The 144,179-nt window shown below is 37.5% G+C and overlaps 2 protein-coding genes across 2 annotated transcripts; one reads left to right on the top strand and one right to left on the bottom strand.

Annotated features, from left to right (window-relative positions):
- Positions 1-65,157: 65,157 nt before the first annotated feature.
- LOC127423942 (tight junction protein ZO-2-like) lies at positions 65,158-136,458 on the top strand. The gene is made up of 23 exons (XM_051668655.1): positions 65,158-65,417; positions 92,281-92,334; positions 94,601-94,725; positions 95,502-95,604; positions 96,264-96,885; positions 99,345-99,448; positions 100,381-100,534; positions 106,696-106,807; positions 107,588-107,718; positions 108,354-108,417; positions 109,967-110,117; positions 111,001-111,109; positions 114,928-115,147; positions 115,806-115,987; positions 117,533-117,628; positions 117,995-118,074; positions 120,249-120,459; positions 120,935-121,035; positions 124,451-124,672; positions 126,938-127,054; positions 132,589-132,936; positions 134,178-134,263; positions 135,287-136,458. Exons 1-23 carry the CDS (start codon positions 65,364-65,366, stop codon positions 135,456-135,458), a joined length of 3,618 nt encoding a protein of 1,205 aa, XP_051524615.1. The 5' UTR covers positions 65,158-65,363; the 3' UTR covers positions 135,459-136,458.
- A 4-nt stretch (positions 136,459-136,462) lies between these two features.
- Positions 136,463-142,582, bottom strand: LOC127423943 (piercer of microtubule wall 2 protein-like). The gene is made up of 5 exons (XM_051668656.1): positions 142,448-142,582; positions 140,876-141,012; positions 138,948-140,148; positions 137,747-137,825; positions 136,463-137,646 (listed from the first exon to the last, which is right to left on the bottom strand). The coding sequence occupies exons 3-5, from the start codon at positions 139,091-139,093 to the stop codon at positions 137,464-137,466; spliced, it is 408 nt and encodes a 135-aa protein (XP_051524616.1). The 5' UTR covers positions 139,094-140,148; positions 140,876-141,012; positions 142,448-142,582; the 3' UTR covers positions 136,463-137,463.
- Between the last annotated feature and the right edge of the window lie 1,597 nt (positions 142,583-144,179).

Genomic DNA, 144,179 nt, shown 5'->3' with positions numbered 1-144,179 from the left:
TCCATTGGTAAAGCTGCAGCGTTTGATATCTCAGTATAAAAGAATCTCTGCATGCTGGCTGATGCAACAGTGGTCTTGGACTTTATGCTGACACCTATTGGCGTGGATGCAGCATAATGACAATTCAAATGTGTTTGATGGCTGATGACATTGTAGATGATTATTTTTTCCACAACAGTGAGTGTTTGATTCAAAATGGTGGCTGCCCTTAGAGTAAAACAGCTTTTTCTTCATCTCATGTCAGTGTACATCATTTTAATCATAAGTATTTGTCAAAAGTAACAATTCGTAGATGTAAAAATATTTTGCACGGAACAGATACCTTGGTACTTCTTTAAGACATCAAGATATTGATAATGGTATCATTTGTACATAAAGTGTTAGTTCCTTTACCTTGTTTTTCATTTTGTACCTTGTATTCATGCTTTGCAGTTCCTCCAGGCACACACAGGTTTGAGAGATTATTGTGTGCTTGTGCGATAGATTAGTTTCCATTTAGTGTTTCTAGTTTTGAGATGAGGGTGCATGCTGAGCAAGTCAGGGTAAGACATTATCAGCACCAGGAAGGCAATCACAGAGATTAGATGAGAAAAAGACCTCATGTCTTACAAGAGAGAAGCACTCTACAACAGATCATTTATCTTAGTCAACGTGAAACACAGTTTGCAATCCAATTTACTTCCGTAGTCTGATGTATGTATCTGAGAGAAATGGGATATTCAAAAGTGTAGGATAGGACTTAATTAAATTGTGATAAAAGGGCGTTACATAGCATAAGCCAGGTGGTTAGAAGCGATAGGTTGAAAAATAAAAAAGGATTCAAACTGTCACAAAAAATGGAAAGTCATTTCAGAGGCAGAGCAAGTTATTTTGGTTAAAGTTTATAAAAACAATTTTAAAAATCTGGAAAAATGTGCACTGATGAATCGTGCATAAAACAAGTCCAGTAATGTGCATTAAAAAAGTAAATAGGGCAATTTTTGTGTTGCCTCAAATTTAGCAAACATTTGGCACCACATGCTTCTCGGCCTTACGTCACACCCCGCCTCCTTATTTGCTCGTTACTATTTCATTAGTGACACCTGCCCTGGATTTACCCCCTTCATTTCTCTCCATATTTTAGTCTCCTCGTGTTTGCTGTCCAGTGCCAGTTCGTCTTGTAATGTTCTCTCTACAGACCTGTGTTTTGTTCCTCTGCGTTCCAGTCTTCCTGTCACCTTCCTGTTCCAGTGCAGTTCAGTTGGTCCTGTTCCCCGTTTTCCCTCAGCGCAGTCCTTGGATTACTTTTGTCCCCTCCGGTATTGTTCACACTTTTCCCCCTCGTGGGAATTTGTTTATTAATAAAGTATTGTGGCGCCGAGGCCAGTTGTTCCTCACTATAATGTGTGTGTGCTTTTCTCCTTTCCCTTTTTTTCTTATGATGTCAGTCATTGTTCGGTTATCTGCTGATTGGAGGGAGGTGTCAGGTATTTAGGGATTATTCAGAGTAATTAGGGATTATTATAGGACAGAGTTAAGAAAGGGGCATGGGGGAGACCGTTGGGTCGGGGGAGAGAAAAAGTGGGGTTCAGTTTTGAGTTGAATGTGGCTGAGAGTTAGAAAACTCACAAAGTTTATTGTTTTCGGGAAGTTAGGACACCTCCTGATACCCGTGTTTTAGGTTGTACACATTATAGGCAATAAATACTGCCCGTTGGGTGCTTTTGAACTGGACCATTGCCTCCTGTCTTCTTCTGGAGAGAGTCGCGATGTTACACTGGTGTCAGAAGTGAGATTTCTGACCATAGCTTCATTGTCGTAACTCCCAGATGACAATGGAAAAAGACCCGGTAAGATCGCTCCAGTTGTATGATGAGGAATCAGGGCAAAATAGAGATGAGCCTCGGTATGGGCGGAACAGCCGTGCTTCCGAGGGAGAGTTAGCACTAGAGGAGGTAAATGTGATGATTAGCACACTAGCACCCACCAACCCATTCCTGCCACTCTTGTTGGATGAAGTTTCCCAAGAACATGTGCCTAATTCTAGACCACAAGCCCCCCCCGCTACTCCTCGTGGTGCGCCGCAGGCTTTCAATGAATACATATGGCTCATGAGCACTTGGATAGCAGAACCCCATGTGGCTGAAAACGTACAGTTTGGTGACCCGGAATGGGAAGTCGGTGCAAACCAAAACATCCAGTCGGAAGCGCTGATGGCGGACGCCAGTGAAAATACTGGCAAGTGGAACTGCAGTACATGGATTAAGGTGAATGAAACCTTCTCTGTTTATCCGAAGGATTTAAGCTACAGTTATAACCCCTCCCAAACGAGCGGCATGTTAAAAAGGACTTGTTGCTGACCCATTTAGCTCCAAGGGAAGTTTAATTACACCACAGGGGCTACAAGCTAAAGCTAGCGAATCTCATTCAATTGACTTCAGAGATAATGTTCCCTTCCCAACCACACTGCCATTTAAATCCTCTCAGCAAGCAGCTGCCCACCCCCTTACTAGCTCCATTGACTGTGTTAACGAGCATTCTAATCCCTCACTGATGAACAATGAGAAACAAGCATTGGAAACACAGACCACTTTATGTATGTGTAACACACTGTTACATACATTTTCCAGCCACCCAGCACAATCTAAGCTACTCAATCCCGATCAAGGGTGTATGCTTCGGCGACCTTTGAGCGTCTGATGGAGCGGGTGCTCCAGGGCATCCCCAAAAAGTCATGCCTGGTTTATCTATATGACATTTTAGTGCATGGAAAAGATTTTGAATCCGCTCTGAGTACTCTTGACCTTGTCATAACCAGGATAGCCCAGGCTGGCCTGAAGTTGGACCCAGATAAGTGCCGGATGATGCAAGAAGCTGTGACCTTCTTAGGACACCATGTGAGTGTAGCAGCAGTGGCTACAGATGACCAGAAGACTACAGCTGTTCGTGAGTGGCCAGTTCCATGCAGTCTGAGACAGTTAAGGGCCTTTCTCGGGCTTGCATCATACTACAGAAGATTTGTTCCTGGGTTCGCTACAGTTGCTGCTCCACTCCATCAACTGATGAAAAAGGCACAATGATTTCAGTGGGGCCAGGAGCAGCAGGCTTTTACTAGTCTGAAGGAAGCCCTGTGCCATGCACCAGTCTTAGCTGCCCCAGACCCAAAATTACCATTCATTCTGGACACCGACGCCAGTAATGTAGGCCTAGGCGCAGTCCTCTCCCAGGAGAGAGCGACAGGGGAGAGGGTCATTGCCTACTATAGTTGAGCCTTCAACAGAGCAGAGTGCAACTACTGTGTAACTCGACGAGAGCTGTTGGCCTTGGTGGATTCAGTCTGCCATTTTAGGCACCACCTTTGCGGCCTCCCCTTTGTGATATGCACGGACCATGCTTCCTTGTACTCGCTTTTGTCCTTCCGGGAGCCGGAGGGACAGGTGGCTCGGTGGATTGAGCGGCTGCAGGAGTTCCAATTCAGCATACAGCATCGAAAAGGGGAAAGTCATCAGAATGTGGACAGGCTGTCTAAGCACATCTGCATGTTGATGTGCTCGCAGTGTGGGCGGCTGTTGAGATATGTGTTACAAGTGTCAAATGACAATACCCCGGAGAAGGGAGCAGAAGCATCCTGTTGTGCAGTGCTACCCAACTCAAGTGCAACATGGGCCGTAGAACTACGTAAGGATCCCGTGCTCCAAGTAGTCATAAATTGGGTGGAAGCAGGAAAGAGGTCCTCGTGGGAAGAGGTGGCAGCTTATGGACCAGTAGTAAGGGGGCTGTGGTCAATGCGAGATGGAATGGCACTAAACTCAGGAGTGCTGCAAAGATGTATATTGAACCCACCACTGGTGTGTCCAAGTGGCAGACCATGGTGCCCAAGTCCTGTCATCACCTGGTCCTGGAGGCCATGCATGGGCAACCGGGGGTGGTACACTTTGGAGTAAACAAAGCGTTGAAGCGAGTTCGGCAGGAATTCTATAGGGGTACCTGTCACAGGGATTTAGAGTCCTACTGTTGCCAGTATGATGCCTGCACTGCCAAGAAGGGGCCAGTGGGCCGGTCTCATGCTCCCCTACAACAATGTTAGGTCAGCTGCCCCATGGACCGGTGGCGGTAAATGTGCTGGGGCCATTTCCACAGACTCCTAGGGGTAACCAGTTTGTAGTAGTTGCCATGGACTACTTTACGAAATGGCTAGAGGCCTATGCTGTCCCCAACCAGGAGGCAGGGAGAGTGGCAGGTGTCCTGTTGGAGGGCATGTTCGCTTGGTTTGGGGTCCCTGCAGAAGTCTATACTGATCAAGGAAAGAACTTCAAGTCTCACCTGTTTTTGGATTTCTGCCAGTAGCTGTGCATCAGAAAGACTAGGACAACCACCCTGCACCCCCAGAGTTACGGGCTAGTCGAACAGTACAATCAAACGCTTGCCACCCAACTGGCCCTCTGTGTGAGTCAGGATCAAAAAGACTGGGACCTTCAGTTGCCACTAGTTCTTCTTGCCAGTCGGAGTGCAGTACAGGAGACTACTGGGTGTACACCAGCACACTTAATGCTGGGCAGGGAGCTGCATACTCCATTGTCCCTGCTAATGGGCCAACCGCCAGATGCACCAGATGCACCAGAGACACCGCCAGGGTAGGAATATGATCATCAGCTCCAGGATCAGCTACAGTCAGCCCATGAGTTTGCTCGCCGCCAGGCTTTACAAGCTGGTACCCGTCAGAAACTGGCATACGACTACCACTGCACGAGGCGTGATGTCACTGCAGGAGAGCTGGTGTGGGTCTATGATCCTAAGCGGCAGAAGGGACACTCACCTAAACTAGAATGTGCCTGGGCAGTATCCTGCTACATTGTGGAGAGGCTGGAAGAAACAACTTATCATGTCAAGAGAAGGCCAGGAGGATGGACTGTGGTCTTGCATCGTGATCGGCTGGCACCATGTCAAGGAAAACAGTAACCCTTCCTCAGCACAAGCCCTCGGTGGGCCACTGCGGTGACCCACCCTGCACGCAAAGGAGCTGAACATGCAGCGTAAATTGGTAAGCACAGTTGATTAAAATCTTATGGTGCGAGTATTGATGAGTCAAAGCCATGTATCACGGCATGCAGTACTGTTCCTTCTTTGATTTATTAATGTAGTTATTTAACACAAACTAGAGAGGAAAATGTCTGGGATGTCAAGGTGTGATAATATTTGCAAAACTGCCTTAAAACACATTTTTATTATTATTTTAATTTTAAAAAGAGTTATGTTAATCTAATGCCTTTTATCTTATATAGGGATGATGGGGCCTAGTTGCTTGCTTAATATTTCTTTAACACACATTTTATTACAACATGCCAAAATAGCGTGACATTGGTGTACACCAAATGGGGCAAATTGTCACAATGGAAACTTGCTGTTTTATACTGATTCAAAAGAAAACCTTTAGTGAAATATCAAATGCTATCTAAAGAAAAATAAAAACATTTTTTCACAACAAATCTATATTCAAAATATATTATCAGCTATTTCAACAAAATTTAAGGTAACACTTTATTTTAATGTGTCCTTGTTACACATATTACATGTATTTACTTAGTAATAACAGTCAATTATGCATAATTACAAGCAACTAACCCTAAACCAAACCTTAACCCTAAACCTATAGTAAGTACATGTTGTTAATAAGTAATAATCAGTAATTACTTGTGTAATTACACTGTAACAAGGACACATTAAAATAAAGTGTAACCAAATTTAACAAGTTAAACAATTATAAAACCCACAACAATTCATGAAACAGCAAAAATGGAAAAGTTAATAAAAATATGAAACCACTGAATGTGTGTGTGTATTTGTACTGTATATATACAGTATATATAATATATATATATATATATATATATATATATATATATATATATATATATATGTATATATATATATACTGTATACAAGTATGTAAACCTTGTTTAAAGTCATGACTGTGCTTACATATGTGTTCTGCTGAAACTGCATGTGAAACAGCTCCTATAACGCTGATCTCAAAAGTGCCCTTCCTAGTGAGATAGTGTCCAATTGCCCACTATGGCTCTTAGAAGAGGTCAAACTCTTCCTCTCAATCCCAGTATTCCACTCTTCATCATCCGAATGATCCCTAACACTTTTTAAACCCTCGAGTGTGCAGCACCATTGTGCAGTAAGCAGAGGTGGAGTTGTGTCATTTGGGAGCTTTAACTGGGCAAAAACTCAAGGTTGCAACTATGGATTTTTTCAGGAGATTTTGTCCTTGACACTTATCCCTCTTGCTGAGGAGCCAGCTGATGTGTTAGTTTTACTTGTTCTATAGAGTAAAAGAACATATTTGAAGGCCATGCCTCACTTTCCACTATTCACCCACTACCATAAACATTGTAATTTATTTTTATACGCAAAAGATGTTGTTAGGCAGTATGTTAGTCTCAGTCACCATTCACTTTCATTGCTTCTTTTTTTCCATACAATGAAAGTGAATGGTGTCTGAGGCTAACATTCTGTCTTGCATCTTCTTTTGTGAACTTCCATGCAAAAAGAAAGTTATTCTGATATGGAACAATATGAGGGTGAGTGAATGAGTACTGAATTGCAATTCACAGGTGAACTTTGTGGAACAAAGCCTAACCCTAAAATCTGTTTGGTTGATAGAAATGTTGTAAAAGGAACATCAGGGATCTTGATTCACGAACACGTCCTACAGTACTTTACTACATGTTGACTACAGTTGCGGTCATATTGCGTATTTTGCATATTTTCGGCCCAATGCAGCCAATCGGTGCTGTATCAATTGATTAAGCAGTGATTAGTTCACAGCCTGACATCAGAGCAGGCGGATAATTGTCACCCATTTGCTTTTCAGCTCTAAGCGGTTGTAATGAAAGGAGTAATCAGCACATCCTCTGGGTTCTTGCACTAATTAAAGAGGCAGATTGTTGTGACAGGGTCACCTCTGACGCTGGCACCAAACCAACACAGATACAGTTCACTCCTGTGACCGCTTTCATGATAGTACCTCTGTAATCATCTACTGTGTTTCTGTATCCCTTGTAGAAAACATGATTTTTTCCTAAAGGAATAGTTAATCCAAAAATGAAAATTCTGTCATCATTTACTCACCCCCATGTTGTACCAAACTTGTACTGTATGTCTTTCTTTCTTTCATGAAACACAAAAGGACATATTCTGATGAATGTTTACGCTGCTCTCTCGTAGACTGAATGTACAGTATATTGTGACCATGGGGATTTCGAGCACCAAAAGCAGCATAAAAGTGGTCTACATGACTTAAGTTCTATAGTCCAAGTCTTCTGAAGCCATACAATAGCTTTGTGTGAGGATCTTGGCATATTGACGTCAGACCATATTTGACGTTAATATGTGTGTGTATATATATATATATATATATATATATATATATATATATATATATATATATATATATATATATATATATATATTAGAGCCCGACCGATATGGGATTTTTGAGACCGATACCAATTTTATGGAAATCACAGATTACCGTTATGGTGGCCGATATAGTTAATTTTTGAGCTGGAATGAAAACAGACCTTTTCTATGTGGATTGTGCACTGATTTCTTAAACAAATATTTTTATCAATGAATATTTTACATTATTATTATTATACATTGTCAACAAATTCTAGAAATGAACACTGTAAAAATACAATAAATAGCTAAATAAACATCAATACTGTATGTTCAGTATCAGTCAGTTGCTGACCATTTAAATAAAGAATAAATTAAAATTATAGCTAAATAAAAATCAGTACTGTATGTTCAATATCAGTCAATGGCTGATCATTTAAATAAAGAATAAATTCAAATAAAATAAATAGCTAAACAAACATCAGTACTGTTTAGTATCAGTCAAATGCTGACCATTTAAATAAAGAATAAATTCAAATAAAATAAATAGCTAAACAAACATCAGTACTGTTTAGTATCAGTCAACTGCTGACCATTTAAATAAAGAATAAAATTAATAGCTAAATAAACATCAGTATTACTGTACAGTATATCAGTCAAATGCTGACTATTTTAATACTGCCAATCAATTAGGGGCAGGTTGTAAAACAAGAAGCATTTACACCTGCCGAATCAAGAGATAAACAGCGGCAGCAGTGTTACATCGTATTCTGCTATACAAGTTCAGGGGAAACTTTCAATAGTGGAAAACCAGACTTTTAAATATTACATTTTGTAAATGCAATGACTGGAATTGTTCGGTTGAAGGGGGTACCAAACTGCAAATCCTTAACAAAACAGTTTTGTAAATACATGTTTACACATTAGCTTCCACTCAGCTGACAAGGTATGAAAGTAGCTACGTGGTTAGCTAGTTAGCTATAAGCTCATTGTCACTGAGAGTAAAAGATGGACGTTGTTTATTTACTTTTCAGCATTGCATCTCACCAACTAGGTAACAATGTAGTGTGAAATCAACACTCAATAGACACATTCCACCACCGCATCATTGTCTGCTGAGCTGCAAAAAGATGCACTGATTTTTACCTTTCAATCTGCTACATTACTGACTGCACTGACAAACTATAGCTGGCTAACATAGCAAACAGATGTGATAAACTTGAGTGACATGGTTGTCAGGGACAGGGTTAGCATTATTAGTAATATTGAAAAGGGAAAATGATGGGGTCGTTGTTTATTAACTTTCCAGTATGTATTTCAAAAACTAGTTAGCAACTTTCCTTGAAGACACCGCTTAACTCCGCACTGTCTGCAGAACCACCATCAGCTCAGCTCTGTAAACAATGGAGTCGGAGCGCTCTGCTGGACAAACTATGTTTTGACACCAATCTTTTCATATCTGCGCATATCGGAAAACATATACACCGATACCGATATATCTGTGGACTAATATCTGTACATTACTCTAAAATTTTGGCTGCCAGTGTGTGTGGGTGTATATATATATATATATATATATACAGGTGCATCTCAAAAAATTAGAATGTCGTGGAAAAGTTCATTTATTTCAGTAATTCAACTCAAATTGTGAAACTCGTGTATTAAATAAATTCAGTGCACACAGACTGAAGTAGTTTAAGTCTTTGGTTCTTTTAATTGTGATGATTTTGGCTCACATTTAACAAAAACCCACCAATTCACTATCTCAAAAAATTAGAATACATCATAAGACCAATAAAAAAAAAACATTTTTAGTGAATTGTTGGCCTTCTGGAAAGTATGTTCATTTACTGTATATGTACTCAATACTTGGTAGGGGCTCCTTTTGCTTTAATTACTGCCTCAATTCGGCGTGGCATGGAGGTGATCAGTTTGTGGCACTGCTGAGGTGGTATGGAAGCCCAGGTTTCTTTGACAGTGGCCTTCAGCTCATCTGCATTTTTTTGGTCTCTTGTTTCTCATTTTCCTCTTGACAATACCCCATAGATTCTCTATGGGGTTCATGTCTGGTGAGTTTGCTGGCCAGTCAAGCACACCAACACCATGGTCATTTAACCAACTTTTGGTGCTTTTGGCAGTGTGGGCAGGTGCCAAATCTTGCTGGAAAATGAAATCAGCATCTTTAAAAAGCTGGTCAGCAGAAGGAAGCATGAAGTGCTCCAAAATTTCTTGGTAAACGGGTACAGTGACTTTGGTTTTCAAAAAACACAATGGACCAACACCAGCAGATGACATTGCACCCCAAATCATCACAGACTGTGGAAACTTAACACTGGACTTCAAGCAACTTGGGCTATGAGCTTCTCCACCCTTCCTCCAGACTCTAGGACCTTGGTTTCCAAATGAAATACAAAACTTGCTCTCATCTGAAAAGAGGACTTTGGACCACTGGGCAACAGTCCAGTTCTTCTTCTCCTTAGCCCAGGTAAGACGCCTCTGACGTTGTCTGTGGTTCAGGAGTGGCTTAACAAGAGGAATACGACAACTGTAGCCAAATTCCTTGACATGTCTGTGTGTGGTGGCTCTTGATGCCTTGACCCCAGCCTCAGTCCATTCCTTGTGAAGTTCACCCAAATTCTTGAATCGATTTTGCTTGACAATCATAAGGCTGCGGTTATCTTGGTTGGTTGTGCATCTTTTTTCTTCCACACTTTTTCCTTCCACTCAACTTTCTGTTAACATACTTGGATACAGCTCTCTGTGAACAGCCAGCTTCTTTGGCAATGAATGTTTGTGGCTAACCCTCCTTGTGAAGGGTGTCAATGATTGTCTTCTGGACAACTGTCAGATCAGCAGTCTTCCCCATGATTGTGTAGCCTAGTGAACCAAACTGAGAGACCATTTTGAAGGCTCAGGAAACCTTTGCAGGTGTTTTGAGTTGATTAGCTGATTGGCATGTCACCGTATTCTAATTTTTTGAGATAGTGAATTGGTGGGTTTTGGTTAAATGTGAGCCAAAATCATCACAATTAAAAGAACCAAAGACTTAAACTACTTCAGTCTGTGTGCATTGAATTTATTTAATACACGAGTTTCACAATTTGAGTTGAATTACTGAAATAAATGAACTTTTCCACGACATTCTAATTTATTGAGATGCACCTGTATATATATATATATATATATATATATATACACTACCGTTCAAAAGTTTAGGGTCACTTATTCATTCTTTATTTATTTATTTTTCCACATTTTAGAATAATAGTAAAGTCATCACAACTATGGAATATTAGAAATGGAAATATAGGAATTATGTTGTGACTAAAAAAATCCAAAATAATCAAAACTATGTTATATTTTAGCATCTTCAAAGTGGCCACACTTTGCCTAGATTTTGCAGAAATGTACTCTTGGCATTTTCTCAACCAACTTCTTGAGGTATCACCCTGGGATGCTTTTTAAACTTTTTTTTTTTAATAAGATTTTAGTTTTGTAATTAAATAAATTAATATGTTGGTATAATTATATTTTTGTCTACAAAACTAATTTCATGAGAAACATTTCAGGCAAGTGACCCCAAACTTCTGAACAGTAGTGTGTGTGTGTGTATATATATATATATATATATATATATATATATATATATATACACAGTAATAGTTTTTGCAATTTTTGTCAGGTGTCAGCATAAAGTGTCTGTTGCATTGGCTGGCGCAACAATAAACTCTTTTATGCACTTTTAACTAAGATAAGATTTTTATGTTACAACATAAAAAAAGTACTACAAAAGTACTTTATGACAAACCCTGCAAAAACAATAAAGAAATCAATAAATAAAAAGCGCTGTAAATATTTTCACACAATTAGTCTTAATATATACAGTATATACTGTATATGGTTATGTATATAAATATGGTATCACTTTACAATTAGGTTCTATTTGTTAGCATTAGTATGCATTAGGTATCATAAACTAAATGTTAATTTATAAATTGTTAATTGTTAGATCATATTAGTCCATAATGCCTTTATATTGTACATACAGTATATATACACAAAGGTGACCACTTTATTAGGTACACCTGCACACCTACTTATTCATGTGATTATCTAATAAGCCAATTGTGTGACAGCAGTGCAGTGCATAAAATCAAGCTGATATGGGTCAGGAGCTTCAGTTAATATTCACATCAACCATCAGAATGGGGGAAAATGTGATCTCAGTGATTACGACCGTGACATTAATTTTGTTGCCAGACAAGCTGGTTTGAGTAGTTCTGTAACTGCTGATCTCCTGGGATTTTCACGTGCAACAGTCTCTAGAGCTTACACAGAATGGTGCCAGAAAAAACATCCAGTGAGTGGCAGTTCTGCGGATGGAAACGCCTTGTTTATGAGAGAGGTCAGCAGAGAATGGCCAGACTGGTTCGAATTGACAGAAAGGCTATGGTAACTCAGATAACCACTCTGTACAGCTGTGGCGAGCAGAATATGCACAACATGTCAAACCTTGAGTCGGATGGGCTACAACAGTAGAAGACCACATTGGGTTCCACTTCTGTCAGCCAATAACAGAAAACTGAGGCTGCAGTGGGCCTACCATCTGTGTATACAGTATATATATATATCATCCATATATATCATTCATAAATTATGTATATATAATTTACTATTAATTTATTACTATAAAATTTACTATTTTATTCATTTCTGTAAATATTCATTACATAAATTTATTCTGACATCTATTTATTTCTGTATTTATTATTTAAATGTGTTCATTTCCATATTTATTTATCCTTTCTTTAATTTTTTTATTTATTTATTTCCATATCTTTATTTCATTATTATTTATTTCTGTATTGCTGTATTTAATTATTTTAACAATAGAAAAAATATTTGTTCATGGATGCATGCATGAATATGTGTTATTATTCCTTTATTTGGGCTTATATTTTCTCAAAATTTGTAAATAATGCAGGTTTGATCTTCGATTGTACTTGGTTTACTGGTTTTATGGAAATGTCAATGTGTCTATTTGGTTGCCGTTTAACGTCACTAACCCATAAGAACAGTGCTCCAAACAATAAACCACCACTTTGTTAATAGCTAGTGTTAAATTTGCTCCTTAATCACAATCATAAGCTTTCTTTAAAGCTCTTAATGGTAAACTGCATGAATAAGTAAAAGATTGTGCAACGAGTGTTTAAATGTCAGCTTTTATTACCATGATAAAATACTTCAAGTGCCTACCGTCACCGCAAATTTTTAATCTTAATGTGCACTCATGTTGTATATTTCATGCATGAAGGTCTCCAGTGTTCCTCCATGGGGCATTTATAACATCACAGCAGAAACTCATTGGTCAATGCTTAAGCCTCATATTTGCATGTAAATGCAAGTGTTTAATATTTTGTGTCTCAGCATTGGTTTGATTTAGCAGAAGTGGAGTTTCACATGTGCGCGCAGACCTGAGCCAAATGCACAGCCATGCTCTTATAATACTGCTGACTCCAGACCAGCTGATTCCCAGCAAGATGAATATGACTTGTAATCAAATGAGGATGATCCCCACCCCAACACTCTCTCTCTCTCTCTCTCTCTCTCTCTCTCTCCCTCTCTCTCTCTTTTTCTCTCCCCTTTCCATTTCTACCCTGATGAAAAAATCTTCACAGACCAGTATAAATTTCCAGGCTGGTTTAGGTGGATTTGTAGACATGTTTTTTACCAGAAAAATAAATAAATAAAAATAAATGGTCAACCAGCATTATCCGAGAAAGTCTTGCTAGTCTATTCAACATCTTTCTCTCATTGATGTTGTTAGTATAGGGTACAGTGGGGCTAAAGGCACCCCTTAAGGTAATTTAGCTTTTTTTCTGGTCACAAAATGTATCAATGTAAAAAAAAAAAAAAAAAAAAAATTAATTTTATGCTAAATGGATGGAGCAACATAATTTGTGTGAAAAGAAATAATAGCAGTAGGTTGTTTTGATTAAAATTTTTAAAGTTTTAAAAAAAGGTAGTGAGGGAGCCTTTTACCCCACACATACTCCCTCACTTGGGGTAAAAGGCCCCTAGGGGGTTTAAAGTGATGTTGTGTAGATACCGGGGCAATAGTTATAGGGCACAATTTGTCAGCTAATGCAAATTATTTTGAGACAGCAAGATGCTTTTTTGAGTAACAAATTAAGATGATGCTTACTCAAAATAACTACTTCAGAAAAGTCAACCATTTCCTGTTAATTTCAAACACATTTGGCATTTTATTACATCTCAAGTATTCTATAAACAAACTAATCTCTTTTATGATTGGACGAGTCAGTGTAAGCCCACTCTGAACATGTTTCATAACAAATCTATTCGCCCCACTTTAAATAAAAACAATGTGTTTTAAAGGGGCCTTTAGCCCTGCAACAGGGGGGCTTTTTACCCCAAATACTATCCTTACACTTATTGGACAGTTATTGAAAATGTTTTGATTTAATGACCTTAAACAAAACTGAAAATGATAAATAAGTATTTTGTCTCAAAAGAGATGTGTTAATTTCAGGGATCTTCATTAATTACATAAATTTGCAACATTTAAAAAAATAATAATAATTTGATCAAATTGCCTCAAAATCAACCTTTAGACACCTCATGCAAAGATCTTATGAATCAGGAAAATTTTCAGTGTATAGCGACAAACAGCTTCGCGTCTGCATCCACAGGTGTTAAAAGAGTATATTCCAAAAGAGTATATTTTCTCTAATAGAACTCACACAAACAACTGGCATCTTTTTAAAGATGTCCTTTCCCCTTTGTGCTACTGGGTGCGGCCATTATCTCTCCCCACCGGATGGCCATAAGATCTGTCTCGAGTGCTTGGGTCGCCAGCACGCCGAGGCAGCTTTCGTGGAGGGGTCATGTTCTCACTGCAAGTACATGCCCATGAGAACTTTACGGTCACAGCTCTCTTGTTTCTTTGTGAAGCAGAGAGCCACCGTGGCTGCTTCCCGACCCGGTCCGTCCTGCATTGAAACTCAGATGGCTGCGTCGGTGATCGCCGCGGGCGATCTGGATGTGGATATGGGAGCGTTTCCACCGGCTCAATCCCCGCGGACCTCACAGCCCCCAGCACGCTCTTCTGCCCGGTAGAGTTCACGAGCGAGGTAGGCGGTCTGACTCAGGGCGGACTTAATATCTCGTTCGGGGCTCATGACAAGGATGAGTTATCGGTTGCAGCATCGGAGGGTGGGCTTCTGCTTTTGGAAGCGGACGAATCTTCTGAGCTCCCGCTCGTGGGCGGTAGAGCTCAGGATGAGGCGGACGCTGAGTTGGCAGCCTTGCTTGCCCAGGCGGCAGTGAACATCGGGTTAGAGTGGAACCTCTGCCCTGCCCTGAGCGTTCGCGGCTAGATGATTGGTTTCTGGGCTCGGAGCGCGACTCACCCTTCTTGTGAGAAGGCCCTTCTTCCCGGAAGTGCACGAGGAGCTCGTGAAGTCGTGGAAGGCACATTTCTCTGCCCGTACACACTTCGCCGGCTCGTCCACCCTAACTACCCTTGACGGCGGAGCGGTTAAGGGATATGTCGAGCTTCCCCAGATAGAGCGCGCCACCGGCGCAGCCACCTGGAGGAACCGACCAAGGCTCCCTTCCAAGGCGTGTACGTTTTCTTCATCACTCGTGGCGAAGGCTTACAATGCCACAGGTCAGGCTGCTTCCACACTGCACACCATGGCCATCCTGCAGGTCCACCAGGCCAAGGCGCTCAAAGATCTGCACGAGAGTAAGACCGACTCAAGGCTTATGCAGGAACTGCGTACCACGACCGACCTCGCTCTACGGTGACGAAAGTCACGGCATGCGCCCTGGGCCAGATGATGTCCACCATAGTGGTCCAAGAGCAGCACCTGTGGCTCAACCTTGCAGAGATGCATGACGCTGAGAAAGTCTGCTTTCTCGATGCGCCCATCTTCCAAGGGGGGCTCTTTGGCGACACTGTCGGTGAAGAAGCAGACGGAGGCCATCAAACACATCCTCCCATGGTGTGGCTCGGCCGCCTATAGGCCTCCGAAGTCCCGCGCCCCATCTGCCTCTCGCCAGGGCCGTCCTCCTGTGGTGCCGGCCCTTACTCCCACACTATTGGAGCCCATACGCCAGTCTTTGAGAAGAAGATCCTCCCGCAGGAAGGCGGCACCGCCTGCCCGCCAGCCAGCCGCCAAAAACCCCGGACGGGCTTCGAGGCAGTCCTGAGACGGGTGACCCAGTGATGAGGCAGCTCTCATTGATGACTCTGACCCAGGTGTGCGTACGGGCCCCACTCCCACCCCTTGGTCAGCATGAGGTGGGTATCCCAACATCGCCGGATGCCTTCTGGGCTCCGGCACCCAAATTGTCAATAAAAGAGCAGTTTCCTCATTCCCTAGGTCATTCTCCAATGCTCAGGTAACACTCCGCAGAGAGTGGAGACTCCACCCCCCCTGCAATCCAGCTGATTTGGGAGAGATTTGGAGAGGCGCAGGTGGTTATAACATCACAACAAACCTGTTCACCTCCCGAGAGTCCTCTCACTGCCCCCTTTGGTACACCCTGTCCGAGGCTCCCCTCGGCACGAATGCCTTGGCGCACAGCTGGCCTCCGGGGCTGCGCAAGTACGCGTTTCCCCCAGTGAGCCTCATTGCACAGATGTTATGCAAAGTAAGGGAGGATGGGCAACAAGTCCTGATGGTTGCGCCATACTGGCCTAACCGGACTTGGTTTTCAGACATGATGCTCCTAGCAGTAGCCCCTTCCTGGTGCATTCCCCTGAGGCAGGACCTTCTCACTCAGGGTCAGGGCACGCTCCGGCACCCGCGGCCAGACCTCTGAAATCTCCACGTCTGGTTCCTGGATGGGACATGGATGACCTAGCAGGCCTTCCGCCAGCAGTGGTAGACACGGTCACTCAGGTCAGAGCTCCCTCCACGAAGTGGCTGTATGCTTTGAAGTGGCATCTCTTCGCGAATTGGTGTTCTTCCCGCGGGGAAGATCCACGGAGATGCACAATCGGGTCTGTGTTGTCCTTTCTACAAGAGGGACTGGAGAGATGGCTGTCTCCCTCTACCCTGAAGGTGTACGTGGCTGCTATTGCAGCATATCATGATACACTGGATGGGAGACCCTCTCGACAGCACGACCTGATCACCAGGTTCCTCAAAGGTGTGAGGACTTTGAGCCACTGGAGCAGGTCGAGCTCAGCACTTTGTCCCTGAAGACGGCCCTCCTGGTGGTGCTCACTTCTATCAAGAGGGTGGGGACCTGCAAGTGCTCTCTGTCACCAGCAAATGCCTGGAGTTCGGGCTGGCACACTCTCATGTGATCTTGAGACCCCGGCCCGGTTACGTGTCCAAAGTTCCCACCACTCCCTTCCGGGATCAGGTGGTGAACCTGCAAGCGCTCCCTTCAGAGGAGGAAGACCCGGCCTTGTCGTTGCTGTGTCCAGTTTGCGCTCTGCGCATCTATCTGGACCGAACGCAGAGCTTTAGATGCTCGGAGCAGCTCTTTGTCTGCTTTAGAGGGCAGCAGAAGGGGAAAGCTGTCTCCAAACAGAGGTTGTCCCATTGGATTGTGGATGCCATTTCTCTGGCTTACCAAACACAAGAACTGTCGTGCCCTTTGGGAGTCCAGGCGCACTCCACCAGAGGTTTTGCGTCCTCCTGGGCACTGGCGAGGGGCACCTCTCTAGCAGACATATGCAGAGCAGCGGGTTGGGCTACACCCAATACCTTTGCGAGGTTCTACAACCTGCGCATAGAACCGTTTTCGACCCGAGTGTTACAGGGTGACAACAGGTAGGCTGGGCGGCCAGTCGGGTGTTTCGCTTGCATTGCGCCTTTCTCCTTTTGAGGTGATAATGTGCGCTATCTTGTCCACAACAGTTCCCTGTAACTGGTGAACACTGGACGCCTCTTTAATTCCTTAAGCACTGTTCAGTGGCAAACTCGGTGGAGGAGTGATGCCACCAGGCCCATTACTCATGGTATGCCCCTTTTCAGGTGAGCCCGTGTACTTCGACTCAGTGCTCCATACGTGGTGATTCCCCCCTCGGTAATCCCATATGATGCGTTTCCACTGTTCGGTTTCCCCTCAGGTGAACCCTGTTTCCCCTCATCAGAACTCTGCTCTGCCTCAGCCACTGTTGCTGTGTACTATCTCCATAGAAAGGGTCCTCCCCAGTGGCATCATTCCATATGTGAACTTCCCCGTCAGTAAGTCCATGTGAGGTATTCTCCACATGTTAACCTCCCACTAGTAGGATGTGGTCTCCGTAGTGCTCTCCCTCCTGGAAAGGGAAGAGCACTTCCCCAGCACTATTCTAGCAGGTGCTTGGTGGGAAATTACTTAATACAAAAATCAGGAAAGGCCACCGCCTGTAGCTTCCTCGGGTAAGTGCCTCCTCCCACCCTTATTGCGACCCGGGAGACGCCTTACCTAACTCGCTGGAAGGTCACGACGTGGTCGAGCGCTCGCTTTGAGGCACGTAGCAGCCTGCCCGTGTCCGCTCCTCCTTACCTCGCAACACGGTTCAGTGCCTCTGGCATTTCGTATAGGAACCCCTAGTGTCACTACATCGACACAACGTCGAGTGAGTGACAGTCAGGGAACATCTTGGTTACTGGTGTAACCTCTGTTCCCTGATGGAGGGAACGAGACTTTGTGTCTCTCCTGCCGCGGCGCTGAACCAACCACTGACATGGCTGGGACTCTCCCTCGGCTCCTCAGCACAACTCTGAATGAGTGGTGCATGCCATCTTCTTTTATACCCGTATGTCCGGGGTTGAGAGTGGCATGCAAATTCCACATGCCAGTTTTCATTGGCCTTTTCTGAATAAAGCAAAGGTGATTGGGGCTCTCAAGAGCGAACCCCTAGTGTCATTACATCGACACAACGTCTTCACAGAGGTTACACCAGTAACCAAGACTTTTTTGTTGCTATTTAATGTTATTTAGTGTGAGAAATAAATTCAATGGAGCCGCAGAGTCTTTAGCCCCGTTGTACTCTATAGCTGAGTGATTTTGTGTATGTCTAATGCATGCCATTTAGTTATCAATCTGAAAAACTGGAAACAATTTTCAGGCTATTGAATGCACCTGATCTCATCTTTCTCTGAAGAATCATTGGTTTTCATTGTAAAAGTAGTTTTGTCACGTGATGTGCTAGGGTGTAATTGGGCGGTAGTTAGGGCCTTGTTAGATGGTTGCTAGAGAGTTCTAGGCGGTTGCTGGGGCATTGTTAAGTGCTTGCAAGGGTGATCTGGGTGGATGCTTACTGGCCAAAGTCAGGTCTCTTTGATCTTGTCCCTAGCAGTGTTGGAGAAGCTACTTTGAAACTGTAGCTTCCCAAGCTAAAAGCTACTTATAACTTAAAGTAGTTAAACTATAGTTAAGCTACTACTTTCAAAAAGTATTTAGCTACACTACAGGCTACTAAGAAAAAGTAGCCAACTACAGTACATTAAAGATATTTAAAGAAGAAAATATTTTTAGATATATAACAGCGGGATGTTAATATTAAATTATGCCTGTTTTATCGTCCACCAGCTGAAAATCTTTAGTCTGATCAGCAATTTATTCAAAAAGTCTCCTTAAACAAGCCACACGATTTGAGGTATCATTCATGTCTGTAGCTCAAATGGTGTGGGATGAGTTTCATGCCAAAGTTTTATACTTAGTGTATAAAACATAGGGTATAATGCTCAAATTGATTCCAGTCTTATGGGGGTTCTCCACCCCTCAAGGTTGTTGGCGTGGGGGCTGGGTTGTTGCTTGCGCATAGTTTGTGTGCGCTTAGCGGTCTTGTGACTCAGGGGCGTTTACATTTTTATTAAATTGTACTTGTCATTATTATCTTTACTGAAATAAAATTTGATCAAGACTATTTTTTTATTTCTTATGGGGGGGGGGTCCCCCCCAGCTACCTCACCCCCCCCCCCCCACAATCAATTTGAGCAGTGCTTTTAAATATTAATGATGCTTGCTTCAAATAATATTGAACAAATACATTGGTAACCATTTCAAAGTTGTCTGGTCAGAGCTAAATGGCATAATCATAGCACATAATGCAGTTCTCCATGCATGAAGACTGTGAGTAAAAAATGTCTTATGGCTTTAATATCACATAGCTATTACAACTATTATATCATCAGCTTTTATGGGGTTTATGTGCGTGAGAAAATGTATCCTAATCCCTTCATTGCCAAAGGCTCTTTGTCATGCATCTGTGCACCCAAAACAGAACTATTCATAGCATTAATTCTTGGAATTTTCCCCTCATCTCACCTCGAGCTCTTTGACAGCAGAATCCCACTTTGAGGTTGTAGCCAATGCAAACATAATCTGTCCGTGCAGACCACCATCTAGTAATTTTGTTTCCAAAGCTCACACTGGCTCAGTGCCTCAACCCTGACAAGTGATTACTCATCCTATGTTTTTTCTTTTTTTTTTTTTTACATTGTATTACACATAAGTGTGTCTGAGACTGTGTTTATGTGTGTTAGGAAGGGAAACACACTCATTTGGATTTAACTAGACCTTTTTTAGCTCATACCTGCACCTGTCTCCATGTCTACACTGAAAAAACAAAAAAACAAAACAAAAAACATTTTATTAATCAGATTTTTCTTTTGATTTCCAAAAAAAATATCTAAACATCCTTACAACAAAAATACATCTATTTGAGAAACAAAACCGCTAAATATTTCAAGATTTGTTTTCAGTGAATGTATCTTTAATTTTTTTTTTTTTTTTTTTTTTTTTTTTTTTTTAAACAAGCAGGAAAATGTTTATTTCTTGTTTTAAGTATAATTCTAACAAAATTCAGTGAGGTTTATGTTTAAAACAATAAAAAAAACTTTTTTGCCAATGAGATAAAATGCAATTAATTCAAGATATGTTCTCTGAAAAAAAACAAAAAATCTTAATATTTTATACTATTTTACTTATCAATATAAAAAAAAATCTAACTATATATATATATATATATATATATATTTGTGGGGTTTAGGTTTAAAACAAAAAAATGTCAATGGGGTAAGAAAAAAGACTAATTCAAGATACATTCTCTGAAAACAAATCTTTAAATATTATACCCTTTTGTTGCAAAAATATATACAGTATACGCATATATTTTCTTACTAACTATTTTTGTCTTGTTTTCCAGTAATAATATCTAAACATCCCTAAAGGTACATTTACTAGACAAACAAAATGACATTAGATATTAAGTCTTGTTTTCAGAGAAATCCAATCAAATTTAGTAAGGTTTATATTTAAAACAAGAAGAAGAAAACAATTTGCCAATGGGGCAAGGACAATAAACTAAATTCAAGATACATTCTCTGAAAACTAAACTAAAGTCTTATACTATTTTGCTTCTCAACATTACAAAATATAAATTTCTTACCATTTTGGTCTTGTTTAAGGTTAGGGTTAGGGTTTAATACACAGTTAAAAACAAATATCTGTAATAAATGTACACTTACAAAATTTAGTGAGGTTTATGCTTAAAACAAAAACTATTTGCCAGTGAGGTAAGAAAAATAAACTTGTTTTCCCTTTGAATTAAGTTTATTTTTCTTACCCGTATTGGCATTTTCTTTTCTTGTTTTAAGCATAGACCTCACTAGATTTGATTGGATTTCTTTGAAAACAAGACTTAATATCTAATGTAATTTTGTTTGTCTAGTAAGTGTACAGTATTTAAGAATGTTTAGATATTTTTACTGGAAAACAAGACAAAAAAGTTATAAAAATAAAATAAAAAATTCTGCAGTGTATTCATTCTCTCCTCTAAAGCAAGAGTTGGTCATTTCAGTTAAAGAGGAGCAAAAAGCAGGAATGGAGGTGTACTCTTTTAAGTGTACTCTTGCAGGGATCGCTGTTAAGCACATGTAAGGGCACTTTGAGCTGCAGCTATAGGATTACAGAGAATGGAGAGTCTGCATTATCTCCACAGGCTTAGTAACACAATTATCCTTCTGGTCCGTTTTCATTTGTCTAATATTATAAAGGTCCTCTCTGAATTACGTAAGGTCGGATGACAGCCACGCAAATCTCCAAATTAATGTCTTTTTTTTTTTTTTTTTAAGACAATAGACATGTTCAGACAAGGTTGGATCAGAGCCACAGTTGTCCAGGAGCAAGCTGTGATTGTTGTATCCAGAGGTCTTGTGTCTGAATGAACAAGAGTCAAGGTTGAGCATTGGCCCCTAGTGTGCTAACCCACATCATTAGATCAAGATGAAGTACAAGAAGTTTTTTACCGTGATGCAGGCGGCCATCGGCATCGTGCCTCTCAACAAACGAGAATTCCTTCCTCCCCCTCGAAGACTTTGGAAAACTCATGAGTAAGTCTGTGTTTGTATCAGTTATTGTCTGTGTGTTTGTGTGGGTGTAAAAGTATTGAGAATTTATACTTAAATGAAAGTATGGAAACTGTCAAATATTTTACACTGAAAGAAAATTAAAATTTTAAGAGTAATTTTCTTATTCCGTATTTTTTGTCTTGTTTTCCATTACAATGATCTAAACATCCTTAAAACAGGATACATTACAGAAGAAAAATATAAGATTATAATATATATATTTTTTTTCTTACTCCACTGGAAAATAGTTTTATTCTTGTTTTAATCATAAACTAAATGTGATTTGAGTTTGTCTTTGATAAATCCTGATATTTCGCACAATTTTCCTTCTCAAACTTTCAATGATTAGATTTGAGTTTTAAGAATGTTTAGATATTGCCAAAAATGCTGAGTTAAGAAAATGAAAAATCAAAGTACTGTATCTAGCTATAAACATACTTGAGTGACAATATATTCATATGTAAATGTACTTAAAGTGATTTTTAAAAATGAAAATGTTGTCATAATTTCCTCACCCTCATGTTGTACCAAATCTTTTGCAGGAAAAACACAAAAGATGTTATGCATATAATGTTAGCCTCAGTCACCCTTCACTTTCATTGTATGGAAAAAAAGATTGAATGAAAGTGAATGGTGACTGAAACTAACATTCTATCTTCTTTGGTGTGTTTTTCCACAAAGGAAAGAAACTCATGTGGGTTTGGAACAACATGAGGGTGAATAAATGATGACAAAATTTCCAATTTTGTGTGAACTATGCCTTTAAGTCATAAATTAAAGTACAAATTCTCCTAAACAATACATACAAATTTTAATTAAAGTACAATTACTCTAATACGTTACACCCCTGTGTGTGTGTGTAAATAGTAGGCAGGTGAGCATAGGGAAGATAAAAAGAGGGCTTGATGCAATCACAGCTCACAGAAGTGATGATGTAGCTATTTTTGGTCTCTATTTATAGCATCTTTTTTTATGAAAATGAACTCTGACTGGTCTCCATGGAGAAAAAAAGACAAATACTGCTTTCCCACCTGAGTGCTGTGATTCTGAGCACATGATTTGTTTAATATGAGATGGAATTCTGCGCTCTGATGGGCTGCTATATTTCACTTGGAATGAATAATCCATTTGTCTAAATATAAGACTATAGGCTAATTATTTTGTTAATATTAATTGAATTTCTTGCTTTTTAGCTTTGATATTGAAATGAAATGGGCAAACATTTGGTTTCACTTAAAATGCACAGCTTATTTTAAGTATAAAATCTATACCTCAGTTCATAAAAACTTTAGAATTGGTAATATGTCTGATGAACTCTACAGATTTCCTCAATTTGTGGCCCCAAATAAATAGCAGTTAATTTAAAAGATGTACATTTTACATAAAGACTCCATTCATACTTTGTTTTGTAGATACAGTAGCTTCACTCATACAGCAGGTTTGTCTTTGTAAATGTCATACTTTTCAAGACATTTACGATTTTCAAAATCTCCCATTGACTTACATTGTTAGGGGCCGTTCAAACAGAATGCGTTGAAAAATATCCAGACGCATTGCATTGGAATAGAACAAAGCACTGGTTTAACTTTACATTTAAAAAAAAAAAAATGCAGCATTCATGGCATGAGGCGCACCACAACAGTCAAAGACATGCGTCTAACCCACATTAACACAAAACAGTGTAGATGCCCCCTCAAAATCTACATTTATTTACACTGGTGACAGCATAGTAATATTTCTTCATACATTTATTTGCATACTGAATCTTGATTGGTCTTTTCTTTCCTACATCTATTTAATCATGTTTAGAAGTGGAAAAATGGCAAACTGGCTCTGCTGTGTCATTTCATAATGCAAAACCAAAACCCAGTTTAACTTAAACTTAAAGACCATACTTTGGCTGCTTTACAAGCACTGGTATTTCCTCCTGGAAATAAGCATTTAGTTTCTGTTTAAAATGTATTCGGTTGTTCACTGAGGCTTTTATGTGGTCAACAGGTCTAATAAAATATACTGAATCAATAAAGAATATATTTATTCCTCAATTTTGGCTCAAGATCCTGCTTTGAGACCTGACATATTTTTAGTCAAGTCAGATTTTTTTTTTTTTTTTGACATTTGACAAGTATGTAGTGTTTGTTTCAGTTTTCTGGGTGGAAATGTCACATAGGGGTCATATTACCACACTGTGTACCGGGAGGCAAATGAAAAGCATTCTCAGAGCAGTTCATTCCTGTCACTCATGCCCACAACACACACACACACTCACGCTATCAGCAACATCACTTGAAAACAAGCAGCAGCAAAACATATATTACGTGCCCAAGTGTAATACTTAGGTTTAAGGATTTGCTTACCTCTCTATATGTAAAATAATAATAGTGATATTTATGGGATGAATATAGTATCAAAACTATTCACAAATGCGTAAACATCCATCAACTCGATAAATGTCATACATGCATCTTACTATCCACACACAAATGCCTTTCAACTTGTGTCTGTGAAATTCTGAATTAAATGAATGTGCAGCGATTTGTACAAATAGAGACACATTTGTGAATACAAATGTTCCCTTTTGTATAAATGTAGCACAATTTGTATGTCTAACCAAAGGAAGACATTCCAAATTAAACATAAAATGGCCTTGTGAAGCATTTAACATGCATTTGTGGATCAAGTGGCACACGTGCATTCATTGACATGTTTTTGTGTTTATTCTGTTTTATTTATTTTAATTTTTAGACTTTTGTTTTTCGCTGTTTTTACCATGGCCAACCCACACACAAACAACTACCAATATATAAGTCCTAAATTCATCCATAAGAGTGGGTACATCTACCCATCAATTTGGGGAAAATTCACAAATGCATGTTATTAGCCTTATACAAATGTCTTTTTACTTGTGTCTGTGTAATTTATTATTAAATAAATGTGCACATGTTTGTACAAATAGAGACATATTTGTGAATATAAATGTTCCCTTTTCTACAAATAAATCACAGTTTGTGTATGCAACCAAATGAAGATGTTCCAAATGAAACACAAAATGGCCTTGTGAAGCGTTGAATGTGCATTTGTGGATCAAGTGGCACACGTGCATTCATTGACATGTTTTTGTGTCTATTCTGTTTGATTTATTTGAATTTATATTCATTTAATAATAAATTACACAGACACAAGTAAAAAGACATTTGTTTAAGGCTAATAACACGCATTTGTGAAGTTTTCCCAAATTGATGGGTAGAATAAATAAAACAGAATAGACACAAAAACATGTCAATGAATGCATGCGTGTCACTTGATCCACAAATGCACATTCAATGCTTCACAAGGCCATTTTGTGTTTCATTTGGAACATCTTCGTTTGGTTGCATACACAAAATGTGATTTATTTGTACAAAAGGGAACATTTACAATTGAAGTCAGAAGTTTACATACACTTAGGTTGAAGTCATTAAAACTAATATTTCCAATAATTGTTTACAGACAGATTGTTTCACTTTTAATTGACTATATCACAGTTCCAGTAGGTCAGAAGTTTACATACACTAAGTTAACTGTGCTTTTAAGCAGCTTGGAAAATTCCAGAAAATGATGTCAAGCCTTTAGACAATTAGACAATTAGCTTCTGACAGGAGGTGTGTTGAATTGGAGGTGTATTTGCAGATGTATTTTAAGGCCTACCTTCAAACTCAGTGCCTCTTTGCTTGACATCATGGGAAAATCAAATGAAATCAGCCAAGACCTCAGACAAAAAAAAAAAAAAAACTGTGGATTTTCACAAGTCTGGTTCATTCTTGGGAGCAATTTCCAAATGCCTGAAGGTACCATGTTCATCTGTACAAACAATAATATGCAAGTATAAACACCATGGGACCACGCAGCTATCATACCGCTCAGGATGGAGACGCATTCTGTCTCCTCGAGATGAACGTAGTTTGGTGCGAAAAGTGCAAATCAATCCCATAACAACAGCAAAGTACCTTGTAAAGATGCTGGAGGAAACAGGTAGACAAGTATCTATATCCACAGTAAAATGAGTCCTATATCGACATAACCTGAAAGGCTGCTCAGCGAGGAAGAAGCCACTGCTTCAAAACCACCATAAAAAAGCCAGACTACAGTTTGCAAGTGCACTTGGGGACAAAGATCTTACTTTTTGGAGAAATGTCCTCTGGTCTAATGAAACAAAAATTGAACTGTTTGGCCATAACGACCATCGTTATGTTTGGAGGAAAAAGGGTGAGGCTTGCAAGCCGAAGAACACCATCCCAAACATGAAGCATGGGGGTGGCAGCATCATGTTGTGGGGGTGCTTTGCTGTTGGAGGGACTGGTGCACTTCACAAAATAGATGGCATCATATATTGAAGCAACATCTCATGACATCAGCCAGGAAGTTAAAGCTCGGTCGTCAATGGGCCTTCCCAATGGACAATGACCACAAGCATACCTCCAAAGTTGTAGCAAAATGGCTTAAGGAAAACAAAGTCAAGGTATTGGAGTGGCCGTCACAAAGCCCTGACCTCAATCCGATAGAAAATTTGTGGGCAGAACTGAAAAAGTGTGTGCAAGCAAGGAGTCCTACAAACCTGACTCAGATACATCAGTTTTGTCTGAAGGAATGGGCCAAAATTCCAGCAACTTATTGTGAGAAGCTTGTGGAAGGCTACTCAAAATGTCTGACCCAAGTTAAACAATTTAAAGGCAATGCTACCAAATACTAACAAAGTGTATGTAAACTTCTGACCCACTGGGAATTTGATGAGACAAATAAAAGCTTAAATAAAAATGTTACTCTAGTATTATTCTGACATTTCACGTTCTTAAAATAAAGTAGTGATCCTATCTGACCTAAGACAGGGAATGTTTTCTACGATTAAATGTCAGGATCTGTGAAAAACTAATAACACGATTTAAGGTGTATGTAGGCTAATAACACGAATCGCATTTGTTAATTTTTCCCAAATTGGTGGGCAGATGCGGCCACATTTATGAATGAATTTAGGACTTATTCATTGGTAGTTGTTTGTGTGTGGGTCAGCCATGGTAAAAACAGCGAAACAAAAGTCTGAAAATTCAAATAAATAAAACAGAATAGACACAAAAACATGTCAATGAATGCATGCGTCACTTGATCCACAAATGCACGTTCAATGCTTCACAAGGCCATTTTGTGTTTAATTTGGAATGTTTTCCATTGGTTAGAAACGCAAATTGTGTTACATTTATTCAAAAGGGAACATTTGTATTCACAAATATGTCTCTATTTGTACAAATCACTGCACATTCAATTCGGAATTTTATAGACACAAGTTGAAAGGTATTTGTGTGTGGATAGTAAAATGCATGTATGACATTTATCGAATTGATGGATAAGTGGTGATGGTGTAGTGGGCTAAAGCACATATCTGGTAATCAGAAGGTTGTTGGTTCAATCCCCACAGCCTTCACCATTGTGTCCTTGAGCAAGGCACTTAACTCCAGGTTGCTCCAGGGGGATTGTCCCTGTAATAAGTGCACTGTAAGACGCTTTGGATAAAAGCGTCTGCCAAATGCATAAATGTAAGTGTTTATACATTGTGGATAATTTTGATACTATATTCATCCCATAAATCTTCCCTTAGCAAACACAACAAATGCACAATAACCATTTAATAATCGTAAATCTTGAAGTCACTGTAGGGTGGCATGTTTTTATTTAATTTAAATAAAAATTTAAAATTATTTAATTTTTTTTTACAATTGCTGTTTTTGAGTCTACATTTGTGTGTAAAAAGGAATGTTATGTGCGTTATGTCCTTTATGTCACATCCATGTGCTGAGGAAGATTTACAGAGAGGCAGCCTACAGCACAGAGGACTGACTGTGTTATTGGATGCATGTGTGTGTGTGTGTATGTGTATGTGTGTGTGAGGGCATGTCAGCAAGAATCAAGACTCATGGCAGTGTTTGTGTGGGGGGAGCAGGTTTTGCATATATTGTGTGGACCAAATGTTCTTACAGTGATGGTAAAGTAAAACCTGAAATCTCTTACATTGTGGGAAGCATCCAAATGATTGCTTCATGAACCTACTAAATAATGTCTTAATGAAAATATTAACAAGCAGAAATGTCTGCGTGAGGGGTAGGTTTAGGGTAAGGTGAAGGGTTAAGGAATAGATAACATCATTAGCTCAGTATAAAAACAATGAAAATCAATTCCACACCAGAAAAAAACTAAGTTCGGGACTAACTGTCCTCAAAAGTGGGCTGAATCTGACAAATCGTCCCTTAGGAGAAATTCGGGGACATCCTCAATTGGAAAATTAATTCATAAATGAAGCAAATACTGTTTTTAAAGGTGCAATAAGTAAGGTTTTAGTTGGCTTTTCCTTGTCCCATCGGTTCCAGTAGTAATTGTGGTTTTGGACTCTATACTAACACCCATCGTCCTGAATACTGGAAGTTGGTTTACCAAATGCTGCCGCTTTACACTGAAAATATTTGTTTATGTTCTTATGTTTTGTTACTTTAAGTCTGTATTTTTTACCCAACTTATAATACACACATCTCTATAGTGGACATTCTTTCCAATCCATACGTATTTTCGCATGTTGTTGCACACTAGACTGTGGGCTCTATTTTCGTGAGTGCGCTATGTCTTATCACATTTTCATGAGAGCGCTAATTCTAAGCACATTTTTCGTGTCAGCGCAAAGCACAAGTGGCCGTGGGAATTTTTGCGCTATCTGTGGGTGTATGTGCACAAACTGTGGGTGTATTGTATGAAAATGATATGCCGCAAAGTGCAATTTGCTATTTTCCTGAGAAATAGGCCATTGTGCTAAGATATTTCAAAAGCTGGTCTGTTTTCAGTGCAAAGTATTTGGTATATTATTTTCTTGACCATATCATTATTTTGATTATATTTTTGTTTAGTTTGAAGTGTAATTTGAGTTTAGAAATATTGGTTTAGGTTTTTCATGTTTCAATAAATGAATTTATGTGTTCAAAATCTAAATCGACTGGTAGAAGTGAAATGCGTGCCCATACATTCTCTTTTAATACTAGCCATGATTTGATTTGTATCAGTAGATGAAAATGATTAATAATACTGATATTCCCTATAATTTAATGGAGCGTACATCCAAATCCTGACGAGATTAACATTTTCTAAGCATATAAAAGGACCATGTCCATATTTCTATTTACACTACCGAATTCTAGTGAATGTGATGTCTTTGTTTATATTGCTGATGCTTGAGGGAATGGATTATATAATAGGATGCAGGCGGTGCAATAACCGGAAAAACCTCAGAATTAAATTATACTTAGCTCAGCCCATTTGTGAGTTGTGCGTGAAATTTCGCCCCAAAACCCATTTGTGCCTAGAATTAGTGCATGCTTGCACAAAAATATAAAATCTTCATGGTCATGCCCACTGACTTTGTGCTATTGACTTAAAACATAGTGCTGTGCTTAGTGTTAGCGCTCTTAAAATAGGGCCCTATGACTGTGCAACCGCAGCTCGCGAGATCTCTCCCGGCTGAACACCGCCTTGTGCTCGCTCTATCTATGAGAACTGCAGGTAGTAGTGGTTTGTTTCATGACTCCAGCAGGGACCTCTTCTACGTACATTTGATCTTTCCACTTGCACTCATTCTGTTCGGAATCTCTGGTGGATCACATTCCTCTTTATCAATACCATACTATCACTCTGGACTATACTGTTGACCTTGCTTTTTTTGTTTACTTGTACTTTTATGTTTGGGCATTGGCTTAAAGCGCTATATAAAGTAAACATGTTATTATTTTTGTCATTATCAGTGGTAGAAACTCGTCAATTGCATGGCAGAGTGTCAAGTGCTGACAACAGAGGCGACCCCCTCCGTGTAAAATTAAACAGCTTTTATTGGTTTTCTGATATGACTGGAGTCTTCACCTATTGTGAGTGTACTGTACATCATTTTCAACATATTTCTAAAAAGTGCTTTCCATGTCTTATGTGTAAAACTTTTTTTTTTTTAATTAGCCAAACCTAGTGCACCTTTAATCCTAAAAAATGCAAAAAGTTTTAAGAACAGGGCCAGGGTGTGGATTTGGATTAGTCTATTGCAATTATAATTAGCTTTATATTAAACAACTGACATCTATACAATAGTAGGCTACATTTAAGTCTATATTTCTGCATTTAGTTTAACCCTTAAAGACCCAAGCATTGATATATATATATATTTTTTTTTTTCTTCTTAAAGTGTTTTGTGGAAGCCACTGGTTATAAACAAAAATTGGTATTTTTATGCATATTTTGTTTTGGAGTGAATTTTGGAAAATTGCAATGCTGGGCATTTAAGTTTACAAAATTCACCACTGTTTTTTTTTTTTTTTTTTAAGACAGTAAGTGGAAGTTTTGAATTCGCAACACAATTCAACACACAAAATAGATGAAAAATTATTTATAACATTAAGAAAGGGTGTATTTATGAAGAGTTAAGAAATTTGACTGTTTAAAACTCAAGGACTATGGATATTGATAAAATATTTGCTGGTATAATCAATGAAAAATACCCATCTCTATGTAATGTAGCATTTAATTTAATATATCATGAATTTTATAAATCAAAGTTTTATGACAAAACAGCTCAAAAATCATTTTGAATAATTTATCTATGATTTAATGAATAGGCTTCATTGTGTTGTGATATAGTTCCGAGTGTCAGCTATTGTAATGTGTAGTTTTACACATATTTAATGAAAATTAGATATTATTGTTTGCAATTATGCTATGCTGGGTCTCTGAGGGTTAAATTAGATTAGTTAAAGTAATGAGTGTGTTACATCAGGTTTTGCGAGTCAGAAAATGGCTTAATAAACTAAAAAAGGTTTCTGAGAGGGTTAGGTTTATGGGTAGGGGATAGAAAATATTATTAGCTCAGTGTAAAAAGAACAGAACTCAATGGGAAGTCTCCACCAAGACGTAAAAACAGACGTGTGTGTGCAGAGAGGGGAGGGACAGTTGCCAATGGCTGGCTGGCTCTTGGGCTTCACCTGTTGTGTGTGTGTGTGTGTGTGTGTGTGTGTCAGTGTACGGAGTGCACAGGTCCTGCGGTAGAGAGTGGAGGCAGCCACACTCTCCCTCTGTCTCTCCTCCTCTTTCTCCTCCTCTCCTCCCACCCACCTCACTCTCCACACTGACAACATCCAGGGACACAAACATCTCCTCCCTGTCTCTCACCTTCCACTCTTTCTTTCATTCTGTCTGTCTGTGCACCTGTCCCTCCTGAAGCTGTCACCATGCGTCTGGGAATTTCAGGTTTCATCACGGATATCCTCAGCACCTCCAGCAACATCTGCTTCTGCTGGATGGAGGGCAAGGTAGAATGATCCCTCTCCTCTCCTCAGGAGAGCTGGAGAGGAACTTTACTTCTGTCTTTTACTCTCTGTCACACTGCATATAATGTCAGTTAAAATATCTAAACATCCTTAAAACAAGATACATTTACTTGAGAAGCAAAATTGTGTGAGATAGTTAGACTTGCTTTCGGAGAATGTCTTGAATTGTTTATTTTTCTTGTTTTAAAGGGATAATTCACCCAAAAATAAAAAATCTGTCATACTCACTCATGTCGTTCCAAACCCGCATGACTTTCCTCTGTGGAACCTGAGAGGAGAAATTTTGAAGAATGTTGACGCTGTTCTTTTCCATACGAAGAAAGTAAATGGTAATATTCTGCCTAACATCTGCTTATATGTTCCACAGAGGAAAAAATTTATATGGGTTTGGAACGAAATGAGGGTAAATATTAACAATTTTCCCTTTAAGCATTTCAGTTATAAATTTAGTTCCCTTTATGTAAGAAATATAAACTTAATTCAAGATATGTTATCTGAAAACAAATCTTTCCTTTTCATTTATTTATATCTTATTTAAAGGATCTTTACATTTTTACTGGCAGATAAGAAAATCTCACCCTATTTTTGCTGCTTGAAATCCATTGGTTTGCTTTTTGCTTTTTTGATTGTAAAATATGCTAAGATGGTGCTGAAATTATTTTTGTGTGTTTCTTGGCAAGCATGGATGTTGCTGGTGTTGATGTATTGAGGGGTGGCAGCTCGCTGTCACAACATGTGGCCACAGAGAACGAGAAAGAGCGAGAAAGATAAAGAGACAGAAAGACACCTTTAGTGAGTCGAGATTAATGACAAATATCTGTAAGGCAGACATCTAGACAACTCTTTTGTCATTACAAACCAGACTAGTAGCACTTTAAGGAGTTTATTCACTTAGGTGTGTTGTGTTATGCTTACCTACTGAGTAGTATGCACAGAAATAAAACTTCTGTTATTTACTCACTCTCATGTTGTTCCAAACCTGTATGAGTGACTGTGAAATTAAAGTGAATGGGGACAGGGGCTCCAAAAATTATGAAAAAGCAGCACAAATGTAGTTTATACAACTTATGTGCTATATTCCAAGTCTTTTGAAGCCATACGATAGGTTTGTGTAAGAAAAAGGCCACAATTTAGTTGTTATTTTTTTGCTGAAAATCTTCCCCTCCTTTATAACTCTCAAATGTTATTCGTGTCAACGTACATTCAAATATAATGAATCTGAATCTTTTAATGAATCTGAGGATAAAAGAATGGATGATGTTTGGAATTCTTTTATTTTTTTTTTATTCTTAGGGCCCACATAGTCCGAAAGTGTTCTAAAAACTAGACGTAGCACAATGTATGAAACAGAATGCAAGTGTTACAAGATGTATTTTTAAAAGTTATTTTTAACTTGACACGGCATCTATAAAACAGCCAGATGTGGCACAATGATCACAGATGTCCACAGACATGCGTGTTTACACTGAAAAACCACTCAGACACACACAAAATGCATTCTGTGTGAAGGGTCCGTTATTCATAATTGGTTCTTAATTCCTAACCCTAGTCAAGAAGGTCTGACTGTTCAATGACATCCAACCTAGTCTCATAGAATGAACGTTACTCTATATAAATTTTTGCAAACTGACTTTTACATGATGCTTTCTTCTTTTCGCTGCAGTTTCTTTGTGAAATGAACACTAAAGGCCCTACAACAACTGTACATTTTATTTATTGTCACATTAAATTGCAATTGCAGATTATGACTTTATAAAAACGTATTTTTTATAAAGTTGCCAAATGGCAAAAAAGAAACAGCTTTCTCTAGAAACTCATCAGTCAATCATTGTTTTGAGGACTGAAGGCTATACAATGCATGAAATTGCCAAAAAACTGAAGATTTCACACAAAGGTGTACACTACAGTCTTCAAAGACATAGGACAACTGGCTCTAACAAGGACAGAAAGAGATGTGGAAGGCCAGATGTTCAAATAAACAAGAGGATAAGTACATCAGAGTCTCTAGTTTGAGAAATAGACGCCTCACATGTCCTCAGCTGACAGCTTCATTGAATTCTACCCGCTCAACACCAGTTTCATGTACAATGGTAAAGAGAAGACTCAGGGGTGCAGGCCTTATGGGAAGAATTGCAAAAAAAAGCCACTTTTGAAACAGAAAACAAAAAGAAAAGGTTAGAGTGGGCAAAGAAACACAGACATTGGACAACTGATAATTGGAAAAGAATGTTATGGATCTTAACCCCATTGAGCTTTTGTGGGATCAGCTAGACTTTAAGGTGCGTGAGAATTGCCCGACAAGACAGCCACATCTATGGCAAGCGCTACAGGAAGCGTGGGGTGAAATGTCACCTGAGTATCTGGACAAACTGACAGCTAGAATGCCAAGGATCTGCAAAGCTGTCATTGCTGCACGTGGAGGATTTTTTGATGAGAAATCTTTGAAGTAGTTTAAGAAAAAAATCCAATTGTAATAGTAATTTTTCATGTTATTAATGCCCTGACTATACACTGTGATCAGTTGAATGCCACTTTGGTGAATAAAAGTACCAATTTATTTCCATAAGAGCAAAATCTGTTCATTATTCCAAACTTTTGGCCATTAGTGTGTATCATAGACTATACAGATGGAACTAATTAAAACCAAACTTATCAGAAAAAAAAACAAAACACTTGAACATACATCAACGTGATAAGAACTACCTAAAATGACAGAAACCATCTTTGGAAATTTTTTATTTGAGGTGTACTTTGATTTTTTAGTTTGGCTCAAGCCATCCGCTAACATGGAGGGGGCGGGGTTTATGACCTATACTGCAGCCAGCCATCAGGGGGCAATTGAGTTGTTTTGGCTTCACTTTTGGGGAGCTGTCATGTCGTCCATCTTTATATTGACACAATTCACTCAACGGTGCTGTGGCATTGCGTCAGTAGATTGAAAAATTTCCGGGTCAAAAGACTACACGTTGTTCTGATGGCCATATGTATCATCAGTTATTTCAGGTGGGCATATGCAAAATCCTAAGAAAAACAGGTGGCATGGCATATGCCTGCATATGCCTTAGACTACACTACTGCTTTGGAGTCTTACATACAAGATCCTAAAGCTGCAAAACTCTCATTAAATATGAAATAAAGAGCCAAATTTATGTTTTCACATAACAAAGCTGGCCTACTTTTCTGGCACTTGAAGGCATGTTTTAAAAGGCCTATAATTACCAAGTCAATATTTTAATAGCTATGTAACTTTGTCACTATGCAGTAATTGTTATTAAATGGCGTTGTTTCCATTAACTTTAATACATGTTTGCATGTGGGTTTTAGTGGAGGCATTTTTCCTTCAATCCCAAAAGCTGTGAATTTTAAAGGCGACTGGGAGGACGTATTTCTTTTTCTAATCAGCCTGTCTTGGATGTGTTACGACATCACTTGTCCAGATTAATGCCCCCATATTGATTGAGCAATTTAGACATGTAGATCTATGGCTGTGGTGAAGCGGGCCAGCTAAACTCTGTTTATTCTCAGAGGTCCAATAGATCGTTCAGTCTCCAGAGAGCTGCCAAACTGTATTATTGAGCACCATTCCAATTTATGCCCAACAGTGCATTGACAAGTACACTACCAGTATGTGAATATTGAATATTGAATATTGAATGCAGGTATTCAAGGAAATATGATTGAAAATGGGCATATATTGAAATAAAAGACTCAAGCTTTTGTAAACTTGATTTTGGTAGAGTGGGTTTCAAACAATGGACTTTATAAATAGAATCATAAATAGCAGCCAAATGTAATGGTGGCACAGAGTTCTTGCTCTCTTCTCATGGATTACTGACAAGAATAAAATAAGCTAGAATCGATGGCATTTTTGGCATATTGTTGATTACCACAAAAATAATTTAGACTCGTCCCTCGTTTATAAAAAAGCAAAAGCAAAAAATGTGGTTATTCTGTAACTCTAACAATGGAAGTGAATGGGGCCAGTCCATAAATGTTAAAATACACACTGTTTCACAAGTATAGCCACAAGACATAAACATTATATGTGCTAACATTATTTTAGTGTGATAAAATCAGGGATTTATCGGCGTTACAGTGTTTACCAGATTACAGAGTTTACTAGTGTTCTGTCGTCATGACAACAAAGTTGTAAAATTGGATGTAACTTTACACAGATAAGGTTTGTAAGTGATTTTTTCACAATAAAATCATGTTAACATGTACAATGTTTACATCTTGTGTCTATACTTTTTAAACCATGTGTATTTAATGTTTATGGATTGGCCCCATTCTCTTCCATTGTAAGTGCCTTGCAGTAACCGCGATATTTGATTCTACTTTTTTTTAATAAACAAGATTATTTTTCTGTTATTGTTGATTGAGCTTGTATTGAGCCTGGAACATTAATTTAAGACCAAAGGTACCTGTTTGACATGTTGCATTTTCTATGTGTACTGTCGACATGTCCTAAAGATTATTGAAAAAGTGGCTTAGAGAGGTTTATTGTCTTCCGTAGATGTATTGAAACACAACATAGAGTTTTCTATTTTTAAACATTGGAAAAGATTGCAACTTCAGCAAAATGCAAATAAGTCTAGAGCCTTTGCATCGATTGTGTCCTAAATGACCCAGTGAAATGGATTATGTGTAACATTGGTTCATCTGCTTTCAAATCTCTGACATTCACATATAACTGCTAGGATAAAATTCGCTGCTCTCTGATCTTTACAGTAGTGGTGTTTAATACTTCTTTACATCACATCGGTCATATCCACATCGAACAGGATGGCCAATCCTCGCTGTTGCCTAACTCTGATTTTCTTCTCAAGGCTGAAATATTTAAAGCCTGCAGGACAGCAATCATATGTCCTGTTTATAAGACGCCAAGCTTGCCTGCAGGCGTCAGTATGTGTCAGGTCAGTTTGTTTCCAAGAGCAGCCAGCCAGTATTCAATAAAGCTAACCCATTTGGAAAAGCCGAGCTTGAACATGTTTTCGTCACTTAAATTTTGATGAGCTCATAAATAATAGATGTCACTATAATGAATGCTAAATAGAATGAAGTGCTCATTGAGGTCACGGTTTGATCCAGGCAGAGATTTTGGAGATCAAGTCATTTGGTGTTTTGCCCTTAAAAAATTACCAAAACAAGACAACCAGATTAATTCTTCCTCCCTGGTTGATGCCAGTAGTGATTTACAATAGGCATCTGCTGCTAGTGACTGTGGTGTGAGTATGCATTTATTTAGATGATATATGCTATAGTGGCAAAAGATTTTGGGGTAAATCTCATGAAAACCTGTCAGAAACATGTCCTGGTTATATCTCATCACAAAATCAAAAGAAAGAAAAATAAGATATTTTGCTTGAAAATGAAAAAAATTAAGTCTATTTTAGCTTTGCAACATTATTCCCATGACGATTAAGCACGTTTTCCCAAAAAGAACAAAATCTCATTCCCAATTTTGCAAAAAAAAAAAACATTTATTGAGCCAGTGTTTCTATGTTGGGCTGGCTGGGATGCTTAAACAAACGGAGCAATGTTTTCAGAGCGCTATGGTGTTTACACTTTTCGGAGATATCAGCCTACAGATACTTTGCTTATTGACATTTCTGCATATTAAAGGAATAGTTCACCCAAAAGTGAAAATTCTATTATCATTTACTCACCCTCACATTGTTTCAAACCCATATGCTTTTCTTTTTTCTGTGGAACACAAACGGAAATGTTTATAGCAGTATGTTAGCTTCAGTCATCATTCACTTTCATTGCGTCTTTTTTCCATACAATGATAGCGAATGGTGACTGAGGCTGATTCTGCCTAATATCTTGTGTTCAGCATTGTTCCACAGCAGAAAGTAAGTTATATGCGTTTGGAATAACAAGAGGGTGAGTATAGAAATTCAGCATTTTAAACGTTGGGTGTACAATCCTTTTAAAGTATATATATATATATATATATATATATATATATATATATATATATATTAGGGTGAATGGAATAGTTTGCCTAAAAAAAAATTTCTCTCATCATTTACTCAACCTAACGCCATTCAAAATGTGTATGGCTTCCTTTCTTCTGCTGAACACAAACAAAGATTTTTAGAAATCTCATATCTGTTGGTCCATTTAATGCAAGTGAATGGTGGCCAGAAATTTGAATCTCAAAAAAGCACATAAAGGCAGTATAAAAGTAATACATAAGACTCCAGTGGTAAAATCCATGTCTTCAGAAGCTATATAAGTTGTGTGGGTGAGAAACAGATCAAGTCCTGTTTACTATAAATGTCCAATTTCACTTTCACTTCGACATTATTCTTCTTTTGTTTTTGGCGATTCGCATTCTTCGTGCATATCGCCACCTAATGGGCTGGGAGCAGAATTTATAGTAAAAAAGGACTTAAATGTTGATCTCTCACCCATACCTACTGTATAATATCATTTCTGAAGACATGGATTTAACCACTGGAGTCATATGGATTTCTTTTATACTGACTTTATGTGCTTTTTGGAGCTTCAAAGTTCTGTTCATTATTCACTTGTACTGTGTGGATCTACAGAGCTGAGATATTCTTCTTTGTTTGTGTTCAGCAGAGGAAAGATAATCATACACATCTGGGATGGAATAAAGGTCAGTGAATCATGAGAGAATTTTCATTTTGGGGAGAACTATTCCTTTAAAATGCATATTGATTTACTAGAAAAATCACATAATGTATCCTGGGAAGTCATTTGCAAATTTTTCTAGAATTATGTCACATTACTCGTGGAGGACGGACACGTTTAATGGCTCAGTGAAGGGGATTTTATTTGACAGATTAAGGAGATTTAGGTGAAATATGTGCCACCTCTTCTAATATCACACTGTAGCATCATGTCAGCATCTTCCCACAGAGCAGCTTTACACTGCTGTAAATGGCATCAGACAGTACCGCAGGGCTCCGACCTTTGTTCCCTGTCGATTGCAGTGTGTTCCTTCCAGCTAATCAAGGTGGTTTACTGTGTAATACCTGGAGAGAGCTATTCGTTTGCATTCCCATTCATCTCAATTGGCAGTTGTTTGGCTGATACATGCAACCACAGGAGCATGCAACCTGCATGATGGTATCTTGCTCATGGATCACCTGAGCCGTAAAATGTGACTACGCCATGTGACTATTCACTCCGAAGCCACAGAAAAATGACACCCTGTCCTGACAACACTTTGGCATAGTTCTGTATGTGAATCACTTATTTTAACTGATTTGTTTACTGTACATGAACTGTCGAAAGAACCGATTCACTTACATGTTTGGATTTCCCAGCGCTACGTAAGAAATAGGCTCCATTGTTTTGTGCACAGTGCAGTGTGACAAATGAAGTGTTTTGTAATGCTACAGCGATATTTGTTGGAAAATGTAGCTTGTTATTGGAAAAGCCGCTGCAAGAGTTAATGTCACACTTCTGAAAAATTTTGTTAATTTAGTAGTGTCGCTACTTTTAGTAAGTTACACCCCAACACTGCTTCTATAGCCTAATATGTTGTATTGGTAATATTTATTTTTTGCTTGCAAAGAAAATTATCTCATTTGAATATACATCTACTTTTAAATGGCCATCAATGGATAAAGATGCTTTTTGCCTGCTTGATTGTGTAGGTACAGCATCTAAAGGTTAATAGCGGAAGCTAACCAACCAAACCCTGACCCCTTGCAGTAGAAAGAACTACATCCTCCTTCCAGCTGTTATGATACGCTGCTGTCCGAGATCAGGAAAATCCTGTTACTATTTTTAAATACTGCCTGGTACAAAGGGCCATCATGTGACCTGTGCAAAACAGATGAGAGTTAAATCTCTCTCTCTCTCTTCCCATCTTCCCATGGCCTCCTCTGCCCTCTCTCTTCATCATCTTCTGTCCTCTAATCCTTCCCAAGCCTTCTGTCTTTCCCGTGTCCTCTGCGGTGCTCTGGCCATTTCTCTTCAGCAGCTCACCTGTGTCATTTAAGCTAACAGTACATAACTGTCTGGAGAAGTTAAATGTCTAATTTCACTGAGGTGCTGTATAAGTAATACAAAGAAACAGTCTACAGTTTTGCTTTGTATGTAGACTTGATATATTTACAAAAAAGTACCAAAAGTGTCATTTGCTACCGTGTTTTTTTGAGCATGTACCATTGGTAATATAATGGTGTTTTGGACAGGTACTATGATCCTAACATGGTTTTCTGCACAGGTATCATGGTACTACCATGGTATTCTTGGATTACCATGTAAATACCATGGTATTTATCAAAGTACCATGATATTACCGTCTGATACCATCACTATACCATAGTACCACCATAGCACTTTTTTTTTAGGGTAATCCGTTAGTTTTATTAATTTGTTTTCTGCCTTTATGACACTTTTGTTTATTAGTGATTTCAACCAGACATGAATTTCGAATAGCTTGTTTCAATGAACTGGTTCAAAAAAACTGTGAATCAATCTCAGTCAACAATGTGAAAATGAGGGGTGGAATAATGATCCCAGTTTATGGATGTGTAAAAATGACTGTTGGTCATACAAAATTAAAATGATGTAATGTACAGTAAATGTTAATGATTTTGAAACCATAATTCACTTAGGCTTTTGTTGTATTTTCTTATGGCTTGATCAAAGTCAATCCCAGCACTTGACAAAATCGAGGTAAAAATGACAGTTCTGTTTAGTTTATCGAGAAAACACTGCTTAAACACTCTTTCTTAAGTCTCTTCATGTACAGGTTTTTTTTTAACTTTTTGATGCCAAGGACCCCCAAATATAACGATCCCCTTGCGAGGGACGCCCTTCCTAAAATATAAAAGGAAGCTTTGTTGTGTATATCAGCGTTTCTCAAACTGGGGTCCTTGAACTCCCGGGGGTCCTTTTCAAATAGCCAGGGGGTCCATGGAAAATCTCTGAATTGTGGACATTGTTGCAATGTTGTAATCAAATAAGCAATAAAAAAGCAATAAAAAAAACCTACTCAATATAAAGCTATTGACTAGTATAAAAATACGACATAACAGAAGTTTAGCCTATATAAAAAAGGTTTATACGTTTTTTTTGTTGTTGTTTTTTTTTTATGTATCTAAACAAACATTTTTACATTTTCATATATAATAATATCATATTTGTTGTGATGTGGTGGTGGGGCGGGGGTCCGTGAAGAATTTGGGGTTATGAAAGGGGTCCTTGTTTCAAAAACGTTTGAGAAACCCTGGTGTATATTACTGTATACACTGATACTCTAATGTGAAGCATGGAGCATTGTAACATGATTAAATAATATTTTTTTGTGTTGTCATTGTATTTAAGCCGAAATAAATAATTGAAATATTATGTAGAAAATATTTACTTATTAAGTTAAGCATATCAATTTAAATTTATAGGTAGTCTTTAGAAATCTGAATGAAACAGCAATAACATCAAATATATAATTTTTTTTTATTTATTTATTTTTTTACACTTTTCTTCTCTGAAATTATCCATGGACCCCCTAGCATCCCCCTGATTGGATCCCAGTTTGAAAACCCCTGTCTTAATAGATCTGTAGAGATGCAAATTAAAAAAGAATAAGCCTTGTTTATTATCGTGAATGATTCAGTGTTATCAAACTAACTTTTTGGGTGAATGATACAATGATTCATCCAAAAGATACTCACTGGTCACTACCTACTAAACGAATCAGTGAACAAATCTGAACGAATCTTTTTGTTGAACTTATTTAAAAGATTTGAGACACTGTGATGAATCAAAATCTCCACCATTACAGTTTACTCATCAGTTCTCTGGCTATTTCGAGTTGGATGTGTCTGAAAGAGATGGTTCAATGAGTTCTTAACCCAAGAACTTTTCGGATCGACTCAGTCCTGATTTGTGAACAAACGTTCAGACTAGTTGTGAAAATCGGATCTTATTTAAAAGACCAACTCAAAAGAATGATTTGCTTATGACTGAAACAGGACAGGTATTGGCGCACAAACATGTGTCACTCTTAACTCACAACAGAACACAAACCACTAGGCCACATGTCTTCAATTTTGTTGTTTGTATCCTCACATAGTCTCTTTCTACTTGTTATCTACCTCTTTCTACCCTCTCGCTCACTCTCATCTTGATCACCGAAAACAGGAGTGGTAATTAACTGCGGACAGATGGAGGGTGGAACACGACGGCCAAGCAGCACAGACACAATGCCCATAATTACTCTTTTCTAAATCGCTGTACTGAGAACACTGCAGGCTATCATTACATAATAACCTTATGGGTCAGAGCACAGTGGATACACACAACTATGATGACATGACAATTTTTATATCTGATGGCACAAGTGATGAATGATGCGTAAAGTTCATTGTCTCGCGCAACTGATATAATGATTTGTGCCAACTCTTTGCGGTATTTCAGTCCTCTGCCTTGTCAATCAAACTGCCCTCTTTGGGAAAATATAGCTGGAAACTTTGGCAAGTTACAGCGAGGAATGACACGGTAGAGTCTGGCAGGAGTTGGCTCCAATATTCATGACTGGGATTTGGCTGTGAACCATTGCCCAGGTGCACTGCGGTGCCTATGGAAGATGTTTGACTTTCTCAGCAGGTTACCGTACTTCCTACACTGGATGTACAGTACATTCAAGGGCAAACATCTGCCCTTGACACTCAGTACTGTAGCATATTGACTCAGCAGCATGTGAGAATACCACCCGTGCAATTTGTTCCTTCCCTTTTCCCTTTGTTTTACACTTTGTCTGGCACTTTCTTAATATTACTGTAGAAAAAACACAGACCATCTAAATAAGGTTTAAACCATTTAAAACAAAAGGTTGGGGGAGGGTCTTCTTCACATAAACATATATTTATTTACATATAAGTATACATTTTTCAACTTTGACAAAACACAAATGCTGTCATCATCTTTATTTTAGATTTATATGTTATAAACGTGGAGATTTTAGGCAGAATGTCAGCCTCATTCACCTTTCACTTCAATTGTATGGAAAAAAGCAATGAAAGTGAATGGTGACTGAGGCTGTAATTTTGCATAAAATCTCCTTTTGTGTTTTATGGATGGACTGACGGTAGGAAGGAGGGAGGGAAAGAAAGAAAGAAAGAAAGAAAGAAAGAAAAAGAGGCATACAGCTAACATAAAAGACATGTTAGGCTGAAACTCAGCCTCAGTCACCATTCATTTCCATTGTATGAAAAAAAAAAAAAAAGATGCAGTGAAAGTCCTTTTGGGTTCCACTCAGAAAGTCATATGGGTTTTGAAAAAACATGAGGGTGAGTAAATGATTGGGTGATCATTTTTGGGTGAACTATCCCTTTAAGGAATTTGGCCCCTCTGAAAGTCATTGTATAATTTACACACTTGATGTCCCTATGAAGCAGAATGGGATATAGATTCCTTACTTGCTCCTGTATTTGTGCATAAATGGATGTGCAAGTTAAAGATCTGCATGACAGAAAGTTCAGCTATCCCTTCAAAAACATGTGGAGACTTTCTTGTCAATTACTGCATTGGGCTTCCAAAAAAGAGAAACACTTGTATTGTTTTGACAGATCTGGCAAGTAAATCCCCCTAGTCTGAGGGGCTTGCTCATGCGTTAAAAAACAAGGTTTAAAATTCAGATAGTGTGCAAATTTATGCTGACATCTGTCCTCTTTCATCGATTCTGAAATTTCTGCACCCCAATGTGTATAATGTTAAGCAATTTTTATGTGTCAGCAGAGAAGTTAGGACAATCAGGATATAAATTCTTAAGATGTGGTTGGTTTTCAAAATTTGAATCTCATAAGTACCATATTGCAAGTATTTAATCACAAAGGAAAGAAATATCAATATTAATATCTTAATTGTTTTTCTAGACAGGAATATGATCAAATACAGACCAAATGGAGACTTATGCTGAGACTTCTTGTTGACCTCGGCTAATACGTCTTTGCCAGACTAGTCTCACTTAGCCAGACTTTTGACTTTCAGCATAAAGTCTGGTCCACTTTATAGCTAACTTGAGCCAAGAACAGCCCACTTAGACAGGATGAGACCATCTAACCATCATGTAAAATGATAAACCACTGTTTGCTTCTTTTTTTTTTTTTACCAACCGCTTAGGAGTGGGTTTATCTAAAATTGTTGATACCACAAGTGCCAAAATGCAACTGGCAAGATAACAGCAGAAATATTTGAAGTATCTTTCAAATATCTGAAAATACCATCAAAACAGGTTTGACTATTCTTGTGATGGTCAAATGTTTGAAAATGTCCTTACTGCTATAGTGAAATATGGCAAAAACCAACTTGTGAGGAAAATGTCACATTAAAAAGTCTCATAAATTGACCAAATCATGTTTTGGTTTTTGGTTTTTATGGCATCATTCAAACACAATCGTTTTTTTATTTACTGATACCATTGTAAGAATTCACTATTTACAATAAACCATGATTAATTTAATCAAAGAGTGAAAGTGTCCAATAACAAGGCGGTTACTGAGATTAAGTGAGTAGGATTTGGCTGGTCATGTGATTCTAACATGGGAGCCCCCTTGATTGGACCCTCTCCATATAGAATAATGCAGCTTTTATAAGGTTACTGATATTACTGGAGTCTTCATCTCATGTGTTTGCTCATGATTTTATTCATATGTTACAAAATTCCAATTAATTTCTTTAGGAGTTGAACTTTTTTAATGAGGCAAAAATGACTGAGTGCACCTTTAAATCGAATTGTATATACATGTATCTATGAGGGTTATGTTTAGGCCAGAAACATACACGTACAAAGATGCGAGCGCTTGGCCAATGCATTGCCAACGTGTGGGTCGGACATCCATAACGTGCGTTATTGCATTATTATGGCTTTAAAAAACATCACTACTCATGGGGGGTGATAGATTTTTCTTCAAAAGTTTGTGTGTTTTGAATGTCTGACACATTTTAAAATGCAACTATGCACAAAAAGGACCTTGCGCAGCTTAGCGTCTGCATTCATGTATTTGGGTAGAATATATTTCGGCCTTTAGGATGATTTTTAAGGTATCGAAAATATTGCCTCCATAAAAACACTATCGCATATAAGAGATGTCCCATGAGATGTCCAAATGTCCTCTGAGTGTCCTGTGAGTGCGTGTGTCTGTGAATGACAGGAAATAGAAAACCAATGCTGTGGGAAATCCCTAAAAAAACTTTACGGTGTACACAAATCTGACCCAAAGCTTATTGGCAGCAGTCTACAATTAATATGCAGTATGTTGCTTTGCACGTACAGTATGTGTGTTTATTTTTGTTTTCCCGGATGCCGAGCTGTGTGTGAGAGGGGATTTTGAGATGGCAATGTCACGGCCAGACATCAATCTCGAACTGACAGCAGAGCTCAGCCTCTGACGTGACACCTCCCTACTCATCTGACCCGCTGGGCTCACCCGAGCCTCATCTGTTCTGACTCAGGAGAAACAGCCTGCAAACACACACACACACACACACAAATATGCAAGGCTACATTTTCATACAGACGCTAGCACAGACAGACTTTGTATGATGGAAAAACACCTCAGAGGTTCTGATTCAATAAGCGTATCATTGAACCGTGACAGTGATGATGCTGTTGTGGCACTATGATATACAAAAATATTGTCAGTGACCCTTCAAGCTCCTTATAACATAACCTGACTAAGTGCTTTCAGGACCATTGACAAAATACTTACAAGATCAAGTGATAACCGCAAACACAACACAATCTTTGCCAGTAAGAAAGACTAATGGGGGTGGTTACAGTGTTTGACTGCTTTTGTGAGGGTCATGGTTACCGCAGGAAGCACTGGGTGGGTAGGAAAAGGTTAATATTTGAATGAATATATAAGGGATGTATACCTTTTTCACCATTTTTAGTCACCTTTTTTGCCTTCAGTTCTTCATTTTAAGTGGTCCCCGAAGACATTTTTGTCACACTGCAGCAAAGCATTTCACAAATAGGAGTTTGTTAGGTTTTAAGTGATGAAACAATGTTGAAGATATACTGGTTTAGAGTGACAAACAGTTTTGGACACTTTCTGGTTGTCAAAAATTAGTAAAACATGTCCATAGTTAATGTGATGGACTACGCCTGTGGTTACCCTGTTAGGACAACTGTGTGAACTTGAGGGGAACTGACTTTATACATCCACCGAAAATCACCTTAAGGCCAGTTGGTAAAATGTAGGCCTATTCGCTAAAACGGATATGAAGAGTGAAGAACGTGAGATTAATATTGCTATTATATCTGCTATGCACCACCCTACTCATGAAATATCTGCTAAAAAACAATCAACCTGTAAATATCCAGTCCTCATTTGAATTTGTTTTGTGCATTTGTGTTTGAGTGTTTGAGTTGGGATGATAGTTTTTCCCCAAAATGATGCTCACAGTACTCTCAGTTGACAAAATAGTGTGCAACAGTCGGGTTCAAGAGGTAAAAATCCCATTTAATTTCTCCATAGGCAAATTGATCTTTGATGATCATTTTTAAACCTTTAAATACTTACCTGCCATGAGCTCAGAGGTTGTTAATCAATGGCATATGGCATATCTGTTGGAGCCATCAAGCCATCATGTTGAAGTCATCATCAATGTTTCAACTTCATTTTAAAAAAACGTGTTTAATAGCAGAATTCCTGGTGAAAAACTTTACTACCCATGATCCTGAAGAGAAAAGATCCACCAATAAGAGAATCACGACCAAAAAAGCGCACCAAACGAGCTCTGTAGCTCTGTAGAGCCTACTCTCATGAAGGACTGTGAATGTCGCAATCAAGTTGGTCTCCCTACACTCTTAGGGCGCCTATATACTAGAGTTTATGCTGCATCAGAGAATGCTGTGAATGCATTGATCTCAATGGGGATGGTGCTTCGGAAGGACGGATAGGGAAAACTCAAGGGTTTCTGATTGTGAAGCTCCATCATATGTAACGGGAGCCAGCTGGAATGTGATAGCTGTGCGGTATGTGTAAACCTGACTCCCCTGGCCTCAAGAGGCGCACTAGTGACTGATGCTAGAGGCTGTAGCCTTTAGCCTCCTCATTATCGCACCTGCCTCCCATGCCAGCTGAAGCAGGTTCGAATCCCGCTCGGAGCGGGTCGAGCAGGACCGGTTACACATGCGAGCAAAAGTTGAGAACATTTCAACTTTTGCTGCAATGCACTCTGATGTAGGCATCCATTGACCAATAGGAATCTCAGAGAGGCGGAACTAGTTGCGCTGTGAAATCGAAAAAACATGGCGGACTCGAAAAAACTCATTCATGCGGTATATTCATTCTCTGTCCCTGTTTTTTTCTACCAGGCTTAGAAGATAGTAATTGTAAAGAGAGTGCCTGGAGAAGTCTCAGTGTTTACTGGTACATTGTCGAAAAGTGATATTTTAGATAGCTATCTCTATCTGTGATTGCCGCTTGTTTTCAAACTGAACCACCTCCTCCCTCAAGTACACGCCTTCCAAACGGACCTTTCCCTCTTCCATGTGTCAAACGTTCTGTCAGAGCTTTTCCTAGTGCACCCTTAAACTACTCACATATTTTCAAATATTGGAATATTTTGAATTAAGATATATGTTTCTGTACTTAAAATCTTAAAAACCTTTCATCAATATTTGTATATTTTTCCATAGATTTTAATTTGATTACGTCACTCACAATGCCTCATGGGCATCTTTTTTGTCAGATTTTCAAATATTTTTTTCTTTGCTTCAAATCAAAGCTTGTAATATTGTGATTCAGCTCAGAGCTGGTTGGTTTGGTTCATGGCTTAGAACTATTTTATGAAGGATTTTATGAAATCCCTATGGAAGAAAGAAATGGGGAAAATACTTCTGGAACCAAGATAGCTGAAAAAGTGGGCGGGTTCTGTAGAATACTTCCATAAACTCAGATAGAGACTCTAGAGTCTTCCGTGGTTTGAAGAAGCCACTCTCTTTCTATCCTTTTCGTGATTTCTCCTTTGTTCCCTCCCTCCTGGGATGACAGTTTGTGTTATGAGCTGTTTTGTTCTGTCTTTTCAATTTCTTCTCTTTTAAGAGACAGATCATGGGACTGCTAACACTGCTAATCACCCCCCACCCCCATAGGCCCCTCGCAGTGGGGCAGCTTCAGCCTGTATCTCCTCTCTTGTTGTCACATCCTATTATAGCAGGCCAGGCTCTTTGCCTCTGCACAGCTTGCGGTAATGGTCGCCTGTGTCTCAGACCTGTTGCCAGGGAGGCCACAAGTCTGAGTGCTGCTAGACTACCACCACTCGAACACCACCACGCCTGTAACTTTAAGAGCTGTTATTCTGTGATAAATAATTTAAGTGAATAAGATCTTTCGGACAGCAAAAGAACTGTTAAAACAAACGATTCCCTAATATTTTGCTTGGGAACTCAGTTGGGAACTGATTCATTTTAGTGAGTTGATTCTTTTTTTAGTTAGGATGGTTCATATAAATGAACTCATTCATATAAATGATTCACTGATTCACTTGGACATTGCTTTCTTTTTTTCAACAACCAATTTGGTGAATTGTTGTTGTTTATCATTATATTTCAATTCAGTTATACAGTATACAATAAAGTGTTTTTTGGTTTATTAGTATAGGCTATATGAAATATAAATGTATCTTCAATTCGATGTTGTCACCCTATTTGTTTAACCTTTATGAAAATTAACCATGGTGTTACAAAAGGAGTCCATAATGTATATATTGTAGTAGCCTTGATTGTCGTTACCTTTTTTTTTTTTTGGCAGAAAACAATGGTTTTACCTTAGTAATATTGGTATCACCATAACTGTAGTAACAATGGTTTATTTTGTGGTTACTATGGTTCTATTACAAATACCATTGTTACACAATGCTTACTGTAGTAAAATCATGGTTCATTTTTGTAAGGGCATGTTACCCTAATTAAAAAAAATAACTGTCAGGTGTAATTAACAGAATTAGATTATATCATCCAATAGTTATATATGTAAAATATTTCTAAAATAGAACTTTTTTGTATTCTGTGGTTGTACAGTATTTTGAGTTTATAATGTCAGTGTGAGGTTGTACATTACTTTCAGGTTGTCTGAGATTGTACAGTATTTAGAGTTTGTATTCTGAGGGTGTTCACATAACTTTAAAGACAAATATTCCGTTAGCAAATGTATGTCTCTAATAGTTCTAACTACAAGTCTTATATACTCTAGATGTATAAAAATAGAGAGCTGAAACATATTTATTTCTTAAAGTCCAGTGAATCCAACCCTACTATTTCAGTGCTGTCACAGTTGCAGTGGTTTGACATCAAGTGTGAAAACAAAAGGTGCACTTACACAGAATACATAATTTAACTATGAGGTGTCAGTCAAAGACTTTAATTGGGTGTGTGTTTGTGTTCACATATGGCAACATACAGTACTTGTGTCTTTAATGTATGCCTGCGTGGCTGGGTTAGCTGCGGTGGTTCAGTGTTGAACGAGTGAGTAAGCATTGTTGTCTGGGTGCAGCGGCTCGTTTGCCACTAGATTGATAGACTGATTTCTGTGTTCTTACTAATGAGACCTTGGACTGCAGTGCCTCAGACCCTTTGTTGGATCTATCTATCTATCTATCTATCTATCTATCTATCTATCTATCTATCTATCTGTCTGTCTGTCTGTCTGTCTGTCACTCCATCATCCTTTCTATCTATCTATCTATCTATCTATCTATCTATCTGTCTGTCTGTCTGTCACTCCATCATCCTTTCTATCTATCTATCTATCTATCTATCTATCTATCTGTCTGTCTGTCTGTCTGTCTGTCTAAAACTGAAGTAAACTAATTTGATGGTTGCAGTCATCCAGGTTAGTCTTTAGGATATCCTGTGTCCTAATCTGCATGTTCTATTATAGGGACCAGTGCACCTCAGAGTTGTTCCCCTCAAGCTACTCCAGGGAGAACAATTACTGGAACAGCGAGCCACAATACATGTACCTTGCAGAGTTACGTCGTGCCTCTGTACGCAGTTTTACACATCTGTGGCAGGTATTTCACGTTTTCATTTATTTTAGTACTTCCTCATATACACCCAATCACATAACTTACTTGGTTGAAAGCCTGATTTTACAAAACTTTAAAAGGGGACATATTCTACACTTTTGTAGCATTTTATTTATTTCTCAGAGTTCAATTTTAATGTTAGTCAATTTTTATTACACCAAAACAGTGGAAACTTTGCTTTTCAGGACCACTTTCATCCTCTCTTTGACCCTTAGAATTACACTGGCTACTGTACATTTAAGCCTATATATCTAAATTACCTCTGTTATAATTGGCTAACCTCTTTGCATGTGAAAACTACCTGTATTGTGTACTATAGTGGACAGGCCAAGTTGCTGAATACTTAATAGGCATCTATGTCGGCGATCAAGTGTTGCAATATGACAATTATGTTTGAATGATCTTATTTTCTATAGATGGTCTGGGGGGACTGTGGAGGGAGTATTGCAATGAAAATGTTATGTCTACATAGTACATTGTATTCTTTTATTTCAAAAGAGCAAGTAAAATCCTGTTTTCCATAATATGTCCCCTTTAAAGTTTCCATGGCTTTGAAAAAAAATTATGCCCATAGGTTCCACTTTTTTTATTATTGTGACATTCTAACAGACTTATTCATCATAAGCTCTTGTTTCAGATGAAACCATTTTTACCAGAGAGCATTTCCATTTTTTGTGTGACTGTGTCACAGTTCTTACAGGATGAATAACAGTACCACAGGCAGCACATGAAGGGTCATGACATTGCAGAAACATCTCATTTATAAAACACAGAGCCAGGGCCATTTCTAGGCATTGGCATACAGTCCTCCGCCGCTGGGGTAGGAGAAAGTATTTTGACATAAAAAAAGATGTTACACTTCAGCATGAATAGGTTACCAGACAATGCTAAGGGGTTTAGGTATTCTATAAGCATTCAACACAGTCTACCTTTGTGTCCTTTATATGATATTTAATTCAATCTCTATTCAGAAAACAGAGCCAGGAAGGGTTTGATGCTTTAATACATCTGGCAAATTGACTTAGAACATGTAGCTCAAAATAAAAGCCTTTTTGGATTCATTTATATGAGCAAACACAGGGATGATGTAGTTCTTTGCTTTGCACATCTCTCTAGGGTGTCTGCATCATTTCACTGCATAGTTCTCTTTAATCCTTGTGCCAAGATTGAAAAGACCATTTGGGTAGCTTTTTGTTGATGTTCTTTTAAAAGCTGATAAAATTGTTGAATATAATATAGTATAATACATATGAAAACTCAGCAATATTTGTATGAACATAAAAAGATTCAACAACCAAGACATAAACTGAACAAGTTTCACAGACATGTGACTAACAGAAATGGAGGGGGGGGGGTCAAAATCAAAAGTAACAGTCAGTATCTGGCGTGGCCACCAGCTGCATTAAATACTGCAATGCATCTCCTCCTCATGGACTGCACCAGATTTGCCAGTTCTTGCTGTGAGATGTTACCCCACTCTTCCACCAAGGCACTTGCAAGTTCCCAGACATTTCTGGGGGGAATGGCCCTAGCCCTCACCCTCCAATCCAACAGGTCACAGACGTGCTCAATAGGATTGAGAGCCGGGCTCTTCGCTGGCCATGATGGAACACTGACATTCCTGTCTTGCAGGAAATCATGCACAGAACATGTATGACATTATGGCTGGTGGCATTGTCATGCTGGAGGGTCATGTCAGGATGAGCCTGCAGGAAGGGTACCACATGAGGGAGGAGGATGTCTTCCCTGTAACACACAGTGTTGAGATTGCCTACAATGACAACAAGCTCAGTCCGATGATGCTGTGACACATCGCCCCAGACAATGACGGACCCTCCACCTCCGAATCGATCCCACTCCAGAGTACAGGCCTCGGTGTAACGCTCATTCCTTCGACGATAAATGCGAGTCCGACCATCACCCCTAGTGAGACAAAACTGTGACTCGTCAGTGAAAAGCACTTTTTGCCAGTCCTGTCTGGTCCAGCAAAGGTGGGTTTGTGCCTATAGGCGACATTGTTGCTGGTAAGGACCTGCCTTACAACAGGCCAACAAACCCTCAGTCCAGCCTCTCTCAGCCTATTGCAGACAGTCTGAGCACTGATCGAGGGATTGTGCATTCCAGGTGTAACTCGGGCAGTTGTTGTTGCCATCCTGTACCTGTCCTGTAGGTGTGATATTTGGATGTACCGATCCTGTGTAGGTGTTGTTACATGTGGTCTGCCACTGCGAGGACGGTCAGCTGTCCTTCCTGTCTCCCTGTAGCGCTGTCTTAGGTGTCTCACAGTACGGACATTGCAATTTATTGCCCTGGCCACATCTGCAGTCCTCATGCCTCCATGCAGCATGCCTAAGGCACGTTCACGCAGATGAGGATCCTGGGCATCTTTCATTTGGTTTTTTTCTGAGTCAGTAGAAAGGTCTCTTTAGTGTAAGTTTTTATAACTGTGACCTTAATTGCCTACCGTCTGTAGGTGCATGTTCATTAATTGTTTATGGTTCATTGAACAAGCAAGGAAAACATTATTTAAACCCTTTACAATAAAGATCTGTAATGTTATTTGTATTTTTACAAAATTATCTTTAAAATACAGTGTCCTGAAAAAGGGAGTTTATATATAATATATATATTAAAGGAGAAAAGTGTAAATGTATTTCCATGTTACAAAAGATTTCCTATCCCAGTTTAATGTGCAGATACAACCAAAAATAAGCTGATCACAGGTTGATTCCCTCAAAAAGTGTAAACATTGTGACCCTGTGGTGATTTCAAAACATTGCCATGTTTGTTTGAGCGGTCTGACATGGCAAACTCTGAACCTCTCAACCAATGGCGTGAGTTTTCGACTACTTGTAATAAACTGTTTGGTGGGGCATTGACTATTTAGAAGTAAATGGAAGATGGAGATTAGGGTAGAAGTGTTTGGGAAACCTGTTTGGTTTGGATTTTTACCTGGTTGATACTGTTAGATTTTTACTATTCTGTTTGGTGCTGCTATTAGTGCTTTATGCATCCCTTATAAAATGTAAAAACAATTTAAAAACTAACTCAGTAGTAAAACTAACTAGTGATTTTTATTTTTGTATAGGTGTGGTTTCCCTCTATTATTACCATGGTTTTATCATTAATACCATAGTTTAACTATAGTTACTGTAGTAAAACCATGGTAAATTTTCAGAAGGGATGCATAAAATTATTGCAAGGGAACCCAAAGTAATTGTGAGGAACAGCAACACAATTGCAAGGGAGTTCAAAACTTTTCACAAGGAAATAAAGCTATTTCAGATAAAACATTTCCTCTCTGTCCTCTAAGGGGCTCCATACAGAAATTACAAATTATCTTTAAGATGATTTTGAGTGCATTTACAATGCAAATGAGGGCAACTACATAACTGCGCTTTTTGTCTGTTTATATTTCATGTCTTGTTTATCCCATTACACCAATAGGGCACACAGCACAATGTTTATTTTCGTACATAATGCATGTAAAAAGTCATGCCTCATAAATTTTAGATCACATTAAACCACTGAAGCTGAAGTAATCGTAGTATCTGTATCATCTCCGATTGGCTCTTTAATTCAGCTGCTGATTTGGATTTTCACTGAAACTGGCATTTGGGAGCCAGACGATCCCTAGCTCTGATTTATTTGCTGACCCAGAGGGAGAAACATTAGGGAGATGGTCAGGGTGACCTTCATCTGTCCATTGCTTCCTGTCTAGGCATGTAGGGTGCGTCTTGCTGTGTATGAACTTATATTTTGTTGTGATCAGAGACAGGTGCACAAGGGGTCTGAGCAAGTTCAGATTTCAAAGAGCTGTTTATCATCCCTTACATTAATATAATACTATAAGAATGAGATACCACATCTCTTTAGTAATTAAAGGAATAGTTCACCCAAAAATGAAAATTGTGTCATTAATTATTCACCCTTATGTCATTCCAAACCCATTTACTGTGATTTTTTTTTCTGTGGAACACAAAAGGTATAAATACCATAGAAGTTTTTCCATGAGGAATAAATCTAAGTCTTTATTCACCAATAATCTCCCCCTCTGCCAAAGCTCAAATCTAAAATTTCTCCAGCAAAAAGATTTGCAACAAAATGAATCTGAGTAAATAATGACAGAATTTTATATATATATATATATATATATATATATATATATATATAACTGTACAGTTAATAGATGTGCACCACTTGTTCATCAAATGAATGATATTCAGTCAGTCATGTGAAAAGTGCCCTCTTGTGTTTAAAAGCAGTACTACACAAACTATTCTCATTTGCTGGTTTCCAGGTATAGGGGGAAAAAAACAGAATGTTTAGCTTTCCTTTTAACTTTTATACAAAACAAATGCCAGGCTAAACCTAATATTAAAGTACAGAAAGCATCTTAAACTTAAACCTAAAAAATCTTTAAAAAGACATTAAGACCATATCAAATCCAGTGTGTTCCAGCCGGTATATTCTTTAGGAGGAGCTGGACACTGACCTAAATGGATGTACTTTATGTGGACTTATTAATTAATTCATTCACTTGGTTATTTCTGTCCACGTTGAGCCGGCGTCACACTTTTGAAATGTGTTATTCATTCAAGTGTAGCTTCAGGCAGCATAATCTAGAGGGTACACACCCTTCATACTTTGTCAATGCATATTTCAGCAGCAATACTAGTCGTTTTGAACCAAAGCTTTATTCAACTCTATATCTGAGGAAGAAATAGTTTTTTTAAAGACCTAAAAAAATGGCAGATGTGTGCAGTTTTCAAGCATGTACTGACGTATTTCCTAACGAGATGTTGGGGACATTTTGAAGGGCTCTTCGCTTTTTAAAAATAGACAATAACCTTATATTTACATTAAAACTGTGAACCATAATTTTCTAGCTAGTGTGAGGCAGATGGTACAGTAGATGTAATTTAGGACATGAATAGGCCCCTGAGTTCAAGATGAGTCATCAATCATTTTGGTCTGTTTTCCCAGTAGTTTCTCCCCTTTTCTTCCCAATTTGGCATGCCCAATTCCCAATGCACTCTAGGTCCTCATGGTGGCGTAGTGACTTGCCTCAATCCGGGTGGCAGAGGATGAATCTCAGTTGCCTCTGCGTCTGAGACAGTCAATCCACACATCTTATCACATGGCTTGTTGAGCACGTTACCGTGGAGACCTAGCATGTGTGGAGGCTTTACGCTATTCTCTTCAGCATCCACGCACAGCTCACCACATGCCCCACCAAGAGCGAGAACCACATTATAGCGACCATGAGGAGGTCAACCCAACATGACTCTACCCACCCTAGCAACCAGGCCAATTGGTTGCTTAGGAAGCCTGACTGGAGTCACTCAGCACGCCCTGGATTCGAACTTGCGACTCCAGGTGTGGTAGTCAGCGTCTTTACTTGCTGAGCTACCCAGGCCCCAGAGACTTTTAAATGTGTACCGGAATATAATTCAGTAGTCAACTCTGAGGAGTACGTTAGCATATACTATACTGTAGATGGCCTTAAAGCTAACAAACATGGACAAAAAGCCTGAAAACGTAAACATTTTTTCATGGGGCCTTTAACGACCTAAATTGCCTTATATAAAACAAATAAACTGTGCTAACACTGAAACAGCTTCAAAGTTATTTGGTTTTAGTTTGGATTTTGTAGTTACTGCAATTGTCACACTCCATTTTCTCTGAATTATAGCATAGTTGAACCAAACCATCTGTAACAGGACACATCATAATTTAAGAGACCCCATTTTTAATTCCATTTTGACAAAGTATGTTACTATGTTTTGCCTTTGCACTACATTATGTTGTGAGTTATCTGAATGGACCCAAAAATGATCCATGGTCAAACATTTCATTCATGGTGAGCAAAACAACGTCCGCTTTCTGATTAAAATGAAATTAGGTATTATAGGAACCACTGATAACTGCAGAAGCTCTGTACTTCGACTCCCATGCGTGAACTCAACGCCCTGTTAATCTCTTCTAATGAGCATGTGCGAGACGTCTGAATCAAAACATGCCCTCTAGGCCGCAGGATTCACTGGATCTCAACTGGATCTTTTTTTAAACCCCCTTCTTCATTCTGAGTGTCTTCTTCACTCCAGAGTGCTTTTACGTAATTTAATGCGGTTTATCTAGCATGCTTTTTTCATAAGTGCTAATTGGGTCCATATGCCAGATTTTATTGAAACCCTCAGTTTTTCTCACCTCTCATCACACCTAACGCAGATGTGCCGAGGGATAGAGCAGCTATCATGCCCATTCTTTGCAGTGCCAGTATAGTGACAGACCCAATGCAGGCCACAGAAACAGGCTTTTATGCTCTGCTGAGTTCACACTTGATGCACCTGCGCAGCACAAAATATCCCTGTGCACGTCTGCATTGTCGCTTGAATTCCACACATCTCAGGGCTTTTCTTTACAGTTTTGGTACTATTTTCACATGCAAGTGGTACATTTTCAAAACTCTCAGTACAAAACACCAAACTGATCACACTTGTAACAAAGCTAGTCATTCTTTCAAAACCTGCTAATATTCTTTCATCAGGGTTGTACGTTTCCTTTTATATAGTGTTTCAGAACACAAGATTAGTGTCATGTGTAATGAGAACATTTGGTTTAATCAACCTAACACAACAAAATGATCATTCATTTTAGTCATTTTATCAATCTGTTAATTCTGTAGCAAACAATGCAAGATACATGTTTCAAATTTACCTTAAAGATTGTTAAAACAAATTTTTTTTTACAGTTGTAAAGTCACATTAGGAAATACACTTACAGTTGTGCTCAAAAGTTTGCATATCCTGGCAGAAATTGTGAAATTTTGGCATTGATTATGAAAATATGACTGATCATGCAAAAATACTGTCTTTTATTTAAGGATTGTGATCATATGAAGCCATTTCTTATCACATAGTTGTTTGGCTCCTTTTTAAATCATAATGGTAACAGAAATCACCCAAATGGCCCTGATGTTTGGCCTTGTTACAGACACACAAGGTGACACACACAAGTTTAAATGGCAATTAAAGGTTAATTTCCCACACCTGTGGCTTTTTAAATTGCAATTAATGTCTGTGTATAAATAGTCAATGAGTTTGTTAGCTCTCACGTGGATGCACTGAGCAGGCTAGATACTGAGCCATGGGGAGCAGAAAAGAACGGTCAAAAGACCTGCGTAACAAGGTAATGGAAATTTATAAAGATGGAAAAGGATATAAAAAGATATCCAAAGCCTTGAAAATGCCAGTCAGTACTGTTCAATCACTTATTAAGAAGTGGAAAATTCAGGGATCTCTTGATAACAAGCCAAGGTCAGGTAGACCAAGAAAGATTTCAGCCACAACTGCCAGAAGAATTGTTTGGGATACAAAGAAAAACCCACAGGTAACCTCAGGAGAAATACAGGCTGCTCTGGAAAAAAGACAGTGTGGTTGTTTCAAGGAGCACAATATGATGATACTTGAACAAAAATGAGCTGCATGGTCGAGTTGCCAGAAAGAAGCCTTTACTGCGCCAATGCCACAAAAAAGCCCGGTCACAATATGCCCGACAACATCTTGACACGCCTCACAGCTTCTGGTACACTGTAATTTGGAGTGACGAGACCAAAATAGAGCTTTATAGTCACAACCATAAGCGCTATGTTTGGAGAGGGGTCAACAAGGCCTATAGTGAAAAGAATACCATCCCCACTGTGAAGCATGGTGGTGGCTCACTGATGTTTTGGGGTGTGTGAGCTTTAAAGGCACGGGGAATCTTGTGAAAATTGATGGCAAGATGAATGCAGCATGTTATCAGAAAATACTGGCAGACAGTTTGCATTCTTCTGCACGAAAGCTGCGCATGGGATGCTCTTGGACTTTCCAGCATGACAATGACCCTAAGCACAAGGCCAAGTTGACCCTCCAGTAGTTACAGCAGAAAAAGGTGAAGGTTCTAGAGTGGCCATCACAGTCTCCTGACCTTAATATCATCGAGCCAATCTGGGGAGATCTCAAACATGTGGTTCATGCATGACGACCAAAAACTTTGCATGACCTGGAGGCATTTTGCCAAGACGAATGGGCAGCTATACCACCTGCAAGAATTTGGGGCCTCATAGACAACTATTACAAAAGACTGCATGCTGTCATTGATGCTAAAGGGGGCAATACACAGTATTAAGAACTAAGGGTATGCAGACTTTTGAACAGGGGTCATTTCATTTTTTTCTTTGTTGCCATGTTTTGTTTTAGGATTGTGCCATTCTGTTATAACCTACAGCTGTATATGAATCCCATAAGAAATAAAAGAAATGTGTTTTGCCTGCTCACTCATGTTTTCTTTAAAAATGGTACATATATTACCAATTCTCCAAGGGTATGTAAACTTTTGAGCACATCTGTACATTGCCTGACCAAAATTACATTACTGTAAATTCATTATGCCTGTAACATCAACCCAATGTGTAATCAAAAGATGTGATGAAGATGAAGATACATTATGACTCTGGAGTGACGTTCTTTGTCAGTTCTAACAGTACAGAGTAGAGTATGTTGTCAATACGTGATACTGTAAGAATTGTGTAACAAGTACAGTGATGTACACTGTAATGTCATTTACTGTACCATACCATGCCTTACTCTTACACTACAGTATGAATGAACTGACAGTTTACCTTTTCAGATTGGGGTGAGTAATTACATTTGCTTTTAGTCATTTAGCAGATGCTTTCATAGTAACCAAAGTGACTTACAAATGAGAGAGACTCACAAATTGGTCACACTCCTGTAATTTGCTTTACAGTAGTTTGGCCTTTGTTTACTGAATCACATAATCGGCATTGATGGACCAGATGTCACTGGGCTAACCAGTTTCTCCCCTCTTACTCTGATGCCCACCTATGTGACTTCTGTGTCCTCTCTGACTGGCCTACAGTATACAAATTCATTGTTTGCTTCCTTTTTCTTGCAGTCTGTCATGCTCTTTGTTGACAATTTGTAAATGCTCACACACACACACACACACACACACACACACACACTCTGAATACACAATATGGTACATACTGTACACTATAGTGGTTACGTATGATATAAATTGGCAATATTTTAACAAATTCATTGTTTGGTTATCCTGTTCTAAACATGTGATATATTGTAGATGTTGATAATTTACAAACACATAAAATAGTCAAACCAGTTGAAAATCTATTGATATACCAACTGATTTATTGATTTAACCATTAAGATCAGCTGGACAAAATGATTCTCAAATGTATTAAACTGAACGAGAACAGATGCAAATGATAAGATTGATGTTAATAGCACTATGAAAGGCAGTTACTTTCAATGAAAGGTCAATATAGATGAAACACTTATTTGTTGTGGTGAAAATGTTCATTTTTGATTTGGTGTTTTGTACTTAGTCAGTTGAAAATATGCTGAAATGTTTGAGAAAAAAAATGCATTTTTGATGGTCTGTTGTGATATTAGAACTAAGAGTTTTGAAAATGTACCACTTACTTGTAAAAATAGTACCAAATGAATAATATATATATACAGGTGCATCTCAATAAATTAGAATGTCGTGGAAAAGTTCATTTATTTCAGTAATTCAACTCAAATTGTGAAACTTGTGTATTAAATAAATTCAATGCACACAGACTGAAGTAGTTTAAGTCTTTGGTTCTTTTAATTGTGATGATTTTGGCTCACATTTAACAAAAACCCACCAATTCACTATCTCAAAAAATTAGAATACATCATAAGACCAATAAAAAAAACATTTTTAGTGAATTGTTGGCCTTCTGGAAAGTATGTTCATTTACTGTATATGTACTCAATACTTGGTAGGGGCTCCTTTTGCTTTAATTACTGCCTCAATTTGGTGTGGCATGGAGGTGATCAGTTTGTGGCACTGCTGAGGTGGTATGGAAGCCCAGGTTTCTTTGACAGTGGCCTTCAGCTCATCTGCATTTTTTGGTCTCTTGTTTCTCATTTTCCTCTTGACAATACCCCATAGATTCTCTATGGGGTTCAGGTCTGGTGAGTTTGCTGGCCAGTCAAGCACACCAACACCATGGTCATTTAACCAAATTTTTGGTGCTTTTGGCAGTGTGGGCAGGTGCCAAATCCTGCTGGAAAATGAAATCAGCATCTTTAAAAAGCTGGTCAGCAGAAGGAAGCATGAAGTGCTCCAAAATTTCTTGGTAAACGGGTGCAGTGACTTTGGTTTTCAAAAAACACAATGGACCAACACCAGCAGATGACATTGCCAAATCATCACAGACTGTGGAAACTTAACACTGGACTTCAAGCAACCTGGGCTATGAGCTTCTCCACCCTTCCTCCAGACTCTAGAACCTTGGTGTCCAAATAAAATACAAAACTTGCTCTCATCTGAAAAGAGGACTTTGGACCACTGGGCAACAGTCCAGTTCTTCTTCTTCTTAGCCCAGGTAAGACGCCTCTGACGCTGTCTGTGGTTCAGGAGTGGCTTAACAAGAGGAATACGACAACTGTAGCCAAATTCCTTGACACGTCTGTGTGTGGTGGCTCTTAATGCCTTGACCCCAGCCTCAGTCCATTCCTTGTGAAGTTCACCCAAATTCTTGAATCGATTTTGCTTGACAATCCTCATAAGGCTGCGGTTCTCTCGGTTGGTTGTGCATCTTTTTCTTCCACACTTTTTCCTTCCACTCAACTTTCTGTTAACATGCTTGGATACAGCACTCTGTGAACAGCCAGCTTCTTTGGCAATGAATGTTTGTGGCTTACCCTCCTTATGAAGGGTGTCAATGATTGTCTTCTGAACAACTGACAGATCAGCAGTTTTCCCCATGATTGTGTAGCCTAGTGAACCAAACTGAGAGACCATTTTGAAGGCTCAGGAAACCTTTGCACGTGTTTTGAATTGATTAGCTGATTGGCATGTCACCATATTCTAATTTTCTGAGATAGTGAATTGGTGGGTTTTTGTTAAATGTGAGCCAAAATCATCACAATTAAAAGAACCAAAGACTTAAACTACTTAAGTCTGTGTGCATTGAATTTATTTAATACACGAGTTTCACAATTTGAGTTGAATTACTGAATTAAATGAACTTTTCCACGACATTCTAATTTATTGAGATGCACCTGTATATATATATGTGTGTGTGTGTGTATATATATATATATGTATATATATATATATATATATATATATATATATATTAAATGTGAATTCAGGGGAGCCTGTTGGAAAGAGATGGGGAGACTTAAATGTTGGTCTAGCCAAGAGGGTTTAGGAAAATGCAGAATTTAATAATTGAACTGAACTGGCCACGCCACACAGGATGTCGATTTGGAATTTGAATTGGAATTAAAGGAGAAGAATATACAGAACTGCTATTCTAGGAATATCGTTCCATCCATCCATCCATCTATCTATCTATCTATCGTTCTATTTATCGTTTCATCCATCAATCCATCCATATCTATCTATCTATCTATCTACCTATCTATCTATCTATCTGTCTACCGTCCATCCGTCTAGACCTATCTATTTATCTATCTATCCATCCATCTGTCCATTGAAAAATAAATAAATAAATCTTAAAAATAGGCTAAAATATTTTTTGGGAGTATATAAATTTAAATTGGTGCCATTTCAAACATTATTTATTAATATCATATAATGTTTTGGAAATGCTGCATCCATCCATTCATAGCATTTTATTGTACTTCTTAAAATTAAAATTTTAACAATTCTACATCATGTTTGGTACTTCAATTCAAATTCTATTCAAATTCAGGAATTGGCAAAGGCATTCTCAATTTAATTCTGAATGGCGTACAACCCTGGTAGCCAATACTCTGTGAGACAGCTGTGATCTGTAAAGCTGCTTGTGATAAAGAGGCCAGTCATTGAATCAGACTTCTTCAGCAACTCCCTGTCATGATTACAGCAAGGTCAGTCACCAGAATATCACTTAACACAGCACATTCCACACACACAACTACAAACAAATACTGCTGATGAAACAACAGGACTACATATTTGACCACACGGTTTGACATAAAAGATTCATGTTCATGTATGTGAAACACGATACACTTCTCTGAGCACACTTCATGATATCATCACTCATGCAAATACTTAGATGTGTAATGCTGTTGCCTAACAGCCATGGAGCTCCACCCCTTGTGCATGAACAGGGAGGTGATGATGTCATGTGAAAGAGAGGAGGTTGGTACATAACAAAAGTCTTCTGTGACAGAGTTCATGTTGGAGAAACGCACTGACTGGGTGGTGTCTGTTGACAATAAGCAACTCTGAGTATGGCCAGTGAGGTCATGGTTGTGCCTTGGACAGTGTGTTGCTCATATATGGGAAAAATGACTGTTTACATTGTTTTATGTTCTGTTGTTTTAGGCACTTGAAAACGAATTGTAGTTTATTTAGACTCATAGATACTGTATGATTATAGGCTACTATGCATATTTTCAACACAAACATTAGATTTGGTCAGTAGCTCCTGCATGTTGCAAAGTGTCCTATTTTAATTTATGCTTTAAATTTAGATTTGACTTTGATTTATATTCTTTTGAAGAAAGTACTTTTTTATTCCAGGCATAATTTTGGTTGCGCAATTTGTCACCACTTGTTTCTTATTTTTATGAGGATTATGATGACCGCGTCATCATTATCTGCCAAGTGATATACCTTCATTCAAAATACACATTTTAACTGAGATAAAAATCCTATGAGAACCAGGCAACATATTATCTCTTAAATCCCTGTTAAAGTGTTTCTTTTCTGTAATAAAACAAGTTTGTGATAAAATATTACAGTATAATTTACATCCCTTACAAAAAGAACCTAAAGGAATCCTGCAGGAATTTTCTGCAGTTTTCCTACAGGATTTTTGGCTCATTTTCCTGTAGCAATCCTGCAGGAATATTATGAAGGAATGGAAAGAATTTTCTGCAGGAATTCTATCCTGCAGGAATTGTCTTACAGGTTATTAAATCACCTTTATTCCCTGCAGGAATATTGTGCAGGGTAGATTTCAAATCCTGCAAATCATAGCAAGTGTTAAACCATACATGTTGTGCAGGAGTTTTCTACAGGAACTATTTGGGTGGTATCCTGCAGGATTTTATTTCCTCTTGGAGAATCAAACTCACAAATAGTCAATTTTTACCAATGAATAATTTTATTTATGGAAATGTTGTCATAATGGATGGCATAATCTGTTAAATTCCCAAGCAGCTGAGTCAGTCACACCTAGAAAACAGATTATTAAAAAAGCTAAGAAACAGAACAATATTGCTGACAACTGTGAAAAATAGATCAGAACAATGGTGTGAGATGAGATCCTAACAGTGTAAAATATATTAGTTTGTAGATGGTAATAGGTTTCAGTGGCATGCACAGAAAGGGTGCTGCAGGGGTGCCTTCAAGAAAAGAATGCAGTTTGGAATTTGTCCCAGAACATCGAAGTGCCGCTCCCTCAGAAGAGTAACAGGTCAGATAAAAAGTCCACTCTATGTATTGTAATGTACATTCATCAAACGAATAAAACTCGACTGGTTTTCCAACATCACATACAACTCCCATTTCCGACATTCCTTAGTATTTAATGCCAGAATTTTAGTAAAATAACATATTAATATGAAAGGAAATTAAATGAAGAGAACGTACTTTTAAAAGTGTCAGTTGTATAAAGAGGATGATGAGTTCAGAGAGGAAGCTGCAAAGATGACAGGATGAAGTGAAAGAGCAGAGATGAAAGTTTAGAAGAGTGATGTGACAAGAAAAAGATTTGAAGACTTTGAAACACTGTGGAGTTATCAGGGTAATACCATGGTTCAGAATGATTACTATATTCATATTTCATGATGTTGTAATGGTACTCCAAGGTACTTAAAAGAAATTAGCAAGGTACTTGATTATTTTGATTACTGGAGGGTTACCTCCCCCCATCCCCCCTGGAATCTACGCCCTTGAGCATCACCTTCACTATTTATATATTATTCTTACCTTACAGTGGAAGATAATTATATTAAACAGTTAGCTGAAGCATTTAATGTTCATAAATAATGAAACAAAACTTGTTATAATTGACCTTTTCACTGTTCTTTGCTGGCTTCGACGATCTTCTGTAGATCAAATTTGGTCTGAACTACTTTCTGAGGTAATTAAAAGTATTTTAACACCAGTTACGACCATTGAAAACACATAACAAAAATGTATTTTGTTAACAATATACAAGGCTTCTTTCTAACGTCAAGTCTTAAAACAGATTTTGATATTTCAAACATAAAGTTGTCAGCCTTTGTTAACTCAGTAACAGAGATTTAACTCGACAAAACTACACATTCACATATTTTACTTCACATATTTAACAAACAGTCACATATCACTAATGTATACTTTATCAAAATTAAATAAATGATCATCTGCAGGGCGATAACGGACACAGAATGCTTCTTGTCTGTTGAACTCTCGTGCTAATGGTGCACTCGGTAATTTTAATCCAATACACTTTTTGTCAAATTCTGCATATATCTCCTCACAGTCTGCTAGCTGTCCATTCTGTGGGTGGGCTGAAAAAAAATCTAGTTTTTGTACACAGCCCTGGCTCTATAAATGGGACCGAATCAACACTACTCCAGCCAATAAGCAACAGGGGGTGGTTCTTGCATGTGCACAGGATGGGGGGTGGGGGCAGAGCGAGAGGGAAATTCATTAGAAGAGCGATGGCAAATCTGGCTGATGCAAACTTTCTAAACTCCAAGGAGGACAAATGGCTGAGAAACAGACCAAGAGAAAATGGTCAGACGAATATAAACTAAAAAAGAAGGATTATGATAAGTCGAGGGCAGAGCTTCCAAAGGAGCACAGAAGGGAGGGGTGTGTTTGTTTTGGCAGCTGAGTTCCAATATCAGCAGTGTTTCTCAGGAATTGTTGAGTGCACCTTTAACTGACGTAACAGACGTCATCACGTACGTACCAACATAAATAGATAAACAGGTTATGTATATAGTCTGATGCTTAATAAAATGTATCATTTTCATTATATGGATAAACACTACAGCATACACTGCACACTCTTAACACATAAAATGCCATTTTCAATATTTGTTTTAAAAATAGTAAAAATATTTGTTTAATTTAAATTGCGCCTCTTCTCAAATTCTTTGTTTTTTTTTATTATCTTGGTGTTTGAAAAGACAGTCAGGTACTTTTACATATAACAGCAGTGTTAATATGTGTTATTAGTTATTACAACAGTGTGTCCTCCTGTGCATCCTGTAGGATACTGTTTTATTCATGCAGGAAATAAGCAGGTGTCCTGCAGGATCGATTAAACCTTTTAGAACCTTTTTCTATTTTTTTTATATAGTTTGCAGATGTCCTGTAGAAATGACAAAATCCTGCAGGATTTGGCTCCTGTCTAGGAAGTGTGCTGGCTATTCCTGCATATCCTGCATAACCTGTAGGAATATCCTGCACAGTTTGTCCATGTGTCCTGCAGGATTTCATCATTCAGAAACATCCTGCAGATATAAATGAAAATCCTGCAGGATTCATGTTTTTTATTTTTATTTTTCTATTTTTTTTTTATTTATTTATTTTGTATTTTTTTGTAAGGGCAGACTAATGATTTCCTTAGTGACAATGACACAACCCTGGACAGTAAACATGGTTTTGTGTGTGTTATTCTGTAACTCACAGGGACCAGTTAAATCAATGTTTGCTCTTTGGACGAATCCATTTGAATTGTGGGGGAGTAAGCTAAATTTGCGAAACATAGATAAAGGATTATTTGAAACAAATCGAATATAGTGATTTCATATGAGGATATTTTGGACTTCAATTAATATGATTTAGTTATTTTAGTTATTAAACACGGATATTATACACAACAAGCTGCTGAAAATGTGAACATTACACCCCATCCCCGTAGTTGGTACAAGCGTGAAGTCAGTTGGCTTCAGTTGAAAGTAGCTCGCACTCGCAGCAAAAATGTTTCCCAGTATCTGCCCTCGCGCGTTCACAAACTGATCGCTCCACCAGGAACAATTTCACGAGATATAACTCGCTCAACGCCATGGTGAAGCAAAGAGGCTGAAGACAACGGCATATCTGAAGTATTCACCCTTATTCCAGCTCTGAAGTATTTTTTGAGCAGAGAGCGATCAAGATGCCCGTGAAAGGTGGAGGAAGAGTTGCGTATCCGAGTAAAAGCGAGAATGTTGTAAGTATTGCTGAGGGGAATGATATGGACAGTTTCCTCGCTGGGTGCGTTAAAACAGTTTTGTGTTGTTTGGAAAAAAAAAGCCATAAACTTTATATATATATATATATATATATATATATATATATACACACACACATACACATACACACACGAAGTTTGGAAATGGTATGTTAAACAGAGATTGGGTTCAGCCAATTTCACCTGTTGAGTTTCCTCAGGTTGAAGTACTGCAAGTAGCTTTCTCATGTCAACTTTACTCGAGCAATTTACCCTTTTAACTATTTGTGTATGTTTTAATGTTCAGAAAATATGTTCTAGACGCCCACTTCAAAATACCCGATGAAGAGAATTGCTGAAGTGCTTTCATTTTGAAGTCTGTTTTGAAATTGTTGACATTGTTTGGCCTGAAAAGTCAGGACTGGAGTTTTGACACTGGCACCTCTTGTGCTGTAGTGAGGACATTGGATAGATACCTCATTATTTAGGAGTGAAGAGGCCTGATTCTGATGTTAGGGTAAGATGAGCTGTAACTGTATATAATCACACACAGATTTATGGCTTCTGAAGAGCCAGTCTTCTTATTCTCACTCTTACAGAACTGATTGAAAGACTTTAGTACTTCTGTGAGTGATTATGTAATGTGAGTGAGGTGAAGTAATGTGTGTTATTTTGTCATTGTTAAACTACTTATCCTATCCCAGTTAAATATGCAGAGAGAACTTGGTGAGCCGTCCGTAGGTTGATTTCCTCAAAGTGAAAACACTGGCGCTATCAAAATATTGCTCTGTTTGTTTGAGCATCCCAACCAGCCCGACATAGCAACATTTGACACGGGCTATCTGTATTTCGACTAATGGAAGAAAGGGGGAGTTTATCTGAAGCCAGTTTTAAAACAATTCTAATTTTTGCAATTCTGTTTGGTGATGCAGGTGGCACAGAAATTACACACTTAACTGAAGTTTTTTGAATTTATTGTCATATTTACCAATACAATTATGCAAAGTGTTTTCTTTCATTCATATGCGTACCATAGTGTACTTCCCATACTTTTCAGGTTATACTTAAACCCCTGGTCCGACTTGGTTTGTAATTCCTGCACCAAAAAAAATAGCAAAACTAATGCCCGTTTTCAATCAGGTTTCAGATTCATCCTTCTTGTTCTATTAGTTATTAATGGCAGAGCCAAAGTTGTTATGCCCAGTCAGGCTGCGCATACAAACGGTTTACAATTCTATTTTGGTGTCACTAGTGATGCAGAAGTTACACATTTTACCTTTTAAATATAGTGTAAAGTGTACTATAGCATCAAATACTTTTTATAATGGTCTTGAGTGTTTTTAGAATTTGTCATTGTTTTCATCTTTTTACTGTTGATGCAGTAGTCTAGTTGGCACCTCTGGGGGCCTCTTGCCCTGTGGACCCCCATAAACAAACACATGGAGCACCATTCTTGAATGAGCCATAATCTACTGGAAGGCTTTTAATTCTGTCCAGTTGCCTTTAATCTCCCCTGTGGCTGCTTGGCTTTGGTTTTCCGCTCCAATCATACCCGTTTTAATTAGTATTCTATGTATTCTGACATAATTTCCTCTGATAATAGATGTGCAAATCCTGAATGAGGACAAACATAACATCCAGAGTTGTGTTTTTGTGTGCAGTGTTTTCGAAAGACATAGAAATGTTTTCCGGGCTGAATTAGCCTGCACGTACACCAGTGTGTGCCTTATCACAGCTGGTTCATTACAAACGCTTTGTACCAGGCACAAGAGCATTAGGTTTACATTCCTATTGCACAGACTGTGCTGCAGTGGTGATTATACTAAACAATAGTTCCACCTGTTTCTCACATTCACTTCTAAAGGATTAAACTATTTCGTCAGCTATTGTGTGTTCATTTTTGTTTTGGTGCTGAAATTTTTTTTTTTTTTTTTTTTTTTTTTTTGGTCAGATAGCTGGAGCTACAGTACAAATTGTTTCTACATGAAGATAAGCTAGTATGTGACCATAGATTCTGTAATAAAGGCCTTTTAGGGACTCGTGCAGATCTGGTTTTAAGAATTGGCAGCCTGGCTTTTAAGAGTTGTTGTCAGTTACATGAATTTCTTGAATTTAATTTTAATGTAAAATAATATAATTTTATATCAAATGTAAATTAATATAAAATGTAAATTATTATAAAATTGAATATAATTTTAATATACATTTTAATTATACTTCCTCAAAATTACAATTCTGCATCATCAATTCAAAATTAAATTGAAATTTTTAAGGCATTCTTTTTTATAACACTGTTAGGGGCCATTCAGACCAAACGCGTTGTTGTGCTTAAGGAAAAGTTCAGTACAAGTGAAGCGTAATTGAACGTATTTGTGGCATAATGATTATTACCCCAAAAATTTATTTCGACTCGTCCCTCCTTTTCTTTAAAAAAAAAAAAAAAAAGCAAAAAATCTGGGTTACAGTGAGAAACTTACAGTTGAAGTGAATGGGCCAATCCAAAAATTTTAAAATACTTGCTGTTTGAAAAGTATAGCCTCAATACGTTAACAATATAGATGTTAACATGAATTTGGTGAGATAAAATAATTTACTAACCTGATCTGTGTAGTTATATCCAATTTTACAACTTCGTTGCCATGTCAACGTCACACCATAAACCCCCCCAAGAATGTAAAAACAGTGATTTGAACAACTTTACAGCTCAAATACAACACAAGTTTTGACAGAAGAATTAATGAAAGTGCTTTTGTGAAATTAAAAGCTTCACATTTCTGTCTTTAAACCCTCCAAAAATTGGCCCCATTCACTTCCATTTTTTTTTTTAGAAAAGGAGGGATGATTCTAAATAAATTTTTGTGGTAATCAGCCTGTATTTAACCAGAAATATTCTTTTATGCTAGACACAATGCAACAAAACAGAATATAGGTGTCTTGAGCTGTGTTTTTAAAAGTTGACATTCTTTGAAACCTGACGTGGCTTTTAAAAAGCGCGGTGCTCCTGCTCAAGATGCTGGAAAAAAAAAAACAGTGAGAAGCGGCGCAACGGTCATAGATGCCAGTCTTGTGCATGTTTGAATAGAAAAACAACTGGAAAACAGCAGAAGGCCACAAAAAAGTGACCTTTACATCTCGGGTCAGGAACTTTGTCCTGGTTTTTAACAATTCAGTCTATTACAATTTTAACAATTTAGAAGTCGTTTTTTTTTTTTTTTTTCTGTCTAAATAGAGAAGGTTGAGGCCAGATTAACAGTTGTGAACAACATAAAACTCTTTTAACCCCTTTGCCAGGGAGCACTTCCTGTATACTTGTACATTTAACAATTGTCCAGTTCATGCGAACTGTTTGATCTTCAGTAGGATAAACTGTGGTGTCAATATCTTCCGACATCAGTGCTCATGTATTGTGAGTTCCTGTCTTCTCAACAATCTATACCCTAAGACTTGCTTAAATAAATTGAATCAATTAAGTTTTCTCCGATTTGCTTGTTAGAAAAAAATCTTCTGACATTCCCAACATAGTTATTTCCTCTCTGGCAATAAGGAAGAAGATTTGCCTTATCTGGGAACATACAGGAAGAGGACAGTTTACAGTTAGCTTCCACTGGTGCATTGCTTTTTTCATTCTTGTACTGTACCACACCCTAAATATCGCTGACCCTGTGCACGGAGGACATCTTCAGAGGGTACTCATTAGTTTGTATGGTACAGCTCTCCAAACGTAATCACCAGTTTGGTTGTGAGGTTTCTGGGAAGCACATCTCTCTCCTCTTCCATCATATTTGACATGAGTCATGTGTTTTGGATGCTTCAAACATTCTGTTGCTTCATTCCAGGTCGAATTGCCTTTGATTTAAGTTTCATAACCTTGTTGTAGAAAGTTTTCTCCCCCATAAGGGTTTCGTCAGTCTGGGGTGTGAACACACGAGCAAGAATGTCATTTCTTCCCTGTTAGTGCCACCAAATGGAATTACAAAAATAAACTTTCAGAATGTTCAGCTTTCTGAATATGCCCCCTGTCTACCGTTGGTCAAATAAAGAGATAGTCCCGCCTCAAACTCAAGCCATTGGTCGAGTCAGTGTAATTGTGTTTGTATAGACGGGTCGCTTAAAACAAACAGATGATTTTCATTGTGCTATAGAGACACAGTGCTTGCAGTTTTCGAGAAATTAACCTATGAATGGCTTAAAGTTGTGTCTGCATATTAAGCTGGGATAGGAGAAAGTATTTTAACACAGAAAACGTTACATACTTCAGCTTTAACATTATGATCTGCGTGTCTGTCGGAGCTCTGATATGCGGACCATTTAAATGAGACTGTGTTGCACACCGGCCTATTTTTTTAATAACAAGATGGCACGTAACAACAAAACAAACTGTGATTGGTTGTTTAAATGTCTCAGACATGTACGTGAAGCGCTTTTAATTTAGAAATATGCACCTACTTTTTAAATATGCGCCTTCACATGCAAGCAGGCGATTCTCGGCACTCTCGTGGAACAAATCGGTCAAATGGGAAAATGTATCGGCCGATGCAGATAATTAAAAAAATCTGAATATCGGTATATTCAAAATATCATATATATATTGAAACAAAAACGTATATGGCACTTGGAACAGGAACAGGAACAGGAACACTATGGAACAGCTGGCTGAATATCATCATATTACATATCAAATTCATGCAGCCAGCACTATTAAACATAGCATCTGAACTTATTTTGATAGATTAAAAATGTATTTTTTCCTCCTCAATTGAACATAGGCTTTGTAATTGTCTTTTTGAAAAAAAAAAAAAAAAAATCAAATTATTTACCAATGAGAGTGAGTCAGAGATGTGACCCTCTGACAGCAGGAAGGGAGAGAGGAATGAGGCATTAGAGAACGTGGGATGGGGGGGTGAATAAAAGGGTTGTTTACACCAGTGCATCAAGACGCTCTCAGTGAAAGCCACGCATTGTTCCTCCATAAATGCTCTCTGAAACAATGAAGCTCTCATAGTGGAGAGACCCTCAGAGTTTGAGTACTGGAAATGTAGTATGCTTGCATGTATGCTATGAAAATAATATGAAGATTTCCACTTGTGTGGGAAGGAACATTGATAATTGATCTTCCTCCTGGTGCTTTTGTATATGGTTGTGGAACACAGTGTTAATTCAAACTTCAAGCATAAGACATTATGTTCATTTAAATGTTATTTGACCTTGTTTAGGCTAATAGTTGGATTTGGTAGTTTAGGGTGGGTAAAAATAAAGATTTTCCTATGCGTCGCAGTCTTTATTTGAATGATCCCGATATCGATTCTTATATCCCAAGATCAATGTTAGTAAAGCACTCGCATATACGACTAAATTTATTGCTATGTGACCAAAAATGTACTAAAAATGTATTAGGAACACAAAATTGCTTTGGTGCTCATACTTTTTACAAACCTTTTCAAAAAATTCAAAAACCTGCTCAGTCTCAGAAATATAAAGTTTTGTGACCAGTCAGCACTTTAGCAGAGAGAAAATAGCATCTTCTCTTATAAGAATAAGGCATACCACAAGGTATGAAAAGTCAATAACAATCTGTTGCTTTTAAAAATGGCTGTACCTTTCCCAACCCCACCCTCAATCCATGCTGGCCTGAGGCCTTGAGGCATTAGACATGCTTTGGTTTTAAGGTTACTTTTATTTAGTGATGGCTCTAGAATTCCCAGTGGGGGTCTATTCAATCATTTGGAAATATCTAGATATCTGTTGAATGCCCCACCCCTAAAGAAAACACTCAGTGCTGAGTTGTGTCGTAGCCTGGAGGGGGTGCTTGTTTCACAACCGGCAGGTTTGTGTTGTATACTGCGAGAGAGCTCTGACCTGATTGGCTGGAGCCCTGGAGTATAGGCAGAACCCTGTGCTCTTATTTGTCCCTGGGCAGCTCTGTTTTTTTTTTTCCTATGCAAAGCATTGTGGGAAGAACACAGGTGTAATTTGCTACCTTCTTATCCTTCATCTTGTGCTTGTTGTTGTTTTTGTTTTAATGGGATGAAAAGAATGTGGAGAGTCGACCAGCACAGCTCGTTTCAACTGCTCGAATTGAGAAACGTTACACAGGATGGCTGTTAGGTTTCTGCATCAGGTAACACCTACAGGGCTTTTAGTGGCTATAGGTGTGCAATTGATACCTAAAAGAAAACCATACACTGGGTGATCGGAGCACTGGCCTGTCCGGTGCTGTATGGAAGGTGTTGTGAGTGTGTTTTCATAGCTGGATTTTTGACCTTAAATGAATGACCTGGGATGTACAATGCTACGCAGTTGTTGAAACAGAGGGCAGTATGTGTGACTCCTATTACAGCTGAATAAGCATATAAGGTTGTATTGGGGTGGACTGTATGACCAAAACCTTATATCACAGTATGAGTTATTAAATAACGAATTATGTCAGAAATTCTCACACTGGGAAAAACACTCTCTTACTGTTTATAAAGTGCTGAAACTTTCCTTGGTGAAAAACAACCTGAAATCATGTTTAATGGCGTAACAGTCACATGAAGTCAACCTGAACTTCTCCAGAAAGCAGTGCAACGATTGAAACAATGCAGGTGTTTTGTGATACGTTTTAAAAAAATGAAAGTTATCTTTAAAGGGATAGTTCACCCAAAAATTATAATTCTCCCATCATTTACTCACCCTCATGCCATCCCAGATGTGTATGACTCTCTTTGATCTGCTGAACACAAACGAAGATTTTTAGAAGAGTATCTCAGCTCTGTAGGTCCATACAATGCAAGTGAATGGTGATCAGACATTTTTAGCTCCAAAAATCACATAAAGGAAACATAAAAGTAATCCATATAACTGCAGGGGTTAAATCCATGTCTTCAGAAGTGATATGATAGGTGTAGGTGATAGATCAAAATGTAAGTCCTTTGTTACTCAATCTCCACTTTTACTTTACATTTTTACATCTGAAAGTCACATGTGTGCCTGTTTAGTTTCACTTTCACATCTGAAAGTTAAAGTGTAGATTTAGAGTAATTATGTCATATTTGGAGCTACAAAGGTCTGATCACTATTCACTTGCATTGTTTGGAACTACAGAGCTGTGGTATTCTTCTAAAAATCTTTGTTTGTGTTCTGCAGTAGAAAGAAAGTTGTACACATCTGGGTTGGCATGAGGGTGAGTAAATGATGAGAGAATTTTCATTTTTGGGTAAACTATCCCTTTAACTTGGTGTCTAAAAATGAGGCGATCCTGTGCGAGATGCTGAAAGAAAAAACTGCATGATTCAGAGCAACAGTCAAAGACGTCCATCCAGCGCGTTAACAGTATTTAGAAAAATAGCGCAGACACACAGAAAAACATGTTTGAACAGGCCCTAACACGCCCTATACTTGGAAAAACCTTACCCAAAACCTGACGGTTTGTCAACTCGTCGGGTTGAAGATCTCGTATTCCGTGTGTAGAATAACCGAATAGTGATTTTGGTATTCAAATTGACACGTCGAGTGGTTAACCGAATGAAGATTATCCGTGCACATCCCTACTGGAAATACTCTCTTAGTTTTCTTCACACTGGTACGAGGCATCCTGTGACATGCACATTGCACACACATGCAAATAAACCAAAATACTAATTTACAATCATATTTTTGGACTAAATGTACTTTACAAAATCATTTACATTGCATAATTCTGTCCGTTCATCCATCCATCCTCATTAATTTGTTTTGCTTATATCTAAGCTTTCTGACTGAATAAAAGCTAACAAAATTCTAGAAGGAGTGTTGGCAAACATGTTTCTTATGGTAGCGGGTACAGGTGTAACACAGTGTTATATTTGTCCACCGCTGATCCCCTTGCATGTTTGCCTGATTTTCTCTGTGACCTTACATCCTAGGATGTCCCAAAATACATTTAATTAAAAGTAGACAAATCAATAATTATTACAAGCAATATTTCCTTTCATAGTCACTCAGGAATAATGATTTATTCACAGTGAAAGGAGTAAGAAAATAAAAAAACTTACTGAAAACTGAAAACAAAAGTACAAACTTGAATTAGAAGGGAAATATTTACAGTTTTACAACTGTACCCCTACTCAGTTTTGGCCCTTTACATCTGCGCAAGTAAAGCAAACTGAGATACCCATCATGCTTGCAATAGGTGTACGGCCCGGTTTCAAGTCTTCTCTGTAACACTTTTTCTCAGATCCTCGTGGGCTCTTTGGCCTGAACCAGATGAGCTACATGAGGACACAACTGATAAACAGACAATAAGAGCCCCCCTCTGCCTGGGCTGATTTACATTTTCCCCATTTTGTATGTTCTTTTTTCAATGACTGCCTCTCTCTCCATTAACATGCTTCTGGCTGCATAGTAGGCAATTATCAGGTGTAGTGGGGTTGCTATTCTCAGATGCTAAGTCTGAGTATGTGTATAGCATTTCAACATCCAATGCCAGAAACCCATTTATCGTATCGTTTACATCACATAGCTGTAGTGTAGTTAGGCTAAGTGAGGTGTCATCCCTTTGGTAATGACATGAAAGCTGGGATAATGTCATATTATTAGCGGAAGGAGAATTTGGCTCATCTCTTGAAGCTATTTGGATGTGCTTGAACGCCTGATACCCCTATATACCCCTAAGGAGTAGTTCACCCAAAAATGAAAATATTGTCATTACCTTTATTTAGTTCCAAAGCCATAAAAAGGTTTTCTCCTCTTTGCCTATTATAAAAGTAAATGGGGACTGTGTTTGTCAAGTTCCTACAAAAAGGCCCCATAAAATAATCATAAAAGTTAACCAAATGACCGAAATAGAAGTTTTAGGGGGCCTGGGTAGCTCAGCGAGTATTGACACTGACTACCACCCCTGGAGTCACGAGTTCGAATCCAGGGTATGCTGAGTGACTCCGGCCAGGTCTCCTAAGCAATCAAATTGGCACGGTTGCTAGGGAGGGTGGAGTCACATGGGGTAACCACCTCGTGGTCGCAATTAGGGGTTCTTGCTCTCAATGGGGCGTGTGGTAAGTTGTGAGTGGATCGCAGAGAATAGCATGAGCCTCCACATGCTGTGAGTCTCCGCGGTGTCATGCACAGCAAGCCACGTGATAAAATGCACAGATTGACTGTCTTCGAAGTGGAGGCAACTGAAACTTGTCCTCCGCCATCCGGATAGAGGTGAGTAACTGTGCCACCACGAGGACCTACTAAGTAGTGGAAATTGGGCATTCCAAATTGGGAGAAAAGGGGATAAAAAAAAAGAAAAGAAATAGAAGATTTAGCTCTCAATTCAAATATTGTGACGCTATTGATGTCAGTGACATTTGGTCACGGCGGCAGTGACGTGAAATACAATATTTTTGTATATTGTAATATTTCTGTACTTTTTTATTCCATTTAAAATCTCTGGTGGAGGGGAAGACTTTCAGTTTATTTTTATGGTTTTGGAACAACATAAATGTCAGTAAATGATAACAGAATATTCATTTTTGGGTGAACTATCCCTTTAATGTCAGCCCTTGCTGCATGAATCTGTCTGGAGAAATTCAGTGTGATATACAGCTGAGGCTGTGCAAGAAATGTGCGACCCTCTTTAAAAACTGTCAATTTAGAAGTGATTGAGACAGTTGCTGTTTAAGCCTCATAATTTGATGTTATAGGGTTGGGCATCATTTATCTTTGCTCAGTAGGTTATAATGGAGGAAACTGTGTAGTCTGCTCGCTGAAACAGCACGATTTGTTTCTCTTTGAGGATGCAACAGCACTTTTAATAATAACAGAACAGGGTCATCTGATTTAGGACGCAGGATGTGGACTCGGGTAGTGTGCTTGTTTTCTGTGCTTTGATCTTGATTTATTGTCTAATGGAACTGCCAACTTGAATTTGGAGTTTCTGAAATGTCTTTTAAGAATATGCCAAAAGTAGTAGGCCTATTTTTGTATCTATTTTTTAAGCTTTACTCCAACGATTTAAAATTTAGAATGCTGACACTTAAATGCCTAAAGAGTTTGCATACTGTCTTACTTTTGCACTTGAGAATGCATGACTTTTTAATTTGTGGTGAATATGTTGAATATTTTAGAGTCATAAGAGATGACATTTTAATAAGGCATGAATGTGGAGGTGGGGTGTATTGTAGCTTTAGGCTGCTGGTTTCAGAGAAAACCCAACAGATTATTCCAATCCACCCCATAATCATGACATTTTCAGTTAATTTTTGGGCTAACTGCTACGCCCAGGCACGAGACAACATAGTTTTATTAAAGGGATAGTTCACCCAAAAACGAAATATACACCATCAGTTACTCACCATCAGTTACTCACTATCAATTACAATTGTTGTTCTTAACCCATATAACTTTATTCAGTGGAACACATTAGAAGAAAGACAGAGTGTTAACCATAGTCATCACCATTCACTTTGATTGCATCTTTGGTCAAAGTGAAACATTTTGTGACATTTTACCTAAAATCTCCTTATGTGTTCCAAAGAAGAAAGACACACAGGGAAATTTTAGAGGTGTTGTTAGCAGTTTTTAATGCAATAAAACACCTAAGATATCACATTTATCTCTGACAGCCCTAGGCTCTGTAAACAGGAAAAAAAAAAATATCTATGAATGTTTTTATGAACTAGCAGGTTGCAAACTCCAGATTAGTACTCTTAAAGGGGCATGCAGTAGTTCTCTAGCTAGCGTTAGCATTACTCTTCTTCGTGCACTTTAAGTTCCGATACGACAGTGGTGTTAGACGCTGTACTGCCATCTATTGATGTGGATAAGCATGATCGTCTCTGCTGCCCCTGTCAGCTCTGGAATATCATTTGCATCTGGAAAATGTCGGAGTTTGAGGTAATTTCTAAAGTTATTTATTAATACTATAATATAATTGCTTTGCCTAAAAACAAACGTTAGAATTCAAGCGAGCAGACTTCTACAGTTAAGGACAGATTATTATTGTCCCTCATATCAATAGTCTTTGGAGACTGTCTACATTTCACGTTATTTCTAAAGACTGTTATTACATTTATTAAACAACTGCTTAGCATGAAATAAACCTCAATTATCTAGCGATACAGAATGTTATGGTAAAGGAAAGATAAGAATTGTTTTTGATGATCAAATTTAGCATGTTCATGAATACAGTATTTGATGAACTCGTTTTGTTTCCAAGCAAATTAATGTCATGGTTTACACAAAATCCACAACAATCGCTGTGCCAAGCTACTAAATGAATGAAGACATATGCCATTTCATAGAGGTGGAGGTAGATGGGGCCCTCCTTACTATAGCTGTGATAGCAAAGAAAAGAAAATTACTCGTTGCTTTCTGGTTGCGTTTGTAAATGCCGCTGAAATCTGTCTATTACTAACATATGTTGACTACACACGTAATTTTAAAAAGTTTGAGGGAAACTTTTATGAGTTTTCTGTAAATTCCACTGATACTATTTTAGAGAGTGGTCTAAACAATTAATAATGTCTTACTTGGGGCCTGGGTAGCTCAGTGGTAAAGACGCTGTCTACCACCCCTGGAGTTCGCTAGTTCAAATCCCAGGGTGTGCTGAGTGACTCCAGCCGGGTCTCCTAAGCAACCAAATTGGCCCGGTTGCTAGGGAGGGTAGAGTCACACGGGGTAACCTCCTCATGATCGCTATAATGTGGTTCGCTCTCGGTGGGGTGTGTGGTGAGTTGTGTGTGGATGCCGTGGTGGATGGCGTGAAGCCTCTATATCTCCGCGGTAACGCCCTCAACAAGCCATGTGAAAGATGCTAGGGTTGACTGTCTCAGACGCGGAGGCAGCTGAGATTCGTCCTCCGCCACCCGGATTGAGGCGAGTCACTACGCCACCACGAGGACCTAGAGCACATTGGGAATTGGGCATTCCAAATTGGGAGAAAAAGGGAAAAAAAATAATAATAATGTCTTACCTGTCCAAGAATAAAGAAGCAACATCGGCATCACTACTCATGTTTTTCTCCGTCATCAAATCTTTCCAACTTGTGTATGCCGTACCGATGTTTACTTTAGTTTTTTTGCCTTTCTGTCTTCTTGCTTCAGACTTTTTCCGCTTCTTCGGCAGTACAGCTACTGAATCTCCTGTTGTCTCTGCTTTTAAAGCACGATAATAACTATGTTCCATTGTATTCTTTTTGCTCTTTGCATCACCAAACAACACTGCACTAAGCATAGCCAAACATATCTACATATGCAACAGCCAAGGAACGTGAGGATTTTCTTCTTCGAGGTTTAGTGAAACGCAGCGGACCATGTCATTTCAACATGGTGAAACACATTGAAGGGGTGACCCGCACCATGTGTAATAAAACACTTTTTATAGAAAACTATTATGAGTACAGTCTTCATCTTATGTGAGTGTAAACCATTCAGATCACTCTTCACAAAAACACAATTCATTTGTTATTGTGTAAAACTTTATAAATTAGCCCCAAATTGCTGAATGCACCTTTAATTGCATTCATATGTCATACTGTACCATAGTTGTTAGTATTTATTTTTAATGCTCATTCATTTTAGGCTGCTAAAATTGGATGTCTGTTATTTAAGGGAACACGTGCAGAAATTTGGGAAATTTTTTAGTGCAGGACAAACCATATGGGGAGTGACAATGAATTTCAAGGAGACACTTAATCATATGCTAAATAGTCCACTCACAGCCCTAGCTGAACCACTCTGAATTCACAGAGGAATGCTGGTTGTTTCTCTAAGGTTGTTAGAAATACCAAAACAGGTGGAGGACAGTCCAGCTGCATGTGAAGTGGGTATGTGTTTTCATGAGTGTGTATGCTTGCACAGAATTATTTTATGCTTAATTGCATTGTAGAAATGTGAAGGGCATTTGTAGCTATTTACATCATTTACACCTTCAGTTAATGCTATATAGACCCTAAGCATCTTTGATACCTTAATAAAGTAGTTTTGATCTCACGGTAAATCGGAAACAGTAGGTTGACTTTTCTTTAGCCAAAATAGGTCTGTGCTTACAGAAACTTGAATCACTGCCGCAAGTGGCCAAAGCGGTTGAAGTGTTGTTGGGTGTATGGGCACGTGTGGTGTAATGTCCAAAGAGGGATGCCAAAAGCAAGCTGTGAATCGAGTTGTTTTCAGCTGTAGAGGATGTAATACAGCGAAGAGGAATGCATATTTTTTAAACTGAACCCCCTAACCTAAACCTAACCATCAGTGGATTTAAAAAGGCAATATTAGTGGGGAAAATGCAACCTCTGAATCACGCTCGTTACTGATTATGCGGAACAATTACTTGCTGGTTTTAACGTGGGATCCGAACCCAGGTTTCCCATGCTGCTGATGCAGCGCACATATGCTTGGCCACAAGGGAAGGTAAACATGCTGGAGCCGTTGCAAAGATAGGAGATGATGCTTTACAGTGAGTCTGCATAATGCGGCCAATTCTAGGGTACTGGAACTCTTGGACACAACGTGCCAAACTTCCCATGTCATCATGTTGAATAAAGACATCTGATTCAATTGATTAAGACACAGCCCTATTTGAGCCTGCATCACCTGCATGATCACCACAGATCAGCGCATCTAGGGTATGTGCGCTCACCGCTATAGGTGTTTGTAAATAAGTTTTGATTGAGAACTGAAATCAAAAGTCAACATGAATTCTAAATGGACCCTATTTGCTTTCTTAATGACATCTTATTTTGCAGTAGACAGATTTATTTCAAGTGTAAACATTTTTTTTTTTCATAATTTGATTTGTAATATTTTACCAAAATGTAATAATGGTTCTCACAATCCGATCAATTCCCAAGGGATAAAATCAAGTCCTGAACTAAATTCTTTCTATTTTACTCTAAAACGTTTTGGATACAGAAGTAAAATGGGCTGCGAACAGTGTTTCACGTTGGCTTAAATATAATGTTTTAACAGATATCCTGTATTGTCTTTTGGCAGTCTTTTCTGCCATTTAGCCTGTGACTGAAAAATTATTTCCCCGACTGATTAATGAACAGTATTTGTTAAATTAAAATATGGCTAAATCGCAAAGAAGTTGTTCTCCTGATTCTTAAAGAACTGTCTAACAAGCCATATTTAAATAACATTTTAGTGTATATGCAACAAGTATTCCTTTTCAAAGATGCTCTTTCCCTATAGTAGTTTATCCAAAAATCTAGATTACAAAGTCCCTCATTCTTTCTCCATCCATTGTAACAGTTATTCTCTGAGACAGATAGTGCTTTATTTTGGAGGACTGCCTGTCCAGTGGACCAAACAAGAACATCAGTCTGTGAGTGTCTTTCTTAGGGATGGGAATCTAACGATTCCGGTTCCTTAACGGTTCCAGTAATTCTTTTAGTACCTTTTTTAAAAATAATTATTTGGAAATGAGAAATACCCTCTGCTGTCTGTTACCAAATGATGAGATCATTTCAGATTTCTACAGAGCAGATATAACAAATCAGAAATACATTTAATACAATTCTTGTAAAAGGTGTGTTTGCAGACTTCTTAGAGACAACATTACAATCCAGTAATAGATCCTAAATATATTGTAAATAAACAAATCTAAACCAACATGAAATGTGATGGCATATTTCATTAATTTATTCTTTTATAAAATTCCACTTATTACAACAACTCTCATGCAGGGCTCTATGCTTACATTTTTTTAGGAGCACTAAAAAACAACATGGAAGCTATTATTTTTTTCGTAGAACAGCCAGTGATTACTTACTGCTATTAATTAGATTGATGTGTATTATGCGGAACATGGAAACTGTATTGTAATGTTCTTTTTTAATTTTTTATGTTCAGGCTATTAATACCGGTCTGTAAGACTGCATTTCTAAATAAGCAGTTGTTGTATTCATTTAAAATCCTAAAGCTTTATCATCACCTCACAAGTAAATGTACTCAAAGTGAGGTAAATTTTACCAGTAAAATTTCACAACACTTCACAAATTTTGATACTGCAGGAAAAAAATATTATGCTAATTAACACACTCATTTATTTAAAAAGTTAAATATTAGTATGAATATGAACAAATTACACAAAAGTAGGGCTGCACATCATAATTGTCGATTATTTCCCTTAATTTTGTAATTTCAATTAATTTCGATAATACAGTAGCCATCAAAATACTTATTTTGGGTGGATCAACCGCATGCCATATTTTTTATGTAGGCTATACATCCTAAACAAGTCAAACAGTTTCTGAATTTACATTATAGTTTTATCAATAAATGAAGATGGTGCCAGAGATTATTTAGCAGAGACGGGCCATTTCTGTTAAAATGAATTGGAGAAATTGGAATACCCAACCAAGAAGCTCTAGCACCCAACGGTCAACGGATTTAGATAGGAAGTCCCGCCTTACAGGTAAAAGAGCCAATCACCTTTTAGATACAGACATCGCCTGTCAATCAACTTTTATTTTTTGCGTAATATGAGTTAAAGAAGCACAATTTATGATTCCACTATTATAACATTTTATTGCTGATTTGAAACATTTTCTTTGATCGTAATCTTGACCAGCCGTTTTTGAGATATCGTTCTTTCCCCATTACATTTAGAAATAGCCTCCCAAGAGTGACAGTGGACTGACTTGCTAGAAAGACTTTGACGGTGCCTAAATAACCAACTTCACGTTAGCTCTTTTAGCAACATGAAAATTATTATTATTATTATTCAAAATTTAAATAAATTATGCACAAGTGAGCAACAGACTTGGCCACAATGCGCAACCGCTGCAAAAGCACATGCGCAATAGAAAATTAAATTAAACAATTTAGCTGCAACATGAGCTGCTATAATTGACACTTTTCTGTAATTGTAATCTCGATTATTTATTTGAATAATTGTGTAGCCCTATCCTCAAGTATTTTTCAAGTAAACATTGCTTCAAGTTTAAATAATAATTATTTAGGTAAACAGTCTATAATAAAGAACATGTTTTTTCCCACTTTTTCTTGTCAGTATTGTTGTTTATTAATTACGAGAAAATAGACTTTTTAGGCCAAAAGACTGCACTTACTGTGCGATGCATGGTCTGGTTCACAGATCCAACAATTTTATACAGTTTTTTTTTTTTTTTTTCCTGGCTGTTTACAATCTGTTTGCAAAACCGATTGTGTTAATGTCTCACGAAGATGTCCATCTGACCAAGCATATGCACAACTGTATTACCGTAAGAGTACAGACAGTACGCGGGTACCAAATTTATTGTCTTCTAGGTAAGGTCAAAGGTAGATCCTGTGTTTTGAGGTGTGTGTGTGTGTGGCCGGATTTGGGTGGTTTATGAGGACATTTGTTTTAGGTTACAAACTGGTAATTACAAGGGTATTATGCTATAAATGTGGTTTATGAGGACATTTCTAGTGTCCCCATAATTCAAATCGCTTAAGCATACTAAACGATATTTTTGAAAATGTAAAAGTGCAGAAAGTTTTTTTGTGAGTGTTAGGTTTAGGGTAGGTTTAGGATTAAGGGATAGAATCTATAGTTTATATAGTATAAAAATCATTATTTCTAAGGAGAGTCCTCATAAGGATAGCCGTGTGTGTGTGTGTGTGTGTGGGTGTGTGTGGGAACGGGTGGATCAGAAGGTCATCACCAGCTTAGAGCGTAAAGGTACTTGATAAAGACTTTAGGGGCCCTGTGCTAGTATTGCTGGCCACACTGTAATGGCAGGTGAGTGTTAGTGAGCGTAAACCCCTCTAATCTTCTTTTTACTGCTAACAGAGAAGAGTCATGAGCCTTCGGTGCCTTGTTCATGGCCCTTGATCTTTTGTTGTCTTACCAGGAATTTCAAGCATGCTCAGTTTATGTTGACAACCCTGACTGTAGAAGTTTGTTTCTCTGGGTTCGAGTAACATCAACCCTACATCATCATCATAATCATTATCATCATTATCTCATTAATAGGATGCTAGGAAATGGATTAGATGAGAAGGCGTTTCCGCTGTTTCCCAATTTAGTGTCTCTCATCTCAGTCTCCATAGGTGGTTAATTCAGTTGTAACTAAGGAAGTAATCAATCTCCTGGCTCAACTTTTTGGCTGAAATATAGCATGGTGTAAGGAAGAGTTATCAAAACCCTGGTTTCTAGACTGGGGTTGTAACAAATTGCTAGAGGACTCTAATAAACAAGACATATTTAGTTTGAAGGCATAAAATAGATCACATACTCATATAAATGCTAAGAATGCAGATGCTATTGGGTGCTAGCTTGCTAAAGCAGTAAAAGAAAAAAAAGGTTGCAAAGTTGTCTCAGCAGTGCGCAATGTTGAAATATTAAAGTGCACACCATTGTCCTGCAGATCGCTGCAGTCTCCTGGGAACTGTAAGTGAATGTGTGTGTGCATACACGTATATTATATATACTCCATGTATACACACGTAAATGTGTAGATATTGATCTCTTGGTGTGTGTGAGTGAGCAAGTATGTGTGTAAATGTAGGCCAGTTCTGTATTAGGATTACATAAGTAGAGGAGCTGGCAGAGCTGACGAGAGAGAGAGTGCAGACATGAAAACGGTGCTGTGCCGAAAGTGGGCACGCGCTGTGCAGTCGTTCAGGACTCGCCATAGCTTCGTGAGTCTTATTTATAGTCCCTCTCTCTCTCTCTCTCCGGGTTCCTAATCTTCTCCGCCACAGAGCTTAATTAGATTGGAGGTCGAGTGGCCATGGGGAGAGATGAGTGTGAACTGGCTCTCCTTTGGTTGCTGTGTCCGCCTGCAGAGAGCCCAGAGATGGAGGCAGCGTGGAGGGGCACGATTCGAGGTGCGGGGGGAGACCGAGGAGCTGAGGAACAGCTTCATCATCCTCTTCTCACCCAGCCGTGCGTCATGCCTGCTCAATCTGCTGGTGGGGACGAAAAAAGGGCGCTCCCGGGGCTTGATCCTCCGGGGATAAACCCTTCCTTCAGCTGCAGCCTTAGAGAGAAGATTGTCTTTTCCCCCCACCCCCCTTTGTAGACCCCACTGTAGAGATCTCGTGGCTTGATTTGTATGGAGTTGGTTTGTATTTGCGTTAGTGGGTGTGATTTGTGATTGTGTGCAAAGTTTTGTGGTGATTATTGTGTTGTTTCGTTCGTTAGCGAAGTTGTGTGCTTAACGTGCTTGGGTTTTGTGGCTTGTTCATGCTTGTGGAAAGTTTGGGAGTCTTTTGGATTTTGCAAGCTTTTATCGTCAATTTTCTCAATTTATAGTTATGAAATTCGTAAACTAATAATTTTTGAAAATAGATTGGCATGTAAATAGCTTATTGATTGTTCAGTTGAAAATAACACAAAATACTGCTTGATGTATGTGGGAAATAATGAGACAGTAATGCAGGTGCAGGTGTGTGTGCTGTGGACTTCAGTTGCTCCTGTCGCATAGCGTAGCTTTTGCTTGCAGCCCCTGCACTGCCTCTGTTGATCCATCTGCTGTACTGTTTAAACACTCTCTCTGTCTGGGATTTCTGCTTTGCTCATTACCAGGATGGCAGGAGGGAGCAGGTGTTTTGGTTTCTTTATCCCTCAAGTGTGAATCGTACTTTTAGTGTGACTGGCAAAATGTTGTGTATGAATTTGGTGTGTGTGTGTGTGTGTGTGTGTGTGTGTGTGTGTGTGTGTGTGTAATTAGTGATATTTTGGATATTCACAATATATTCAGTGATTTTTGCTTGCAATATAAAACAAACACTGTGAAGATCGTAATGATTTACATTTTAAATCTTCAATGTTAGTATTTCAATATTAAAATGTTGATTTAATATTAATTAATCAATGTTAATAGGCTGAAAAATATCAAGAACTTATAATGTGAAAAATAACATTGCATTTTTGGAAGCACAATCTTTATGACTGAATTTGAAGTTGTTGCATACACTGGCGGCAAAAAGTTTGGAATAATGTACAGATTTTGCTCTTATGGAAAGAAATTGGTACTGTTATTCACATTTATCAGATCATAATGTATAGTCAGGACATTAATAATGTGAAAAATTACTATTACAATTTGAAAACAATGTTCAGAACTTCTTAAACTACTTCAAAGAGTTCTCATCAAAAAATCCTCCACGTGCAGCAATGACAGCTTTGCAGATCCTTGCCATTCTATCTGTCAGTTTGTCCAGATACTCAGGTGACATTTCACCTCACGCTTCCTGTAGCACTTGCCATAGATGTGGCTGTCTTGTCGGGCACTTCTAATGCACCTTACAGTCTAGCTGATCCCACAAAAGCTTAATTGGGTTTAGATCCATAATACTCTTTTCCAATTATCTGTTGTCCAATGTCTGTGTTTCTTTCCCACTCTAACCTTTTCTTTTTGATTTTCTGTTTCAAAAGTGGCTTTTCTTTGCAATTCTTCCCATAAGGCCTGCACCCCTGAGTCTTCTCTTTACTGTTGTACATGAAACTGTTGTTGAGTGGGAAGAATTCAATGAAGCTGTCAGCTGAGGACATGTGAGGCGTCTATTTCTCAAACTAGAGACTCTGATGTACTTATCCTCTTATTTAGTTGTACATCTGGGCCTTCCACATCTCTTTCTGTCCTTGTTAGAGCCAGTTGGCCTTTGTCTTTGAAGACTGTAGTGTACACCTTTGTATGAAATCTTCAGTTTTTTTGGCAATTTCAAGTATTGTATAGCCTTCATTCCTCAAAACAATGATTGACTGATGAGTTTCTAGAGAAAGCTGTTTCTTTTTTGCCATTTTTGACCTAATATTGACCTCAAGACATGCCAGTCTATTGCATACTGTGGCAACTCAAAAACAAACACAAAGACAATGTTAAGCTTCATTTAACGAACCAAATAGCTTTCAACTGTGTTTGATATAAAGGCAAGTGATATTCTAGTACCAAATTAGCAATTTAGCATGATTACGGTAACACTTTATTTTGATGATCCCCCTACAGATATTCAACTGACCATGGCTGCGTCTTGTTTCAAAGGCCTTCATAGGACTGAACGTAACATGGTTGCTATGACAGCACGACACTCTTTAACAAGTGCCAGCGCTTTGAGTGAGAAGGGAACAAAGTCTCTTTGGAAGGGAATGTATGAGGTACATTTTAGGAGAGTGATAATGATGTAAAGAGAAAAGAAAATAGATTTTACAGGTGTTCTTTTAGTCTAATACTTTATTTTAATTATATATTAATATAATTATACATATTATATACTCTGTACCCATCTACTGAGGTACTTCAACTTGGGAATTAACATTACTTGCGTTTGAACATCATATTTATGGGCAATTTGGCGTTATTTGTTTTAGACATTTCCGTTGAAGCAAAGAATTGTGGGTTGTGAGTTCCCACTAAGGATAAACCTCATGCATCCTCCGAATTCCCGTGAAAGAAGTCGCATTCGAAGTGTCCTCCTCGCTTTTCTGAAACGAGACAGCCTCGATGACGTATGCGGCCAACAAATGCGACCTCCGGAGGACGCAGCCTTCCAAACGAGACACAGCCTATAAGTGACTTATCAACTGACTTGCTATAGCTAGTAAACAGTGTTTCAACAAATGTTCAGTAGACTTTCAGCAGCCTGTATATAGATCTTTATTAATGATCTACTTACATTATTGTTGAGAACATCAGTTCATTAAATGTGTCTGTTTAAAAAAAGGAGACATCAGTCAGTTAACCATATTTGTTAGATTTTCTCTTTATTTTGTTGGTCCCTAGGTAACTATAGATGAACAGTTGATACTACATTAAAGTGACTTTGTACTGATAGGAAATTCCTATGCAACAAACAGTCAGTAGAGCATTTCCAAAAAACCTTTGGGTAACTAAAGGTGAAATAAAAAAACGAGCAGGTCAGTAGGTCATTAATAAAGATCTATATACAGGCTATTGAAAGTCTACTCATTGTTTGTTGAAACACTATTTACTAGCTATAGCAAGTCAGCTGATAAGTGACTTATAGTCAGTTGAATTTCTGTAGGGGGACCATCAAAATAAAGTGTTACCCCACTTGGTTGAATTAAAGTACGAATTTCCTTCCGAAACAGCAAAATCTGTACATTATTCCAAACTTTTGGCTGCCAGTGTATATAGTGTGATATAGTTATCTAACGATTCGGTTGATATACAACCAGAGGTTCACAATTCAATATGATCTCGAATTCGATATAACAACACTGTTGTTTTTGTTGTTTTTGTTTTTTAGAAATAACTTTAAGCAAAATGCACAATAATTTCTCATCAGAGTAAATGTCTCTGATATACATTATAAATCATCAGTTAATATTACATCATGAAAATGCACTTTTTGATCAACAACTGACTGTGAAGAACAGAAAAGTAATAAAAAAAACATCATTCAATGAAAGTGGAGTGCGTGAATCTCATGTTTAACATTACACGGAAGAAATGTTCCGTTTTAATTTCAAGCAGTTGTCAACAAAACAAGGTGATTTGTCAGGTATTGCAGTATTTTAATTTCTAAAAGCTAAATTCAAACTCTTTACAGACCTTGTGTGGTTATTGACCCTGTAAATAGTGTAGAAACAAGTGACAGAGATTTTGATGTTTGATGGGTCATTTCATTTTTGATCACATGTACAGAAAACAATGTTGCAAATATTCAAAATATTGAATTATGCCTCGATATGGTTCGTCATTTATTTTGGTTTGCAATATTTGGAGGGGGAAAAAAATCCATATTTTGTCCATAAATTTTATGTATATCAGCATTAGCCATTGAAGCCATGTCCACACTAATCTGGAAAACAATGATGTTAGGAAATTAAAAACAAAGCATTTGGCACTAGAGAGCATTTTCGGTGCATTCCAGTGTGAATATGTAGCAAAACTGATGCATTTTCAAACTAAAAGTACTAATGTGGACATGACCTAAAAAAAACCCATTTCGGTTGACCACTAATCAAAATCAATATTTATCAGGACTTTTTTATAATCCATGTCATATTCATATTATTGCATTTCTAACTATACATTACATTCTTCATATATATAACATTCTTCTATAGCGCCATTGTTTATGCTCAGGTGTTATCTTGACAAATTGGGTGGGTGATTTACTGCTTTAGTGGTTATTTTGGTTTAGTGTGTGTTTGTGGTTTTTATGTACTGTATGTAAGTGGGATGACCCCCCCCCCCCCGTCACTTGGATAACCTGTTGAATGAGTTTGTGTGGGCAGGGTGTTCAGACGTGTAAACCTGATGGCCCCACATTCTGCTGGTTGGGTTTCCAAGCTTTCCCAGCTGGCTTGCTCTCTTGAGACTGTGTTGTGTAGATGGCTTCATGTTGATGCGTCTGTCGACAGGAAACCGTGCTGCAAACACCTTTCATCTTATTGGAACCAGCAGGGTCCTCACAAGCTACTTGAGGTCCTGTTCTTCTGAGCCTGAACTGAGCTAGAGATAGGAATTTTGACCTTGTTTTTGTGAGTAGTTTACGAAATAATACTGGAGAGAGTGCAGGTTTTTTTTGGGGGTGGGGGGGGGTTAGTTCCCATTGGAGAAGAAAAGTATTATGGCTACCTGCATATGTCTTAAGTACAGCACTCAGAATATATCTAATATATTGTATATATCGCAGAAGTGATTACACATTAACGAGAGTACAGTAGCACAGTTTCTTTACCGCATCCGTGCAATGTGTGATTTGTAATTAATGTTCCTTATGTTGTTGTTTTAATCAACAACTGACTGAAAATAACAGGATATTAAAATAGACATTATTCAATGACCAACGGATTGTGTGGATGTTGTCTTTGGACACACAGTAGATGGAATGAGTCAAACCAAACTTTTACTATTAAGGTGCTTTTACATGGTATGCGGTCACCGCGCATTCCCTATTAATTTTCAATGAGAGAGAGGCGGCAGTCGAAGCTGCGCCATTTTCCAAGCTCGTTCACGAGAATACTGCTACTTTGTTGTGCACGACTGCTTGCGGCGCACACCACGCAAGATACAAATATTTTATCTCTTCCCCGGCTGCCGCTTTTCATTGACCAATCAGAGCTGAATTTAATCACCAGCAGTCAAACTACATTTAGCTTTTACGTAGTCAAACAAAATGGAGAAGAATAAACTCGCTGTTGCTGAATTTCCTGAGCTATATAACATTACTTTTAACATTTATAGAGACATAAATAGGAAAACAACCTCATGGGAAGATGAGTGGACAAGTCGGTGTACCAGATTAAAAATAGACTACGGATACTTGTATTGTTTATGTTTGGAAGACAGATGACTTTTTTTTTTGTGTGTGTATTTTTAATGTGCATTTGTAGCCCTCCCATTTTAATAATTGATGTGATGTTATTTATAATGTATTTCAATTTGGCAATAAAAATATGAAGTAACATGCTTTCTGTTTCTTTAGAAAAGAATAAATACAAAATGTAAAACTCATCAAATGTGGAGACGGCAAGACGCCATCAATACTTACATTATTTAGCTATGAAACCTTGATATTATAATTTTACATTTATATAAAAAACGATTATTGCAATATTTATAATTATATCACATTTTATGGAGAAATAAGTGCCATTTTATTTATGTACAATCACTTATGAAAACTAATACAATATTTACAATAATCGCCTCAGAGACAGCATCTGACCTGAAGCAGTAGGGGGCATTATTACACTTCTACTGCCGTTTCGCACTGCCTCTTGTGTGAATGGAAAACGCCTGTACAGACGAGAGCCGGTAAGATCGCAAGCAAAGCTTGCAGCCCATCGTATCCTGTGTAAAATTGCCTTTAACACGAAGCGTAAAAATCTTGTTGCTAAACTTCTTCGCCACATTACTACTCAGTCATTGGTGAGTGAAACCGGAAAAATTCCCCAGCCAGTGGCTTATCACAGACTATAGTGTTTAGTCACATATAGTGTGAAATTCGATTTGCATATGCAAGTAATTTACTCGCATTGGGATGTTTTAAATAAAGATCATAACTTTATATTTTTATATGTTTTTACCCAGCCCTAATGTTTATTAACTTGGCCAGGTAAACTAGATTTACAAAAAAAGCTTATGATGGTTGTTCATTTTAACATTTGGAAAGCCCTCGGGGACGTTCCTGTGACTTTTGACACATTCTTTGATTTACAGAGTGAACAGCTACATTATTTTCCATTAGCTATGAAAAGTTTCCATAGTAATTTTTAGAACAAGGAAGTGAGTGATTCGTGGAAGCAGTCAGAACTCTGAATCTCCTTTAAATGATGCAGCATCTTTAGCTCTCTCTCTCTCTTTTTCTTTTTGCACTGTCTTATGAAGAATATCTCCACTGCCCACCCACAGAAAACAGAACAGCACAGGAAGAGAGGAGGAGAGCTGTCTTACCCCATCAACATCAGGCCCTTTATTTAGTTTATCTGCTTAGATTAGTTTTATTTGCTGCATAGCGCACTATCTGAGTGCTTGTGGAGAGCCAAACAAATGCACATGTCCACACTAATTGTATGCTCCTGTAGTAGTCTGAGGGCAGATATCTGCTGGCAGAATCTTCCAATTAGAGCCACACACCAACAAACAGCGATGGCTGAGATAGAGGTGTGTGTGTGTGTGTTTAGGGAAAAGCTGAAAGGAAGAGAAGAAAAAAAATAGTAAAATGAACAAAATATCAATATTTATATAGAGAGCTGTTTTTCCAAAATTGATAGGGGTGGGCTACTTTTGTCTACTAACAATGTCCAACAGTGTGTGCATATATAATAAATATATATATATATATATGAGGACATTTGTAATTTTTGAACAAATTGATAGTTTTTTACACAATAAATATTTAAATTGTTAATTTCACTCTTTGTTTAGATTTTCATACATGTAATAAGTATTTTTATAATAGGTTTTCATAGTTTAATTTTGAAAGTCTAAATTACAGGCTAATACAGTAAATTTAAACATAAAAGTCATTTAAAAAGTACCAAAAATAAATGACGAAAGCATGGTAAAAAAATAATAATTTCCAATTCAGTTTTAATTATACCTTTTGTTACAAAAAAAATAAAAATAAAAAGGTTGAAATATATTTGTTTTTATAAAAATCAACCCCTTAGGCATGAAAGTGCCCAAAGTTGAAGAAACACCTGTATAAATAAGGTACAAGTAATTTTATGTCATGATAATGATAGTTGGAAATTAAACAAAAATGGTTTAAAATAATTTGAATATTTTGGATAGTTTGTATATTTATTTTTTAAATATAAGGTGCTTCATCTCATTTGATTATTTTCTCCCTTTTTTTGATAATGCACACAAATCAAAAGATGTATTTATTCATTACAAATTCATAGCACTTGAGTCAAAAGCAAAATACATAAAACAGTAAATCTAACATTATAAAACAGATAATGGTAGATGATACACTTGTTCGCACATCAGTTGAATTCTGTATTAATGTAGCAAGTTGAGACTTGCATCTTTCCTACCAACAACCCATAATAATAAGTTTTCCTTCATCTTAACTTGTTTTGGACAAATCCTGCTCTGGATTTCTGTCTTGCCCACAAAGCTGCGCAAATATGCTGTATTTACCACAGTATAAACGGTATAGCTGAATCTCTACTCCTTGGTTGACGCATTTCTACCATTGCCATAATGTTATACTGTGTGTATAGTAGATTAGGATATTGTTTAATCCAAACAAATATCTTATTTAATTAAAGAAAACTCTCTCCTATTTTAATAAACTTAAACCTGCTGTCAAGTTGCCATGGGTTAAGCTTGTGTCCTAATTGTACTTTAGTAGAGGTTGGGTTGTCTGCTTTCTAGTGTTCTGGTTAATCATCAATATTGATATAGGTTTCTGTCTGTTCTTTGGAACAAACACACCCTCAAGCTGTGTGTGAGTTTGTCTGGCTAGCTGTTTTTATATGTGCTGGAGGGAGATATAGACCCTGGTATTGTTCACACATTGTGTTTTAAGGACAGCGACAGATCAGCGAGTTCACATGCTTTCAGTCCAGCAGGCCTTTTATATTTGTTCTATTTCTTATGATCACTTCTCCAGTGGTTAATTCACATAAAAATTCTGTCATCATTTACTTACTGCCATTCTAAACCTCTATGATTTTCTTGCTTTCATTGATCACCAAGGAGTTATTTTGAGAGGTTTTCAATCTGCTTTTTTTTTCAGCGTACAATGGAAGTAAACAGTGATTTTTGATGCCATGCTTTAAAAAGGACAAAAAAGCACCATGAATGTAATCCATATGACTTGTGTGCTGCTAAGGTATATTCCAGTTCTTCTGAAGCAATACAACCAGACAAACGTTATGTCACGCAAGTTTTGACCTCAGTGATGCCATGGTTGTCACGTGACCATTAGCCTTACGCCAAGTTTGAATATGCATTGTGAGTGTGAATGAGATTTGAGGGCTACAGTGGAGAGGAAGATATTCTGTTCCTCACACAAAGCTACTTGTATGGCTTCACAGATGGGGGGTATGACTTCATTTAAAGATTATTTATAAATGTTGTCCATTTTCATCATCTCATTTAAAGGAATATAATGCGTTATTTACAACCTAAGCTCTATAGATAAAATCTGTTACATGCTGTCCCTTATTTGAAATTGAAAATAAAAGTAAATATGAAAGTATTAGCATGAAATCTAAATTCTAAAGTTGTCTAGAATTCTAAAGGTGGGACTTTTTTTTCCCAAGAGGTGGATCCTCCAGTTATGTGTCCAGTGTAATTGACATAGGTGCTGTTAATAGAGTTTAAGCTGTATTTGACCCAGGATATTTCTTTTAAAATAATATCTGTAATCATGTAAGAATTAGTCTAGGACACCTTAGTTAAGACCAATTTATAGAGTTTGTATACTGGCCACTGCATACTGGTATTAGTGAGACCTGACAGTTGATTAATGGTTGTTTCTCTCTGTTTTTCCTGCAGAGCTCAGGAATGGAGGAGATGGTTTGGGAGCAGTACACTGTGACACTACAGCGGGTACGAAGGTTGGGTGGGGTGGGGGGGTGTAATCGGACTACACTGATTGTGCTTTGTCTTGTACTGCTGTTCCCGAATGCACATTCAAGAGTTAATGGAACTGAAAGTTATGAAAATCACTGGAAAATGGAAGTGTTTATGGATAAGAGCCAGTTCTCGGTTCCCAACACTACTCGCACCCTAATTTACCCCCAACTCCTCTAAACTATCTCACTCTCTAATTAACCCAACTTAACTCCTATCCTTACTAACTCGGACCCAAACGTACCTGAACAACTCACACTCTTTCATAAAGAGACACTGTGTCTAACATGTGAAAGAGATTCATAGATATTACTCCATCTTGTCAAACTGTCACCAGCTCTCATGCATCATTAGATGCAGTACGTGAGACTAATAATTACTGCACCTAATTTTAAAGTTATTGGTGTAAAATGAGGTGGATAAAGTAATGTATGTCAAATATTTAATGGACCCTGCGAATATAGTTGTTTAGGCCCAAAGATACTATGGTAAACACACTTAGGGTTATGTGTTCAGAAATGGGTTACAGAAGAGCAGGGTCTATGAAGCATTATGACAGAGAAGATCCATGTTTATAAGTTTATGGAGGCCACAGAACACACTCAACAGGTGGATGACCCTCATATCAAACAGGCTAGAGCGAACCTCCTGCGCTAACTGCTCTGCCAGGCCCTATAAAGCACAACAGTATATGAGATACCCTGAAGCTGAGGAATCAAACCCACCACTGTTCTGGAAGATTTAGCAGAAAATTATTATCGAAAGCAGTTGAACATGGTGTAATTTTTTGGATAGTTCACCTAAAAATGAACAATCTGTTTATCATTTACTTACCCTTGTTCCAAATCAGTATTACTTTCTCTCTTCTGTGGCACACAAAAGTAGATGTTAGGGAAATAATAGTCTCAGTCTCTATTCACTTTCATTGCATCTTTTTTTCCATACGTGAGAGTGAGTAAATTATAACAGAATTGTCATTTTTGGGTGAACTGTCTATTTAACCATGTACTGTACAAGTCCAAAATAACATTTGTCGATAACTATTCACATTGTCACCAAGAAATTTTATGAACGTCAAAAGGTTTTCTGCTTTTGCTCTCCTTGTAGAAGTGCTTCAGCTTATCAGATGAAGTTATCCCTCCCTCCCTCTCTTCCTATAGTCTCCTCGTTGTTTCCCAGAGACAATTTTTCCTCCAAGCACAACAGGATATGCGTCTTTTAGCTCCAGCATGACAGATCACAAGGGTTAGAGAGAGCAGCCTTTACACACACTATCCAAACATACAGTCACTATCTCCACCAACTCCATGTCAGACACATCCTGGGAAAACATCTTAACGCTTCGGCATGTCAGACCCCTGACATCAAATAAGAATGATGCTCTTCTTATCTTTGCAACATAAAGTGGAAGATAGAAGGACGATGCAGCTTTTGAAAGTGTACAAATTTATATGGCTAGCTGCAAGATACAGTATCTACCGCTTCCTCTTCTGCAGTATGACCAAAATCTTATAGCACGGTATGAGTAAAATGGTAACAGTATATTTATGAAATATCACTGTCAGGTACTTCTGCCTTTATTAAAGGGAAAGTTCTCATTTACTCAACCTCATGAAATCTGTATGACTTCCTTTCTTTTGTGGAACACAAAAGGAGACTGTAGGCAGAATGCTATTGACAGAATATTAATTGGGTGAACTATCGCTTAAAGGTTTTGATTTGGGTCAGATAAACTACTACTTGATTAGAGCCAAATCTTTCAGAGCAAAGCAAATACTGTAACCACGCACATTTCTGTCAGGTTTTATCTCGGGCTTCAATTGGGTATGAGTATATTTGGAGCATATTTCATCAAGCCAGCAATACCCGGTCATTAGGCAATATTTATTTAGCGCTCCTCTGAGGCAGGTACAGCAAGTTGTTATTTGGACAAGCAATGAGGTGGAACCATGTCTTCATTAGATTGGAGAGCTGTAAACTCATTCGGCCACATTGAGAGATTCATTTAATGCTTGCGTTTTTGCTGCTCTGCGATGCAAAACACAAGGCCTCTACCACCCCGTGGCAGGCTAGCTCTCACACTATCTGTGATGAATGACTTTGTGATACGTGAGGAAATGCATTAGTAGCGCTTATGCACTGAGATCTCTCTCTCTCTCTCTCTCTCTCTCTCTCTCTCTCTCTCTCTCTCTCTCTCTCTCTCTCTCTCTCTCTGTCTCTAACTCTAACACTCTTTTCCCAGGATGCTAAAATGGGCTTTGGAATTGCTGTGTCTGGGGGCCGGGACAATCCTAACGTGGAGAGCGGAGAAACGTCCATCATTATTTCGGATGTGTTGCCAGGGGGACCAGCCGACGGACTGCTCTAGTACGCTTCACTCTCCTTACTAATGCATATGTGTTTAGTGTGTTGGTAAACCATTATTTTGGCTCGCATATCCAGGTTAATAAGTATGAATTTTTCCCATATTAACTTTCCATAGTATGCATCAAGCTCTTAAAGACAACATGAAATCAAAATTGATGTTTACTTTCGTAGAATTTTTGTTTCCTAGAATTATGCACGATTCATCAGTGCATGTTATTAAAAAAAAAATAGTTTTGATTTTTCATAATAGTTCTTCAAATTGTATTAAATTTTTCCACCTATGCTGATGTAATCAAGGCAGTGGTTGGGGTAAAATAATAGTAGTAATATTGCCTGCTTTTCAAAATTCATTAAAAATCCTGATGGATACAATGAAGTCCCACCCTAAATATTTTTTCCCACTAATGTTCTGTTTAACTGAGAAATATGTTTCATTAAAGAAAGTAAATGCATTGCGATTGCCATATCTTGCTTTTCTTTTTTAATAAGTATTGTTTGATTCCCGTGTGACCTTTCTTTTAGAGCCACAATTTCTCACACTTTATTGAAACAGTATAAATGTGTAGAAACATTAAAAATAATGTTAAATGGAATTGTAATGGGTTCAGGATGGGCAAAGAGGAGGCAGGAACTGGCAGAACAGTCAACATAACTTTAATGACATAAAAGAACTGCAACATAACATAAAACACATAGACACGCGCACACAGCTTTCCCATTTTTTTTTCCACAGTTAAGACACTGTTTTACGTCTGTTTTGTTTTGCTTGTGGACAGTGAGAACGACCGCGTTATACAAGTCAACAGCATCCCCATGGATAATGTGCCTCATTCTTTTGCTGTGCAGCAACTACGAAAATGTGGGAAAGTGGCCAAAATAGTGAGTATTTGTTGTCCTGTAAGAGAGTTCTTATTGCCCATGTTTACTCACTTTATATTAGCATTGTTCTTTAGCAAAGGAATATATTGAAATACAATGTTTTGCCTGCTTCGGCTAAAGATTAATTTTTATCAGTTTAACAAATGTCTGCTTTTAGTATTAAGGCTGTGCCATATATTGAATGTTTATGATATTTTGATCGTTCACCCAAACATTTAAATGTTATCATTTACTCACCCTCATGTTGTTCCAAACCCTTATGGCTTTCTTTCTTCCGTGGAGCACACATGGAGATATTAGGCAAACCTCAGTCACCATTCACTTTCATTGTATGGAAAAAAAGATGCAATGTACGTGAATGGTGACTGAGACTAACATACCGCCTAACAACATCTTTTGTGTTCCAGGGAAGATAGAAAGTCATACAGGTTTAAAAACCACATGAGGGTAAGTTAGTTATGACAGAATTTTCATTTTTGTGTGAATGACCCCTTTAAGTCATTTCAGAGCAAAAACATAAATATCAACTATCAAGCTCTATATATTGAATATCATCAGAAGACTAAGATTTTGCAATGTCGCCCAGCCCTGTTCAGGTCCTTTAATTCAAAACAAATTTGGGCTAGATATAAAAATAATAATTTTATCTCACCAAACAGACTGTAAAGAGGCCTCGCAAAGTGGCTGTCCTCAAACAACCCCCTTCCCCGAGTGGGGACAGCCGCGACTACAACATATCCAGCTACTATCCCGAGGACAGTCGCAGTGTTCACAGTGACCCGGACTTGGAGTACCCTAGGGGAAATGGCGGCCTGGGCTACCCCCGTGACCGAGAGCGTGACCGCAGTCTCGACAAAAGCCGGATAGACTACCTGGAGCCAGATTACCGTGGAAAGGACTACGACACCCGGCGGGAGCAGAGCAGAGGCAGGAGCACGGGCAGATCTCCAAGCTCTGACAGTGGCTACCGCAGGGACGGCAGCCGGGGCCGGACGCTGGAGCGTGGATCCAGCCCGGAGCCACGCTATCAGAGGCAGCACAGCAGAGGGCGCGGCGGAGGAGGAAGCCCTGCTGGAAGCTATGGGAAGGACCAGGGATACGACACGCGGAGATATGACTCTCATTCAGATGAGAGGATGATCAGGAGCCACAGCAGGGACCGACTGCAGGATCACTCACCGTCACCTAGCAGAGATAGAGATAGAGGAAGAGACCGGCATAACCATGAGCCCCTGGAACCGCCCATCAATGTGATGCTGGTGAAAAACAGGCCCAATGAAGGTGAGAGCCTAAATTCAAGTGTTGAATTTAGTAAGAACCCAATTTTACAGAAGTATGTTTTATTGTATTCCTCTAAGTGTGGCCATTATATTTATGTCATACTTTTTACATACTGTATGTAGTTAACATGCAAAACCTGCATTTTGAAAATAAGTGGAGTTGGGCCCTTATTGAATCCACCGATTCAATTGTGTTTAACACATGGTCTGCCTGTATTTGGGAGATGCATGTGAATGTATACCTATGCTTATTGAAGTGTTAGATTGAAAAATTTAAATTTAAGATAAAATTACACACATACATTTTAAAATTGTATTGGGTTTTATTAAGGGTATCTTGACCTAGCCAAGAGGTTTCAGAGAAGATACGGTCTTGTGATTTCCCAATAAAAACTACCTGTCTCCTCAAATTATCTCACCAGCCCCACGTAACCCACAATTCAGAAGGGAAAAGCGAGTAGCACTGTTTATTAACCGATTACCTTGCCACATGCTTTAGATTCTTATTTGTGCATTAGGATTTAGTATGCTATATCCCATAGCATACTATTTTTTTTTTTTTTGAGTTACTAAGAAAACTTAATGGACAGTAACTTCAACCCTCTTGTAGTGCTCAGTCACCCAAATCCTTTTTGTTTCTTAAATAAAAATGGCATCTTTTATCTGTGGCATGAGGCTTGGTGACTTCCTAAGTTTGCCATCTGAACACCCCCCCCCCCCCCAAAAAAAAAACCTTGGAGTGGATCCAATGAGTTTTGGCTGCGTGACAAAAAAAAGTCATACTCGTAGTGTTCGCGGGTCAAATTCGACCTGCATAGTAAATTATTGGGTGAGGCCAAAAAACTGCTATTTTTGGGGGGAATTTGTCTGTCAAATCAATAAATCAGACACAATGCCGAAAACACACAGACAGTAATGAAGGGGTGACACCATAGTACATCCACAATACAGAACACACCGCTTACACACACACACACACACACACAAACACATAGGGATTTTAAGCTGTCATAATTGTCATGTTACAACGTGCCCCACATTTCACTTTCCTTTTTTGAGGGGCACATTGTAACATGACAATTATGACAGCTTAAAATCCCCCTCTAACAACTATATCTGATCTAATTAAAATAAATGGAAGATAAACTAAAATATTATGTCAATATAAGCCATTTATTAATTTTGTCATACGTATTATATAAATAATTTTGACACTTGACAATAAATACACAACAAAGTCACAGCATTGACCGAAATAATGTATGGATTGATCTCGCATACACACACACACACACACACACACACACACAAACACACATGCGCGCATTAAGGGGAATTACTGTATGTAAATTAAAATCTGACTGCATGGAATTGCTTATAGTTTGTTCTAATTTGGGCACGTTGTAACACTGCGTTACTACGTGCCCCATCAGCCCAACTGGGATTTAAACCCGGCTCATCACTTCTGCTGGCTCGCTAAAAATTAACAGGCTATGTAAGATGCTAGCTAACTGATTGGAGGTTAAAATTATACCAAGTTTGCCTCGTTTTAAATAAATACTAAAACCAGAGATGAAAATTTACTTTTGTATGAATTTTTACTTTTGCCACTTAAAAACGTTTTGTGATATCGTCCAGTTTTTTTATTTTTGCCAAAAAAATTCTCTACACGTTGATATGGCATCAAGTAAACAAATGAAGTTTCGTCTCTGCATGTGTGGAAACATATAAACCAAATGTGTTACAACTAGCCCCGCATTAGTTTGTTCCCCGCTCTCCTCTATAACATTTAAGGTGATCTGGGTCACCCGTGAACACTACGAGTGTGACTCCAAGATGAACACTACACAAGGGATGAGATTGTAAAATGTCCTCCCCAGTCAAAAAAGACCATTTATGTTGTTTTGAATCTATCACAAGGTGCTATTTTTGAAGGGTGGGGCAGTTAAAAACAATATTTGACCTGACAACAAACCTGAAGGGGGTGTTTCTTAAAGCTGCAGGAACAAAACAAAAAAAGTTTATTTATGAGGGTCAGAGAGAGGGTGGAAAATTGTTCTGATAAAGTAATTAATATTTTGCTTATTGTTTAAATTACGATATTGGTGCAAAAAAACCCAAAACAAAACATTACTCACATTATAAATGTAAATAACCTCAGGGATCAAAACAAAATAATTAACAACAGTAATATATGACTCTGAAATGTGGCACAGCTTTAAGTTCTGCATGATTAGCAGCATTAGCCAGTCTCAGAGGTTTTGGAGACTTTTGTTTCTGTGCCTGTCAATACTCTTAAATTTTCGATTTGTTTGTTAGTGTTGTTTCGCCTGTTCAAAAGGCTGCTAAGCTGCCTGCTGGAGGGATTAGTGTGTAGTTAAAAGGGTCAAGGTCATCATGGTTGAAGTTAGGTGTTAACTTTGCTGCTCAGAACTAATGTTCTATTCTGATTCATTGTAGAGTACGGCCTCCGATTGGGTAGCCAGATCTTCATTAAAGCGATGACCAGCACAGGATTGGCTTCCAGGGATGGAAATCTCCAGGAGGGCGACATCATTCTAAAGGTGCCTACCAGATCCTTTAATATCCACTTTCACAAATAAAGTCAGTTCGATTGTCGGTCATAATTTACTCTCTCTCATGCCGTTCCAAGTGTGCATGCTGCTATTTTTTAACATGGAATACAGAAATAATTTTTTTTTAACAATCTTCATACAGCTCTTTTCCATACAACTGCAAGCTCCAAAAGGCCAAAAAACAAAGATTGGGGAAGATTTTCAGTGAAATAAAGTGGATCTGTTCCTCACAAAAAAGCTGTTGTATGGCTTCAATTAGGAAGTATTAGTTGGCTAGTGGCTACCTAACCCTGCTTTCATATAAACCTGTAATGTTGCTAGGTAGCTGCAAGCTTGTTAGCTATCCGGCTAATATGATATCATTGTGTACTGAACAAGACAGCACTGACAATGCAATACAGGATTAGTTGTTACACATTTCTTCCCACTGATTAAACTGCTTGAAGTGGGCAGCGGAGCTAGGTGAATATAGCGTAACAGGTTCCGATGTGACAAAGACTGGACTTTTTTCTTTTTCTTTTTGGAATCGGAGGTGCTAGAACACCGTTCTGAACCATTCTGCCCCAATTTAACCCCTGATTAAATCCTAAACAGATTATACTTCTTGAACTTCAAATTAAAAGGTAGCTTACCCTATGGTGTTTACTTGTAAACAAACAAGTTGTGTTTACCGTCATTTCTGAGGTCTAATAAACATGTGGAATGCATTTCCTTCTGCATTAATGGTATAAAATGCATATCTTAATAAATATCAACCAATATGAAAAATAAATATTTGTGATCATATTTAAATAGTATGGAGAGGAGCTACATAAAGATTCTTTAAAAATGTGTTTGTTGTTGTCACAGCATCCTAGTTGTTGGTCTCACATGTTGTATATGCATGAACTGTTAAAAATATCATCTTTTTTCCCCCCCAGATTAATGGGACAGTCACAGAGAACCTCTCGCTGAATGATGCCGGCAAACTGATTGAGAAATCAAAGGGCAAACTGCAACTTGTGGTTCAAAGAGACCACAGACAGATCCTTGTACGCATTCCTACCCTGGCTGACAGCGACTCAGAACCCGATGGTAAGTCTCTTAACATATCCCTATTTTTCCACTGAAAAGTCTCCACTGCAAGCTCTTCCTGAGCAATGCTCCCCACCCTCTGCCTGTTTGCTCTCCAACACCACACTTTAATTAAAGCAGATAGCATAAATTGGCTCTGATAAATCAGATTAGTAATATCATGTACACATTCGCCAGCCGCAGAGGCCGTAATAAATGACTGTTAATTATGCAAGTGACTATTAATGGACTCGAAATGCGAGTATCGAAGCACGAAACCCAATTTGTCACTGTCTGTGTTAGAACAGGGTTATCATCTCGGTGTAAGCTAGGTAAGTTATTGGAGTTTGAGTTAGGCGAAATGTTTTTGTAATTATTAAGCATGGAATGTAGAGTTGTAGGTGGAAAGTATATTTAACAGGGACACGTAGTAATTTGCAAATTACAAGGATGTATTGTCAGATACAGAATGTACCTTTATAAAAAAATTAAAAAAAAACCTGAGATTTACTGCCCCCGTTTACACCTTGTATTAATGTCAATCTCTGATCCAATCACAAGTGGACAATGTGTTAAATACAGGTCTTAATGGGGTCCAGTGAATCTTGGTAATACATTGCTATTTTCAAAAGTTAACAGATTTTGTCTGGGCCGGCCGATCCCTCAAACCACAATTGGAGGTGATTGCATAAACGCTAATGCTCTATGTGTCCTGGACGACAACAACAAAACACCTTTTTGCATAACATGTGATCATTGAGCCAAAATGAGCTGTAAACTTCGCCTGACAGGTCCGACTTTAAAAGAAAACAACCGGTGTGAATTGGGCCACATCCACAATAATCTGTTTTCGTTAGAAAACTCAGTTTTCAGTTTCCTAAGTCATCGTTTTTCAAAGTATGCCGTAATGGAGAGCATTTTTGGTGGAGTAAACTGCTGTTCTAGTGTGGATGAGAGGCATAAACGTAGTGGAATCGATGTGCTTTCAAATAAAACTAAAAAACACTGAGAAATGCATGAATATACAGTATTTGCGTGTGTGTACATGTTCACTGGAGACTCATTTGAGGTGCGTGTTAATGCCAGGCGTAAATGGCAATCTGTCTTGGCTGACCACATATGATCAGATCACCCAAGACAGATTTTTATACCAGGTGTCTCAAACTTGCTCTCAAAACACATGCACAACATTGTGTTTACTTGAGCACATTGAATATTTTAACACCAGAAAGATACGGGAAAGTTCTGAGAAAAAATATAATAAAATCAGCATGCTTACAACAGAAGTTCTATTTTGTGTGTTCTCTTTTTACAGATAATACAGATATGTCATACTTTTAGCTGATGGACCGCAGAGACACAACATAAAGTCTGTTGCCTTTAATCTTTAATCATGACTGTGCCTCAATCTCAAACCTGTAAAACTGTCACACTGTGCTCTAATATTTTTATTCTAACCTCTTTTTTTAATACCCTCCTTAATCAATAAATGAGTCTGCTCAATGTGATGTTTGTGTGGTGGTGACTTATTTAATCAGGTGAAAGATTGCCAGTGGAGAAACTGAAGGTCAGTGTTTAAGGATGACACAATATCTCAGATGCTATTTTACACTCTTCAGCTGTTATTAGGTTGGGACAGCTGCGTATCGTATCGCTTCAGATCTGAAGATGCGGTCACACTAGACTTCCTACAAGTCTTCAAATGTACTCCATTCACTTCCATTCATATGCATGCAAACATGGAATAGCATAGACTTAAGCAAGTGCAAAGAAGTATTTTTATTTATTTTTTTTTTTTTTTAATTCATACAGCAAAAAGACGTTTGACCAATTGAAGATCTGAACGTCACAGATTCAAATCTTGGCTCAGTACATAGAATACAAACTTGAGTTAAAAGTATATTTAAACATTTTGAATTCATTGTTATTTGTGATCACACTCTCAATCTTACTGTCAAGCAAAGAGCATGACATCGTGTCCTTTTCCGGGCAATCTTAAGTAATTTTGCGTGCTCAAAGCCTAGTGTGACTGCACCTTAACACCCTTGAGTTATAATATGCAGGTGGAAATACTGTACATAACGTTGCTCAAGAAAATGTTCTCTAGAAATCGTGTCTGCTTATGGAGTGAGGCAGGGCTGCTGAATCCATTTCCGTTTCATCTTTGCATTCTCCGCCAGTGCAAAATGAGTCACCATAGGCATTGTGTATGCTGCTCCATGCTCTTTGGCAAAGTAAAAACAAGATGTGATTTACATCCTGCCACAAAAATGCATCACATACTGGTCATTGCCTCTTACCATTGCGTTCTACTTTTCATTTTGATTAGGCCTAGATGATATCCAGCTTTCTGCTGTTTCCTCATTACAGTTTTTCAGTGTATACAAGGAGCCATGATTTTGTAGTATGGACGTGCTAGAACAGGTTGAACTGTGACTTTCAAAATGACTGTATTTAAATGTTTCCCTGATTTAGTTTAGCATGCAAGCGAATTTCGAAATTTGTTTCACTGTATGTAAATTATACGATAAGATAATTGTGCTTTAAAACAACATGATACAGAATTCACAATACATTTCAACTCTGACGAATTTTTGTGTAAAACAGTATTCAGCAGGAAATAACATAGGACGGGATTATATTTTATCAACTAGAAATGAATTAGATTGGCATGTATAAAATGTGATAATATTGGCTGATGATCATGTCAGCAGACAAGAAGTTATTTCAGAGGCAGAGAAAGTTATTACATTTTGATTATGTCTGGGTTAAAAAAATAAAACACGATTTTGCAATCTTTTTATTGATTCTTAAATCCAGCGACCTTTTTACTCTCTGCGCATCCCTCTACAATGCGAGTAATGTGACCAAATATTCTGTTCTTTACAGTCATTTGTGGACAAAAAATAAATAAAAAATAGAAACAAAAACGGAAATGTAATTGTAATCACACAGAGCACGGATGTGACTCCAACCTCATTAATATATGCTTGTGCAAACACTTCTGTGAGACACTCGCTGAACTGCCGTTATTCTTAAAGAGACAGTACCGGTTCAGCATGTGTTCTACAAATAAATGTATATTCTTACAAATACAAATTATGCATGTAAACAATAAATATGTTACAAAATAAATATATCCAATACAATAAATGCAATTTTAAGACATCATATTTATTGATGTAATTCGGGATTTGAAACATTTTTAAAAGATAAAATGTGACCAAAATGATAAACTATTGATAAAATAAAATGTGTAAAATTTATATTTTTGTAATGCACCAAGTTAGAAGGTCACCTGTATAAGTTTGATAAAGGTATTATGCAAATAAGCATTTTATTTCTTCTAAAATAAAATCAGGGAACTGACCAGGGACATGTGTTAATGTAAATGGGGTCAATTTTGATTTAATCTTTTCTTTACCAACCTTTCAGGACAAATATATAAGATATACTGTATACTGAATATCGCCAAAAAGCTGAAAAATATTGAGATTTAATTTTAGCAGTATCACCAATAACCCTAGCCTAGAGACAGTACGTTGTGGGCTGAATCAATGAGGGTTGTTTTATCTGAAGCAGAGGTCCTGGCCTTGCTGTTTTGGGTTGTTGTCAGGGAGTGTACATACAGCTGTCTTCACTCTGTGGTTTGTCCTCCCCCTCATAAGAGACAGACTGTAATTTCATCCCCACCCAACAGATGAAAACACGCCTCTGTCCTCCACAGTCTGGAGTCAACACCCGCTCTTCCCTGTTATTTATCAGTAGCTATGTTTACATGCAGCCTAATAATCCATTAATAATCAGACTAATAGGTTAGTCTGGATGAATGTTACATCATTACTGGATAGGTGTTATGAACCTTTTGGCACCAAAAATGCCGCTCTGCACATGCACAGAAATGTTGTTGAGAATACATAGAATAAACATGTAAAACAAAATGTCATCAGACTGCAATCAGATTGAATTTATTTCTGATCTACAAAAAACAGTCGATGTATCTCAAACACACTGATATCTGCACTTTCTGAATCTTTAATGAAAATCAAGCTTCACAAATGCAGTTTGTACCTTTTGTTACGAATTATGTGCATTACACTGTATATTTATTTGTCTGCAAACAGTGCTGTCAGCATATTTGTCTGTGTTTACTCTGTTAGCTCTATGCGGCACACATTAACCCCCCTCCCTTGAGCTCTGAAGCAGGTGGGCGCCAGTCTCCTTTTGCTCTGTTGTGGATGGAGTGTGTCTTAGATTTGGAGGACAGGTGTGCAGTAACGCTCACCAGTGACGCACAGTGGATTTCGGTTAATACACTGGACATGCACTTAGACTCACCAGCAGACCACACAGTAACTTTTGTATTCTTTCCCCGGCCGTCACTTCCTGTCCTGGTTTCTCTTTCAGGGCGATACTTCTTCATATTTCTGCTCTGCTTCTCTAAACAAATTATTCTGAACTATCCTGGATAAAGTAGAGCTTTAGAATTAGGAAATAACTTCTTTTGACTCTAGCTTTTATGTATTCACACTGCAAAACAAAACAAAAAAAAACTTTTCTTAAGGGATAGTTCACCCAAACATGAAAATTCTCTCAGCATTTACTCACCAACAGAAGAATGTTTCAGCTCTGTAGGTTCATACAATGCAAGTGAATGGGTGGCAAAATGTTGATGCTCCAAAAAGCACATGAAGGCATCACAGAAGAAATCCATTTGACTCCTGTTTTAATTCATATCTTCAGAAGTGATATGATAGGTGTGGGTGAGAAACAGGTCAATATTTAAGTTGCTAGAAATTCTTCTCCCTGCCCAGTAGGGGGCGATTTGCATGAAGAATGTGAATGACCAAAAACACAAGAAGAATGTGAAACTGAAAGTTAAATGGAGATTGACTGAGCAGGGAGGAGAATTTATAGTAAAAAAAAAAAAAAGGACTTAAATGTTGATCGGTTTCTCACCCACAACTATCATATCACTTCTGAAGACACTGATTTAACCAATGGAGTCATATGGATTACTTCTATGCTGACTTGTGTGATATTTGGAGGTTCAAAAATTTGGCACCCATTCACTTGCATTGAATGGACCAAAAGAGCTGAGAATTTCTTCTAAAAATCTTCGTTTCAGTTCAGCACATTAAAGAAGGTCACACACATCTGTGATGCCATAAGGGTGAGTAATTGATGAGAGAATATTCATTTTTGGGTGAACTGTTCCTTTAATCAGTATTTTTCTGTTTTCCAATCCTTAAAGGAATAGTTAACCCAAAAATTAAAATCCTGTCATCATATATTCACCGTAATGTTGTTCCAAAGACTTTTTTTCCTCTGTGTAACATGAAAGGAGATTACAGCAAGATATCTTTGCTACTGTCAAAAGCAAGATATAGTAATACAACTTTATTTTCAGAAAACTTATCTTAAATTAAGTTCATGTATATTACACCAATGTTCTTTTTTATATTTAACATAAACCCTACTAAATTGCGTAACATGCTTTAAACTAGAAAAACAAATATTTGCCAGTGGGGTCAGAAAAATAAATAATTCAAGATAAATTCTCTGAAAACAAGTCTTAATATCTCGTACAATTTATGGATGTTTTAAGGGTGTTTATATTATTTTATTATTTTTTTTACTGAAAAAAAAAAATTACAAAAATAAAAAATACTCATTAATAATTTTTTTTTTTTTTTTTTTGCAGTGCAAGAAATATCTGCTTTTCACACAGTTCTGCTCTCCAAGACAGTTTGCTGTAGTCATATCCTCTCTGGCTTTCTCAGGGTGTTCTGTGCTTTAAGATTAATCTCACCTGTCCTACACACCTTCTGCCTCTCTATAACACTGCTGTTAGTCTTTTCATGACATCTTTTTGAAATTCTGAGTTTATTTTGAGTCATGCAGGCATTTTAAATCAACATAATTTGGGTTATACCATTTCATAACGCCTGTGACACATGCAACTTCATCCTGTGGTCAAAATCACAGTGTAAACAAGCAAATCTTGTTATAACGGGGCAGATCTGGGCAAATTAACACTAAGTCGACAGTAACACAGTGGTCTGTACTTTGTGGTTGTGGGTCCACTTAATTCTGTCTGCTCTGGGCCTCGTCTCTTTCCTGTCCAGAAAAATTCTAAGGAAAATATTTTGTTTCTCATTGTAGACTCTTGTTTCTTTCAGACATCTCTGAGATGGAGTCGTACCATTCCTACTCACCTCAAGATGACCAAAGGTCACGGCAATCTGACCTCTCCTCACACTCCTCTAACGATATGGCACGAGAGAATGCCAGGTGAGAATGTCCCTCCACTCACCCATTGGCACACTTTCAAAATATTCTTTAAGTTATGATCAGCTCTAGATGTTTTCACCCCATAATATGGATGCAAAAAACAGGGGCCCCAAAAAGTATTTGGACACCTAAACCTAGCGTATGCTTTGTTTTTTTGCTCACCATTTTGTTTTGCATATAATCAAGTGTTTTAGCCATATGGATGCACTTGAAGCATGCACACTACGACTGCTTTGTGATACTCTTAAGTGAATCACCCAAGTTGTGATCTTGTAATTATTGTAATTCCGACACGCCGTGAATGCAGCATTAGTTTGAATGCTGTTTAAAAAAAAATGGAATATCATAGGTTTATAATATCGGCCATATTTGTTACTGGCCATTAATCGGCTGACAAATTCTATTTTGGTGCATCACTACCAGAGTATGCCAATACATAAAAATAATTAATCATGATTAATTTTGTGATTCCAGAAGTTTCAGGAACTGTCAGTTTACCTGTTGTAGGTTGTTGATTAGCATTTTAATTAAGTTAATTAACCAAGATTAATTTGAATTCAAATTATTTTAATATAAGCTAACTTATTTCAAGTACTTTTAATCTTGCCATGCCCTTAGAAGTTTGTTGTGGCCTCCTTGTTGAGAACCACTCATAGCACTGTTTAATCTAGTGTTTTAATTTGACCAACCTTTTAAAATAATATAGTAGTATTCTCAGTTAGAAGCTGTGATGATTCAGCTACTAAAAACTCAAATGGAACTGTGTTGTTGTATTTTCAGGGAGGATCCTCAAAGCAGACCGGCCAAGATGTTTGTAATGTCCTCTCCTTACAAAACTCCAGAGGAGCCACTACCAGCCCATGAGGAGAGAGTAGAGCTACAGGAAGAAGAGCCACCACCACCACCACCACGTAGGAAAATACTTCTGTACAACTCCCATAGTTTGATATTAGAAAAGAGTGTGATGGAAGTGTTTAAACTAAGATCTGAACAAGCCTAAAAAATATTTTTGTGTGATTTGAGCGAAATGATCAGAATGTATGTTTGATTTGACATAAGTTATTGAAACATAATCTTACAAACAGGTTTGAATGTATCTGTATATCCCCATCCCCAGTACAGGTGATAGTTGTAGAGCTGTGCTTGCATGACTATTGCATACATAGAAAATGTGTTTACGGGAGCTTTACTAAGATGGCTGTAGAGTGAACTGTTGTCTTCAATAGGCTTAGCTGTACCTCTAAGGAAATGTTATCCTCGAAAGTTTTATGTAAGATGCCTTGTATTTTTTTCTCCAGAACGTCCACTAATATGCAAGGGAAAAACAGCTGAAAAATCTGATTGACATAAGGACAAAAATATTTATTTTAAATAAAAGGCAATGCAAAATACAGTGTCATGGCTGGTAAGAAATATTAATGGATTGGACTTTTTCTCAATTCACTTGCCATTGGAAAGTGTGGCAAAAAGTTTATTTTGGATTATGTCTGCTTGCAGTTGTTACTGATTGAAACTGAAGCTAAATTCTTTTATTTTCACTGTACAGCAGCAATAAAGACGACACCCAAGATCCTGCTCAGACCCAGCCCAGAGGACGAGGCCATTTATGGGTGAGTGTCTGCTGTTAATAACCCCCTGGTTCAGTTTTCCTCACACATGATCATATCCACTGAACCAAAACATCACATGAAATAACTAAACTTGAGGATCTCATCTTTATCATCTACATCACAGCCTCTGTACACCTCTGCAATCCCCGCTCCCTCTCTTTCTCTCTTTATCACCTCTCTGTCAGTCTCTTTTATATTCATGAGAAAGAGGCAGGCTGCTCTTGCTCATACCCACAGGGAGAGGTTATTTTTGTGTTGTGCACTTGCTTACAGGGCTGCTTTGCTTTTAAGACCACAGCTCTTGTGTGTTTTTACCCATTTTCTCTCTGAATAAAGGAAGAGGGAGTTGGTTTCAGCTCCACAGCAAACCATGACTGTGCATTTGGATTTTGATGTGGATTTTGTAAAAGGAATGAATTGAGACAGGACTGAAACAATCAGTTATTTTTGAATGTAGTATGTTTTTCTTCAATCTCAAAAGGAAGTCATTCTGTGAAATATTAACTATATATAGACAAATTTAACAATATATAGACAATTTTTTTGGGAGATTCTGACGGGGTGAAGCATTTTCAAAACAAAATGGGTGCTGCCTTTCGTCTTATTAAGGTTATGGCCTCCTATCAATAGCAATAAAGAGTCAACAAAGTAGACTTTGCTGTTAATAGTACACAAAATGTAGTATTACATTTAAAAATGCAATTCATTTATAAATATAAAAATACATAAAATTAAAAAAATATTTCAATTAAATTGATACATTTATTATTGAAAATATAAAAAATATATATATGTTTTTAACACTGTCTGGCCAAAAAAAGTCGCATAATCTAATATTTCGTTGGACCGCTTTTAGCTTTGATTACAGCGTGCATTCATCGTGGCATTGTTTCGGCAACCTTATGCAATGTCACAACATTTATTTCCATCCAGAGTTGCATTAATTTTTGGCTGAGATCTTGTATTGATGATGGGAGAGTCGAACCACTCCATAAAGTCTTCTCCAGCACATCCCAAAGGCTTTCAATGCGGTTAAGGTCAGGACTCTGTGGTGGCAAATTCATGTGTGAAAATTATTCCTCATGCTCCCTGAACCACTCTTTCAAATTTTGAGCCCGATGAATGTTGGCATTGTTGTCCTGGAATATGCCTGTGCCGTCAGGGAAAAAAAAAAAATCCATTGATGGGATAGTCTGGTCATTCAGTATATTCATGTAGTCAGCTGAATTCATTTTATTGCCGCATAACGTTGTTGAGCCTAGACCTGACCAATTGAAGCAACCCCAGTCCATAACACTGTCTTAAATCCAAATGGCGACTTTTTTTTTTTTTGGCCAGGCAGTGTGTAAAAGGGTGGATATGTTATGTTTGACCAATCCTGCCAAACATGAAGAAAATATGAATGCTAAATAAGAGCAGAACTTGCCAACATTTAGTTCGGCTTTTCTGAAAACTATTTTACTATTAATTTGAGGTAAGTGGTGTGATGGGGAGATCAAAATTTACAGACACATACCTCACTCTTTTTCTCTCTATCTCTCTCTCTCAGGCCCAACACAGTGATGGTGAGCTTTCAGAAAGGAGAGAGTGTTGGACTGAGGCTGGCAGGAGGGAATGATGTGGGAATATTTATAGCAGGAGTGCAGGAGGGCAGTCCAGCTGAAGAAGAGGGTCTCCGTGTGGGGGATCAGATCATGAAGGTACAACAGCAGCAGTCCTGATGATTTTAACTGAAATCACATACTAAAACTCTCACACTTTCGGTGCTCTCTTTTTTGGTACAAGTACAGTCAAACATATACCATGATATTGCATATAGTTGTTCGTGTAGTTTTTAAGGTGCCAGCCATTGCACAGTACTTTAAGGTGCCATTTTCTACACACATTACATTAAACAGCCATAATTTTGTTTTACAAAACCATTTCCGTCCTTTTTCTGACCTTTATTCAGAACTAATTTAGACCTAATAATTTCTGACCTAATTATTCAGGCTGTACTTACAGTACTGTAACTAAGACTTCAATATGTAAATGACCTTTGTTTTGATTTCATTTACTTTTGCACATTTTAAATGAGAAAAAACACTATTGAAATGCCTATTGAAAACCAGAATGTAATATAAAGGTTAAAGATTAAAACCTTGACCAACATTTTATGTTGATGATCTATGTTATGATTGGTTCATCATGGTGGGCCGAGTTGCAGACAGCTGAAAAGAGTAGGTGTTGATGTGGAAATATGAGTGGTCATATGTATATAATGCTTGAGGTTGTCATGTCACAAAATTAGGACTTTCTTTGCAGCATAGTTTTCAGAAACTCTTTGGGAGCAGTAGTGGTAGAATTTGTCTACATGGTTTTCTATTTCAAAAGGACAATCCTGTTTTCTTTGATATGACCCTTCTATGATTAGAGGAACTTTTTTTATAGTACTGAAAACTTGTATCAGGAATTATGAAAGTTATTCTGTAGCATTTTTGGGAAATTGTAAAACAGCACAAAACAGAGCGTATTGTAATTTGGTATGCATTTGCCACATTTCCTTTTCAACCCTGTGTGTGTGTAATGTGTCTCTCCCTAAAGGTGAATAACGTTGACTTCCAGGGCATCGTGCGAGAGGAGGCAGTGCTGTTCCTGTTAGAGATCCCGCGGGGAGAGGTCGTGACCATTCTGGCACAGAATAAAACTGAGGGTGAGCACAAGAGTAGAGCACATGCATTAAGCACACAAAACTGCCCCTCGCTTCACCTGAGGGAAACCACAAGCACTGAACACCCCTTTCTCCTGTTCACAGTCATCACTGGAGCTGGGTTAAAATGCAGTAGGGCCAGTTGGTGCACTTGCACAATTCTGTGGCTAAAACCTAGTAAGCTGCCTCACTGTCTACACTAGGCAGCTACCTTCTAAGGTAGTATCCCAACCTCATAAGTGACTGAATTTGGAAGCGATTTGGGAAGCTTCATGGGCAGCTAGAGACTGAGATTAGCATGTAGCTAAAATAACGCCTTACAAATATTGTCTCATATAATTCATTTTTAATGTGGAAAGTTTTAATCAAGGTCTAATATTGACTCTAAAGCTCTCTCTCTCTGTATCTCGCTTCCCCTCCCCCTATACACACACACACACACACAGCCTGTAGAAAGGCCTTGGTTTGCTGCTCATCAGTAAAAACCAGTTGTAGCCAGTTTTAGCTCTTCCAGGGATCGCCTTGTCAAGTGTGTTCATATATACATATACACAAACATGCAAAAATATTGACTCATGTTTGAGAGCAATGCTTTGGTGTGCCTTAAAGTGGATGACCAATTCTTCAATGGCCGGGGCTGATACAGATAATACAGTTTAGGCTAATATAATTTAATTATAGCAATTGAGATGCACACATGTACTCTTATTTTATTTTTATTTTTTTCACAGTATTTACTTGAAATTCACTAAAAATATTTAAATATAACAAATTGTGCAAATTATGTAATTATTGTCTAATGGTAGATTTTGGAAATGACACGAAGAGCTAAACCTTTTGTTAATTGGTTTTGTTTTTTTAAATCCAGGGGTTTTCAACCTGGGTCTGGGGACACCCAGGGGGCTACAAGGCAGTTCTAGTGAGTCAGTGGGGGGAAAAAATGTGGAAAAATGTACAATAATTGACAATAATAATTGATATTGCTATTTCATTCTGCTTGATTAATCATGATTATTCTACTGACAGCCATAGGTTTTTTTTCCCCCCATAGGTTTTTAGTTAGGTTTGTCATAATTGTATTTTTTATTTTTTTAATCCTTAACTTTTGCTTGCTGACTGGGGGTTGAAAGGCCATATTCTCAGTAAAGCTGCTTTGGAACAGTATTTATTGTAAAAGTGTTATACAAATACATTTGAATTAATTGAGCATTTTTCTCTTCAGGTTTTCATAAAAACATTAATAGTGAAAATAAAATAAGAAAAACGTTGGTAAATACGAAATAAATATTTTTGGACGTAATATTTTAGACAATATTTTAATCACATCTTTTGGCTTTAGTACAATGACTATATAAAAGCCAATTATTTAATTTCGCTAACATGTTATCTTTATAAAATAACACTATTTTTCTCACACAGTAAAATTGGGTCTTTATACATGAAATATATAAAGTTGCTTTAATGTTTAAGAAGAGGGTCCCTTACATTTTCCAGATAATGTTTCAATCATTTTCTGGCTTTAGTACTTCGACCATATCAAAGCCAACTATGTTGTCTGTATAATTTTAGCTTAATATTTTTCTCACACAGTATAAATGGGTCTTAATATTTTAGGATGGGGCTCCCCTGCAAGAGGATCATTATACTTGGGGGTCTTTGACATCAAAAAGTAAAAAAAACAAGAAAAAAAAAACAAACCCTGCTGTAAGAAAGTTTCGGGGTCTGATGGACCTGAAATTAAGGACTCTCTTAAAACCCACTAGTTGTTCAGACAACCTAATGACTAGTTGATTATGAAAATAAATGTTGTTTTGCAGATCACTTATAGTGATGGACCGGTACATCAGCCTGGCTGATAAATAGGTAGATATTTGGCCAGTTTGTTATTATCATATCAGCTGATTAAGCTGCTTCACTGATATATTGGTTTATCACTATAAGAGATTTGAAAACAATGAGCTGGATCTTTTTTGGTGCAGTCCAGGTAGAGACTTTAGAGTCCAACCAAAAACTAGTTCCAACCCCATCACAGGACACCAGCACTGACCTCTGCTATCATCCCATCCTTCCACTGCACTCTCTGCTCTATCCTTTTTCTTCTACTGTCATGCTGCCTTCTAACCCTCTCTCTATCCCTGTCTTTATGTCTTTCACTCTGGGTGGATGTCTCATGGGAAAGCAAGGGCTGCTGCTTTCTAAGGTTGAAGCTCATTTAGGGTGAGCTGAGACAGACGTAGTGTCAGAGCTTTAATTAAGAGGGTGACAGACCCACTACAGGAAATCTGCCCACAATGTGTTTTTCCTTGAATGACTGTGAATCCTGGGTCAGATTATGAGAGAAAATCAAACTAAAGTTGTCTGTCAATTTGCAGTTTTAGCAGTGCGCCTTGGAGCTAATGAGATAATCCATGCCACTTCTGCATCATGAAATGGTGAAGTAAACTAAACATCACAAGATTTACAAATGACATTTAAGGCAAGAGATAATGTTTTTTACTCAGCATTAAAGGAATAGTTCTCCCAAAACTAAAAATTGATATGATACTTGTCCCCATGTCATGATACATGATTCATTACAACAAGTATTTAAAAATCATCATAAATATATTTTCTTTTTTTACTTTGTGGATAGAGTTAATCCGATTACAGGTATTTGATACAAGTATATGTATACATGCCATAAAATCAGTTTGTATTGCCGCAAAATCATGTTGTAATTACAATTTGGGCAAAATCTTCTAGTGTTTTCTAGTGGACTTTAAAAAAAAAAAAAAAAATTTAATCAAATGGGAAGATTCAATTCATAAATTTATTGGGAAGAGAAATTTTAGTGTACATTGCCAATGCATTATTAGACACTATATACATACAGATATAAAACATATTGAATGCTGAAGTTTAATTTGATGAAGTTTAAAATCTCAGAACTATTATTTTCTCTGTCTGCCAAGTCCTTCTCAGTCTCTATCGCACACATGCTGGGTCTCTTTCGGGCGGTTTTGCTTTTGACAGTGGTTCGGATGAAAGTGATTGAGCGTTTTCGGTTGATGCGAAGAGATACAGCAGCTTGCCCGTATCTCTTGCACACCTTGTTCACCGCTTGCGGCTAAAATCTTTATTCTCCATACAGTAAATCCGCTCCCGTGTTTAATATGTCAGGGACATGTGTCACGCGTAATGTATAAGCGTGTTCTGCTCCACACAATCAGTTTCTGTGTTAGGATGTGCAGATGGGTTGAGCGTGTACCTCCTGAAAATGTATATATGCCAATTTTAGCCACAGAAAGTGGGGATTTCTCCCATTGTACAGGAACAACTTGGGACACCTTTCTCCTATCGCATGAAGTTTCAGGAATAATAATAATTAAAAAAAAAAAAGGATACTGGATTAATTGTGTTAATTGCAGAAATGAATGCATTAAATTTCCTAGCCCTACCAAAAATTTACCATACGATCAAAATGAAAATTCCAAGTTCAAAGTCTTCTGAACCTGTATTATAGCTTTGTGTAAAGAAAAGACTTAAATTTAGGTTGTTTAGGAGATACCAACCACTTAACGGCACATAAAAACACAAAATGTTTATGACCAGAATAATATGCAAAATGGACTAGACTTTATCTGGCAAGTCCAAAGTCTGGCTACACAAGACTATGTTTTACATGACTTGCATTTACACATTTGGCAGATGCTTTTATCCAAAGCAACTAACAATGCATTTAAAACAAAACATAATGTCATGCGCTACCAGTTGAGCTGCTGGAACATACTAGTTTACAAACTTCTGCTGCTAATTGACTCGGTCTCTGTGTTGTGACCTAGTTTATGAAGAAATCTTGGTGTCCGGTAGAGGGGACTCATTTTTCATCCGCACCCATTTCGAGTTCGAGAAGGAGCTGCCTCAGGGTCTCGCCTTCTCCCGAGGGGAGATCTTCAAGGTGGTGGACACCTTATACGACGGCAAGCTGGGAAACTGGCTGGCCATCCGCTTGGGGAAAGACAACAAGCTGCTGGAGAAGGGCATCATTCCCAACAAGAGCAGGTGGGAATGGAAAATGGTGGACAGTCTTTTTGTTGTGATGAATTACTTGAGAGAAAAGGGGTTGTTGATTTGTCTTGGCCTGTATGGAAGATTCACTCTTGTGAACGCAACTTTAGCACTATTCGGGCAAGATCATTTTTCTGAATAACATTTACAGTTATAATTTTTAAATAGTTTGTACATCTATCAGTTCATGCACTGATTCAGATGAGATTGGGATGTTACTGAAAGTTGTTAAACAGGATAAATTACTTCTTAATGTGATAAATTAAATAATTGTAACATGTTTAAGCTCTCAGGAGAGAGAGTGTCTTTAGAGATTTGTTTGCAGAGAGTGATAAATGGCTGTACAGGAGAGGTTGTGCGGAAAGCCCTTATATGGAAGTTGTTTGGGTGTGTATAATGCTAATTAATAACAACAAGAAGGCACTCCATTTACTGTAGAATAATCTGGATTCATCAACATTAGAATGAAGGCAATAACATATTATGTGCATATGCGCCTGTTGTAAATAATGTGAAATTTTGCACGAGAACCTTTTCTGTGCACATGAGTACACAACATGTACAGAAGTTTTAGTGAATGAGACCCAGTTTCTGTAATGATTTTTTTTTTCTCCCTCTTTTACGGCTGAACTCTTGATCCTGTGCTGATCAGAGCGGAGCAGATGGCTAATGTCCAGAATGCACATAAAGGCTCAGGAAATGACAGGGCTGACTTTTGGAGGCTGCGCGGTCAGAGGGCTGCCAAGAAGAAAGACCTGCGGAAGAGCCGAGAGGAAAGTTCTGCGGCCGTCTCCACCCGATTCCCTGCTTACGAGAGGGTGGTGCTAAGAGAAGGTGGGCTCAACTAAATAAAAAATAGTGGCTATGTTCACACAGGCAATAAAAAAAAAATCCTATTTTTCTTTTATTTTTTTTTTGGACTCAATCCGTTTAGGTTTTTGTAGTCTGAACATGACAAAAATCTGATTATTACAAGCCTGATCCAAACCACATTCGTAGGTGGTTTGGAATCCAGTTTAAATCAGATTTTTTTAAATAGACACAGGCTCACCAAAACTGTAGAGTTAAAGACTGGAGAAACATAGCCTGGTCTGATGAATCTCAATTTCTTCTGAGGTACACAGATGGTAGGCCCACTGCAGCCTCAGCTTTCTGTTCTTGGCTGACAGAAGTGGAACCCAACATGGTCTTCTGCTGTTGTAGCCCATCTGCCTCGAGGTTCGATGTGTTGTGCATTCTAAGATGCTATTCTGCTCACTACAATTATACAGAGTGGTAATCTGAGTTACCGTAGCCTTTGTCAGCTTGAACCAGTCTGGCAGACCTCTCTCATCAACAAGGTGTTTCCGTCCACAGAACTGACGTTCACTGGATGTTTTTTGTTTTTGACACCATTCTGAGTAAACTCTTGAGACTGTGCGTAAAAATCCCAGGAGATCAGCAGTTACAGAAATACTCAATCCAGCCCGTGTGGCACTAAAAATCATGCCATAGTCGAAATCACTGAGATCACATTTTTTCCCCATTCTAATGGTTGATGTGAACATTAACTGAAGCTCCTGACCTGTATCTGGATGATTTTATGCATTGCATTGCTGCCACACGAATGGCTGATTAGATAATCACATGAATAAGTAGGTGAAGAGGTGTTCCTAATAAAGTGCTCGGTAAGTGGGTATACATGAAAGTATGGTAATATACAAATTCATATTTTACACAACTATATGATATCTATCATGTTATCACAGTCAAAACACCTAGTAAGTACGACCCGTGTGCTCATTGTATAGGGAGCAGTGAGCACTGCATAGGGACCCTGTGAATGAGAACACAGCTAGAGAAACAGAAAGCATGACAGAATTGTGAAGGAGGGTACAACATCAATATTTCACCATGTTGAACTGACACAGTGGGTGGCGAACACGTCATATTAATGTGCTTATCGCTGTGCCTGTATCGATTACAGAATTAACAGTCTCAACATGATGATGACATTAGTCACATCTCTGAGCAGGTCGGCCTTTCTCCATTACCGCTAATACAATTCTCTGCATACCCACACAGTCAGCAGAAAAATATGCTTTTGAAAAATGAGCTCATCACAGAGGGAGCTCATTCTCTACGCACTGTTTAAGAAAAATTACCCAATAAGTTTGTCTTGATGTTTGTGCAAAAAGCCACAGTCGAGAATTTGCAAAAGGTCATCAGTCAAAAAATCATGAGTAAAACTTTTCTGTCTCATTAATTCTTATCTAATTGCTAGTTAAATAGCTAAAAGAGTTTAAAATGTAACCCATTGTGTATTTTAGTCATTAGCAAAGATTAATGTATTATTTCTGCTTTCAAATCCTGGTTGTAAGCCTTGATTTCCTCCTATAGCTGGATTCAGAAGGCCAGTGGTGCTGTTTGGACCAATCGCTGATGCTGCCAGTGAAAAACTAGCTACAGAGCTCCCAGATGAGTTTGTAGTTGCCAGTGAGTTAATGCTATTGTCTCTACTGCAGTACCGTCAATAATGTTTTAAGGGTCGGTAACACTGGATTGTAAACCTGCAACATTATTTCAAACCCTGTAATAAATATTGGCTACAGCATATGATGTCATGCTCCAGGGCTTCTGTTTGGAATAATAATAAATTATACATCTTTGATAACAATTAAGTAAAAATGGCTCCAATGTAGGGAGGTGAATGGATCACAAAGTCTTGTGTGACCGCCCCATAAGACTTTACAATTCACAGTCTCTCGTGTAATACAGTATGTTGCATTATACATGTTCAGTGACTGTTTATTTACAGTGTAGTTTGATTCTATAAATTTTTTTCATCTATTGGCACATCAGAAACAGAACCCAAAGACGCAGGGTCAGAAAAATCATCCGGTGTGGTTCGTCTCAACACTATTCGACAGATCATTGAACAGGTAATTGTATATACTGTATACTCACCTAAACAAATAATTTATTGTAAGTTAATAATTTCATACTAGTCAACAAATGTACATTTGATTTGTACATTTAATTATGTTAAAGTTAATTTGAAGTGAACAGAAAAACAAAGCTTTGAGGGAGAGAAGTACAGTTTTATATATTCTACTGTTGTGTACCTGGGTGTTGATCATTCAGGCGAAGAAACAAATAAGTCACATAACAACGTAACATTAAGTCAAGTCATTTTTATTTGTTTAGCACTTATCACAATACACATTGTGTCATAGCAGCTTTACAGAAATTATGCTGTAATGTCTATAGACCATTTCAAGGACATGAACAATAACAAAGGAATTAGAACTCTACACATGTCTTGCCCTGAAGCATTTCTGGTAGCGGCATTTTTATAACCCAGAATTGTCTAAATAAAATGACTAGCACATATATTTAGAATACAGCTAAAACAGAACAAACAAGATATGTGCAAAAACAATGAGGTCTCATTACAGGATGCTTTAAATAAGACTCTGAGTCAACAAATTTTCTCGAACATCCACCGTTTACCTGAAGTGACTTGTTACCGAGAGTGTCTACGTGAGAGAGGAGGTGAAAGTGTATCGTAGTTTAGATGCTCACAGTTATTTCCTCAGCAGCAAGGTCAGGGATATTGGATCACTTCTATTATAATCAATGAAGCTGTTAATGCTGTAAGCGCGTGATTTGCAGACAAGGCAAGTTTGTTTTATTTTTTTAAATTTATTATTATAAAAAAAAACTTTCTTTGTGTCTCTTTCTTCTGCGCTAGCTTCTGTACTACTCCAGCTACTCCGAGATCTTGGCACTGCAGATATTGTTGACTTTTTTTGTAACAAATTGCTTGCTATGTTTCTCATTTGTAAGTCGCTTTGGATAAGAGTGTCTGCTTAATGACTAAATGTAAATGACTTGCGCAGCTTCATTCATTATAATGAGAGCGATCTCTGTAGTCACTTTTAGAGCCCATAAAGATATACTCAGACTTAACTTTCCAGCTAATCTCTACCTATCAAACTTGCTACTAGTTAGGCAAAAATACCAGACATAAGACGTGTGCTACAGTTGTTAGCAGTGCATGTATCCAGCCGTCTCGCTTCACTTCTGTGGTTCATGCGTCCATTTGTGGTTGCTTTTCAGCAATCTAAACCCGGAGCATCAAGCACTGAACAACACGATCCAAATTTTAATAATGACATTCACAATCGTTTTAACGTTAGTGATGTTAATCATGTTAAAGTCACTATGAGTGAAGCGCCTCCAGCTGTTGTTTTGAATGACAACTAGCCATAAATGTTCAAGGAACAAAGATATCACTTTCTTAAACCGACGAACAATGCTTGAAATGGTCTATAATGTTTTAAAGTTCTCAGAGCAGTTTCTTTGAAAAACGTAATTGAAAATCATGCCTTAAAGTGCACTCAGTAGTTTTTTTTCCTCATTTAAAACGTTTTACTTCTACAGAAATGAATAGTAATTTTGAAACGTATGTATGAAATCATGACCACTCATGTGAGATGAAGAGTTCAATCATATCGTTAACCTTATAAATGCTCTTTTATTCTACATGGGGTGGGGGTGCCCTCATGGGGGCAGCCATGTTAGGATCACATGACCAGCTGAATACTACTTGCTTAGTCGAAGTAACTGCCCTGATGTTGGACACTTATTTATGGATTAAATGAATCCTGGCTTACTGTGCAGAGTGAATGGCATCTGTAACTGAAAACTATTGTGTTTGAATGATACAGCATTCAGGCCACTAGTTATCACTGTAAGCCAATGTAAATTACTGAGTGCACCTTTAAACTTTATTTGTTTTTAGGCCCCTTGACATAATACATAATGTGTATATGTCATTGTATAATCATTCATGACCATGTATAATCTAATATTTGAAGGAAGGGCGTCAGCTAAGGAAGTGTTCAATACACGTTGTCCGTCATCATTCGGAGCATGTGCACAACACCAAGACCAGTGATGATTTCAGTCAGATTAAAACGTTTACATGACATTTAAAAAAGATGAATTATTGTTTACTCTGACTGAAATAATTTTTTGAAGCGCATTTATACGTTCTGACTGAAATTACACCTTTGATTTTGACAAATTAAATATACCTATCTTGTTGCAGGACAAACACGCCCTCCTAGACGTTACCCCTAAAGCTGTAGACACCCTGAACTACACGCAGTGGTACCCCATAGTCATCATCTTCAACCCGGACAGCAAACATGGCGTTAAGGCAATGAGACAGCGAGTTATTCCCAGCTCTAACCGCAGTGCCCGCAAACTCTACGACCAGGCTCTGAAGCTCAGGAAGACATGCTCTCACCTGTTTACCGGTCAGTCCTGGGGTTCCCGTTATGCATTGAGGTGGTACTTCAAATGTGAATTGCTCAGATGATAGAGCAGTTACTTAAGGAATTTACGTATGGGTCAGGGGCACTGTTTTTATGTTGTTGTTGTTGTTGTTGTTTTGATAATTTTTAAGTATTAAAGTAACATGTTAAATTGACAGAACTAGAAAAAAAATCTAGTTACTGATTAAATTGTAATGCTGTTTATTGTAAAGAGACCGAATTCGTTAGAAGTGCAGTAAAGAGAAGCTATCAAATGTTGTGGTGGATGGATATCAATGAAAATTGACTTAGACACAGATTAATGTTCAACATCTTGTGGAAAATCAGCAAATGATTAAAGCAGCTCATGGAAATGTAGCATGATATATAGATCAAGTGAACCTAGGAGTAGTTGACCCAGATCAAAATGTTTTGATTTCCTCCCTCTCTCTCTTCCCCTCCCTCTTTGGTCTGCTAGCTGTTATCGATCTGAACTCTGCTAACGATGCCTGGTACGGCAGTTTGAAGGAAACCATACGAGACCAGCAGACCCAAGCTGTGTGGGTCTCAGAGGGGAAGGTAAAAAGAATGGACGATATAGTTCTCCATCTCTTTACTCTCACTACAAATTAGGGATGGGAATCGTAAAGAATTAAACTATTCTAGTTCTACTTCACGAGACCGGTTCCTTAACGATTCTATTAATGAAGCACCAATTAATTTGTTCTAATTATATTATACCATATACTATATTTTTTATAATATTATGGTAATACCATTTTGATAACATTTTTATTTAAGTACCGTTTATCACAATAAAATTGTATTTTGAATGTGAATTGAATGTTTCGGTAACTTTTAATGGTTGACCGATATGGGTTTTTCAATGGCTGATGTGATACCGATATCTAGTGAGCAGGATGGCCATTATAAATGCTGATAAACATAATACTATTTAACTGCAGCAAATCAGATGTACACAAAATTTCTGAAGTGAAACAAACACTTATGTCACACTGCAACGACTTGAGGCCGTCTGCAAGATGCGTCAAAATGGATGTTCTAAACCATTTAATTGTCTTGCTGGCATTAGTAGCGCCAGCGCATTCAAAGCTAAATTGTCATTTACTGTTGGCACGACGTGACACGACTTACGCTTTCGGTGTAGAGAGCATCATTGATTATAATGGGAGTGATTTGCTTTTGTTGTGTCGCGCCGCACCGCTCATGTCTGGTGTAGACAGGATGTTATTTTTGAGTTGTTTTGACCGCAACATTAAAAAGTACCGACTCATAAGTCATTTGTTCTTGAATCGAACTACATCGGTCACGCTGTATGTTGTTGCATGCAACCAGTGAATTAATTGTAATAAATGTGTTTGTCTGTTTTTTTCTTTATATTACTTCATGCCACGCAATTTTTTTAGTATCATGTTCTATCCCCGTTGGCAAAAGAATTTGGACTTTCAAGAACCATTATTGAAACTGAATGTCTTAAAAATCATTCAGTTCCAGCATTTTTCGGAATAAGAAGCCATTGTCGATTCCAAACCCTTCTACAGCCCAACTCTTTCTTAAAGAAATAGTTCACACAAAAATTATAATTTACTCATCATTTACTTCCTTATGTCGTATCAGACAACTTTCTTTCTTCGGCGGAACACAAATAAAGATATTTTAATGGAGATATGTTTTCTGCTTTTCCATACAATAAAGTAAATGGTGAATGGCAAATTTTCAAGCTCAAAAAGGACATAAAAGTAACATAAAGCTAATCCATACAACTCCAGTGGTTTAATACGTCTTCAGAAGCGATCCAGTCAGTTTTGGGTGAGAACAGACCAATATCTAACTCCTTTTTCACTGTACATCTTGCCATTCAAGTCTCAAGACATGATCGTGATTTCATGCTTTAGTACACTTCCTAGTGCATGATGCATGTGCAGAGTGCTAGATGTGCAATCAAGCTTGAAATCATGATCGCCAAGGAAACTGCTTATGTCAAGATTTATAATAAAACAGGAGTTATATTTTGGTCTGTTCTCAGTCAAAATTGATTGGATCGCTTCAGAAGACATGAATTTAACCACTGGAGTCTTATGGATTACCTTTATGCTGCCTTTGTGCTTTTCAGAGCTTGAAAATTTGGTCACCATTCACTTGTATTGTATGGACAAACAGACATCATGTCTCCATTAAAATATCCTCATTTGTGTTCCGTGGAAGAAAGGACAACATAAGGGTGAGTAAAAAAATTTAAATTATAATTTTTGAGGTGAACTGTTCCTTTAATGCCATATTTTTATGGCATCTCTTTACTTTTAAGACTCTTTCATTTACGTTTTCCCACTTTATCTTTTGTATTCCTAAACATTTGCTTCAACCTCTTACCTGGCACCGCCCTTTTTGAGCATAGAGTGGAAAATGGCATACCCAAACTTAAATGGTTGTAATTCATGAATGCTTTGAACTACAGTCCTAATCATGGTCTTGTTTGAAAGAAGACACTTAGCAGTTTATTGCTGAAGTGAAAGTACTAACAAAAGTAAAATTAAATAAAAAGTTATAAAAGTTTAAGTTTAGTTTGATGAAAATGTATTACTTTAAATGTTTTATTATTTTATAAATAATTATATATAACTCACAAAAACTGTACCTGGCCACTTTAAAAATGCTACGATTTCAAAGCCATATGTCTACCCAAGTTGTGTATAAAATTTTAGATTGATATTTCGAAAAATGAGTTTGCAATGGCATTTGACGCAGTACCCAAAATGGCCACTAGATGACATCCAAGCTCCACTCCACTTTTAAAGGGTTGTAACTCATGAATGCTTTGACCTAAAGGCCTACATATGGTCTCTTTTGACACTTAGGAGTTTATAGCTGAAAAGCAGTAAAATAAGTGAAAAGAAAACAAAGTTATAGAAGCTTAGTTTATTGCAATGAAAATGTACTGCACTAAACTTGCACATAATTTTGTATTTGTAAAGCAAATATATATTAAACCTGTGCCTGGTCACCCAAAAAACAACATATATTTAAAGCCACAAGTCTTTCCAAGTTGTGTATAAAATTTGAGATTGATATCTCCAAAAATGAGTTTGCTATTAAATTTTGTTTAGGCGCAGTACCAAAAAAGTTAATTTAGTGACATCCAAGCTCCACTTGGAGATTCCAAAAGGACACTTAACAGCTATTTGACCTGTGGAATATACTAAACCATACAGTTCCTTCACCAAGTAGCATATACACCACAACATACACACACACACACACACATATATATATATATGTATATATGTGGGGGGGGGGGGTGCCAGTTAAGACGTTTTTAAAGTTAAACTCATGGTTTAACTACACTGCAAAAATTATATTCTTACTCATTACATATCTCTTTTTTTTTTTCCAGTAAAAATATTAAAACATCCTTAAAACATGCCAAGTTAACTTGAGAACCAGAATGGCATAAAATATTAGTCGTTTGCAGATAAAAATGTAGTGAGAATCATGCTTTAAAGAAAAAACTTATTTGCGTATAAGGTAAGAAAAATGAACTTGTTTTCTCTTTGAATTATTATTGTTTTTTTTTTCTTGATTTAAGCATAAACCTCAGTAAATTTGTTAGATTTCTCTGAAAAAGAGACTTAATATCTTCCGCCATTTTGAAGCTCAAGTAAAAGTATCTTGTTTTATAAAGTCGTTTAGATAGATTGTTATTTTCTACTGGAAAAAAAAGGAAGAAAATAAATCTGATTAAGAATAAGATTTATTTTGTATTGTGTTTTATTATATGTGTAGTTAAACTCATAGTTAATCAACTAATGCATGTGTACCTTTTCCAAGTCCTGGTAGTCATTCTTCCTGTTTTTTCTGTGCTTTTACTGTTCATCATTCTTTGGTGGTGCTCTACAGCTTTCGTTCTGTTTTTCTGTTTGTGTTTTTTTGTTTTCACTCCTCTCTGTACACAAGATCCATCATGTGTCTCTTTTAGCTGGACGGGACAGAGGGCGACCTTGATCTCCATGATGACCGCATGTCGTATCTCTCGGCAATGAGCGCTGACTATCTGAGCATGGACAGCCGGCTGACCAGCGACTACGACGACACAGCGGATGAGGGTGGGGCTTACACCGATTACGAAACGGATGAACCGCTCGACCTCCAGCGGGTGTCTGCTATTAGCCGCTCCTCTGAGCCAGTCATGCCAGAGGAGGTTAGACACACACAAACACACACACATATACATAAAAACTTGAAATGGTGAATTATAGTTATAGAAATATACAGTTTCCTTTATACATTTGTGTACATTCTATCCTAAAATCTTGATTTTTTTGGGGGGTTTTTTGTTTTGTTTTTTTAAGTCTATGGACGTGCTATACATGGACATTAACTACCCATAATGCTAATTAGAATGACTACAGACTAACCTAAATTGTAATCTTACCCCCTAAAAGAAGACTTTTCTTTTAAAAAAGGCATTTTTAGAATTTTAAAAACCATTCAGTTTATTTATGAGTTATTTGTCCAACTGAGGACGTCCCAGATGTCACCAAAGGGAGGTTTTTGTCCCTTAACCCAAATACGCATAAAATCTTCAACCACTTTAAACCGAAAACATATATACGTGAAAATACACACTGCCCCACCTACAGTGGATGCATGTTGAGCTGATTCAATAACATGCACATTGTTCCAAACTAATTCCAAAACATAACCAGCTGCAACACTTGAGTCAGTTAATCCCGAGGACACACACGCATACAAACACGCGCATCTTCCACAGTGATGGGAAAAGAGCATGCACACGCATTGACATCTACACACTTAACATGCTTGCTGCAGCGGCACCTCTCGCGGTTGCATAGGTCAGCACAAAGTCAGCTGTGTCCGAAAGATGGCAGAGGTCAAGGGACTGTAGCAGAGAAATATGCTGTGTATCGCTTTCTCACATTCTCACAATTAGAATAAGACTCCAGCACACTTTTCATGCATGCATTAAATGAGAAAAGTGCACGAGAATACATTTCCACATAAAAAGTTTGGTGCTATTTAAAAAAGTTATTAATTCACCCAAAAATGAAATATTCTCTCATCATTTACTAACCCTTATGCCATCCCAGATGTGTATGACTTTCTTTCATCTGCTGAGCACAAATGAAGATTTTTGGAAGAATATTTCAGCTCTGTAGGTCCATACAATGCAAGTGAATGGGTGCCAAAAAAATGTAAGCTCCAAAATCCGCATAAGGGTAACATAAAATTACTCCAGACGACTCTGGTGGTTAAATATATATCTTCAGAAGTAATATGATAGGTGTGGGTGAGAAACATATCAATATTTAAGTCCATTTTTACTATCAATTCTCCTCCCTGCTCTGTCAGTCTCCACTTTCACATTCTCCTGTTTTTGGTGATTCACATTTTTCATGCATATCGCCCCCTACTGAGCAGGGAGAAGAATTTATGATTAAAAAAAAGTATAATTACTAAATTGATCTGTTTCTCACCTACACCTATCATATCATGTCTGAATACATGGATTAAACCACTGGAGTCATATGGATTACGTTTATGCTCCCTTTATGTTGATTTTGGAGCTTCAAAATGTTGGCACCCATTCACTTGTATTGTATGGGCCTACAGAGCTAAAATATTCTTCTAAAAATCTTCATTTGTGTTCAGAAGAAAGAAAGTCATACCCATCTGGGATGCCAGGAGGGAGAGTAAATTATGCAAGAATCTTCATTTTTGGGTGAACTATCCCTTTAAACATTAAGTACATCTGTGAATTCACAAATCAGTCTCTTCTGCCCTCTTGTGTTTGATGTTGGAGTACAACTTTCATACAGTGTTGCCTGACTGTTCAGTCTTTACCTAACTGAGCGAAATCAGTCTTGATTATACTCTGTCTCTGTTCATAATAGCATACTACACACTACTCTTACTATTAGTACTGTATATAGTGTGTATATTTTGAATGAACTGGAAGTAATATCAGTTGTCATTTTAAACATATTTAGACTCATTTTTACATAAAATGGAAAATGCAAAATAAAAATGTTTCCAAGATAACTCGACACCACTCCCATGCAACGTGATGAGGTCGTGTGACAACAATCTGACATACTACTGTTTGCAACATATATCTTTGCGTAATGCATACTGTTTTTACTACTACTATTTTTTTTTATCGCAGGCATTATACAGTGTATAGCGTGCCGTATTTAGTATGTAGTGAACTAGCATTCCAATTCCAAACAAAGTTAATATATTTTAGTTGATAATTAATTATAATTATAAGTTAATATATAAATAATTTTAATGTTAAATCAGAAGCATACTATATTATTGGCCCTACTTCTCATGGTGGCTTAATGTGTTAAAAAAGTTTCCCGATTGTATGTTTGCTTTACTGTGTGCATGTACGAATGCATTGCCATCTTTCTATGTTATCTGAATCATGCTTGCTCCACAGATTCTCAGGAAGTCAAGTCCGGAGATTCGAGGTCGTATCCGCAGGGTTGGCAGCAGAGAGATGCTGAGTGAGGCGAGTCCCCCCTTAATGTCCACCTTCCAGGCTGACCCTGCGAAGGTGAGCTCCTGTCATGCTCCTCAGTGTCTTTCCTTTTGTAAAAACATAACAGATCATTTGTCACTGTTTCAGACAAGTGTGTTTGTCTTACACTGCAGTTTTGATTGCATGGTCTTTAAATGATTGAAGTTTTGTAACTTTTAGTAGTGCACTCCTTAAAGTTAACTATAATTAACTTTAAGTAGACACTGTATATGCATTTAGATAGTTGGTCAGGTAGTAGGGAAATTTTTTGTGTGGTATTAAATATAATCACTTAAATCATCTATGGTTAACCCCTTACACCCAAAAGACATTTTGACATGAAGTAACATACCCAAAAGAAAGAGCTTATAACTCAGAAGCGATCGCTTTTTTTTTTTTTTTTTTTTTTTTAAATGGCAAAGAACGGCAATTGCATGGTATATATTTTTAGAAAACCTTTCAAAATTTAAGAAAATTTATTTGGATCCTGCTCAAACTCATGCTATAACACTGCAAACACAAAATATGAGCGCTAAAAAATAAACTTTTCAGTTATAATTTTGAAGTTTGACATTATACCTTTTAGACAGGAAGTATGGATGGTCAAAAAAATTACTTTGGTATTGTTCTACAACAAGTCAACTATACAAATTAGTTGATAGGACAAAGCAATCCAAAGTTATTGCATATGGAATAAGGTGGACTTTTATTTATCAAAATGTCCAAAAATTCTCTCCAAACCATAATTTGTTTTATTGAACATTAAAACAGAATAAAACTTTAAATGCAAAAAAAAAAAAAAAAAAAAAAAAAACAGCTAGTCCAAAATGTTAAATTTCAGAGTACTTTAGATTATTTTTCCATAACTTATTCCATCACTCCAAATATGTGCATTGAGTGCCCTCTTGTGCGCAGTCTATGTATGTGCGCTCTGGTTCTGCTATTGAGCCCCACACTGAACACATGACACGTGGATTACCCAAATATGGAATCTGACACACTTTTCTTTTTTTGCCTCCCCAATTTGGAATGCCCAATTCCCAATGCGCTGTAAGTCGTCATGGTGGCATAGTGACTCGCCTCAATCCAGGTGGCGGAGGACGAATCCCAGTTGCCTCCGCGTCTGAGACTGTCAATCCGCGCATCTTATCACGTGGCTTGTTGAGCGCATTACCACGGAGACATAGCGCATGTGGAGGCTTCACGCTGTTCTCCGCAGCATCCACGCACAACTCACCACGCGCCCCACCGAGAGCGAGAACCACATTATAGCGACCACGAGGAGGTTAACCCGTGTGACTCTACCCTCCCTAGTAAACGGGCCAATTTGGTTGCTTAGGAGACCTGGCTAGAGTCACTCAGCACAGAATCTGACACATTCTTGAGATCCAGTGAGACCGATCTGACACATTTATAACGTGAAGGTTCGTGTTTCAGTGAGACGCTCCCAGAGAACACCGTTGCTATAGCGATCACCATCAGCGCTAACCAGGGTAGCTCTCAGGATACTCTTGAGTTATATCTCTAGATTTGCACATCGTATGACGTTGATTGATTCAGGATTGCCAGCTCTATGTTCCGATATGTCATTTTCTTTACGATGTGTATTTTACATGAAGTAATAACCAAAAATGTGACGGAAAGGCTGTTTCTCTCTTTATTTATATATATATATATATATATATATATATATATATATATATATATATATATATATATATATATATATATATATATATATAACAAAATCCATTCTCATGCTAATACTCACTGTAGTTTGGTCCCTGAATGAAACAAATTTGTTATTTATATTCTACTAATCAAGACCTTTCCAGATATATACAACACATGGCTCTGTGATCTTATCATCTTTGATTTTTTTTTTTTTTTTTTTTAATTATTATTATTATTATTATTATTTTATGATTGTTGTGATCGCAAATTTGCAACAAAAAAAAAATTGTATGGAACAGTTCTAATTTATCATTAAATTTAAATGCAGTATTTTATAATTGGTCAGGTCAGCTATATTCATTGTAAAGATAAGAGTCTAAGCTTTAAAACAACACCTAATTTGAACAGATCAAGCAAGTGGTTGTTGAGTAACACCATAATATTTTTTTTCTTCATGATCAATGCCCCCTAGAGGGCCCGGTACCAGGTCGCTCCAGGTTTAACTATGGACATGTTAGACTTACAGTATTTTGATAACCATAAAGTGTCCAAATACATTTTGCCTTTATATTATTTAATATGTTTTTTTAATGCAGTAAGCAGTTTGATAATGGTTTTTCATGCTTGGTAAACAACTTGTTAACCATACCTAACTAATATATTTCAGTTGATGCAAACCAGTGGTAAAGTGTTTGTAAGAACATTAAGAAAGCATAAATCCATACTTAATAAAGAAATTATTTACATATGCATTGAATTGGACATACTGTATATTATTGCTTAATTGATGTGTTTATAACTGTTTAGGAACACTTACTATTAAAGCAAGAAATGCTTAAAAGTTGTAATAAAGCACCGATCAACTGCTAGCTAAGTATTTTCATAACCAAATTTAAAGAGAGCTCTATATATGCCTAATTAAACATTTATTAAGTATCCAGTACTCTGAAAAGTTGAGATGGTTGTGGACATGGCCAACTTAGTAAGTTTAGTAATGATTAAAAACTATTATAAAACTGATTAGACTATTAACATATTAAACAATAATAAATTGTTTGCTACAATAAATATACAGTGTAATATATGAGTAACATACAATTTGTATATAGACTTTTAATGTATTTATAATGTAGGAACAATAGTTTATTAATTAATAATTATACAAACAAAATCTTTACAAATACATTGCACCGTGTAGTTACTATAAAGTGTTAATGTTTTATCAGTAAAAACCCTAACAGAGTTATTTTTTATTTAATGCTTTGCTTGAAAGTGTGCTTGTTACCTTTAAAATAAATGGCTAGTAGTTTGATATTTTGTTATATAATGCAAAGACTTAATTTTATGTACAGTTGTCTTATGAAATGTGTGGCGTATCTGTCTAAATACTTTTTTAGGGACTAGATGACACATAACTTTGCAGTGAAGAGTAAAAAATGTCTTTGAACTTTAAAGAGATGACTAACATAATTCTTCCCCTGACTGCACCCTTCACGCAGAAGAACGGTCCGATTTGGCGCAACCATTTTTCCAGCAGTTCAGAATCATCTCGCAGCAGCTCAGTGTCATATTGTGGTACGAGCCAAACTAGATTCAAAGTCGTGCCAAGCTATTAGAATTTATTCGAAAGCAATCGGGAAAATCTTGATGATTTCGAATAAATTGTACCAGACATTATACAGTGACCTCGATGTTTGAAAACATAGATGTTAATTAGTCATTCATGGAAAGTAGTTTTTATAATATTTGCTAGTGTTTGTAGAAAAAATGCAGCAATTAGTTGGTATTAGAGATTTTACTAGTAGGTGGTGCGGTGCCTGTAGTTGGTTTTTTGTTTGGTAGCATGGTGCGCAATGTGATTAAATGCATTTAAATATTTTTTTGAGACCCATATAGTGAAAGTTACATTCCATAATACCTCTTGTGGGCTTTTCACACTTGAAATTATTAACCCAGAGTTATTCACACTGCACATTTGTAAACCCTGAATTAACATTTTACGTATTTGAGGTTAAAACATTAAAAACTGCTTGTCCATCTGTGAAATTTTCCATTGTAAATCTGTTCTGGTTGTCTTAAGTGTTCTAGAATGTACTACACAAAAAATACGGCCTCTTGTCTATCCAGCTAATACATTTGACTACACCACTAACAATTTGAACAGTTTCTCTTAGAGACTGAAACTAAACGCAGTGTGTGAAAGTTTATACAATGGTACAAAGCACATAAATATTTAAAGGGTTAGTTCATCCAAAAATGAAAATTCTCTCATCATTTACTCACCCTCATGCCATCTTGGATGTGTATGACTTTCTTCTACTGAACACAAATGAAGATTTTAAGAAGAATATATCAGCTCTGTAGGTCCATACAATGCAAGTGAATGGTGGCCAGAAATTTTAAGCTCAAAACGGCACATAATGGCAGCATGAAGGTAATCCATATGACTCCAGTGGTTTAATCCATGTCTTCTGAAGTGATCCAGTTGGTTTTGGGGGAGAACAGACCAAAATATAACTCCTTTTTCACTTTAAATCTTGACAGCAATCTCCTTGGCCATCATGATTTCAAGCTCGATTACACTTCCTATAGCGCCATCTAGCACTCTGCGCATGAATCAAACACTAGGAAGTGTAATCATGCGTGAAATCATGATTGTGCCTACAGATTGCAATGGCAAGATGTACAGATAAAAATATATTTTGGTCTGTTCTCACCCAAAACCAACTGGATCACTTCAGAAGACATGAATTAAACCACTGGAGTTGTATGGATTACCTTTATGATGCCTTTATGCAATATTTGAACCTTCAAAATTCTGACCACCATTCTCTTGTATTGTATAGACCTACAGAGATGAGATATTCTTCTACAAATTTTCATTTGTGTTCTGCTGAAGAAAGTCACACATTTGGGATGACATGAGAGTGAGTAAATTATGAGAGATTTTTCATTTTTGGGTGAAATATCCCTTTAATTAGGTAAGCACTGAGGCAGTTTCTCATTGGTTCTGATGTTGTTAAAGGAAATTTCACCCAAAAATGAAAATGTACTCACCCCCTGGCATCACAGATGTGTATAACTTTCTTCTGTAGAACACAAATGAAGATTTTCAGAAGATTATCTCAGCTCTGTAGGTCCATACAATGCATGAATGGGTGCCAAAATTTTGACACTCCAAAAATCACAAAGGCAGCATAAAAGAAATCCAGAGTCCAGTGGTTAAATCCATCTCTTCTGAAGTGATATGATAGGTGTGGGTAAGAAAGAGATCAATATTTAAGTCCATTTTTGCCAGAAATTCTTCTCCCTGCCCAGTAAGGAGCGATATGCATGAAGAATGTGAATGACCAAAAACACAAGATCAAGAATGTGAAAGTAAAAGTGGAGACTGACTGAGCAGGGAGGAGAATTCATAGTAAAAAAAAAAAAAAAAAAGGACTTAAATATTGATCTGTTTCTCACCCACACCTATCAAATCATTTCTGGAGACACTGATTTAACCACTGGAGTCATATGAATTACTTTTATGCTGACTTATGTAATTTTTGAAGCTTCAAAATTTTGGCACCCATTCACTTGTATTGTATGGACCAAAAGAGCTAAGAAATTCTTCAAAAAATCTTCATTTGTGTTCTGCTGAATTAAAAAAGTCACACATCTGAGATGGCATAAAGGTGAGTAAATTATGAGAACTTAAATTTTTGGGTGAACTATTCCTTTAAGCAATTCCGTTATATTTTAGCACTGCATTGTTTCATACTATACACATTTGTCACCCACAAAAGTGATGCTAAACCCCTTTAAAAATGTGTGTGAATTTGTTAAGTGTAGTGTGAAAAGCCCTTTTGGTTTTCGTTTTCATAATTTAACACTCTTACTAAATGATCTTTCAGGTAAAAATGCTGTCTCAAGGCGAGGTGCCACAGGTGCAATTCGACCTCTCTCGAAACTACGACTCTCGTTCAAGCAGTCCCGCGAGCAGCGACCACCCCCGCAGCCAGGACTCTCCGGCAAAAACCAAGCCCCTGCCTCCCCCCACGCCAATCAAACCTACCTTCGCGTCCCACAGCCCCAGAGGCCTACTGAACAGCCACCCAGTACGGGGCAGTGAACCCCTAGAGAAGAGCCCTGAGGATCCGTCACAGAGATCATTCCTGGGCAAGGTGAAGGCCTTCGAGCAAATGGATCAATTTGCTCGGACACAGAGAGTCCTGGAGCTCCATGAGGCACAGAATGCCAGGGTGAGTTTTCATCATCTTAACACCTAATCCCCAAAAGTAACATAAAAGTAGTCCATATGACTTGTGCATAATATTCCAACTCTTCTGAAGGTAAGAAACAACCCCAAATATAAGTAATTTTTCAGAGACATTCTTGACATATGTTGACTTCAAGGGCAAGCAGAATCCTCTGCCAACTGGTTGCTTTGGCAGTGGGCTGAACGAACTCACAAACGTTAAGCGATAATCCTGTATGGCAGTGTTTCTCAACCTTTTTTCAGTCAGGGCACCCTTTGAGAATTTACAAAATCTTGTGGCAATTCTTTCATGACTTTCAATTCCAGTAACCGTTCTTGAACAAGAATTTTCAAGCTCAATCAACAGCATTTGTGGCATAATGTTGATTACCACAAAAAATTATTTCGACTCGTCACTCCTTTTCTTTAAAAAAAGCAAAAATCGAGGTGACAGTGAGGCACTTAAAATGAAAGTGAACGGAGCCAATCTTTGGAGGGTTTAAAGGCAGAAATGTGAAGCTTATAATTTTATAAAAGCACTTACATTAATTCTTCTGTCAAAACTCATGTATTATTTGAGCTGTAAAGTTGTCATTTTTATAATTATTTTAGGGTTTTAGGGTTTATTGACATTACATTGTCATGGCAAGGAAGTTGTAAAATTGGCTATGACTTTTCACAGAAAAGGTTAGTAAGTGATTTTATCACACTAAAATCATGTTTACACACACTTTTGAAAAAGTGAGTATTTTCACGTTCAAAAATTGACCCCCATTCACTTCCATTATACAGTAAGTGCCTCACTGGAACCTTGAATTTTGCTTTTTTTTTTTTTTTTTTTTTTTTTTTAAGAAAAGGGGGGGCGAGACAAAATTAATTTTTTGGTAATCAACATTGTGCCACAAATGCTGTCGATTGAGCTTAACTTGTATTGAACCCGGAGTATTCATTTAAAAAAAAAATAAAAAAATACGTGTCAAAAATGCTAGATGTTTCTTGTAAGTTTAGTTTATATGATTTCATGGTATCTCATGATTGTCTCCGTGGCAACTAGGCATTTAAAACCATGTCGTACTTGTAGAGGCTAATGTGATTTATAATGTTCCACCCTTAATGTTGCAATTGCCCCTACTGCCCTGATGTCATTGTGGGTTCTAACAACTTAAGAGTTTAAAATTCCTTTTCTGCCAACATATTCATACAAGTTATACTAATATGTTGAAATTCTCTGCATTCCATTCTCAGTTGGAAATTGCCCGGAAACATCCAGACATTTATGCTGTCCCTATGAAATCTCAGAAACTGGACCACAACAGGCCACAACCTATTGGGTAAGAACTCAATCCTGGTGGTTCTCAACTTTTTGACTCCATTGTCGAAGATAATATTAGGAGGCCACCCATGTTGGCCAAGTTATTTTTTCTGGTACTTCTGCTGTAATGATCACAAAGCTACTTGTGGGCTACGTTGGTGGTCCACATTTCGACCACTGACGTTTTAGCAAAATGGGTAGACTTTTCAGACTGGATTTTTATTTTTTTTATTGTTTTTAGTATTTTAAACTGATAGTTCACCCAAAAATGAAAATTATCTCATGATATACTCACCCACCTGGCATGCCAAATGTGTATTACTTTCTTCTGCAGAACACAAATTAAGATTTTTTTGAAGAATATCTCAGCTCTGTAGGTCCTCACAATGCAAATGAATGGGTGCTAAAATTTTGAAGCTCCAAAATCCACATATAGGGAGCATAAAAGTAATCCATATAATATTAATGTGTTCAGACACAATATGACAGTTGTGGGTGAGAAACAGATCAATATTTAAATCATTTTTTGTCATAAATTCTCCTCCCTGCCCAGTAGGGGGCGATATGCATGAAGAATGTAAATCAGCAAAAACAGAAGGAGAAAGTGAAGGAAAGTTTCTCACTATCAAATCACTTAAGATGATATGGATTTAACCACCAGGGTCATCTGGAGTACTTCTGTGTTGCCCTTATGTGCATTTTGGAGCTTCAAAGTTTTGGCACCCATTCAATTCCATTGTATGGCCTTACAGAGCTGAGATATTCTTTTAAAAATCTTTGTTTGTGTTCTGCTGAAGAAAGAAAGTCATACACATCTGGGACGACGTAAGGGTGAGTAAATGATGCAAATTTTCATTTTTGGGTGAGCTATCCCTTTAATAAATTAGATTGCTATGTTACTTTAAATAATTTTGTCATTTTATGGCCTCTTTGGAAGTTTGGGGAGGCCCCCTAGAGGGCACAGCCTCCCGGTTGAGAACAAAATGAGTCGACATATGTGCTTGTACTTTCTCTTACCTTGCTGCATTTGTTTTGTATCCAGCTCCAGTGCTCGACCAGAGCCTAAGACCCCACCTTGCAAGCTGCCATACACAGAGAGCCACATGCTCGGCCCCAGCGAGGAGCCCGGGGAGGAGTTCCAGCGGCAACTGGCCGAGCAGACCAAGCGTGGCTATTATACCAACACACAACAGTATCAGGACACCGAGCTGTAGTTGATCCGCCTCAGCTCACTGCACAGCATCACAATTCCACTGGGGCTGCAACAGTCCTGCACCAAAACTGCTGCTGACTTGGAAGCCCTTTTGCTTTTAAGTTTCCCATGCGTATATCTTTCTTTTTCACTTCAAAGAAGTTAAACCTTCTGTCCATGTGGATAGGATCTCATTCTTTTATTCTCATCCTGTTTTTTTTTATATATATATATTTGCATCTGTTGTGTTATCCGTGAATCATATTATCTTGCCTATGCAATTTTTTCAGTTTCTGCAACGCAACTGAAACATCTTGCCACGAGTCGCCCCATGAAAACCTTAAACCTTTTGTGTGCTACAAACTAGCTTTTTGTTACTCTTTCTTTTTATAAGCCTGATGAAGCAAAACGTCTCTTTTAAAAAGTCACTCTTTAAGGTTTCTACTATCTTTGCATTCCTTCACTGATGATCATGTGTGTATATGATGTATAATACAATACACTGGATTTTGTTACAATGTTTTGAAGTGCCTTTTACTTTATGAATAATGTTGGAGGTTTAAAGGACTTGACAATCCAGCCCCTTGGACAATATTTTGCTGCTTACAGCTCCAAGGAAAAACAGGGAAAAAGTTGACACCAAAACCCTTAAAACCGTACGCCATTCACCAGTAATCCTCAATGTAGCAACAGCAACAAGAAATGAATTGTGTTTCCGAAGTGGCGCTTCCCAAATTTAGGTTGATGCTGGTAGGTTTGATTGATAACGTGTTTGAATTGCTGTTGTCACAGTTTGTCTTATATCGACCTCACCGCATTTTATGTTTTTAACATGCTTGATTGTACTGCTTTACCTCCACATATTGGTTCAAAGTGCTTCTAAAACTCGTGGATTATATTTTGATGGCTTCCACTAAGTGTGAGGATCTCACACTGAGAGAATATTAACTGGACGTTCACGTTCAGGTCTACTTTGGAATTTCACTCTACTACACCAAATAAAATAAACTATATTGACATTGTTGATTTAGTTTGTCTGCTTTTTATTCATCCAAAGTGTGTTTGAAGATGGTGGCTTCGACCAGTTTCGTATCAGCTACATAGATGTATTTCTCTGAGCTCAATGGTAATACCTAAAATTGAAGACCCCATGAAATCAAAATTGTAACTTTTGTTTTTAGTCCATGCCTGTAAGCTTTGACGCCATGTTTAAAATAGACTGGCTTTCTCTTCCAGGAAAACGGATCAAAAATATTGATGACTCAAACTGCACAACACAGATTTTTGTCCATTCAAATGCTCTCTGAAAAAAGAACATCCCCTTCCTCTAAAGCCCAAAGTATACCTCAGTCAGATGCGAATGCTAGTCGTCTGCGTACAGGATGTGTGATGCAAATTTCGCCATAAGCAGAGTGCTCAAGGCAAGCGCTGAATGCGTGCAGCCCAATTTTTCACACCGTGCATACTCTGAACGCTCAGTATGCGCATGTGCCTGGAATTAGTTGCACTAATTAGTGGGTCCACAAGGTGGCAGCACTAACAGTTGTGCCATTGCCATCACAAAAAACAAATGGCAGTTGTGCCATTGCCATCACAAAAAGCACTAACAGTTGTGCCATTGCCATCACAAAAAAGTGCCATAAGATGTAATCGGAAGTAAACAACAGGAGACGAAGGTAAAAATAACAACAGTGGATGTGCACATCAGGAGCGCATGTGTGAGGAGGTCAGGAGATATCTGCATTTGTATAACTCAAGTCTGAAGGAATATAAAGACATCTTTATGGATCTAAACTCCTGAAGAGAAAGAGTCCAGTATCTCATAGCAGCAACAGCCTGTGTATGCGCACACAGTCAAATGAAATATACTTTGAGAGGCTAAGCGTTCGAGTCAAAACCCAAGTATACTTTGGGCTTTATACTACCTGCAACCAAGTAACAAATCATGGTTAACGGCTCTAACGTAAACTAAAGGGTATCTCAAATTATCTTAACTGTTTCATTTTATGCAAAATAAAGGAAATAATTTATTGAGATTCTCCATTTGTGTGGTATAAGTAATGGAAATTGGCTCTCTCGTGCAACACGGTCGTTGTGTTTGGTCCAGTGATTCGGCTCTTGTCCAGCGCTGTGTTGAAGCCGTTATCTCTGTACATCCCACTTTTTAGATGAAGCTCTGAAAACTTCCGCCGACTTCCATTAAAGGTTGTCTGAAAAATAATATAAATGTTGAAATATTAATGTGTCAAAAACCTCAATTCATGCAAAGGTGTTCATGCATTCTGAGAATATAACACATTGTGTACTCACCGGCATTTCATGAACTGTTGGCTTTTTGCTTCCATATGTTTGATTTGTTGTTTGGTACAGAGGGTTGATAATCTTTTTGCTGAAAAGTACGAAGAGGCTTATCAGTATAGTTGTTATTGAATTAATAAAACGAGTTGCTCATACCCATGACAGGAAAATGGACTAATGACAATATATTCCAACTCTAAATATCTGGGCCAAGTTGAAAACAAAAAAACATTTAGTTAAAGGAATAATATTCCAGGTTCAATACAAATTAAACTCAATCAACAGCATTTGTGGCATAATGTTGATTAACACAAATTTATTTCGGCTCGTCCCTCTTTTTCTTTTATAAAAAAAAAAAAAAAAAAGCAAAAATGGAGGTGACAGTGAGGCACTTACAATGGAAGTGAATGGGGGCCAATTTTTGAAGGGTTTAAAGGCAGAAATGTGAAGCTTATAATGTTATAAAAGCACTTACATGAATTCTTCTGATAAACCTTAAGTATTATTTGTTTAAAATGACATTTTTACAGTTGTTTTATGGTTATGATGACATTACATCGTCATGGTAACGAAGTTGTAAAATTGGCTATAACTTTACACAGAAAAGGTTAGTAAGTGATTTCATCACACTAAAATCATGTTTACACACATGCTGTATTGTTTACGTCTTGTGGCTATACTTTTAAAATAGTTTATTTTAACATTCAAAAATGGGCTCCATTCACTTCCATTGTAAGTGCCTCACTGGAACCCAGCTTTTTGCTTTTTTTAAAGAAAAGGAGGAACGAGTCAAAATAAATGTTTGTGTTAATATTATTCTACAAATGCTGTCAATTAAGTTTAACTTGTATATAACCCAGAATATTCCTTTAAAGAGACCATTATTAAAGTAAAACCCTTAGGTTCTTGTTCCTACGGGTTTTTTAAGGGTTTTATTGCAATTGCCTGACAAAATTCCCAACCAAGTGGCATTTGCCAGTTTCAATGTGATTTTTAATGGATGTATGAAGTTCCCCTCAAGTTCACACAGGTGTAGTTCGTCACATTAATTATGGCCGTGTTTAAATTTGACAACCAGAGAGTGGCCAAACACTTTTGTCTTCAATTTTGAAAACTAGTATCTTTTTATAATTTAAAACATAACTGTACCCATAAGTCAACTTAAAGGTTCATGTCATAATAGCCCATGATGCACTGCTGCTGAATGACTCACCTGTATCCTCTGAAGCACTCTGGATTATTAAAGCGACTCGGTACGTTTTTATCCACCGTGTACACATCGCTTGTTTTTATTTCAAACGTGTTCGCAAACACTTCAGGCTCCGTTTTAGTCCCCGCGTCCACGGGATGCTCGTCCATGTCTTGTGCATATATGTAAACAACAGTGAAACTTATGACATGTGCTTAGCCAGTAGCCACACTTGGTTGCTAACAACACCGTAACTAGGTGACGTCATACGCGGCCACGCTCCGTATTTTTGGTGACGTCACACGCCTTGTATAGTATTTTTATTTTTATTTAGCTGTTATTGTTGTTGTTTTATGGTGCTTGGTTTTCTTTTTTGTGTTTATTAAAGGTGCACTCAGTAACTTTTGTCTTTGTGTCATCTTGGACTTACAGTGACACCTAGCGGCTTGGATGCGGCATCATTTAAAATTAATAGTTTTCAGTTTCAAATGCCATTTGTAGAAATGTAGTATTCACAGTCAGCCATGATTACTTCAATCAATGAGTGAAAGTGTCAGATAACAGGACGGTTACTGAGAGATTCGGCTGGTCATGTGATTCTAAAATGGCAGCCCCCAATGTGCGGACCCTCTCCGTGTAGAATAAAACAGCTTTTATAAGATTACTGATATGACTGGAGTCTTTATTTTAATGTGAGTGGTCATGATTTCCTACTTATTGCAAAATTACAATTAATGTCTTTTTGGGAGTTTTATATATATATATATATATATATAAATTTTTTTTTACTAGAAATATGAGAATTATAATTTATTTTTTAAAATATATATTTATTTACACAATAAAAATGTTCTTACTATATTTACATATTACACTGTGATGATGAATCTTGATTTATTCATTACAAAGGCAAAAAATAAAATAAAACAATAATGCATAACATTCAACAGAATTTGCGCATTTCAACTGTATGAAAAATTTCCATGAAACTGAATGGAGTAATCTTTTAGTTTACATATAAGTGTGCATATTATGAATAGAGCATAACTGAATTAATTCTATAGAAATATTTCACTTGATGATAATCATAATAACATACATTATTTGAAGATAACTCAGCTTTATGGGATTTGTAATACAGTACAAATGCCTTTAAACTGAATTATTTATTTTGAGCGACAGTGCAGACATCCTTGGACTTCTCAGTTTTCGCAAGCTGATTGACCTATAAACAACAATTTTGCAGTTAGTACTCGGGATTCGGGAAGAATTGATTAATCATCACTTTTACAAAATCAAAGTTTTTCTTTGATGGTTTTAGTTATTTGGACATCATGCAACAATTTGTTAATGATCAACTTTAACATTTATTTTTAAAAACTAATGGTTAAATCGAGGTTTATACACAGATGAACTCTAGGATTTGGCTGAAATGATGAAATCTGATGCTCAGATGTTCAATGCTGCATACACTTTAGGAATATTTTGAGTTGTCACCCAAAGTTTCCACTCCTTTTGGTCATGTCCAATTTACTTAATTTCAATCCTACAATTAAAACAATTAAAATGTCAATGGATCTCATCATCATGTGGAATGTCAGAAGTTAAAGGAAAATAGGTGTGAAGATAGCTGAAATTATATGGCAGAGGAAAGAACATTCAAATCCAAATATTTCCCATGTATTTGTGTACTTCCAAACCTGTCTGGAGTTTCTCCACGTTGAAACACACACTGCCACGGTGCATTATTACTCACGGTACGAGTTTGAGTCTGGCCTAGCGCGTACCAAAAGTAATAATGAACTGTGAAGCAGCTAAACAGGCTCCATTCTTCTCTTTAAGGCACATGGTAAATTGAAACCATTCATATGGTGTTCAAATGTTTAAAATTTAAGATGACAAATGGATAAGTTGAAATGTTTTGTGGTTCGCTACAACTTCACAGAATTTACCTATTACAGACTTCAGAAGTCACATCTTGGTCTTCACTCAAGGATTCTGATTCCTAAATTACGGCTATTGGTCCCACATTATTGGCCCTCGGAGGCTCTTCATTAAGATAAACACCAGTCTGAGAAATTAAATCCATCTGTGGTGGCAGTGATGACATAGAAAAACAAATTATATAAAAGTTTGAACTATGCAATGTTAGGCATATTGTAATTTTAAATAATTAACATTGAGACTTCTCCATCAGAAATGTTCAGAATGTGCTCAGAATAATGCAAAAAATGCATTTACGGTCTAAATACAAAGCCCAAAAATGCTTCTCAATTATATGATACAAAGATTAAAGAGGAAATCATTCAGAATCACAACGCCCTATTTAATCAAGTTTGTCAGCAGAGGACACAATTTGTCAATTCTTAAATTAAAGGTTTATTCATTTACTCAAGGTTATGCAGTAAGTTGTTGTTTTTTTTTTCTTAAAATATCTCACAACTTTCAATTTTGTATTTCAAAATATTACAATATTTGTAATACTTACATTTTAGATTATGCTGTAATGTTATATATTGTTAGAAAAAGTATTTTAAATAATGTAAGATAATATATATATATATATATATATATATATATATATATATATATATATATATATATATATATATATAATATTACACTTGTAAATGTATAATGACTATATTATAAATACAACATTTCTATAATAAAATAAATTATTTTTTTTACATTTTCTAACATATAATATAATCAGGTGACATAATTAAATTAGAAACTCTTCCCAGAATATAATCCACAACTTTATATTACTGACCAGATATTAGTATTTTAGCCTATTTTTAAGATTTACGCATTTCAGTTTCATAATAAAATTACATCAAATTGGACTGAGTAATCTTTTACAAATTTAAAAGAATAAAACTTGAATAAATTTAAGTTTTATTAATTTATATTTGTTAATGATTACTGAATTCATTGTGTGTGTGGGGGCAGGTTTAAGTGGTTTACGAGGACATTTTCTTTTTTCTTTTTAGGTCACAAACTGGTAATTACAAGGGTATTATGCTATAAATGTGGTTTATGAGGACATTTCTAATGTCCCCATAATTCAAATCACTTAAACATTCTAAACTATGTTTTTTTTGAAAATGTAAAAATGCAGAACGTTTTCTGTGAGGGTTAGGGGATAGAATCTATAGTTCGTACAATATAAAAAATCATTGTTTATGGAGAGTCCTCATAAGGATGGCCGCACCAACATGTGTGTGTGTGTGTGTGTGTATCAGGCACATCAGGGCAACATTAGGAGTTGAGTCAATGGCCTTTTTAAAAATGTTTAACTGCTAAATCCTGCAACACTTTACATGAGAGTGTTTGTGTTGTCTGTTACACATTTCAATAGTTAACTAACACAGTTTCAATAATGTAATTAAAGCAATTCCACAAAACATATTGTTCATGTAATTCGTAAGAATTACACAGAACTAACCATGTAATCAAATAATAGCATGTATTTTAAAGTGAAACCTTAAATTCTAGAAAAAGTTGGTTTGAAACTCTACCTGAAATTATGAATCTGTCTTCAGACATGTTGGTCCAACCTGTTAAACCAGACTTTGCTTTTAATGTGGTAAAATCGTTGTAGTCTACACCTCTGGCTGCACATGTGAGAAATGAAATGCCTTTGTCGTGTTAGAGGTTCTTTTTATTAGCCTTCCTGTGAAAGTGAGGAATCAGGATGGTCATTCCCCAAACCGGAATTCCTGTGTGTTTGGAACTGATAAAACTGCTGTAAAGAACAAACTCCATCCTACTAGAGCTGCTGAAGTTTGTCAGTGAACTGAACAGAACATTTCTTAAGAAGTACGATTCCTTTGAAGTTATGCACACTTAAGCAAATTTAGAAACAAGTTCTAAGATTAGGTTGATAATCTGGGGCTGTTCAACAGGACTGGATACATCAAGAAATCAGGACAAAACTGCTCTAAAAACCAACACGCATGCGTACAATAACTCTGACTACCATTTACCTTATAATATTTTTATAAAGTAAAAATTGTAGGCCTACACAACAGCATGTGTAAAAGGAGTTATTTATAAAATAATTAATAGGGGAACTTAATAAGAAAACAAATTAATAGCTAAAACGTACAAGGAGTTGGGATGGTTGTCACACTTTTAACTCCAGTGAACATTTCAGTTTCTGAGTCACATATCTTTAAGTCCTGACTACAAAAAAAGCCTTCCATTATGATGACCCTTGCCTGAATATATGCCATTTTGTTTTTCCTAGAAAACCATCTCTTTTTTCTTTTTTTTTTGGACATCTTATAGTGACTACGATTTATCCTTTGCGACAACTTCCCTGTGTGAAAACTACCCCCAGTCTCCCCTATCACAATGAAACTCTTCAGTCTGTTGTTGCAATACACATTGACCATCAAAAAGAATGCCATCAAAATAAATGGTTAATTTCAAACAAGGGGCCAGTAAGTTTGTATGAATGTATGCCTGAAGGATTGCATGAGGAGGGAGCGAGAAATGCTGCATTTCCAATGTGAGAGGAAACAGGAAGCTGCTGCTGAATGGAGATAGCAGGGTCTGCTTCATCCAAACAATAAAAATCTCACCCGTTCAGGAAAAGGATCTGCGTCAGCACTGAGTGACAGATTTTAGAAAGACAAAATTGTGCCAAATCCAAAGTGTCAGGAGAAATCGCTGCTTCTCTGAAAGACCGCAAGCACAATGCTGTGTTGCTTGTATTTAATCGAAAGTTAAGTAGGAGTTGCTCTAGAATTTTCACAATTAACTGTCATTCACTTCTATTCAAAACCCAATTACAGATATCTGTAATTGATTTCTCACTAGTTGAAATTCAAATTTCACTTATCAGTAAAGCACTTCTTACTAGTAAAAATGATCATTTTTGTTCATAAATGCTGCTGACACTTCATATATCCAGGTGGTTGGTTTTATATATCTTTAATTTGGTTTTGACTTGTGGCAATGTTAATTTCAGATATCAGATAGCTCTGTTATTGTAACTAGTAAGACAGTCTTAAAAATATTAATAGATTTGAGTCACATTATTGATATCAAAAATGCACATTTTTACTAGTAAAAAGTGCATTGCATATGTGAAACTGGAATTTCAACTAGTAAGAAAATAATTATAGATTTCTATAATTGTGTTTTGAACAGGAGTGAATGACAGATCACTGTAAAATTCTACAAGTAGAAATTCCATTATTGATAACAAGAATTAAAATTAAGCCCAATAACTGAATTAAAAAA

Source organism: Myxocyprinus asiaticus, chromosome 33 (genome assembly GCF_019703515.2).
Source record: "Myxocyprinus asiaticus isolate MX2 ecotype Aquarium Trade chromosome 33, UBuf_Myxa_2, whole genome shotgun sequence".
NCBI lineage: Eukaryota > Metazoa > Chordata > Actinopteri > Cypriniformes > Catostomidae > Myxocyprinus > Myxocyprinus asiaticus.
The sequence above is the reverse complement of the archived record's forward strand: the minus strand, read 5'-3'. Positions and strand labels throughout refer to the sequence as shown.

What these genes read in the sequence shown, in the direction of transcription:
- LOC127423942 (XM_051668655.1), top strand. Translation starts at nt 65,364, where the DNA reads ATGCCCGTGAAAGGTGGAGGAAGAGTTGCGTATCCGAGTAAAAGCGAG. An exon ending in TGTGGGTCTCAGAGGGGAAG is followed by an intron (nt 121,036 to 124,450) that starts GTAAAAAGAATG and finishes TGTCTCTTTTAG; the next exon opens with CTGGACGGGACAGAGGGCGA. An exon ending in AACAGGCCACAACCTATTGG is followed by an intron (nt 134,264 to 135,286) that starts GTAAGAACTCAA and finishes TTTTGTATCCAG; the next exon opens with CTCCAGTGCTCGACCAGAGC.
- LOC127423943 (XM_051668656.1), bottom strand. Translation starts at nt 139,093, where the DNA reads ATGGACGAGCATCCCGTGGACGCGGGGACTAAAACGGAGCCTGAAGTG. An exon ending in GAGTGCTTCAGAGGATACAG is followed by an intron (nt 137,826 to 138,947) that starts GTGAGTCATTCA and finishes CGTACTTTTCAG; the next exon opens with CAAAAAGATTATCAACCCTC. An exon ending in CAACAGTTCATGAAATGCCG is followed by an intron (nt 137,647 to 137,746) that starts GTGAGTACACAA and finishes ATTATTTTTCAG; the next exon opens with ACAACCTTTAATGGAAGTCG.